Source organism: Apteryx mantelli, chromosome 2 (genome assembly GCF_036417845.1).
Source record: "Apteryx mantelli isolate bAptMan1 chromosome 2, bAptMan1.hap1, whole genome shotgun sequence".
NCBI classification, from domain to species: domain Eukaryota; kingdom Metazoa; phylum Chordata; class Aves; order Apterygiformes; family Apterygidae; genus Apteryx; species Apteryx mantelli.
In genome coordinates, this window is record NC_089979.1 from 82,582,012 (window position 1) to 82,726,190 (window position 144,179).

Sequence of the window (144,179 nt, forward strand, 5' to 3'; positions counted from 1 at the left end):
GTGAAGGTTTTATACTATTTCAGTAGCATGGGTCACATTTTAACCTAATTTGAGCTTCTGGTGCCGCCTGGTCTTCCTTTGATAATCCTCCTGATAAATCCTTGCTTATCACAATGGCAAATCATCCCTTCAGCAAACACTGCAACTTGCAAAACAGGAAGATGTTAATCATGTATTTTAATATACTTCTAGCTACTCTTTAAGGCAATCAAAGAAAAGAAGTTCTCTGAAAAGCTGCTACAGCTGCTCTCTGAGCTACAAGTGGCCAAGAAACTACTGTTTGAAAACCTTTCCTTTAAGTTTTTATTCAGAATGGGGAAAAAGCACTGTGGAAAGCAAAAAGGGGGGTAAGTTCAGAAGCGGCTAGACTGCACCATGGATAGATATATTTAGAGAAAAATGTAACAAAAAGTAAAATAAAAAAGGCTCATTCATATTGCCTGATGTCAATCTGAAAATGTTGATTCTAATAGATAAAGTCTTAGGAGTGTATTCAATGTTGTTGCACCTCCCGATGCATATATTTTAGCACTGATGAGAGGGAAAGATTTAGCACTCCTGCAAATAGTGTTGACTCTAGCTATTATTTGTTTTCAGTTTGCATTTATATTCAGCCAATTCACATTTACATGTTGGAGCAAATACACCTAACAAAGCCGTACAATATAGATCCACAAAGAATGAATTTCTCAAGTATACAAGGGTTTACTTTGTTGTTTTTTTGGTTTTTTTTCTGTCCCAAGGATGTTCAGATTTTAGTTCATAAAATTATCCCAAAAGTAAAAGTGTACATTTTGAACATTTTAAACTATTTTTAAAGAATAGTTTCACCCAGGATTTGTTTAGATACTGAAGTGCGCTGCTATCCACGGACACAGGATCACAGTAACCATTGACTACTCAAGAGATGCACCCAATAATAGCAGGTAATATATGGATGATGATTTCAAAGAAAACATACGTCTGAAATAATTTCTCAGCAATGGCAAATAAGACCAGACAGTTTTTCTATTGTTTGTGTACAGTATTTGTGTAAGTACCACACTAGGAGTAGTGTATGTTCACAGTTTGTGTTCTGAACAGGGCTAAAACAAGACTTAAGCTCTAACCAGCTCAGGCTTAAGGTTCAAGGTCTCAAGACATAATGAGGATCTCAACTTCCATTAAAGAAGAATGTCACTATTTTTGGCAGGCAGGAAATTATATAAGCTTAGTATAACTATTTAAGTGATATTTTTCTGAAAGTGCAGGCAGTTTGAAACAGAAGCCATGCCCCAAGCACATCACCAGGAACTTTACTTGGACCTACAAATGTGGTTCCAAAGAATACCAAAATCATGGCAGAAATATATATTGCAGTAACCAGACGTAAGTGTTAAAGAACGTGCCTACAGCCACAAGAAGAAGGCCTGTCATCTTGACCCAAAGAAGTAACAGCTCCCTGGAGAAAGGAGAAGGGCAGGCTTCTTTTGTCTTTCCCTCCAAAGATTTGAGAGCAGATTCATGAAGCAGAAACAAGATAAAGGTTCATGTAGTCCAGCCTAAGATTCCAGATTGCTTGATTTCAGTTCTTTTTAAATACAATACTATGGGCTGCTACCCTATAGAGGGAACAATATGAACTACTGTTGAAAGCTAGAGTTTGTCTTTATGCTCTCAGTACCAATAGCATCAGAATCATTGACTTGTTCAGTATGAAAGCTGGTATCTGAAAATACATGTTTTTAAGGAACATAAATAGGGGGACATTGCTGTAGAATGGAAAATAAATGAGTCACATTAATTTTCTGCTTCTTTCACCTCAAGTTGATTAGCGCAAATTAAATTTCATGCTAGTCAGCCTGTGAGTTTAGTAGACAATAAAGAAATCCTGAAATTTCATTGCCTGTGGTGAAAACATATATGTGTATATATACAGATATATACACATAATTACATATACATAATATACAAATATATAATACATATATACACATATATTTGTTTTTGTGCATATCATCACTGTCATGAAAGCCATGCATGTACTTGTTACATAAAATTATGGCATTATAAAGACTCCTGCGGTATATATTCTAGCCAATAACATGTAAGGTAAGATACTTAAGTTCTCTGTGCTGGGAAGAGCTCTGCAGGCCGTTTCAACAGTGCATTCTTTAACAGCAGACCCAGGCTGGTAAATAGCAAAGAGGAAATCACAGAGAACCAGCTGTTCTACTTACACCATCAATGCAGAAGGAAAAGCTTGAAAAAATAAGCAATGTCCACTTCAAGTCAGTAACTTAATACTGAAACCAGAATTCCCTGGAAGAGGTACTAATGACTAAACCACCCAGATACAATGATATGGCATGACAATGATATGACATTCAGTGAAGCATCTGTGTTTACTCTAGTACCCATACAATCTCTGCCTGTAAAGATGTGCTGCCAAAATTCCCACCTACAGAAAATTTAAGCCACTATTTCAGAATGGGATTTTCAGGCTGTCTCACTGTTTCTCACCTCAAGGGGCAGTCAGTCATTCAGGACACCTGGAATCTTGTTGCTACCACATAGTTTTCTGAATGTTCTTTCAGCCTTATTGTATAATTATCTAAGTGGTCAGCCTGGAGGTGGACAAAGCAATATATGTGCTAAATTTTATTTAAATGCCCCTCTACAGTGCAAATGCAAAGTTGACTTCTTATTCCCAATTTACTTAATTGCTCCTAAGGTTTAGCTTTATCCCACTAACTGACAGGTCAAGGGATGTGAACAAAAATTTCTGACACAGTGGACATTGCTAGGTATCTGAAGAGAAAGAGGAAGACACAGATGTAGTCTCTTATCTTTCCAGTTAGACTGCACTGGTTAATTCTGAGGCATGCTGAATGAAGTAGGAAGGATTTAGAACTGTCACACAGCATCCAATATTTCTTATCCTATTGATAAAATAGATAATTCTTGATGTTAAGCTTTAAAGAAAAAGGTCTTCATAGGATGCAACTACCACTTCCATTTACAAGCAATTGTCTTCTCAGGTGCCGGTGACACACAACAGTACATTTCCCAGTCACAAGATGAAGAACAATTAATTGTCCTGTAAATACAGTGGTGTTTATCTTTGGAGGCAACATGTTATGTTAAACTGCTGTACGTGAGAATCAATAAATCTTAATGCTTTGCTTGCCATATTCATTATTGCTAGGACTAGATGTTAAAACTTTTGGTTTATCTCACTTAGAATTTAATAAGAAGCATTTGTTAGTGTTCATTTGGTCTACTGTCTACAGCTCTTTTAAATTACATGTGAAAAATTCAAACTTAAACAATGTAAAAATATACAGAATTTAAACACAAGAACATACATATGGTTTACATGTGTACATATATGTTCATGGACATATGTAAGTGTCATTAAAAAGTTGCAGTTAACTTACTAGCAAGAGTTAAGTGCACTATAGTTTCATAGAGTGCATCAAGTAGTGGAATACCTCAAGATCCCAGTAAAATCTTAATTATAGATTAACATGATATTAAGTACAAAAGTTGTTATCTGCCAGAATGACAGCACTATCACAATATTTCCTACATTCATCTCTTCTTATACCATTTACCCCTCCCTAGGGCTGGGCCCGACTGTGTTCTGCAGGAGGTGGCCTTGCTGTAATTTGAACTGAGTTTTGTGGGTGCCATAGGGATTTGCTGATTTGAGGAGGGAAATGGATATTGGAGGGGGCAGAGGTGCCTGTATGGTGCCCCATTCTGAGAAAAGTGAGGAAAGACGAAGAGGTCTCAGCTGCTTTGGCACCTGTCACCATGAGATGATGTCTCAAAGTCCTTTTCCTTTGCTCTGGAGACCAAATTGGGTTAGCAAGCAGAGGACAACATCCTTCCCCTCATCGCAAATGTCACTGACAACTTGTTCAAAAGGATTAATATCACCATCAAGCTTGTCTTGATATTGATATTGACACAATGAGTGATTCAGAGGGTCTTAACAATCACCAGTTTCTGTACTCAGACATTAAGAGTACAGGCCAAGGACTGGGCTAAAGCCTAGGATCCAATGTAACTTGAGTTCATGCACCCACCTCACTGGGTACAAGGCGTCCATAGTTTGTCATCCATACAAGCACACCTATTAGGGCAGTCAGTGATCTGGCCACCTACAAATTACATACTCTTCTATCACATTTATGTCCACTGACAGTGATTGCATGATGGAAAATAATATTTCCACATTCCAGCAGTATGGAAAATATTACCAATTCTTTAAGTGAGAGATAATTAACTTATCATTTGTAATTAAAGATGCCAAGCCCAGTTCTTATAGAACAACACAACACTACTTAGCTCACTAGAAATACACTGGTTTAAGTAAGTGTTTTTTACCCTGTGAGTCTGCTGACCTCTAAGGAGCTTGTTTCAAAGAGTCCCATAAAAATGAACATTTTAAAAAAAAAATCTGTCTATTACTAGTATGTTTAAATTTGTCAAACAGAAATCCACTTTCCTGATGGAAAGTGTCTGTAAACCACAGTAATTAAAATGGAAACAACTTAGAACAAAATTTGCTGACTGCATTTTCAACAGACTTGAGGTTTACAAAAAAGGCATGTAGGCTAAGTAGCTTTGCTTTCATATGCTGGAAATACTGGAGGCAAACAAAAGGAGAGGTTGTGGCCCTGAGTGGAGAATTTTTTATTCAGAATAACTTTACGCTTTCATAACAGTAATAAATGTGAAGGTCATGGGGGTAGAGATGAAGGCGTAGATACAGTTATATGGTTTTAAAACTGTAAAGCATAAAGACTTCTAATTTTAGTTAATGCAATCACATATGAAGCTATTAACAAGGTAGCTTCTGTGGATGTAAATCTGTATTGCTGAAGTTCAAGTTTTGTCTGACTTCAGTTGAGATAAGATTAAACAAAGAATTTTATTATACAATTTGAAGCACTGTTAAATTGCTGGTACAACAGGAGGATATAAACAGAGACATAGCTTACTGTCCAGGAAAAAAAGACACTCTTCTAACTTGAATAAATTGAATTCTCTTTGAGTGAGAATAAAATACTGAAATTAAATCTTGAAGGAGAAATACTAGGAGTTGAGAAAATTATACAAACAATATTACTGCATTGTATGTAATGTCTTGGTAATGATACAGCTTCATCTCACTATGACTGAACTGAAAGGAGGTCAATATCGCACTAGACCAAGTAAATTGGTATTCATATGGTGTCCATCAGAAATTATCAATTACCGGTTAGTAATTACAACAAAGCCCTTCAAGGGTTCTGAGAAAGCAGTGAAGTATAAGCTCCAGGTAAACAGCAAAAATGCACATAGTCCTGGTGAAAAGCTCAACACAACCTAGATGTGGACATTCGCATGGACAGTAGTAACATTTAGGTCCAGTCTTTTTTCAGGGAGGAAACCCTATCATGTCCGTTCAATAAGGGAAGCAAATGATATGAGAGCTACAGAGAGATGCAAAGGGCAGAATTCACCTTGCAGCTGAAGACCAGCTTTTTCAAGAACACATGAAGTCCCTGAGTGATATTACATATGTGGGCTGGTCTACCCCACCTGGAAAAAGGGAGGGAATAGTCAACCGTTTTGAAATCAGGACTACTGTTAAGTGATAAGAATTTTATCCTTCCAGCCCCTTCATGACCTTCCTCTTGCATACAGGTAGGTATGTGCACAGAATCTAAGAAGTTAATGTACATAATACGTGCATATAGCTATAATGTGTATAGATTCATAATATTATATGACAAAGCCACTATACATATAATACAGGAAAAAGACTGTCTGACTTGAGTATTTTTTTAATACATTTTCTCCTGTATGTAAGTCATCAGGGTTTGACCAAGCAAAGTGGAAAACCTCCATGCTCCTTGCAAGGTGAAAGTCAAAGGAAACAATACTGCAAAATGACATCAAATACTGATTTCTGATACATCAGACAGTAAAATTAGAGGAAAAAACAGAGATGTTAAAGATGCTTCTTTATGCACAGGTTGGAAGAAAAAACAGATAAATTATGGCTTGTTCAACCTTCAAATGAGACTGAAGTATAATCTTAATATAGTTTAAAATGGGACAATTACAATTAGTTTATTAAATAAATTATATATATATATATGCACACACACCCAAAAGAACCCCAACAGACAAACGTGCAATACAGATTTTAAAAATAGTACACAGTGCTAGCAAATGTTTGGTTTAAAAAATCAAGATCACATGTATACACTAATGTTCCTGTTAGAGGAACCATTGCTTTAGAAGCCATTAAAATGTCACTTAAATAGAATTTCATTAAAAGACAGACAGATCCACTGAGTGGCTAATGCCAGACAAGATGCTGAAAAACTACAGAATACAATAAAGACCTAACTATAAGCCACTGAAGACAGCAGAATCTTTTTCCTGACTTATTAAACTTCAAAAAAGTTCTCAAATTTCCTGCAAAGACTCTAACAGCAAAAACTATGAACAGTACGAATTATTATGCACACCTAAGCAGAGCAAATACCATGCACTTAAAAAAAGGAAAAAAAACACCCCAATGATAGATTCACTGATTATTGAAAGAAAGTATAGAGGAAAAAAAAGAATGTTTAGAAATAAATAGTGCCTTATCACATTTAGGCTTTGAATGCTTTGCCAAAGTAAAGATACTACTGAAACAAACACGTCAGAAAAATCTGGAATACACTTGACTTTCAGAAAACAAAAGCAAAATTATAACAGTGAGAAATTACCAGTAACTGGGATTTTCAGCTATGAAGTAATTACATAAATTCTTATTAAGAACATTTTTTTAGTGTAGGTGCAGATACAGCCTGCCTTAAAAACAAATAGTAATTAAGAATGAATATTAATTCACTGTATAACAGAGGTCTTACATGATCAAAACAAAATGATAAACTGGAAGTATTAGAAATGTTTTTGACTAGATTAATCAAAAGCACATTAAAAATTAAAGTTATTAGAAAACAGCAGTTATTGTTCTATCAAGGAAGAAAGACTCCTATACCTTGTCCTGCTAAAGTGTCCCATAACACCTCCACCTTTTTTCCCTCCGCCCAAATAATCTAATAACTGCAACCAAATTCTAAACACCAATCACACTAAAAGATCATATTCTTCAGATGTTTTTGAAGTTACGAATCATTCAGTGAGAGAAATGACCAAAGACTCTTGGTAATGGATTGATAAAAGGAAGCCTGATAGCACAGAAAAGAACTTCCATGAACATAAATGTAAAAAGGGGAACACACTTTCAAATGCCAACAGAAAAAAACAGAAAGTAGAAATATGGCTGGAGTAAGCACTTTCATTTTTAATTACATTTAATATGTTTACATCTAAAAGAGGAAAGTTCTACCTACAGCATATTTTCCAGGCATTGCATATGCATATGCATTGCATAACTTGAACAATCACAAGCTGGTGTTAACAAGTGCATTTTCTTATTTAGCCTCCAAGACCAAAAGGGAGAGCTAAAAGGTCAGGAAATAGGTTTAACCTCGAGCTCTTCATTTTTTTCAAGATGACTTAATGGTAGCTGATAACACAATTTTTAAGTCAATGAAATTAACTTCTGTGCAAAATTACAAATTCTGATTGTAGCACAAGCATGGGTGCTGTTCAGTCTGGAAGTAAAGATAAGGTATTTCAGTTGGTATTAGATAACAAGAGCCTTCAATAATTTAAAGAATACAGTAAAATGTTTCTACTAACTATTTTATATTAACCATTAAAGTATACCATCTCACAATAGAAGTGGTAATGCAAGCTCTTTACATATTGTGAAGCAATATAGTAAAAGCTCATAAAATATTTGTACTAAAACTGAAGGTGGGAAATCTTAAAAATTTAAAATGTTTTGCTGAACACAACTATGAACAATCTTGTACTTTTTTCTCCAAGTTTTGAGTCCAAATGTAACTAATTACTGGGAGGGCGAACCACAAGGTGTTCCCACAAGGCGCACAATTGGCTGAATTGACCTCATGTGATAAAGAGTAAGCAAAAACTGTCTAAAGAATTTCAGAGGGAAGAAGAAACTGAGTATATGCTTTGTTCACCTAAACTATTTTAAGGACTAAGAGGGGAGCAAAGTGGATTGTTTACTCTGTTATGCTTTATACAGTTGACTTTGTTTTTCTCAAAAAAAATTACAGTCCTACATCTCTACTATGCACTTGAGTAACTCTTAAAATTTATCATAATCCCAATAATATAAGAGTTTTCCTAGAACTTATCTATATACTATATTTCAGTTGAAACTATAGGGTGGCTTTAGATACCACTCTGGTAAATACTGATCTTTGTTAAGGATGCTTATTCCCAGACACATGTATATTTGAAGCTCCGCAAAAAGTAGCAGATGCTCTTAAAACACAGAAAGAAATTACTAAAATTGCATATTTCTCCAGCGAGAAAAAGCTAGGAACAGAAAAGTTAAGTGGATCTCAAAATAAATGAAATGGTAGACCCAGAGTAACAAATAATGTTTTCAGAGTTGTTGAGCATTTATAAAACTAGTTTAATTCCTGGACCTGCTGATTCTCAGCAGTCCTGAAAAAATCAGATCCATGTGTCTTAAACTGAGTAACAGAAACTACAGTGATATGAAATAGGACAGATACTAAAAGGATAGCTGAACTTCATCTAAGAAACATATGCTATGAATGGGATGCTCACATTTAACTTTAAATAAATATTTCTCCAGTGAACACCACTTATCCACTTTTCCTGTAGCTTCTGATTCTCAAGTGTTTGTATCTTCTCTGTTGTCCTCTTTCCTCCCCTCCAATGTAATTTGTTTTTCCCTTTTCTTATCTACCAAACATTCATTTCACTGAAAAAAACCCTTGTGTTTTAGATGACGTACTTTATGTTGGTTATGATGTCTCATATTACTTAAGAATAAGAAAGAAAAATAACAAAAACTATTAAAAAATTATACTCCATAACAGCTGTAACAAGTATATTATAAACTTGGTGGGAGTTTCAACTACAGCATTTATATTTGGACTTGCATCTTTAGGGTTTTGACCTGACCCTGGTCTTCCCTCTTACAATATAGACCTATAATACCAACATTACCATTAAATTTCTGCCATCTGCGTTGCTACCAAGCAATGAGACATGATCATAGCCAAACCAGCAAGAGAGCTTGTTTGTAAAGGAACAGGCAAATCAAACCTATACTTCAGATCTAAAAGATTATAAAGAGATTAAACAACTTTTAGGTACAACCTATCAATATTCCTCTGTTGTCAAAAGCACCAGGAAGTCCCTCCTCGCATAAGGCTGTAGGGATGCGTGGAGTGGAGGTGAAGGGGAATTTAGGCATACTGTGTTCCTCAGAACAAAGGCTTCCTGCAACTGGGTGCCTCCTCAGTTGAGTGATGTTTTATGTTTCCACCTCACTTGCTACAGAAACAAAGAATCAAAGCTTTTTAGCAAATATTTGCCTTGAGCACTTTGAGATATATATATGTGTGTGTGTGTATGTATGTATGTATGTATGTATAAATATTTTTTCCTTTTCATAATTAGTAGAGAGAAAATGAGTATAGAGAGAATAAACCATTTGCTCAAAACTGCTAAACAAGAATCTGGTGGAACCAAGAACAAGAGAAATTACTCTGACTTGTTTTATGACAAGTTGTTTTTCTCTTGTTTAAGCATATTTGACTTTAGTACAACCATTTCACACAGCTCCATATAAGATTATTAGCAAGTGTTACCTAGTCCTGAGCTATAGCTTATGCATATAAGAACAAAAGTCTCAGTGCAAACTTCATGTTTAAGTACAATTAAGAAAAAAGAATAAAAGAATGTATGCAGTTTCACCATCTCATAAAGTTGAAAGATATAGCATAATGCTATGGCTCCCTCTTTTGGATAGCACATATCTAGTGTTTCATCGTAAGAAAACTAAGTATATCCTGAACACCAAAAAAACAACACTAGCCTCTGTTTTCCCCCCAAGATTCTGCTTAACAGTGATAAATGAAGTCAATAAAACATTTTATAAGTTTATTGCAAAATGTAATTATATTGCAGATATGGAATCTGTATATTCTACAAAAACAGACAGACATTTGCCAACTAGGGCTGTTAACTACAATATTTCTGAAGTATATTAAGCATTAGTTGACAAAGTACCTATAAAAACTGAAATGTAAAATTCTATCATGGACAGCTCCTTATTTTAGCAGTGACGTTAATACAAATGGAAGGAGCACAACGAACAGAAGACTGATGGGAAAGCACTTAAGCTAACTTATACTCTCTAGACAAGTGATGAGAAAGGAACAAATTTTGTTCCTACATTATTATTACTTCATCAGGGACCGTGAGTGAAAAATAAAATAAACTACCATTTGGTTTGTTTGGTTTTTTTAAAAGCTTCAGCATAACTGTGACCTGGTTTAAAGCTCACTGACTTATATGCACTGGCTTCAAGAAATTTTGGAACAGATCCTTGAAGAATTAAAAGGCTTGCAGCTATTAAAAGAAAAAAAAAATCTTGTAAAATAAAAGACCATTTATATGAGAGGAAAGTGAGGAAAGAGTCAAACTGTTAAGACTAGTAAACAGTGTTGACTTTAAAGGAATATATTTATATTTAGTTCTGAATTTGGATTTTGCTTTCCCAAGTACTGGAGGCATATCGCCATTCTCCATGAATATCTAGACATAATTCCACATTGTACAACAGGTTCAATTTTCTCCATGTCTCCATGTATGCTGCTGTGAGTCAACTAGAAATAGAAGTTTTGGCAAAAAAGCATTTATGAAAAATTCAGTAGCATTATTCAGTGAGCTCAACTGTGTCAGCTAGAAGACAGACTTTATTCCACTCAGCTTCCTTCCTATTTCTTTCTTATTACCCCTATAGAAAACATGGATATTTGGGGAGATGTGTATAGCTGAACTGTTCTGCAGGCTTTGTTTAGCACTTCCTGTTTCTAAAAATAGTCATTTTTCAACATTCATGAAAATGAATGCTATTGGGCTGCTGGGCTATACAGTTAAACAATTATCTGGATTTATATCAACTAATCTCAAATTGTTACATCATGATGCCCATCTTAATTACAGCATTGCAGCATCTTTTACCTTCACAGAATTCATAATTAAACAGATAAAAGACCTGTGACCAATAGGGCAATTGCATTTGACTTTACTGGACCATTGTTGTTCACTCTTTCTATTAATAACAGTTGCTATGAAATGTTTATTATAAAATCAAGACTGTAGTAACCAGATTTAGATGAAGGTACATTCATTTCCACAAAGAACTGCCTGCAGATAGTTCATACAATGCCACTTCTCTGAGTTAGGAGAAAAGGACAATTTTGCATGCTTTATTGGGAGTGGTAATGAAAATATTTCATTAACTGCTACTGTGCAGCCACAGCCATACCACTATAAAGTGACATCAAATTTTGATGCTGTAATAATGAGTTCAGAATCACAGAGGTAAAAAGAGAGAAAATGCATCTGTAGGAAGTCTACCTTTGTTTCACACAAAAATATTCATTCCTGTATAAAACAAGAGGAAGGAAAGGACTGACATACACATCGCTGAAGATCATCTATGCACTTTTTTTCCCCCCTATTCCATGTGGTTGTGTGTGTTTGTTTCCTACGAAGCCAGATATTTTATGAGTTGTCTTAGCAGTATGGGAACCAAACACAGCCAGGGTTCCTCATATACCCTCTCCCCTCATCTTTGCAGAGGATGGGGAGGGAGGGAGACACTCAGGGCATGTGTGCGCATTAAAGTGTATGTGGGAAAGAAGTCTGGGAGCTTGATCGTGCCCTGCCAGCTGGGACAAAGCATCTAGATTAGAATGGATAACACAACCCTACACTTTCCAAAGGCCTCCCATAAGATATCAACTGTTTGGGGGCATATTTCTGTTCTTTTTTTACTCCAAAACTGGAACCATATATATGGTTTCATTCAGTCATATCTTTTGCTTCTTACTGAGTTTAACTGAAAAGGGCAGTAAAATATAGAGGATAGTGGTAGAACACTATCTTAAAGACACTATGTATGTTTCAAATTAATCTGAATAAATCGCATGAAAATCTACATGCTCTGGGAATTCATACTGAGATACATACTATTTAACTCTCAACTCTGGCCCAGGTTCTGGCAAAGGAAACACATTCCTTGTCAGTTAAAAGCTAGCTGATATTTTAAGGGAAATGAACTAATCATCTCTGTCTGGTTGCTGGAAACAAAGGAAGCAAATAGTAAAACAGCTGGTATTAGCAATAACAACTGCTGTCTGATCAAAGCATGATTAAATAATTAAATATATATGCAGATGACATATTTCCCCATCTTTAGACTCAGTCCCAGATGGGTCTGAGACACTGTTTTCTATTTCAGTCTTCTGAAGTTGCCTATCACTGTAGCAACAATAAACCACATAAAAACTCTGCACTAACGGAACAAATTAAAGGAGGACAAATTCAGAAAATACTCACTACAGACAATCTTGAAATTCTGAAAAAAATATTCCATTTTAGAATGAAAGGAAGTTCTTAAGAAACTTTTCCTAAAGGGAAAATTAACAAAAATAGCAACAAACTCAACAGAAAAAAAAAGAAAAAAGAAAATTATCAATAGCTTAACTTTTAGATGATTCCTTTCCCAAAAGGGCTTTGATATTTGAACTAATCAAAATTACAATATGAAATTGAGCATGGAAGCCAAACTCTGAGCTACTGGTCAAGGTTCTTGGTGGGCTGTCAGACCACCTTCTCTGTAGCACTAAGAGTCAAGCAACATGGAGAGTTTGATTGACTACATTATTAGCTCTGGGGCAAGAGGACAAACCCTCAGGAAATAAATGGAAGAATGGAGCTCCACCAGTGTAACAGAATAGACACCCAAGCTCCACAGCCATGAATCTGTGGGATGCCCTTTCCATCATTTCATCAAAGGCTGGGAAAACATTTTGATTTTAGCAAACTGTTATAAATAAAAACTGAAAAACATGTTTTTGGGAAGTTACCTGAAAAACTTTACCATCAATGCTATATCTGTGGCTAAATATCATTCTCTGGGTCATTTTTCATGATTTGCCACTTTCAGGAGAAAACAGAAAGGGTTGTTAGCTCTTACGGCTTAAATGCCAGAATTCTCTTTCACCAGGGACTCATCAGAAGATCTAATTTCAGTATGTTAGGATTTCAAATAGTAATAAATGGCAGCAACCTGATGTATACAATCAGGAATCTTAAAGGACATCAATGATGAAACTGTTGAAATAGTAATTATTTTCTGTAACTTTTCATTTTAATTTCCTTGATATTTGAGAGTTGCAAGGTACCAAATGTAATGCCAACTTTTACAAAGAGTTTCAGTTTTACGAGGGACAAATAGTAGTGACAAAGTCTGATGCTGACACCAAGGATATTATTAGCAACTCTTATAAAGAATACAATTGGTGGGCACATGACATACTGTGAAAAAGTCAGCACAATTTTTGGAAAGAGAAGTTCTGCCTTGCAGACCTACTGGAGCCCTCTGAAAGTGTTATCGAGCATATGGACAGCTGTAACCTGTTTGATATGGTCTAGCTGTGCTTCTAGAGGGCTTTGACAAGGTTGCTCACTAAAGGCTCTTAAGCAGCCATTAGCTGGAAGGGAAGGTCCTTGCATATATCAGTACTAATTGATTAAATGCCAGAAACCAGAAGGAAGAAGTGAATAATGAGTTTTCACACTGAAATAAGGTCTGCTGTGGTGTTCCACAGGGATCTGTGCTAGGACCAGGACTGTTCAACATACTCATAAATAAACAGAAAACAGGTTTGAATATCAAGGTGAAAAAGTTTGCAAGTGTTATTCAGCATAATAAAGTCAAGGGGCCTTTGTGAAGGCTTGCAGAAGCACCTTATGGCTATGACTATACTAATATATTTCACCTGGCAAGGACATAGGCTTTTGTGATGTATTCATCCATACTGTTTTATTGTCCCTAACACCATTTTAGCCTGTACCAGCTGGCACTCTCCCAGAAAATTCCTGGAACTGTTTAAGGATGAAGCCTGGGATGACTTCTCATAGGCAGTATGGACAAAACAATCCTGCTTTGGAGGGAGGTGGGGAAGAGGAGAGAAGAAGAAAGTTTAGACAAATGGATTTGAGCCATGCCATGCCAGTCAGCCTCTACATTACAATGGTTTAACCATATGACTATAGTGGTTTATTAGTATAGGTGTATCTTATGAGATACAGTGACTGGACACCAAAATGATAGATAAAGTTATGTAAAACAATACACATGATAAAACTCAGATTTTACATTTAAAATAACAAAGTCTGACTAGTATCATCAGGCAACACCACCCTAATGTAACAATAGAAAATTCCATGAAAACATTAGCTCAGAGCCCTTCAGCAATTAAATGAGCAAACAGTGTGCTATGAATCATCACGAAACTAAATAGAGAATGTGAGTAAGCTACTGTCTATAAATTCATAAAACTCCTGTAGCTTGTGTACTGCACCAAATGCTGATCTCCCATCTCACAAGGGATACCGTAAAACTAGAAGAGATTCACAGAAGGGCTACAGGCAATACAGGTCTGTAAATCCATGAGAGGGAAAGAGAGTGAAGAGGAACTGACTATTCTCTGTGACTTCCAAAGATAGGACTAGGTGTCTAATGAAGCTGTCAGGTACAATGTTCAGAAACAAACAAAAGGAGGTGGTTCTTCTCAAAACAGGTTGCTGAGCTGTGAGTCTCCTTGCTGCAGGATGTGGTGGCTCCTAGAAGCTTATGTGGTTTCAAGACAAAAGTGGAGAAAGTCATGAGAAAGAAAATCTGTTGGGGGTGACATACATAATGTTGCTGGAGACTAGGAAAACATGCAGGGGAAAAATCATGATATGCTTCTCTATGCATATAAGCTTTCATAGGTGCCTGCTTGTGGCTGTTGTTGAAGAACAGAACCTGGGCTGAGAACTTGCTTGTTTTTCATTTCTCTTTCATTAACTAAGTCAAATAAAACATGCAAGTGATTTTTTTTATTTTTTTTTAGGATAGAAATTCAGACATAGAGAAGGAAAACGTCATCTTCATACTTTATATTTCTCAGGTCTATATTATTCCTGTAAGGCACAGAATTACCACTTGTAGGTAGGTATCACAGGGTGTTTGTTATGGAAATACAGGCTGAAAACTCAGCTGTGTCAGACTCCTTTCAGATTGATTGCAATAACAAATGGCAATAGTGAACTTCTGCACTATTTCTGCTCACCAATTCCAGCTGCTGCAAGGGGCCTGCTCAGCTCTGAGTATGAGACTCTGCTCAGTTTTGAGATCCCTTTTGAGATAGAGAAAGGGCATAAAGGGGGCTGAGCTCAGTTAAATGACAGGATTCAGCAGCTGCTTAGTTCCTTTAGGAGAAAGCAGTAACAACAGGTTGCAATTACCAGTCCTGAATCTGCTAACTACCTTTCAACAACTGAGTTTTTCCAGTTCAGGAAAGCAAATATATATTCACTTACAAGTAGTAATTATGTCAGATTTTCACTTTCCTTCTTGAAAGGAAGGGAATTTCTAATGATTCAGAAGTACCTAAGCAAAAAAAAAGGGATTGGGGAGATAAATGTTCTCAAAAAAAATTGGGAAATATTAGCTAGAAGAACTGTCCTTATTGCAAGAAATACTGACTTGCTCTTGGGCCATTATACAAGCTATAGATTCAGAAAACATAGCAAGCTATATCCTGCTATATGTTATGCTCAGGAGATGTATAGAGGTAGGAGGAATCTGACATGGAATCTCACGCTGCTTCATTAGGACCTAGCTGTGTAAATCGGAGTGGGCCACTGTGTAAAAAAGCAGCAAGAAAGAGTCATTGGACAAAAACATACAGTCCCAGTTATCAGTAGAATTGGTAAGTGCATTCAGTCATTAGCAGTGCTGCCACAGGTGCATTTCATCTGCTTCATGCGGAGAGACTGAGTAGAACTGATAGATCTGAAAAACAGCGTTCTACACCTCCAGATACTGCTTTGTTTTGTGTTTGGCAGATAGAAGGTTATGATGTTTATAAAACACAAAAATGCCTTAAATAATGCAGGGTATCAATATCAAAGTGCAGACAACCAGTTTATGAGTGACAGGACTTGTCATGTCAAATAAATGAGACAATTCTAAAGGGGAAGCCAAGAGAAGAAATCTTGCTTTGATGACAGTACTTATTTTTCCTCTTGGCTCTGAAGACTATTCTGTAAAAAACATAAATGTGTTGCATTTGTAAATAAGGTGTGGTATAAAAACATATAATGCAGCTTCATTATATGATAAGAGTGAAATGTGTTCCCTGTGGAGAAAAATCGATACTAAAGATCAAAGAAAGGTGTTCAAAAGGCCTTACATTAAGGGTGTACAAGTGCTGTGTTTCTCAGCTCCCCTCATGCTGATGAAAAGCAGATCCTGTAAAAAGGATCATTAATGGGGAAGAAGGTTTGGGTTTTTTTAATGTGAAAAAAACCAGGTGTCTCTTTTGTAATCCAGTGAGCTGCTGCCTCAAGAAGCATATTTTGAAAGTTTCTTTTTAGCCTAATTGAATGCCATTGCTCACAAGTAAGCATCCTTATACAGGATGGGTCAGAAGTGCTGCAGGTTTCATTCCCTAACTGATGGAGGGATGGGTTGGGGGAAAGAGGTCAGAAATGGTTTCATCTGCACCACAGAAGGTACTTGCTCCAGAGAAGGGCAGATGGTATTTTCACTGCTCAGGGACAGTTGCTTTAAATCACAGCTGTGTCTCCACACGAGTTTTTGCCAGTGGGGATTGTCCGGACACGAATCAACACATTTTCCTGCCAGATCCACCCACCTGTGAGACTGGTGTTACTTGCTGTGAGTGCTATAGAGAGGGTGGCTAAAGCCACAGCCGAATTTGGACCAGCATCTCCAATGTATGTGTCCAAGAGGCTGGCAGAGCTCTAAAATAAACGCTAACTCCTGCTAGTCATGACAAGATAAATAGTTCTCATAATGCACCTACAGACCATAGCTTCATTTGCCTAAGGAACTTACTTCAACAGACACTCAATATAAATTGCTATTAGTTCATGTTCCCTAAAACTTTGCTTTTATTCCGGTGACTCACTGATTCATACAGCTAAGGAAAACTGCACTGGTGTCCCAGGCACAAAGAACAGTCTTCAGCTGTTTCCTGGCAAAATTTTCAGCTGAATTTACCTCTGCTGTATATCCTGCTCAACAGATCAGCAATGGGCAAAAAGCGGTTCTGAAAATCTGTTCCCAAAGGTTTGCAATGGGAGCTGCTGAGTAGGGAACTGTTTCGCCTTTAATCTGGCCATTGCTCCTGTGTCTGAGTGGGATTTGAGAACTTCTGCAGCTTTACATCAGAGAGGGGGGTGCAAATCAGTTGCAAATCTGTTCCTTAATTATTTGTAATTTCTCATAAGCTACTTCAGCTTTCCTAGAAATAAATGAAAATGCCCTTCTTGATACTCCCTGGTTCAACACTGGATGTCATAGTTAACATCCACATTGTCTGTTTTCTGTCACCTTTTCATCTTTTCATTGTTACCTTCAACCCCATCTTTACCTGTGAAAGAGAGGGAGGGTAAAATTAGGGAGATGAAAACAAAAGGAGTTTGCTTTTTGAAAGTTAGCTATCAGTGACACATGCACAGTTTATATTCATGTTTGTAGTGTGACTGTACTCGGAGAATATCTGAGTGCTGCAGTCAGAAGCATGTATACGCATACCAGGACTATCTTTAATTAGTTAGAGGAACAATAAACACGAAGGTAGAGTGGCGCAGATCTCAGCTAAGTCTTGGTATTATTGGTGGCCTTGTGCAGTTTATAGCACAGCCTGTGTGGCTACAGCTTCACTGCACTTAATATTCAGACTAGGCAGATTGAAGCTACACTCAGGTATTTTGTTTGCAGAAGAAAACACGGCCGAAGTCGAGGAGGCCCCTCCCATGCATACAGGCTACACAGGATTTACACTTACTATGCCCTGTCTAAAGACAGATTTTAGTTTTGCAGATTGTCTGAATCATTCTGAACGTCAGCTACAGCTTTTTTATGTAAAGATTGGTGAGAGCAATATAGAGTACTGTAGCTGCGGTTAACTCTGTACTATTTTTAGACATAAATGAACACCGCAGACTCTTTCTTTTAGAACAGAATTTTACTTCACTATTAACAAATGAAACAAACTAATATGGGATACATTATCAAGTTGCCGAAGGTTAGCCTTCCTTCATGTCATGCTTGTGAGTGACTGTGCTGCACTAATTAAAAACATTGCCATGGCAATTGCTATAGAAACATTTAAAGTGGCATCATTGCTAACAAATCCCTAGTATTGATCCCAGCAGGGCTTATTTCACACTGCACCTGAAGAATCTAAATAGAATATTTTACATTCAAAAGGACTTTAAAGGATACTTTTTTTTTCAGTTGCTAATATTGCTAAGGAGAATCCTGTCTTTCATACAGAGATAATTCATTTACCTGGAGCTCTTGGAGGGTTCTGATATCAGACTCCTTACTGCGAGGAGAGGCTGTAGTGATTCTAGACTACCGCCATGGATCTCTCAAACCAGAAAAAGCAAAAATATTTATTTCCTTCACTCAGATCCTCTAATTTGCAATGTGGGGAAAGAGTACAGGTTCTCCACAACCTGGGGCATTAAAATGTTTAATATACGAATAGCCCATCTTAAAAGAAGTTTTCAGCCCAACTAGGAAGAAAACCATTTTCCACTGTTTAACAAGAACAATAAATTGATCATTGCACTGAATAAATGGTGGAAGCAGAAGAGAAGCAAGAGAGGTTGCATATGTAATTTTGATCAGTTACTATTCTTCTTCATTTAGAATGAAAATCATTAAAATTCTAGTCTCCAGTTTCAGACCTAAGATCTTTACTTCTCTTAGAAGAAATCAAATTAGATTTTTCCATAACGTTCAGCAGGTCCAGACTGACCCAGCCTAATAAATCTCTCTTCACAGACAGTACATCAAACTACTGAAAAAATCAAAAGCAGGAGAGAATGGAATATATCTGTATTTTTTTTTTCATTCTAAAAAGAGAGGCTTGTCCTTTTTTACATGAAGGATACTGCCTTTTCTTTCAGTAGTAGTTAATTCTTCTTTTAATTAGCAGTAGAGGGCAGCACCACACAGAAAACCACACACTAAACAATCCAAGATTAAGTTCTACACTGGCTGGAACAAAATATGGGAACCTAGACTCTTACCAGGGAAAAACAAACAAACAAACAAACAAAACCAAAAAACAACCCTCTATTAAAAGATTAGTGTCTGCACAGAAATAATTTCTTATAGCTGGCTAAGAGCAGCTGTGTACAGCCTTTGAAAGGCTGCTCTTATTTTTCCAGACTACACCAGAATCCTCTGGTTGAGTATTAAGATACCCCTTCTGAGTCTATCAGACTCAACTCCTGATCCACTGCTCTCTTGACCAGATGGCTACCAGACAAGATGTATTTGCCAATGACCTTTTTGAAGTATTTCCTTGAACACAAAGAGAAGAGTAGTAAAAACTGCTCATACATTTGTTTGAGTATGGCAAATAGGTTTTGGACAGAAAAGAACGAGGAGAGTTTGCTTTAATTAAAAAACCTTAATTTTGAAAAAAAGTAAAAGGACACTATTCTACTCTCCATCTGACATTATTTCAAAACTGAATATGCAACCACACATCTCCAGTTGACCAAACACAAATACATTGACATTCCCCATCTCTCCCACCCAGTACTGTCTCAAAAAAAAGGAAAAAGGAGGCCAGACTAAATTTTTTGAGTGTTAGATTTTTCTAAGTTTTTAAATAATGACAATTGGAAGATAAAATTAAAACAGACACTTTTGGATAACTTATTTTTCACAGTACTCTTTCAAGGCTTGGAGGGATTGTAAAATATATTGTAGGACTTTTAATAGTTTCATAGATTCACTGTGTATTAAAATTTGCCAAATACATGTGCCCTTTTTAGTTTTTTGTAATGCAGAAGAGCTGATACATTCCAAGAAATTAGAGAAATAAACCAGCGATGACTTTAAGTGTATAAATACATAAAAATTATCAGAATAGTTAAGTAGCAACACATCAATCATATCCAAAGCAAAAGCAATCATATCCAAATTTTGATCAATATGAAAATAACATTTTATCCTTCAGAATGTATATAAAATGAATTCTTGGACTACAGCCCAGTGAACCAGTGATGTAATGCAGCCATGAAAGAGTAAGCGCTATTTTAGGGTATATCAAGCAAGGTATCTCAAGAAAAGATAAGAAACTTCAGATCTGTTGTACAAGATATGTACATAAAGATATGTTTACTTATTATCATACCTGTTGAATAATGACAAAGTGAAATTGGGACAGATACAAGCAAAATAAGCTAAATATTAAGGAGGGAAAGGAATTATCTGAAGTCAATAACAATGTTCCTGCAACAATAAAAGAGTCGTGAACTGTCCATAAGGAAATTTTAAGCTGGAAAGCAGAAGCTTTGCAAGTTGCCTAACAACATTCCCGTAATATTTGTAGCACAGGACAAACCACTGAGCTAGTTTTAATGTCTGTGACCAAGAGTAAAGAACATATTTGCCTGCTACAGCAATGGGATGGATTTGAGGATCCAGATGATCATATTGTATAGTCTACATTGACAAATCTTTTTATTCAATAATAAAAAATATTTCAATCTCTATTTTCAATATGCAGGGCATTGGAGTCATCAAACTTTAGACGTGCATGTCACTGAGGATAAAAGAATGGCTGAGGCTTTTTTTCAATAAACCTGTCTTGATTTGAATCCAGTGAGCTTGAACCACAAGGCAATATTATCATGTATGCAATGTGTTTTCCGGTTAACAAAGTCAAAATTTACTGGCATTAAATTAGCCACAGGAGGTTTCCCCTTCGGCCCTCTGAACACAACAGGAAGATATCAAGCATTACAAGGGAAAAAAAACAAGACTTTGAGTATACCTACAGAATTCAAAGAAAACACAGCTTCTAATGTATGCCAAGAGCTTCGTACATCATGACTCTATGCAAATAGAGTTAATTTAGTTTGTGCTTTGATTCTTCAATTAAAATAAAGAAATAAAAGAAAATAAGAATTTTCCTGCATTATATCCATGATCTTTTGCATAAATTTGACACCTATTAAATTGGGTTTTTTTGGTTTTGAACATGATGTTAGAAAGTGATAAATATTCCAAACCTTCACTTCTTGCTCGGATAAAACTCTCTTTGAAGTTACTAAAACACTAAGACTTTGATCCTTCTTCAGGATTGCTAGTTTAGATCCTGAGACCATGCAGAATATCATAAATTTAAGGAGAGCTCTACACAAGGGCAAGATTCTACCTATTAAAGGCCTTCAAAGTATAATTCACTGAATGTTTTCCATTCCAGCAGTTTCGGTTCTCAAATGAAAAATAATTTTCAGAAAAAGCATCCTATTTCCAAAAATTTCCACCTTTTTATACAGAAAAAAAAAGAAAAACAAAATAAAACTAATTGCTGGTAGAGTTGGATTTGGGGAGAAAGGAGGATAGATATGGGTGGTTTCTAAAATTTCAGAATTTCAGTGTCCTGAAGTATGTGGGAGTTGTGGCTTCATGACATCATTGCTGTTTATGGACTGGGATTCCCAAGCTAAGCTATACTTTCCCTGATGCACTGTTGCCCTAGTTTTCTGTAATATGCAATGACAGCTCAGTAAATGATGCTCTGTAACAAAAGCAAGTTTGCCAGAAAGAGGTTACGAAAGAGACTGGGACATGAGGCATCTCTGTTGTACTTTTGAATCAAGAATATGGGTTTTCAAAAAAAAAAAAGTCTTTTGTTTTGATTAAACATTATTTACAAATTTTTACACAAAACATCCATCTTGGTTTCATACTACTACAAATAAAAGTCTCTGTCATGAAATTTCCCTTTCATTCAGGCAGGAAAAAAGAAAAATACATACCAATGAAGAATTTTGTCCCAAATGCAGAATTCTGTCAATCCCATGAGGACTGCTATGAATAAAAACTTATCTAGCAAGTACTTTCTGTTCTTGAACAAGGAATCTCCAGAAGTCATCAATAACATTTTAAATTTCATCTTATGTCATAAGCTCCTTTGTGCAAAAACTAAAGTGGATCCTCTGTACAGGTGGGGGCTAGTGAGGGGGAAGAGTCTTATGAATCATGAAGTAACAAAAAATTCAGCTTTACAGAAACTTCTTTACAGGTACCAAGAGGGGATGACGTCAGGCTGAGCAATGGAAGAGATTAGGTTGGAAGGTTTCCTGCTATTTGAACTATTGCATTGTCTCAAGATGCTGGTGTTAGCTGGGAACTAGCTCTGATACTCAGCAAGTCTCTGAAACTGGTACCTCAATAATTGCAGACCTCTAAAGTTTTCAGATCAAGAAATATTTTACTCAAATTATGTTTTAAATTAATGTCTATATACAATGGGAGAGAGGGAGAAATAAAAAAGGATCAAAGAGACAATAAAAGACTTGGCTTTTAGCAGTCTTTAATTGTTGCATGTAATTATTTGAGGAAAATGATCAATTAAACATGCAATTGGTCCTTTTGGTATACCTCTATCTAATTTGCATGGGTCATTGTCATGATCACTAGGCTAGTGATATACTCTGCTACAGGCTTAGGAAAGCAAGATTATGGCAATTTACTCAAATACTTTTCTCCACCCTTTAGGTCCTATTTACAAGAGGAATACAACATTTAAAAATTTTGTTCTGGTGAATTATTAGAGAATTGGAGCCTAACAGCATCTCTGTAAATGATGAGAACTTACTCCTTGACAGTTTTGCTTTGGGGCTGTATGCTTCATGCAGTTCCTATGATGCTATCCCCAAAAAGGACTAACAAGCACAGTGAAAGGATAACAGGATTGTCAGAGAATGATGGAAAAACACTGTACCGCACCAAGCGTGGCTGGATGTGGAATCAATTTTTCTTGCTGGAGGAGTACACAGGTCCAGATACTCAATACGTGGGCAAGGTAAGCCTTGTTTTTAAAGGATTCTTTAGAGGTGATGCATCTGACAACCTTGGTATTTTGCCTCCTGCTCTATAGTTGTTTTGCTTCCTATACAGCAATGGTTCCAATATCTCATTAGAAATCAAACAAAGCACATATCACGGACCACTTGAGGCTTCATGATTATTCAAAGTTGTGGGAGAAATGAAGTAGTTCAATGAATAAAATAGGGAACTGTTCAGACTAAAAATTACCAATTTCTTATTATATATGCCCATGCAAGTTTTACCACTGAATCATTTCCAGTTTTCAACTGCTAAACATAAATATTAGATAAGGTAATAGAGAAGTTATGCTTTCATTCATCTACCTTGTGGCATTTGTCACTATACTGGGATATATACCTCCTCAATTCAAATATAAAATTCTATTCATTAATAGTAAAATTCTTGTCTATACACAATGCTAAGCATGGATAAAGTATCCATGCTTTTCACGGACAAAAAGTTTTTTATCCATGTTTTCATGGACAAAGAAAACTTTTTCATCATTTCTCCCACAAACTAACTCAGACCTTTACTTAATGGCTTGAAAGATCTTCCATTCTTTGAGACCCCTCTACATCAGCTACTGCCTGCAAAAGTACCTCGAAATTCCACCTCTCTGGATTCCTACCTTTTCTGATAATGTTCACCTCAAAGATTCTCAGACTTGTAGCCCTTTGCTGTGCCACACCATCCACCTGAACTGCCTTGCATTCTGATATAACTAAGCGATCTTGCTGGCAACCTAGAACAACACCTAGAATTCCCTGAGATTCAAGAAAATATTTATCTTAAGAGACTAAGTTAATAGATGTTCATTCCTGCTTCTGTCATTCATCCATAGTGCTGTCATTAGCAAGGATCATCATGTAGCGCTTTCATTTTCTGGTGCCTAAATATCAAGTGGATTGAGGCATTTCTGAATAAAAGAGTCAAAACTGGTTTTGAACATTTATTAATACCTCTTATTATGGGAAGCATGATCATCTGGAAACGAAGCATTATTAAAGCAGAAATGCCAGTGAAGCCAACCATGGTAATTACAAACTCGATTATGACCCTCATTTGTACCAGCACTACACACATGCAATTTTGTTTCAGTGTAATTAATTCTGATTTGCAATAGCAGAAATAAGATGAGATCCAGTAATCCTACTGCTACTTTTGTTTATCAGTGTATAAAATAGGAGGTTTGTTGTAAGCAAAGGAATCTTAAATAAAAAGTGAAATAATTTAGTAGAGAGATTTCTAAACAAAATTTGATTGAAGATATCTTGGAATATTGAATAAACTTTCAAAGAAAACACATAATAAAGTGTGCAGTATTCTAGATCTCCATAGACTCAAGTTCTACCTACAGTCACAGAAATATTTAAATCTTTGTAAAAATATAAAGTTGTCACAGAGGACAAGTTAGTATGAAACATAGGAGCTGATTCCAGTTCCAGTCCCACTGCGACAGATGAATGGACTCCAGACTATTTATGCCATTGTAAATCTCAAACGAATTAAGCTTTCATTAAAACTATCATCATCATGTCTGTTTTGCATGAGGAAATTTAACCTCTGAGCATGCCTAACAGTATACTGTAGCAGCTGCAAACTTACTCCGCACTTGTTCCAAACTAACTAAAAGCCATGGGACCTTATTAACATGGAGCTGAGTCCAAGAGGGAAAACAAGTGGCCATACAACAGTTGGATCTGAGATGACTCATTTCTTCCAACTCAGAGAACAGGCTCACTTTTCTCACATTTCTCTATAAAATACTGTACAAAGGCCCCGAGGGAGGGGGCAGCATTACTGACTCTCTGAACAGATGGAAATGGACCCAAACCTTACCCTGGGTTCCAAGGAGATGGCATTGGAATGATGGGATCCCCTCCACGTGGTTGCATTGACTCTACAGCAATTCATGACATGACAAAATGATCATGGCTGTCCTCAGCTAAAGGGGTATAAAACCACAGTAATTCCATGCCAGTTAGTTCAAATTATCCTAAGTACACGACATACACGTCATCTCCAAATACTGTACAAAGAGAAGTCAACTAAGGAGTTCTCTTCTGAAAAAGAAAACAACTTTTTGACCAATATTATTTCTGAGAAAGGCTTAAATCTCAAATTTAGTATTCTCCTGCTCAGAGTGATGGTAATTAGCAAATCAGTATGTGTGAGGAGAGAACACTTTTATTCCAACCCGTGGGGACGAGCTGGTAGCTAGAATTCTTATCCAGTCCCTCTTCAATATGGATAGGTACATGTGGCTGGATTACTGGGGTAGAATAATAAATGCTGTTCTAGAAATAAAATAAAATGAATTAAGAAACTTTATCAGGACATGTACTTCTGAGGGATCATATAATCATAGTGATAATATATTTTTTTCTTCAATAAATTCATTTTTCAAACACTTTTATTCTGTTCGGTCATTGTTTGTGTTTGTGAGGACACATTGTCTGTGTCCCCCCGCCCATCTGAGGGGCTATCTTAGCTATAGCTGGATAGCTTTTGGACAAAGGCAGTGGTAATGGTGATAGGTGACACAAAATGGAAGCCAGTAAGAGCATTTAACGCGCTTAGCAGAAATAGAAAATACTGGTTGGTGAGCTAAGGAAGTAAACATTTAATTCAACAGGCTTGGTGGGTAGAACAGTTGTAGTAAAGAATAGACCTAAACCATAATGCATCCTTCGGGGTATATAGGATATATATGCAAAACAATTGCTTTGTGAATGTGATGGGAGGTAAGGTAAATCCAGAGAACCAACAATATATCCATTACACATCTGTCTTTCCTTCTCCCAGCTCAGAGGACCCAACTGTCTTATACGCTGGTACATGTTTCCATGAAAAAAAAACAAATGCTTAGGAAGCCTTGAAATTTCTTAGATCCAGTCTCTCTTTCTCTGTCTCCTGTTTCTTATGCCTGAAACAATGCAAGAACCACTTATGACTTCATTCTGTTTCTCCTTATTTTAAATTAAATTCAGGAAATGCTTAGAGAAAACTGTGGCTCCATCATGCTTGGTGTAGTATAAAAAACAGAGAGGAAGATAAACTTTGCCCCAGACAGTTCATAACTGAAATTTTCAAGCAGAAGCGAAGTAAGCAGTTTCACAGTGTCCTGATTAAATTTTGGTGATATAAATGAGAAAAAAAAAGAAAAAAAAGAGAGAGATTTATTTTTCTAAAATATTTAAATTATCATGTTACTTCAAGATACCTGTTTCTTACTATGAATGCTGAGTATGTGATCATCAACCCTTTTATACATCAGAAATTTTCACAGAATGTTGTGAGGGGAACTGCAAAACTCATTCTGCCTACTGAGAATTCACAAAAAGGAAAGAAAGTGGAATACGTTACAATACAACATTCAGACTTCGGTGTATGAGAGCAGTATCTTTTTAAAAGAAAAGGAACAGCTGACACTATTTTGTGAAGTATGAAGGGGTTAAAGAAAAGAAACATTCCTTGGTTTCTGAGATCACCTTTCTTTTTGCTAAGGAAGGGTCAAAGATCCAACTTCTCAGCTGCTACTAGCTTTAAGAAGAGAAAAGGGCTTGAGCAGAACCCTCACACAGAACCCAGGAAGTGTGATCTAAAACACTGACCTTCTGTGAGAAGAAAGGCTATGTAATTTGCTCATTTCCCATACAGAAAGGAAAAAAAAAGAAAAAAAAAAAAGGATAATCTAAAAAAGGGTCATGCAATTAAGAGAGTATTAAAGTGTTGATGGGGATCATGTTCATTAATTAAAGAAAAAGGTAATAAAAAGCAAAGGAGTCACTAACCAGACAGCCCTTTAGGGATAATTAGTTTTATTTTCCAAAGCTGTTACTTATTTTATGTGCCTTCATTTCTAAGTAACTTACCTGACACCCACTGAATAGGCATCAATTTGGGAAAATGCCAAACATGCCTCCTCTTTAACTGCAGTCCTTATGAAATATCCCTAGGTGGGAACAAATTGACCTAATCAAAACCATGAGCCATTTTGGAAAATATAGTACTTTATGGTTTGCAACAAAGTACATAAGTGATTTCAAGAGACAAGAGACTTTTCCTCCCTGTATTAACAGTCACCCAAGTACATTTCTTCACAGGACAGTCAGTCTCTCCCTATACCAGCCAAGGCACTTTGCAAATTAAAGACCCCTGATTGGCAGATAATGTGTGAAGTTCCATACAATGTATGTTAGAACAATCATAAATTATACAATATAAAACAGCTCCAACATCTGTCATATCCTGGATGTTTTAGAAATACAACAATGCACTCAGGCTTTAGGAAACATAACCTTTCTTTCCATATTAAAAGTGGAAATACAAATTGAAATGAAGTGACATTGTTCAAAACTAGCCTGCTCCATGAACAGCCTCCTGTATAATAACTTTCATAAAAATAAATGAATTGGTCTTTGCATGTCATAAGCACCATTTAAATTGGATGCAAACTGAAGAAAAATCTATTTTCTGCCTGCAGTTAACCAGTGAGTTTGATTCATGACATTTGCCCGTGTGTTTTGTTAAAAAGTAGAAAGTGAAAAGAAAAATAGGTAGAGGGCATTTTTTTCTTTTTTTGTTGTTGTTTTTTTGCAACATCTGTGCAAATGCAACCACTTATTTCTCATAGTCTACAGCAGTATTTAGATATCTACCAGCAAGGTTGCCTACTTTAGCAGTCTTCCTTACAAAAAAAGAGAGAAGACTGGAAGAACTTCATATAACAATGCGAGCAACTTCACTGGATTACTAGAATCCACATTATTGGATTACCACAAGAATTGCTGCTATTTAAGGCAGATATTCACTCAATAGCCTTTTCACATTGAATGTTTTTTCTTACTTAATGGGATTGGATAGTATTGCCTTATAATATATAGACAGAGAGGGGGGAATGGGCCCGGAGTAACGATGAGTCTCAATATGAGTATGGTCGTTCTCCCTTTTTTAGAGCTTACACAAAGTATATATATCGACAAGCAATACGCATGCGCTAGCAATAGTTACATGATTGGTTACAGTTTCTGTCCATACGCATAAAGCAGATATATGGTTGGTGCAAGGTTGCTGTCCACGCTCCGTCGACGTTTATGGAACCTAGTTCCGTCCAGACTTGTTTACCAGTTTTGTGAATACCTTCTTTTGTAGCACTCAAGGTTGCTGCAAGGCTCACTCGGCCGCTGCGAGGCTCGCTCGCCTTGGCCTACATTCCTTCCCTTACCCTGAGAACGGGATTGCTCATCCCAATCAGATCATGCCCTCTCTCGCTTAACCATTCCTCCACAGAATCCACATTATTGGATTACCCACAAGAATTGCTGCTATTTAAGGCAGATATTCACTCAATAGTCTTTTCACATTGAATGTTTTTTCTTACTTAATGGGATTGGATAGTATTGCCTTATAATATATAGACAGAAGGCGTCCTAGTATATGGAAATACTCTCACTTTGCTTTGCAAGTTGCTTTTGGCACCCCACAAAAAGCCAGCGTGGGCTCCCTTTTCTTATGTGAAGCAGCAGAGAAGTCAGAAAACAGGGTCAGTGAAGTCCTTGCCCAATATTCTCACCCTAGTTCACTCGTGTCTCAACCACACTGCTAAGGAGTTAGGGGTGCTCAGCGTCAGCCCTGAGCAGTCGGGCAGTAAGAAGCCCGCCCCGTGGTCTGAAAGGGTGCCCTACTGATCCGGGTTTTGACAACACCTGCAGTACTGAACTCTGCAGTAGCCTCCATTTCCCCGTCCTGAAGCATAATGCTTCTCTCCACCCCCATTTTTTTTCTTGATTTAATGCCTAAATATTGCTTTTTGTAAGTACTGAATTTCACTATAATTTTGCCTTAAGAGTATGACAGAGAACCTACGTTTTCACTTGAGCCTTTAATCAACTTATGCAATTAATCCAAAGGCATGCTTCACAATATTTGCTATTTTCCTTCAATAGAATCAGTTCCGTAACTCTTAGGCTGAGAGAAAATACAGGTGCACTATCCTGCCAGTGTTTCAGGTGTGCCCTCCAAGTCCAGCTATAGACGTATCCCAACTGTCTCACTTGAAAGACTGCTGCAGTCAATATAGCATCTAAGTGTATCTCTGCTAAAAACATGTTTCTTCTCCATCTTTTGACTTAGCAGTATGCCAAGTTTCCAACAAATAACAGAATCATAGTCAGCCATATCTTGCAGAAATATGATCATTTATAAATATAATTCAACTCAGGGAAGACTTCATCATGAACATTCTTAACACGCTGCATCTAGGATGTGCTATAACTGAATGCTGTCTTTTAAAACACAATGTCATGTTCAGGGCAAGAATTGGGTTCCTATTGTCATAAGGGTGATTTACATTCAACATCAGGAAAAGTTTTCTGATAGTAAATATAGCAAATACAGTGAAGTACTGGAAAAGATCACCCGAAGAGACAGGAACATCTCAGCACCGGAGGTTTCAGAACAGCCTAAACAAAGATGTGCCAGAACCACTGATCTTGCCTGGAGGCCGGAGGATGGCACAGATTATCTCTTTAGGTCACTTCCTGTTCTGTATTCAAGGATGCTGTGCATTTTCCATGTTCAATGTTAAATCAGCTAAACTGCATGTGAAAAACAAAACTAAACCAAGAAAGGAGGAAATCCCAAACTAATTCCAGCTTTTGTTCTTGCTTAGTTCCATAAACTGAGGCAGACTGGCCAGAATGCCAAGACCTTCAAGTTAAAAAAAAAAAAAAAAAAGGAGGGAGAAGAAAGCTGCCAGTTATTTGCATGTGTGCCCTATCAAACAGGCGCCTGATGGAAAACAGAGCATTTGCAAGAGAACTTTTTCTGAGAATTTTACAAGACTATTAATGCCATCTTCACCCATAGTATACACATGGGCATATGACAAACACATATAGCTGCTTTTATAGCCAATATGAAACAATAAAATAAAGGCAAAACAATAATAATTCTCCCATTTTTTTCCCCTTTCCCTTCTTCTGTGCTGCCTCTCTCAGATGTGGAATTTCTCCCTTAAAATTACACTCACCTGAGCCCAACATAGCAGCAAAGGCTAGTATATGGTGTCTCCTTTATTGTTCAACATAGGGCTTGCTCTTTGCCCAGCAGAGGTGCTGAGCCACAGGTTTTCAAATTCCATTTAAAATACCATTTTTATTTTAATAAAAACTGTCTTTTTGGAGTTTAAAAGCCTCTTGGTCTTGGCAAGCTCCCTATGCTAAAAGATCTAGGCAGGTCTACCATCAAGCTCTGGTTGGCTCAGGGCTCTGCCACAATAAGCTATTGTTATTCACAGACTAGCCATAGCTTCTTGTAAAACTTTTTAAGCTGGTATTTCTCAGCCTTGCAGCTTTAAGCCACTGGGAAGAGAAGATTAGACTACTGGCAATCTGCAGGCCTATCATTATCTGTTATCAGGCAATCATTTATTGTGCCAGAAAAAGCGGGAGGGTGAGGTGAGTATCGCAAGATACTTTCCATGATGCAGCATATTTATTGCATCGATTACATTATGGGAGTGATTCTGAAAAGGGGAAGCATTTTGACTATATTGTGGTTTACTAGTATCTGCCAGTCTGGTGATAAAAAGAGTGTAAAACCCATCAGAGCAAATCAATATGTGACTACTTAGGGCAATTTGACTGCATCAGATGGTGGTATTGTGCAACATCTTGTCTGTCAGAGAAAGGTTTATGAATAGTCACCTTGAAGAGAAAAAGAGGAGCTGTCAACAAGCAACTGTCAAGAACAGCAAGTCTTTTCTTTTCTTCCTGTATGCATCTGATACATCAAATCCTGTCCATTGCAGAAATCATCACACATTTCAGCATTTCAGAAACTGAAAAATATGTTAGTCTAGCCAACATAATCAGTCAATTTAACACTATGCTGGGTATCAATCAGAAGAGGGATCTGTGGTCCATTATAAATTGTAGAAATGCAACACTGTGATCAAATCCTTACTGCATGTATTACAAGAGCAACATAAACACACTGGGCGAACCTCTGCTCTCTCACACCAATTTACGTTCAAGTAACTCTGACGACGTCTCTTTTGTCTGTTTTCACACAGCAGAGTGTAATAAAAAGAGTCAGAAAGCATTCTGGCCTCCAAGAACATGGCAGAACTTAAAAATTCTTTCCCAACCTACGTCCAATCTTAAGGAAAATCATGCCAATTTCAGATAGGAGCTGTCATACCACTTTTGCCAAATTGAGAGTGTGAGGAAATGAATATCAGGCTGATAATATTAAATGAGTTTTAGCTTTAACTGAAGAGAAAGAGTTATTATGTATTCTCCACTTCCATGGCGTGAAGTTTAGGAGAAATGACATCACTTCCCCTCTGGTTAAGTTGTAGAACTCCTAACAAAATCACACAGAGTCCCTTTGGATGGCTTGTTCAGCCACAACAATAAAGTTTTAGCCCAATCCCTGCCATAAAACTCATCTACAATGCTGGAAAATAATTTGAAATAGAATTTGATTAAATGTTTGCCTTATCTATGCTTTGCTTTGTCTTTCTATCTGTAAAATGTAATTACCAATACTTATCCTAATGAGGCTTTTCCTCCAAACATGCCTATGTTTGAGGTATTCCCCCAAAAAATTACACAAAAGCTCTGGAATGTCATGAAAAAGGCCATGAATCAAATGTTCTTTGGATTGAGGACAGTGTTTGGATGACTTGAGTTAAATAAGATATGAAGTCATGCTACGAAAAGGAGGAGAAAAAATAAAACCAAATATTTAATAGCTACCTATCTAGGGAACAGTGCTTGAATGCTTGGCTTTGTGGTATAAATGATTGTTTTAACTTTTTCAGTGCATGAAAATGACAAGCACTTAAGTGACTGGCTACATATACAATCACAGATTTGTCACTATACGTAGCCAGTTTTGCTTCTCAAACTATATATTGCTGGTTAAGGGCAGAAACTGATTTAGTTCCATAAATATTGACAATTAATTTGGTCCTTATAAAAAAAAAGTTGTGGTTTACAACTTTTATGTAGCTTAAGGTGAATTGATATTACTCTATCAAGCTGTTAAAAATGTTACATATACTGAATCAAGCTTTAAAAATGATGCTTTTCTGATAGTTCAATCTAATAGGGATTGTGGAAGTATATATTTCTTTTTAATAAGCATTTGTGATGGATAAATACTGTCACAAACCAAGAGGAAACACAACATTAAATGTTCAAATATACATGGGTCAGGTAGCTGCCTGATAGGACTGAATTAGCAAATGAAAAAAAAAATAAAGAGAAACAAGGTAAACGAATATTTTTATCACTGCAACATTCACATGTAAAATTAGTGAGACTAAAGATCCCTTAAATCAAAGAAATATATATATGTTTTTGGAAAGAATTACGTATGTTCTGTGTAACACAAGTGATTAAAAGAAATAACTGTGTATATTTATCTTTAATTTTAGGATTTTTAATTGCTAAAAATGGACACTAATTAGATATACACAAAAGGTGTGGACAATAAACTGGATGAAAAGAGGAGTGTGGTATGCAACTAGAATTTCTGTATATATTTTTGTTGAGGAAAATGGAAGGGAGGATGTTTTAAATCAGCAAAATAAATCATTTATGGGTTTTTTTCCACTCTCACTAAGTTTTATAGAACACGAAAGTACGTTCATCTCTGTAAAGGCTAGTAACTGTGAAGTGGAAGAGGTCACAGTCTGATTCCCACCCATTTCATATGAAAGATGTAGAATCATTTACAGAAGGGCATGAAGTGAAAGGCAAAGTGTGAATCCACCCCAAAAGAATTTCTTTAGCCTTTCATTAATATTGTTAATGGAGAGAAACATGAATGATCCATTCTGTCTTCATTCCGTTAGAGATACTGCACCTAATTCTCCTTGTACTTCAGGTGGCTAAATCTGGATTAACTTCAAAGTGTGAAAAGAAAAAAAAACAGTAAAAAAATACAGTCTGAAAGAATTTTATGCTTCTTAAAGCTATGAGAATACTTTCTTTTTCTTTACATTGCGTTCTCTTCAGGGTAAAGATATTTATTTTAATCTCTTTGATGAGGATAGAAGAGGAAGGGAGAAATAAAACCTTATAATGATGAATATTAGTAATAATTTTCACTTCAGTGAGCACACTTCATCAAAATATCTCAAAATATTTTATGTTAAATCAACTCACAGTACCTATGGTGAGGTAGGCAATGACATAATATCTATTTTTCTGAAGAGCAAACTGCAGCAGAGATGCTGAAGCAGTGATTTGAGGTTACAGAGCCAGTCAATGACAACAATTGGACACAGCACTGAAACGCCCCACATGGGGAAAGATTCAGCATAATGACAGGGTTTATCTTCTTGAAGAGGAGCCCAAGTCAGGGATGACAGCAGAAATCGAAGGTGGAAACCACTTAAAAAAGGAGCACTACTGATTCCTTATCCTAAATAGTAAAATCTCAAGTTCTGTTTTAAAATCTATCTCCAAATGGTCAACAGCACTTAATTCGCAGAGCAATCAGTTGTACTTTGTCTGCTGTGTGCTTCTCCAAACTACTGAATAGCTACCAAGAGAAATATGGATTTCAAAGGATGTAGGCAGTCAGTACTGAAAAACCCAGTTTCCTAAAAAGTCGGGGGGGGGGGGGAGTTATAAGGTTAATACAGAATTAACATTGATATAGTCAGATTTTTATCTACTTTAACCAGACCCAAATACTTTGTCTATCCATGTTCTTAAACTAACATTAGTTTAACACATCCTCTATGCAGCTCCTGATGTTTTATTTTTCATTAATATTTGTTCTGAGTATCTAAAAAACCCCTTTAAATAACTCTTGCATTGTCTAATATCCGCATATTCCTCTCATTTGTTCCAGCTTGCAGATTCAGCTATTAAATTACATTTAACCTCAATTAAGCAACACTGTTGGTCTACAGGGCTTTATGCTTCTTTTGGACCTTATGCTTTGGCTTCTCTAGGCACCACCTGGCTTTCATGGAGTTTTCATCTGAAGCCTGAGGTAGCCTGAACCTAGCTATTTTGGTAACTGTTCTGGCCGCTGCCTTATCTTTGCTGTTGTTAGAGTGGTAACTTTTGATGATGGCATTTTGAAACAAGATCTTTAAAACCTGTAGAAGTGAGTGATGCAAATTTCAATAAATATAAAACCAGTGTCAAATAAAGGATAGCAAAAGACTGACCTGAAAAATATGGCTTTCCTATCATCAAATTCTGTCCCTGAAACAAGAACTTCACCTGGGAAGCTATGTTATTACCACAGAGATTCAAGGCTTGAGGCTTATTATACCCAGTCCTGACTTCAGACCTTATGCCTTGATATATCCACCTATGGAAATTTGTTCCCCTGATTTTACGAAGCGTTGAATGCATAACTGTGCCTTTCAGAGCAGGCCCAGACTCAGACTAGGAATGCAGGAGACAGATGATAACTCTCCACAGTACACCTTCAGTGGGTACGTTCATACTGATATTACAGTTCACATTTCCAGTGCAGACTGCAGAACAGAAGAACAATATAATGCCTTAAATTAATTTCCACCTCTCTTTATTGTTGTTTGGTTAACTTTGCCACAAATAAGCACTAGGAAAGGACCTTAGTGGTGTTTTGAGTCAAGCCTTGCCTACCTTCCACCACTGTACCCTTGGAAGTTTAGTTTTAGTTACATGTTTCAGGCATTAAAAGAGTCATCATTTAACAACCATATTCTAAACATGAGTATCCAGGACTGACCAGATTACTGCTTGTGAGGACTGCACAGTGTCCATAAAGTGTTTAGCTGTAAGCAGCCATCAAGAAAAGGTATAAGTCAAAATAAAACTCCAGTTTATTCCCCTTCATTTACTGTCGGTAGAAGGAGAAAGACTATCTGTTCTGCTTAGAATTGTAGACATAGATTCCATGCAAAAAACTTGCATAAGATATAGATAGATAGATAGATAGATAGATAGAGATACAGAGATATAGAGATATAGAGATATACACATATATATTCTGTGTACTGTTACTATATAAAAATGCTATCTCCTCAGGTAGCAGATCAAATACCTTTTAAAATCATTACTGCTGCTTCAGTGACAATACAGTTTTTGATACAACTTAGTCTTCTAGTCCTGAGCAGACTTTTTCTCAGACATTGTGAAAATTATTTACTAAGGTTCAGCTGGATACAGTTCTACAAAAGTCACTTTGTCCTAAAAAACCTTGCCATTATTGAAACATAGAAAGGAAAAAAAAAATCTTGATTAGGCTTGAAAAGGGAGAACTAAATAAAAAATAGTAAGACAGTTTGCTAATACTGAATAATGTAATAAATACAATACACTCTCTTGGGGGTTTTGGCTCTAAAGATCAAACTGTATTAAGCACTCATTATCAGTCTGCAGAGCAAGGAATTGGGAAAAATACATCTTTTTCGGTTGCAATTTGAAACTTTTAGATAGAGAAGTGACTGTGAATCAATAAACTTGGAACCCCAAAACATCACTCCTTAGATTGGCTTTCAAAGTTGAAACACACTTGATGTAAAAGTAAATATATTTTAAGGATTGTAAATAATTTTAAATATTTCTGGAAGGGACAAATAGTTGGACAGCTTAGCAAAAATGCACAGTTTTGTATCCACTTTCTTTGAGTCAGCAGAGCTGCAGTCTTTTTCTGTTTGCATGATGCTGCCAACCTGGATGCATGTTTACAGATTTTAAGGCCAAAAAAGGCTCTTTGATCACATTGCTTCACATCTTGACATCTTACTCTATTAATCTTGCATTATGCTGTATGACTTTATGAAAGACATTCAGTCTTGATCTGGAGACATCACCTTACAAGGGTGATTGTGTGTGTGCGTGCGTGCGTGTGTGTGTGTGTGTGTGTGCATAAATATATATGTATATGTACACACACACACACACATAAAACTGCCACAGAATCACAGAATGGTTGAGGTCAGAAGGGATCTTTATAGATCATCTAGTCCAACCCCCCTGCCCAAACAGGGTCACCTAAAGCAGGCTGCCCAGGACCCTGTCCAGACGGCTTTTGAATATCCCCAAGGATGGAGACTACACAACCTCTCTGGGCAACCTGTTCCTGTGCTCTATTAAAATCAGTGCTGTGACTAAAAGTAGGAAAAAAGTCCTGTTATTGATATGTTCTTCAGATAAGCGTGGATGATCCACAACTGGAAACAGTTTAACTTAATCATTGCAGCACTTGTCCAAAGTTAAGGCAATGGTAACTAAACAAATTCAAGGACATGAGGTTCATATAAAAAGATAACAATAAAAACAAAAAGAAGCCAGGTACCTCAAACAGCCATAATCCAACACTTGTAGATGCTAGGGCAGCAAAAGACGAATAAACTGTAAAGAATGGCCAGACTTGCATACTCTCCCGAAATAGCATCCCCTACTGTCGCTATCAAAGAAATAGTACTTGGCTAGAGGGATCATTGACTCTGACCTAGTAGGCTATTGCTTACATACTTCTTAGTGCAGAGCTGAGCCCCAATTAATTAGTTCTGTTCAGGGTAAGGGATATTCCATCTATTTGATATGCTTATGCTTGTTTCGGGGCTTTTATTCTTGCATAGCACTGTGCATTTCTCTTGGCACTACCAATCAGTTTGGGTGCCTCTAAAACAGCAAGTGACATCACACTCAGGAAAATTTCACCCAGAAATTTCTGCTCAGAGAAAATCTATGAGAAAAAATATCCTGTCTTACTATGAAGCCTTTAAAATAGTGATGGACTTAGCACCTGTTCCAGTGATTGATTAAAGTGACACTACTTGATGTTGAGTTGTGATGTGATTATTTCTGACCTGTGGACATAATTGATGACCAAAGTCATTTCTTGTAAACCTGTTATCTCATGTTCTGGAACAGCCAAATGACAGTTCACAGCACACCACGGGAAAAAAAAAAAAAAAGTTTTGCTTATCTCTTTGGGCTGAAAACCCCCAACCCCGCTGTTGATTCAGAGAACAGAGAAAGGAGAACAAACAAATTCCATGTGCTCTCAGATCCAGTTCTTTATGCAGAAGTAAGAGGTACAACCGCTTTTCCAGATTTGGCTACCATCTAGAGTATAGGAGAAGTAAAAAGCAGATAGGGTAAGGAAACACTTAAGAAAAACCCTGATTTCCAGATCTTCATCCCCAAGATATGGGGAAGAGATGTGGGCCAAGGGAATTAATGTCCCCATGTTATGTTTATTTCAGCAGGACCAAAAGGTTACTAAGGATTCTGCTCAGTCTTTCCTAAGCGAAAAGCAGATTTGCCCCACCTCTCCCTACTAAGTCGGAATCAGCACTGCAGCTGGTGTCAGCAGTATGTTTCATAATATCATTCTCTGGAGAATTTGTAACAATAGACAGCTGAACACAAGAACCAGATGCTGGAAAACAGAAGATAAGAAAAGTAAATGTCATTTGCCTTGTTTAATATACAGTCACTTAGGTTACCATCACACAAGAGTTGGGCTGTTTTAATTAAGAAGTTTGTGCTGATGTCACAAATTCAAGTCAGGTAAATACATTGCCATTTAGCACATACATAAAAAAACTTTTGATTAAACACACACGAATAGAAAATTAAGGCAAAGCAGATACTGCTACTGCAATCTACTACTGCAGTTATTAAGATGCCTTTAGACTTTTTAATTAGTTAAAATGTTAATGAAGGAGAATATTGGCTGAGCTGCTGGTGGTGCTGCCTCCTAGCTGCTGTAAATCTCGCAAGGAGATCTGAAATCATACAGTGGGAGCACTGGTTAATAACCTACCTGTCACTAGCACTCAACATATATTCTGTGAGATTTCAGGGTTGGCTGTGGTGCTACAAGCTCTTATTTCTACTGCAGTTCTTCTTGCGTTTCCTATGTCAATTAATTTCTTTTGGTTTATGTAACACTCATCCCTCCTTCTCAACTATTGTCTTCTTTCCCAGCTCTACATGCTCTTCTTGGCTTGGAGCACAGGTAGAGTGAGAATCACAGTCTAGTTTCCTGGCGTCAAAACAATTTGTGCTTTAAGACATGCTGTGTGGCTTTGGAAAACTCAAACTCTTCTGTGCCGGTGCTGCAGTGCAACCACCAAATATGAATAAAAATTGATGTAAATAAGCACATGGTTTTGTAAAAGTAGCATACACATGGGCCAGTGTTTTCCTGTGTTTTGCCTGTTTCTTCCCTCAGGCCAGGAGCTATGGCTAGACAAGTGTGATTAAAAGATGTTTGAGGAACCCTAGAAGGACAGAGACCTCCTCCCACCCCACCATTTCTGAAAGGGTCACTGTGTGACTTCTCATTTTGGACATGCCCGATTAGCTTATGTTTTTCTTCACATTATTTAATATTTATGCTCATTGCTTTCACATTTAAAAGGGAGTATGCATATTTGAAAGAATCATACCAAATCCAGCAGTTAAAGGTACTTTGCCACTTGATCATTTATGCCATATACAGACCATGGTTTCTCTATAAGTTTCCCAGAGTCATTAGGTCTGGAGACATTATAACCAAAACTCAACATTTTCTGGCAGTCAAACTATCAATATAATGTTTCATTATGTTAATTTCATGGAACAATTTTTCAGTCTGAAGTTATACATGGCATGAGTCTTTTGCCTTAAGCCATAAAAAGAACTATGTTATGAAAGGTAAACTCAAGGAAAAGAATTTGTAATAAGGCAAAATTTTGACTGGCATATAGAAAGAATCTTAACTGTACTGGAAACTAAGAGGCTGAATATACAGTTCTTTGGGGGGAAAAAAAAGATATTTTCCATCTAAGGCATAAATTGTACATGAAGTATAAAAAGAACAGAGATGTGTTCAGAGAGCTGTGTTATGGTTCAGCAAAACCTTAAGTAGAAATATATTTGGTATGAAAAGACAGTACCAATTTCACTCCTGGATTAGTTTTCAGTTTCACAAGGAAAAAAACCAACAATAACAACACAAAAAATTGTCTTTTATAGCTTCCAAGTTTCCCCTGCTGACTAACTTGTGATAGCCTCAAACCAGAATAACCAGCACCATTTATACTTTGCATTTTTATTGCTATACCTCCAGCAACTGAAAGAAAACAAAGACAGCAGGCAAACCCCAATGTTCTCCTTTACAAAAGGCCTTTGAATAACACACATTGGAACAAAACCTGATCCAGCCAAAATTAACAAAGAGCATGCAACCAACCAGTGCTCAAAACTTTTAAAATATATATCGGCACATACAAAATCTTACATTTAGCATTTTCAGCATTGTATGTAGATATAAACACAATCTAACTTTGTTGGTCAAGGTAGAAAGAAGTAACAGAGAAGACAGCAGTAGGTTCCCTAGAAGTGGCTTCACACAACTATAACATGTAACAAGGAATCAAGCCCTTTTGATTATGATAGCGCATTCGCAGAAATTATAAAAGCACCTTGACAATTCTACAGGAGAATTAAAAAAAAAAAAAAGTAAAGACAGTACCACTTTCTAATGCAATTAACAGGATTTTTGCACAGAGGAATTCTTTCTTCTACTGATACACACTGGTGAACAATAAGTAAGGACGAACACCCATAGCATTGCACAATAAACAAGGCTACATTATCAAGACCAAACACAGGAAGAAAGGTAAGACACCATGGCTATATCCAACCTGTGGGACCCAGTACTGCTTCCCCATGTCAGGAAAAGTCTCCAGTTTGCATATTCCTTCCATTCCTGCCTGTCCTGGTTTCAGGAAAGCGAATATAAACAACTGAGATGGATTGGAGCCTCAGCTCTCTCTAAGATGTTACCAGGATTTTAGAGAGTTCAGGAATTTGGGACTGGGATTTGGCATGCCCATGAATTCACTTGCTCTCCAGGCCAGCTGTCAATCACCTGCCTACCTATCTGGTCACCTGAAATAAGATTTCTAACTAAAAACTCGGTATTGTCACTGTGTGTTATTTCCACTGACATCTGCATTCTGGATGGGATGGCATTCCGGTATAAGGAAGCCTGAGACAGGTACCCTTAAAGAGGTTCGCTTGCATTCCAGTAGTAATTCAACTGCAACAATGTGCAAAATAGTGTGGCCTTCTTCTCCTATAGAAACACACAATTGTACCAGTTTAGTGAAACTAAAAAGAGTTAATTAGATCTCAGTAATCCTCCAGCATAGCCTCACTTGAAAAGTAAGGAGAGACCATTGTTCACACTTTCTAGAAGGTGTTTACAAGCAAACAGGGTCTATGAGAGAAGAGTGGGATATCAGGACTCCTCTGCTGGCGACAGCTGTGTGGGTGGAGGCAATGGAGATAGGAAATCTGCAGTAATAGTCCTTTTTCTATAGCATGATACAGAGGCAGACTGTAAGCCATCTAAGCTGTAAACATTAGTACAGCACCTGCCACCAGGTAAGTGTGGATCTACCCTTCCCTTTATGTGTCTTTGTCCTTCTTTTCGCTGCATTCATCTCCACAATGAGATCATACCTCTTTTCTGAGCTTAGGCAACTAAATACATGTTTTCACTGTATTTATTCATAACAGTCTCACGAGCTATAAGTAGCTCTTCTTGCTCTTTTCTTCCTTTTTCATCTACAACAATAGTTGTACAGAAATAAATTGCAAATAAAATGAAATCTAAATGAAGTCTGGCAATTTTGTGTTTGTAAATGGGGAAAATTCATTCATATCACTGTATAATTTGTGTTAGCTGTGTCCATTGATTCTCCCCTTTTCCATTGATTATGTCTGCCTAACTTCAAAAGAGTTATTCTCTATTACAAAGAGCTGAGAACCAGATCAACAGTACAATTAATTTTAAATGTGGTCTTTTAAGGAACTATTTTCTATGACATTTTTTCCTTTCTTCTATATATCTCCTTTTGCCTTTCCATACCAATCTGTTAACTTGGTCATTTATGAGATATCGTTTTTCCTCCAAACAATGCTCATACCTTTTCTATTCAATATCATGACAGTAGTTTGGGGAGAGGCTAGGGACAAGCCTTTGTACATACAAACAATGTCAGACAAAATACTTCCTGAAACCAGGCAGGTACATGTGGTAACTACCATTTGCTAATAAATATTAAGTGTTAGATGAGGGTCAAGTATGCACCAAAGGAGTAAGGTACTTAATTTAGAGGAAATAGATATATGCTACAGAACTATTACTCTGAGATAACCTGTTGTTTTTCTACTATTTTACTTATTGGGATTTGCACTAACACCAACCCATATAAATTTATATCAAGATTTTTTCTGATAGCATCCAGATCTTGATTACCATAACACATAAAAATTCAGCTTCACAGAACTGGATAGACAGGCTCATTTCAAATGAATGCTTTTCTATATAAATAGAGAAAAAAAAAGAAAGAAAAGATTGGGAGAGTATTTACAAATATGTCAATATTTATAAAACATACATTGTTACAAAAACAGTTAATTGTCACTCCCATTACCATTACCAATGTTTTTGTCTCTGATGATCCTCAGGAGAAATTGTGTTGAGAATGTATTTAGCCAGTCACACAGGAGACTACAGAAAAGGAAATGTGTGCAAAAGAATAAGAAACTCAGCAGTGCATTGCCTAAGCTATGTCTTCATTCCAAAATATTTCAGATGACTTGAAGCTGAATATTGAATTAATGAAGACATTTGTTGTTGAGGTGGTCACTATACACTGAGTAATCTGAGTAATCTCATATTAACTGTTGTTTTTTTTTCTTTTATTGAAGTATTTCACAGTGCTCCTCAGACCTGTTAGGTCCTCACAGAAACTGTAGATTGAACAATTTATGATATTAGAAATGAGGCAATTGACAGTTTCCTTTTCTATCCATACAGAATTTTTGCTTGCCAATCCCCCATTCCAGCTAGTGAAAAAGGATCATGTAGAGTAAAACAAAACAAAATATTGCAACAGGAGTGGTGGACCTCCTCAGACCTACTGACTCTGGAAAATTTATAGAGAAACTGCAAACTTACTTCAGATGAAAAATATGAACACTAGTTATTCCAGGTTGAACAACTGAGCCCCCTCTACATACATAGGCAGCTTACTAGAGTATAAATATATGCAAGTATTTTGTATATAAGGCTATTTACTATAACTGGCAATAGGGTTAAGAAAATTAGCCTGTTCTTGTTGCTTGGCATTAGTGAATAAAAGGCATGATATTTTGTAAACATACTATAACACAGCATATTTACATGTGATTTTCCATAGGCTTTCTGTAGAGCAATTAAAACTTGAAATATTGAAAACATATTTTATGTTATGTATTCAAAATATTTAAACCCTTTACAGAAGATTACCAGTCATAAAGAAACGCAATATAGATTGGTAAAAATTAAATTACAATGTTATGTGCAACTACTCTGACTCAGAAATTAAAAGCATATTTTGTACTTACAGAACTCTAATATCATGAAAGAATGGTGCAATCTGTTTTACACAGTTAGCATTTTATTTCTATAGACACTGGATAATGCCTTCCTTTTTTTAAAAAATGAAAATATCTCAATTTTTGGTGCAAACTATCATGTTTAAAGTTTATATCACAGACTGATGAAGACTCCTTAACTGCATAGTGAAAAACAAAGCAAAGCAAAACAAAACATTTAGAAGAAATTAGAAATCGCTACATGTAGAATGACTGATAGTTTACAACTATACTGCAAGGGACCTTGAAATCAGCAATCGGATATGGAAATTTGCCATGTTTGAAAATTCTGTTCATCATTTGGTAGAAACATGAGCTAAGCAGGAGGCTCAATATATACATCACAGTTTGAGATACCTGACCTCTTGGCAGATAGTTTTAACAGACAGATCAAAGAAATGAACCTGTTCTTCAGGGATCGATACACAGTTGACCAGCAGGATAAGGAAAAGGCTATGGACAGATATGTGTTTCCAGAGCCATTTGTTAGCACAGGAGAGATCACTGCTCCCGGTACTTGCTCATTATTGCCCCATTGCAAGGGGTTGTTGACCCAGGACTTGTTCATATGAGCACTATTTACACTAACACTATTTACGTTCATGACCTGGATCTTTGCTACCCAACTGCATCTGTCTTCTTCCATTATCTCTGATCCCTTTTCAGCAGAAGCCTCATTCTCCAAGTCAAGAAAGTATTTGTAAGAATAAAAATTTTCAAATAGCAGAATTTAAAATATAAGTAAAATGTTGGCTTTAAGCTCATTTTGTATTCCCTGAAAGATGCTTTCGTTAGCAGAGCTGGCTGGAAAAAGTACTTAACAGACATGCAAATATAAACTACATTATTATCATACTTTCAAATAAAATTATATTAAAATAATTTTTCAGATATAATTTCCAGTAAAATACATATTATTTATTTTTCTGATAAAATTCCACACATACAATATAGTCTTATTTAAATGTAGAATTTTGTTTTCCATTCCAAATCAGGAAAAACAACAGAAAAATCTCATTCTACACCCTGACCCCTTTAATTTTTCAGTTCAGAACTATGCCATATTTTGTTTCAGCAATTTTGGTTTATTTCTAAAGTGGGAAACTTTTGGTGTGTCTGGCCAGATTACATTCTTTCACTGTGCAGCATTCCTGACAGTTCAAGACTAAGGCTCCTGACAGTTAAGTCTCTTGCTCCGCAATCTGCCAGGCAGACTGCTATGGAGACAATACCTGTGGGCCAGGGGTTAGTTTAATCTGTCTAACAATAAGTAAGGTATATGAATTTCTTTCAATAACAATGTATGTTGCAGTGTACACGTGCAGGGAAAAAAAAAATACCCTGGGGAGACTGTCAGAAATTACTTTCAAAAAAACAAGGGATATAACTTTTTAAATACATGAAAACAGAATGTGCAACCACTCAGGTTTTCAGAACTTACTTGTCTGACTAATGTTAGCATTACAGAAACAATTTAGCAAATTACTGATAAGTCATTGAAGAGCATGTTTTGCGGGAATTAAGAAGTATCTCCTTATAACTGTGTGGGAATTAAGAAGTGCCTCCCATAATCAGAATGGAAGTTAGCTTCACAGAGGCCCCGACCTCGCTAATGCTTCCCCTGTCTCACCTCCGCTCCCGCCCGCCTCCTAGCCCGTCCGACTATCACATCGGATGATTTACTCTCTCGTCATTCCTGGGGTCCCTGAAGCAGCTCTCAGTCCCGCTTCTTGCCCTAGCACCTCCCTGAGAGGCTGAGGATGCTCAGGTATGTAGCATGATGGGACACCGCACTTGGTCATTTCAGCAACTCGAAGAGAAGCTGGCCTGTCCTTAGGAGAAAAGGAGGTTCAGGTGCTGGACATCAATCCAGAGATCTGATTCTCAATTTGGCGTAGTTAAAAAAAGCTTCTACCTCAAGAAGAATGGCAAAAGTGATATTTATGCCACAAGGTGAGAACATCTTAACAAGGATGAATGTGCAGTATTTCTTAGGGACAGGAAATTGTCCTGCAGGGCAAGAGACACAATCAGCTGACTGAAAGAAATACATTATATTTTGTACTTGATATGAAAATAAATCTACTCTTTTATTTTTTTCCTGAATATAAGAATATTTATCATGAATTATTTTAATAATCTTTTTGTATTGAGTACTTAATGTTCCACAATCAGTGTCTGAAGATACTCATACACTGTTTATATTTATTTTCTATATATTATCTGTAGAGTTGCCAAGTTAACAGGGACCTTTATGGAGGGCTGTATGCTCATTGCATATAATTCTTTCACCTCATTGTATGTAATTCTCAAAAATTTTTGTAGCTATTTATTACAGAGATGCTGAATACATTAAGCCCTATAACTGTCAAAAAAGACATCTCATCCTGCCTTACCTATAGAAGACCACAATAAGAATCAGCTCGGTATGGTGAATAGTGTTAGGCTGCAGTATAAAAATGGAGAAAAAAATAAAATATGTTTTCTGGCTCTAGAGTAATACCTTTACTGATACTGAAAAAAATATGGTTTTTTTAAAGGTGGATAATAGGTTATGATACTGATGCCTTTGGACAAAATAAAAAAAAGGATATGATTCTTTCTGCCCATATTTGAAAAACACTCAGGTCATCAAGCTGTGGCCATATGTGACTGTAAATATATATATGAGGAAAATATATCGAAGATGCTCATGAAAAGGAATTGTATGTCTCTTTAAATGAAATTATGAGGACAGAATTCAAGAAAAGAACATTATGGAGGAAGTTCTAGTGCCTGGGTCAGCTTTTTTGACTTGCTTTGGCTGTTGTTTTAAGGCACTTTTTCATAATGGTAACATATAGCTAACTAATCAGTGCCTGTAAGTTCACAGGGATATAGTCTGGAACTCTTGTGAAGAGAGATAGTAGGAAAAGAACTGCTATGCTCCACTCAATGCTTTGAAAATTTACCTCCTAGTGTTCTTGAAAATTATTTCTCCTGCGTGGAGAGGACTAGAAGGAAGGAAGTAATTAACTGAGGTAAGATGGTCCTTAAAAAAAAAAAAATATATATATATATATATATATATAGTTTCTCAAATCAGAACTTTTACAGATGATTTGGGGACATTCAAAAAGCTCTGATCTTTAAAATCCTTTTCTTCATTGCTCTTACAAGGCAACCAGAACACAGGAAGACAAGCTTTATTTTACAGAGAGAAATTTGAGAATTTTACACCCCTGCTATCTTCAGTAGGGAGACTTCTGTTGGTTTCTGGACAGACTACTGAAAGAAATATCTTTTTTTTATTATCAGCTGGTCATTTTAAATATTTCTCCATTATCTTCTACATCCCCTTGTGTCTCTACAAATTTGTTTAGAGATATATTTTTGTGTATGACTGAGTCTCAAATTTGTAATTTTTCCAACAGTGAAACAGAAGATAACCACTGCTGACCCCAATTACTGTCAAGATTGTACAGACTTATTCATATGTTCTGAATGATTTGGTCTGTAATAACGATACATATATTTATAGAATTCTTCTTTTCTACCTCCCTGAAGCTACACACTGACCAAGATAAAGGAGATGGAAATTTAAAATACATATTAACAGGAGATGGGGCTGGCAGTCTGTTCATTATAGATGAAAATACAGGAGATATTCATGCTGCAAAGAAATTGGACAGAGAAGAAAAGTCCCTGTATGTGCTACGTGCCAAGGCTATAGACAGAAAGACTGGAAGACAAGTGGAGCCAGAATCTGAATTTATCATTAAAATCCACGATATTAATGACAATGAACCAAAGTTCACCAAGGACATGTACACCGCCAGCATTCCGGAGATGTCTGGAGTTGGTAGGTAAAAACTTATCCTTAAGTAAAATGCAAACAGGTTTGGGTGGATTTGGAACATGTAAGTAATTTGTTATCTGAGGCATTTAAAACAAGCTTCTGTGAATATCCGTGGAACAATTTTTGTTGCCAGCAATGTATCATAAATGATTGGTTCCTGCTTTTATTTATTTGTTTCATCTTCATCCACTTTTTAATCCTTTTTCCACAGTATAAGTTACTCTTTACTATTTTAAGCCCACTGCAGTCGACACGTAAAGTAGCATATAAGGTTGTTTTATCAGTTACTACATAGTTTTGCCACAGCTGAGAATACCGCTTACATAAAATGTGTTTGTAAAGAGTCTAATTCACTGAACCTTTCTGTACCTTCATGCACAAACAACTTTAAACATGTAAGTAAATCAATTCATGTATCAAAATGATGCAAAATATGTCCCTAAACACCTACGAACTTTTTTTCTCTCTTTGATCTTAAAATCAGTGGGGGGGGGTAATATAGTCTCTCTTCTTTCTTCTTCCCTTTTTTTAAAAGATGCAAACATGTGTACCCCTCCCCTAATGAAATGACTTTTTTTTAATAATATTTTTTAATGGATAAAAAGGTTACAGCTATTCACAGCTGCTGGAGTGCAAAGTAAAAATGTGGAATTTCATTAGAAGTTGAGTAAGAAATATAGCCTCAAAAGAAAATCATTCTCTGGATTTTGTTCAAATAATGTAAAGTGGTAGAGAATGCTCACTAGCATGCATTCATCAGAAGCTATCGTGATTACCTAAGTGCTTTACTTTTTTAGAGTAGAAATAGTTTCTCTGATAAGATGAGTAAGCATAAATTACATAGGCTATGGGCAACAACTGACAGATAAAGTCAACAGTTATTTACTTATCATGAATTATTTTAATGGTTTGCAAAATCAGCTCCAGGTGATGGCATTAATGAGAGAGACAAAATACCAGTCAACATTCGTGACCAATATGTATCATTGCAAGATAATTTCCAGAAACTAATCATTGTCACTGAGAGCAGTAGTGGATAAGAGTCAGATCAGCTCTATTTTATAATCATGAAAAGGTAATTCCTACACTACTATATGTGATGTAAAGAGTACAAGACTGGTTCACCTAAAGATACATGGAAAATAGAGAAATCCCTCCCAATTCAGAGTTTACTTTGCTGATAATCTGTGAAGAAAAATGTTGGTAGTGCACCTGTTACTTAATTTGAAATACATTTGTAAGGAAGGAACTATATAGGAATAGATAAGATGAAAAAGCATGCCGTCCAACTTTGACCTTATCATTTAGTCCAACCTCATTAGAGTCAATGGAGAACCACGAATAAAAGAGAGTAGTATCAGACCCAGTGCCTTGGCACTGTCTTTGAAATTTTAAGTCTATGAAAAGTCTATATTTGATGAGGATGATGATAATATAAATACCATTATGTACACTGAATTTACTTTAAGCTGAAAAAGTGTCCATAAAAGACCCAGTAAAGGGGAACTTTCTTGTGCAGATAGCATTAAAGTATTTAAACAGTAAAAAGCCTTTAGCTTCCAGTGTAAAGGCAAAAATGGGATCTGATTACTCTTTTTTTGTCAGCATTTATATTTAGGGGTATAAACACTACACCAGAACAGCAATTTTTATCATTCAAATTTGAATGGATACAAGTAATTTTGTAATTTCTCAAGGTATCAGAGAATAAGGCCCCAAATGCAGCTCAGTGTATTCAAGGAACAGAAATTTTCTAAATTCTGAAGTCAGTCATAAGAATGCTAATTCAACAGTCAGGGCTTGGGGCATCCATTTAATCAGGCAAAATCCAAAATATCTTGACTACTTGCTTTGTAGTTAAGACACATACATAGATGAGAACTACAGTAAGATTTTCATCCTTGGAGGCTCCTTTTCCCATTCCTCCAGAAGAGAAAGCAGATGTCATGACTGGGAAAAATGACTTGGGAGTAAAAGGGTGAGATTCATCCCCTAAGTGGAATGCAACTTACAGGTGAGCATGTGGTGCGCATCCAGACCTTCTCATAAAACACACAATAGAACACACAAAACACAGCATGAAGATGATGTATGAAATATCGAGACAAAGGAAGATGGATGAACATAGGCCAAAAAATATGCACTAGGCAGTGCATACAAAAAAATGAAGGGAAAAGAAGAAAAAAGAGATTGAAAAAAACTAAACTCAAAACCAATGCAGCATGGCAATGAGCTGTGTAAATAGCTCCTGGTACACACTTTCCACGATGGCTAGGATATCCACTACAGAATCTCAAATGTATTATGGAAATGGTATTCAAGTAGTAATAATTCTTTTTCATTCAATATGTATGAGTCAATGAATAAATACATGCTTTTGTTTTGTCTGGATATGCAGCCCACGTCATTTTTTCTTGAAGTAGTAATTATTGCAGAGCGTCACAAATTTACAGTACTATCAGCCTTATGCAAGGCCGAGGCTCATTACACCTCACCCAATCTCTTCAGTGGTTTTGGCATATGTTGCTATTGGTGAATTAGACAGGTGTCAAATGGAAGTCCAAAAGCTATATTTGGATACGGAAACAAGCTTATGTTGAAGGCTATGTCTTGGAAGACATTTAAATGATCCCAAACTGTAGAACTTTCAGTGGAATTTGAGGTTGGAGGGTTATGTAAAATAAGTGATAAAGGAAGAACAAACTGTCCTGAGGACTTACTGAGTTAGAGCAGTGTCTGTTAGGGTTATTGCTTTTGTAAAGATAAGTGTATCTGAAAGAAAAAAGACAGAAAATACACTGCAAAAAACAACAGCAGCAACAACGAAAAATAGAGATCACAGAAGTGCATTGCAGAAAAGAGAAAGACTTCAGAATAAAGAATTAAGTGCCTCTTAAAAGACAAAAGGTGATCATCTTTACTAAGACTACACAGAAAGAAAAAGCCAGTGTAGTCCTGCATTACCTGCTATAAACACTTAAGATCATGAAGGTTATATGATATCATTGTGCATACATAGATTCTTTCTTGTCTAACCAAATAACATCCTGCCTGGAAAGAACTATACAAGTACACTATACATATTTTAACAAACAGGTATGCTCATGATGAGCAGGCCAAAAAGAAACAGGTTTCTTCCCATCCTTTAAGTCTTCCTGCCACTTTTGTGCCTAAAAATATAAAGATTTATTCTTATACATATATATATATATTTTTCAAATTTAACAAATATGAAAGGAGATATTTATGAAAGCTTAGGAAAATGATATTAAGATTGAGAAATTGAAGAGGAATCATCTCTAGCAATGTTTCCAGCAACTTGTGTTATCTGCTATTCAAATACCAACTCGTGCTACATATTTCTGCCTGTGTTACTGCCTGTTTCTTGGAATAACTAGATCTAAAGCACAAAGGGGAGAAAGATAAGTCAACACCTCTGACAAAATGTGTGATTTTCAATATCAATAGGCAAACCTTGCTCATGTTTAACTGTTTTGGTAGCAAGAACAGTGAAAATGTAACATGGATTTTGAGCACAATTCAAGCACAATTCAAGCATGAATGCTTATTTGTGCATTAGTTTGTACTAATCCCATGCTGTTGCGTTTATATTGCAAACACCAAGCTATGCATAAATTAGCTTGGCTATGCCTAAATGTGATCCAGTCATACCTCCAGTAGCATTATGGGTATACCTAAATTGCTGCATAGTGAAGTTAGTTCTAGAAGTAATCAAAAGCACTGAACTGAGTTGACTGCAGTATTATTTCAGATAAATTTTATGGAAATGATCATGCAAAATGCTCACAGTCATATTAACTTAAAAAACTAAACGAGAAAGTTAGTTTAAGAGATTCTAAAACTCAATAACGTGGAATTTCTCATTAAAATCAGCTACTATACTGAAGGACTGGAGGATAACTGCTGTAACTATATTTTTAAAGAGTGCTAGAGCTGACTGAAAGAATTACAGACTGCTGAGATTTATTTCAGAAATATGTAAATTGTCTCAATAAAATCTGAAGAGTTCTATAATATAGTTCCAAAAATGAGAAAAATACGCGAGACAGTCCCATAAAGGCTAATCAAAACAAAATACAGAAAGCAAAGGAGAAGGTGCTCAACATTTTTAATTTATGGAATGCCAAAACCATAAGATGAAATCTTGGCCACAATGAAGGGCAGGTAGACATCAAGCATAACATATTCTCATACGGTTATGTTTTAGAAATACTTTGGGAGGAAAGTTCAGAGATGGTAAATCAAGTTATGAATCTTGGGAATAATCTTCAATTTCTTCTTCAAGCAGAAGGTATAGGACAGCCCTAACCATGCTGAAAATAAACTCATTTCAATTTTGAGGCTTTCTTCAGGGACAGTCTATAAAGGGTCAAAGGCATGTTACACCAGAATAAGCTATGATCTCTTTATTTCTTCCCAATGAAAGATGCTTACTAAAAAAAAGAAACCCTCACTGTGAAAATGACTTTTTTCAGGATATATATTTAAAAAAAAAAAAGTTATTAAGACATTTTTAAAGAGGGAAGTTAGCAATAAGATGCCCTGTGGAGTTCAATTCCTTCTGACTCCTGGGTCAATATTATTACATCCTCTCTTACCTGTCCTGCTAATTTTAGTGGATAATGTTTATCAATGTTCTCATTAAGCACCTTTAGCTTGGAGCTGATAAGTATTTCATAACACATTTTTAATCTTTAAATTGATCCTTTTAAGAGAAAGGATAATGCTTAATTTAACTTGGCATTCATTTCTTCCTACTTAACTCCACTGAGCTGCTCTGGATTTTATAGATCTAACCAAAGGCAGCTCCTGCTGCAGAATTTCTACATGATAAGATTTGTGTAATGTATAAATATAGAGGGCCATATTTTAAATGGATAAATTTAAAATTACTAACTTTCCCATTAAGTTTTTTTCACTGCAAATGCAGCCAGCATAAAAAAATTTCCCCTCAGCAGGACAGATAGATAGAGAGGTATTATATATGAAATATAAATATGGCTGTTTTAAAGTAAACATAGAAGATTACAGCATGCCTACACGCCTTGTATTTAACAGCTACTCTAAATAATACATATTTTTATATATATATATATAAATGCACACATGCACATATGTATATACATATATATGTATATGTATAATGTATACTCAGAAAGAGAAAGAGAAAAAGAAAGATGAAATTGCAGTAAAACATACAGGAAAAGACACATTACTACTCCCATCTTTGTTACCATGCTACTGTCTGGTAATACAGTGATATATATTGCAACATCAGTTACACAAAGGCCATGATTATATTAGCAGCTACCTTATCATTGTTTACTACTCCTACAGTCTCTCTTCAGAATCATTAGAAATCACAACTACGACTGACTTTCAATAAGACTGCGTTCTGATATTTGCTTTAGCATAGTTACATCACTTTTTTCAGTGCTATATAATCATGATTATGCACCCCTCAAGAACAGTTTGTTATTTCATATGAGAAGCTCTTACAAGAACAAGTGGGCCTTACAGGGGGAAAAAAAAGAAACAACCAAATACAGTAACCATCACATTTTCTATTTCTGAATTCGCTTATGTCAGTAAGCATTAATCTACAGATGTATGTAAAAGAGTAAACGGAGGCAGCTCTGGTCTTTCATAATTCAGCAGGAAATAATTATGTTTTCTCCACTGCATATTTTCTCTGGTTTCAGACACTTATAAACAAAGGCTATGGCTGACTCGCTTAGCTTTGTCACAAGCCTGCAGAAACTTCTTTGCTGACCTGTAAAATTTTGGAATGGTAATTGTTAACACACACTCTATTCAAAAATAAATCATTGCATTAGCTTGAAGAGAAAGACGTATTTCAAATAAATATTTTTCCACATGTTGATATTTTACATTCTGCAGTTAGAATATGGCATTAGAATGCCTTTTAGATTTCAGTCAAACCAAGCACAGTAGCAGAAATGCTGTGCCTACAATACTTCCTGTATTTCTTTCGGCTTGCATTTACCACTGTAACTAAAGAATTTCAAGATCCTTATAATTGTCAAAATCTGCCAGAGCAGGGTTCTCTTCCCTATATGCATTATTTTAACCTTTTAAAATTTAGTTTCTTTATTATTTGCTAAACAAGTCTTTATAAGGAAGAAATTTCCCTTTCTTTCAACAAAATGAAAATGACAATATAAAATAAGAGTTCAATGCCTCACAAAACTTCTTTTAAAGAAACCATCAAAGTGAAAAGGATGAACAATTCTTTTTTTTTTTTAGAACACTTAACAAAATATAGATTTAGTGTTCCAAGAAACTTGGGGTTTTTTTTGTTTTTTGTTTGTTTGGGGCACGCATTTTGTTAAATATTTGCATAGATCTTTTTTACAATAGCCTTACACTACATTTTTTCTAGAAAAGTACATAGGATTCTCTATAAATATTTTATAGTTGGCATGAGGAAGAATATTTTCAGAAAAGCATGAGGGGCATGCTTCATTTTCAGACTGTGCATTTACGGTTTTAAAAAAAGAATCACTGAAACTCCAAAGGAATCTTATTTAGGTCATGATTTTTTCTTTTCCTTAAATTAATCTGTCATTTGTATAGTGTTGTATATAATATGGATAGCATTTTGCTGGCAAAAAGGAGGTCATTTCTGTAAGAAACTTACTTGCTAAAGCTCTGATATTATAAACAGATTACTTTGAATTTGTATAGCTCCATTGACTTAAAGCTGGACATGACAAAAGTGAATGGATTTATCTTAGGATTAATGTACACAAATTCTGTAGCATTTAAATATCCCTTCACAACTATTGTTTTTTTCTTCAGGTATATCTATCTATAGAGTGTAACTAGATACACAAAATTATATATAATGTAGAATTTTTGGCTCTTAAGGAACCAGAATGAAACTATCCTCAAAAGAAATCCTATGAGTTTACAACATTCCCAAATAATTATCTGATCAAAAAAAGCAACAAAAAAAACCACCTGACTCAAATGAAAAGCAACAGCTTCTGTTTCGGATCAAATCAAGAAACATACTTAATGCTTGTATATTAACAGTTTCATTTTGAGAAGATTATCATTGCACACTTCTACTCAACATCCTAACATAATATATAAAATTAAAAGTATACTTCGAACTTCTATATTATCCTTTCTCCTTCAGAGATTTATTAATTTTGTCTTTACATGAATCATTTTATTCATTAGTGATTAAAAATCATTGCTGAAGAAGAAATTGATTAAAAATATCTTAAAAAACTATTATAAGCAATCACTTCAAAACTAATATATATGAATATACATATATGAATGTAAGGATGAAACTTTAATAAAGAAATTGTGACAACAAATTTGAAAAATTTCTTGAAAAAAAATTTTTCTTGAAAAATTTTTTTGAAAAATCAGCCATCAAACTACTATACCTTTAAAGTTTACACAGTGTATTAATGTCACACTTGAAAGAACTGAGAGCCACGGCACATTCAGAAAAACAAAGGACAAAAATCAGTGCTAATAAGATTCAAATCAGTGTTTCCGAGGAATTCAGATAATTCACAGACTTAAGAGTTACAAATACTTTAACACTGCAGATAAGCAGATCCTTAATCTACGACCAAAAGGAGCAGCTGTGCTTTTATTATCTCACCGTTCCTAGCTGTGTGATCTTATGCCTTACCTGCTGCCTGTCTAATCCCACAATAAGTCAGTTTAGGGAACTAGATTAGCAGAAAAATAAGTTATTTGATTATAATATTCTTTTTCTGCCTGCTCTGTTCCTTGGATCAGATGAGAGGAGGTTAGATAAGCACTGGAGCTGGCGGTAGGAAAGCGACGGGAGCGTGCAGAACAGAGCAGGAAAGGGCAGGAGAGATTGTTTCATTCAGCGATAGTTAGACATAGCTAAAAATAGTTTGATGTATTCATTTTTTTCAGCAAGAAAATCCTTAGATCTTCTAAACAGGATTACTCAAATTTTTTCTTTTTCTTTTTCCCTCCTTTTTTGGGAGTGTGACTCTTTCTTGGCTTATAATGAAAACACAAGTCTGAGGCAGCACGACGGGGAAACCAGAATCATCTATTGACCCACGGCAAGTTATCGCTCGCTCCTGGTTCTAGAAAAAATGCAGCTTGGGCAGAACTGCAGTCAGCAAGCAAGGCTGGCTAGTGCTCACTGCAAACACAGGGAGTAAAATGTAAATATTTCTTACATTTCTGTCCTGAGGCAGCCGAGTCGCTGCCAGCGGGCTCTGTTGAAAGCTCGCTGAGCTCCCACAGACACCCACCTGCTCACCCTTCACGGCATGCGGGGCTCAGCTATTCCTTGGAGGGAGATAAGACCACAGTAGCTCAAACGCAGAGACCAGTAAGCAGGACACAGGGGTGGTAAAGCAGTACGTAGAGCATGAAGGTTTGTAAACTGGCTGGCCTAAACTTCGGAGATATCAGCTCAAGGTCACCATGAACTTGCTTAATTGCTGTGTGTCGCGATTCCCCACCTCTCAGTGGACGACTAGCACAACGCTACTCTGTGGATACGGCGAGATGCACTTAGCCCCTGCGCTCACAGATATCGTAGTGCCCTTGGTGCAATGGTGCCTTCTCGCTCAGTGGGATTTTCAAGCCTGAGCTATGTTAAATGTGGCTTCCCCTTACATCTCTCTCAAATGATTCAGTGCAATACTGTTTGCATGGCTATTTTATTGCATCCATTTGATTTCCCATTATCTGTGCACATAAAAAAGAAAGTGGGTCTGGAGCTCTCTAGATTAGAGCTTGAAATTAGTGTTAAAAGTGCCTGTATTGTACTTACACTAAAAATTGTTTGATGTATCCATTTCCCTTCCTTTTTATTTCAGCAGTTTTTCAACTATAACACTCTAATCTCTGGACAAAAACATAATGGGGTTGGATTCTTCACATCAGCACTTTTTGCTCACACTGTGGTGCAGTATAGTGGGAGACATTCTGCATTGCTAGAGATGCTGCCCTTCAGCTGGGATCTTAAACCAAGGCCCCTTCACTGTAGCTTTGATGGCTTCACATCTAGAAAGTGAAAATCTCAATGCCTTTCTAAAAACATTAAGGGACAGCTGTGTTGCTTCAGCCAATATTTCCCTCTGATATAAACCTGTTACAGTTCACAGCCATGTGCAACTTGTTTTCGGAGCAACAGTAAATACTGAGTTCCTACGCATGATAACATCTTCCAGGCATCTAATTTATTCCTTGGTGATCTGTTGCTAATACAGCCACCAAATAATTTTGCTTCTTGAAGATATGCTACAACGAAAAGGGTACAGTGAGCCCCTTCTCATACTTATGTGACCATATAGGAGCCTGCAGGAATTGAACTGCTCATGATAAGGACTGGAATACCTGGGACTAATTAACATTTATAATGTTAGGAACATATCTTTCTCTATCAGAAGAAATATGGCAAATGGAGGCATAGGTGTATTATATCCCATATTAAAACTAAAGCACCACAAAAAGATTAAACTAAGCAAGTTAATAGTAGGGAGGAGGTAATGTGTTGGCTAAGGGCAGATCTTGCTCTTAAAGCCATTACATTAATTTCTCCATTTCTACCTTGCTAGTGAACAGGGTTCTCTCCTGTTGCCTCACACCATATAATTAACTTACCTATGTGGTCTCAGGTGTCTGAAAGAAACACCTTTTCTTCATTTAAATTATTTTTGAGAATAGGATTTCTCAAATGTTGGATCTGTATTTGGCTGGGAAGACTGGATGCACAGATCTCAGTCATGAAGTGAAATTAACTAGCTCTATATTAAATCTGTTTGAGAATTAGTTAATAATGTTAAAAGAAATTTATAAATTATATTGAGAACTATTATTTCATTCTTTTATTCTGTGAAATCAAAGCACTACGGCAAACCTTTGGAATGCTTTTAGTGTAATCTCCTTCTGAAGACAGAAGCTGTTCAGTATTTTTTAAAAACAAAGGTACTTATTTGAGTGCCTGAATATACATTCCAGTTGCTAACGTTATGCAGCTGAGTGTAAAATGTCAGGCTTATTCTTTAAAATCATGCTAACATATGACAGCGTCTATTTTGTAAGTGGAACACAAGGGCAATTTTCTTCATCAGATTTCTCAACAATTACTAAGTATTTCCAAAATGTGTAAATAAGACACAATAAATTGTATTTTGGTGTAAGATAATATACAAGTTATTCTAATGCAATTAAAATTAAAGTAAATAAGTGTTGCACACAGCACAGTGTACACAAAGATGCTTTGAACATAATTTTCAGTGTTCCAAAGAGATAACGGACTTATCAAACACATTAATCTCAGGCAGGAAACAAAGGCCCAGGTTCCAACATCCTTATTAATCTTGGGTACCTCATTTAATGAGCTATCCCCCTCCACACCAGCCTTCAATTTTAGTAGAGCTACTGAGAAATGAAGACTTTATCTCATGTGAATCAGAATGATCTGGGACAGTTTTGCTGCAGTGTAACACCATCTAAAGCAGCAAGCTCAAGAAAGCAACATTATTCCCCCAGAACTCTGCTATTCTCCCTAAAAGAGGCCAGAAAATGGCTCCTTAAAGAAATGGAAGGAATTCGAGTGTCTGCCTGTAATGGATGCAATACTGTTGAATCAGTTGCTTTTTCAATTAAAATAGTGGTCATACATGCATATATACATATATATATGTGCTTATAAATATTACAGAAATCAAATATGGAATTTATTTCAATTAAATCATGAAAATAGGCATGAAAATTTATAATAAGTTTCTGGCAACATAGAAGATATACTACAGAAATGGCAGTTACTGCATAAGTGTGTTTCTTCATTCAATTAGTGATGATTCAGCTTGAATTCCATATTACATCATATTTTTTCCTCCTTGTTAATCATATAGTCACTTTGGAAATTTCCTGTGCCATACACTGCTTTCACAGAGTCAAGAAAATGAAAATAAGAAAAGGCTTATCATAGACTATCATGTCTAACCTCTGCTTATTTGAAAACAGCTCTATATTATTCCCACTGATGTTCATCATTTATTAAGTACTTGGAGCAACAGACTTATACCATTTCTCACCACAATCACCACATTTTTCTTTATATCTAGCAAAATATGTGTCTCTAAGTTTTTCACAAAGGCAGCAAGTCTGAAGCTCACATTTACTTTATTATCTGCTACCTAATAAGATGCCTCAGAAGACTTTCCAGAATGGCTTTTCCCAGAAACCTCATATATATATGTGATACTGTGAAATTAAGATCAAGCATGACTAAGCTCTCTGCAATACCACTTTTACTCCTTATAAAACAGTTGTTCATGTCTTCACATTTAATATAATATTGCTCACATCTATTTGGCAACTTTTTTAAAATACCTAACTTGCTGTCCATTGAATCATGTACAGATGTGTGTGAATAACCTGCATAAAACAGTGTTGTTGTCAATAAGCCACAAATTTTCATCAAAACTTCCTGTCAGAAAGTCAACTCAATAACAGTTACTTCACTCTGCCCCAAGGCAAATGATAAATAGACTGTGATAAATAGGACTATGTACACAGTATATAGGAGGCATAAACAAAAAATTGAAAGGTTTATTTCCTCATAAAGTCAAAATATGTGACAGTTGTGCAAACACCTAAATAATAACCACCTCTTTAGTGCACTGAGACTGGAAGAAAGAGAACAGGAAAAAGTCTTGTATTTCATGGACTGGAAGACTAGGACTTAATGAATTCATGGGTAATATTTTAAAAGATACCTTGGCTATCAGGAACCTGTGTCCACTTGAGGAAGCTGAAAAACTGTTTAGGACCATACATCCAATTAATTTTCACTGAGACCTAGACATCCCAGTATCTAAATCAATTTTGGAAATGGACTCAGGCATGTCTAAGAATATTACCTCCGTTAGTGATTTTGAATCAATAAATGTAATAATTTCCAGCTAGAAGTTTTGAAATCTATGAGATATGAGATTATCCAAATGAGACTGTCCTCATGATGGGCATCATTCACTATGACCAAAACACTATACTCCTGCAATCGATATACAGATCAATTTGCTAGCCTACTGTCAACTCAGCAATATTTAGCAGAAGACTGTGCATGTGAACTATTTGGCAGATTGTACTCGCGACATTTGAACACTTTTGAAGATGAATGAAATGTTTAGGAAAAAAAAAAAAGGAAAGTTTCTAGAGCATCCCTACTTAAAGTTCTAGGGCTTTTGTCTAAATATATGTCTATATATACACTTACATTTATACTTATATACATATGGGAATTCTATAATTGCTTTGCTGTTGTCTAAAAATAGTACTCTAAGCAGCGCAATTTCAAAAAAGCCCATGACTAAGATAATCCTGGAATTTGTTTCATTGTCTCTGCTTTAGACTCCATTTCTCTTTCAAATTACGGCTTTGTTATCGTTTCCACAGACGACATCCACAGTATCTAACCATGACAGAAGTAAGAGGCTTTCATGAATCACACATTAATGTAAATTTGAGTTTACCAATAATATTTTACTTTACTGCATTTTCATAGAAAATGACTACTTTCTGCAGTTATATTAATGTTAAAAGAGACAGACTTTATCACCACCCAAACAAGAGTTCCCACAGATGACAAAAACACCCCCAATTCAAACAAATGTGAGTCCAGTCTGCTGTCTTAATAATAATGCACTACATTCTCGTGGCCATAATATCTGATCACAACTTCATGTTTGCAGAAAAGCTAGGGACTGTTACGATTGCTGTTTACTTGTATTACAAAAGAATTTTGAAGATGCAAATGACAGTGAGGTTCCAGTCCCAGTCGCAGGTAGAAATCCATAACAAAGAGACTCTCCAAAATCTTATAAAGAGATACAAAAGCCAAGCTCAAACTAAGACAGTAAATGAAAGTTAGGCAAGGAAAGCTAAATAGTGTCATCCCCCCACAAAACATAAACCTCTTTGTGCTGTGAAACAGAGAATGCTGTCCTCTGAAGTGTACAGCCATGTACCTCAGAAACTCCAAATTTAGTCCTAAAAAACAACATTTATTGAAACCTTTTAAGCTTGGTGGGTTTTTTTTTCCTTTTATGTGAAAGCTTTAAAGACTGTCCAGAGGCCCGCAGGAAATTTTTGGGGCCAAAAAAGGGGATGGAGGAGGGACAAGCTGAGAGCTTTAAGGGTGGGGCAAAACCACCATGAAAAGATAACTAAATAAATGGCATTCTTAAAGCTGAGCTAAATGAAAAATAAGCCTTGAGAGCAGTGAAGAAATAACAAACCTGTGATTACTTCCATCTTCTATATCTTATAAATACAGCTGAAAACTCTATTGGAATTACTGGTTATGAAATAAGCTTTTTAATCAATAGATAGCCATAGTGCAGCCTTTAGAAGAACTACTGCTTAGGATCTACTTACTATTTAGCAGGATTGAGAGAGAAAAAGGTCTTCTTAAGGTTTTCATAAAAACAGCTGAAAGTTGTTTCTCTGTTTTGGAGAATTCCAGAAATTAAAATGTAGGGCAAAGTGCCAAGCTCCCCAAGACTCATCTTTAAAAAGGAACCAATCCTTCAGGGATTCCTGTGGCAGAGTTTCTGTGCTTTATGCACCACGTTTGCAGATGCTTGTTGGCAAAGCTGGCTTGTTTTCAGGTACTCTGTAAAAGGATAAATGTGGTCAGAGAAAAAATAACCGAGCTAATTATCTGCCATATTGTGGCCTTACTTGTTGCTATTTCAATATATTGGTTTCATTAGCAATTAATTCAAGCTGGAACAGCCTTACCATATGCACAGCAGCTCCAGGCCCAGAAATCTGCAGCTGGTGAGTTTTATCATTATTTTGAATAGAAATTTTAAGGATAATTTTTTGATTCTTTTTCTTATTCTTGGTTTTCATTTCTTTTTGAACATAGACTGCAAATACTTGCTTTGCCTAAAAGCAGCGTGTTTTCTAATTGCAAGCATGTACAGCATGCTGGACAATATGGAAAAGACTTCTAAGCTTCAGTTCATTTATTATGGATGACAGATCACTTAAAGATCACTGTACCTCTTTAGCCACCAGGCTAGTAATGGCTAGTCAACATTAACATTTGAAAGAGTCTGACTACTTTTTTTCTCTATCTTATCACTGCTATTTGATGGCACCAGATTTGTTGTTCCAGAAGTGACTTTCCTTATGGTGAGAGGGGGGAAAAAAGCTTTCCTAAAGAATAGACATACACAGACTTGTTCATCCACCAATATTTCAAACTACTTCTTTCTACTATTCTTTCTACTATTTTCCACTTCTTATTGTGTTCAGAAGGCTTTTCAAATTCTCATGCAAGGCATCTGATGCACCTCACAGTTAGAATTACTACCAAAGGAAGACTAAAGTTATTGTATCAAGGTATTGAACAGCAGGAGGGCAAGGGCAAGCGGCTTTAGCCATTCTTTTCCAGTTCAGTCTCAGACCTTCTTTTACAATGGTGTATGCATTGTATTCAGCGGCAAAAGCCTCTGCCACACACAGCATTTCAGGCAGATTAAAGACAGAGTAGCCTAGTCACATTGCATCTTTCTATGTGTTATCAGGGCTCATGCTAAGTAAAGTAAGTGCTAATGATTTTCTCCTCACAATCTAAAACGTGACTTCATTTTTTCATATAAAAGGCAACTTCAAACAAATAAACAAACAAACATTGAAACACAACACACACAAGAAGTGATGGGTATTATCTCTCCACTATATTTATAAAATACAGAGGAATGTTTCCAGAGTAAAGCTGGGTAAAAATAGCATCTTGTATTTGAGGAATGGGAGGATAAGTTTCATTTGTTTTTACTAGTACTGTATAGAGTGAGAGAGGAAGAGGTAGTTCTGAAAAAGGAGGTAGGATTATACTAGGCAGTACAGCTTCTTTTTTTCAGTCTCTGATTAATTATTTTTAGTCTCATTAGCAGGGATTACAGTGACCCACCTACACGGGCTAGCACATCAGCTGACACCCAATCAACCATTATGCGATACTATATGCAAAAAAAAAAAGAGACAGCATATTTTCAAGTGAAATGAAGTTTTACATCACAGCTATACAGAAGATTATTGAAAATAATTAAATGGTAAAATGAAACTTATGAAACACGGGATCTCCTGTTTTATGCAATCTTTTTACTCCTTTTTTTTTTTATATATATATTTCTACTCAATGTATATGGCTGAACTACATTTTAAGTTCCTTCTTGGTTTTCCAATGTCATGTTATTGCTCCTTTGAGTCTAGTTCCTTAGGTTCCTTATTTGTTATAACCTGATTTTATTTGGTTTTCTCAGTCATGCCCATTTATTCTTTTAGCTTGGGATCATTTATCTGTTTACCTGTTGGTGCTTGCTCCTTTTCTGCTTTTCTTCTTCCTTTGCCTTTGCTCTTACAAACCTTTTATGCTACCAACCTTTCAGCCTTTTCTATATCAAAGAAAAAGCAGTCTAGCTAAATCTCTCTTCTAAATTGGGGTCATGTACAAAAGAGCAAAGTTCACTTTGCAGTTCCCTAGTCCTCTAGCTTTTTACGTAGGGCTTGTCTTCCAGTCAAACTGAAAGGATCATAAAGGTTACATCTCAGCCTTGTTTAGTCCTGCCCTTTGGATAGAAAGTAGTCTGATGTGATGTAGTCCAACTGATGTGGTAACGAGATCCTAGTGGTGACTTTTATGTGTTACTAAACTCTTTAAGCCTGGGTAGTTGCATATGACTGCTCCTAGTTCATAGTTTCTCCAGTTCATCGTGTAGGCACAGACTATTTCTATCTAGTGAGAAAAAACTTTTTCTCAAAAAGAAAACTAGTTTAATATGCCTTAATATTTCTGCAACTCGCTTAATATTTCACTCAGGCCTTCAGCAGGGGCATCTCTATACTATGTCCATATGAAAATAATCCCTGGAGCCAGGTTAATTAAGAAAACTATCCCTCCACTTATCTTCATTAGGCTTCTAACAGAAGAAAATTCCCAATTTTGCCTCTAGAGGTTTTCCAGAGCTCTCCTGATTCTTTTCAGCTTGTAAAAGTAATACACTTCTAAAATCTTCTTGCCATGAATAAACTTGATGAACAGCAGATCGTCATTGTGCTTGAAAACAGGAAGCAAGCACAAGAGCTTGTCCTTTAGGGAGACAAAGGCCTTCCTGCCTCTCCACTTACTCCAGCTGGTCTTCTATTTCTGAAAATGAAACAGCCTTTCAGCTTTGAGTGGAGCTCTCTCTTAAAAAGAGCTGGGCAAAAAAATTATGGAAAAATCAGAACTTTTCAATAACTGTCAATTTTGACAGAAGTTGACTTGAGAAAAAAAAGAAATGAAGCTTTCTGGTAACGTCAAAAACATCCTGTTTCAACATTTTCAGAATTATTTTTTTTCTTTTAATTTCCAAGTGACTTTTAAAAAGACTTTATATTATAAGGCCAAAGTCAGAACAAAACATTTTTTTCTTGAAAATTAAATGATTGAATTGATCTGAAATCATATTTTTATTGAAAAATGTCAAAACAAATTCAAGATGGATTTTGAAGTTATAGAATTCCCTTTGGAAATAAAATTTCCATGGTTCTGAACAATATCTAAACTGTTGCCTTCACTTTTGGATCCACTGATCATGGTGGAATCTTGAAAAACGCCAAGCTAAGAACATAATGTTTTAATGAGCTACCCCCGAGACGAAGATTTCTGTTCAAAACAAAAGCTACAGAAGAAGTTTTCAGCAAAATCTATTCCTCTGACTGTCAGGAGCTCCTTTAATTTGTATCAACTGAAGGAACCAAATAGGAACAAGGGATGCATGCTGAAGAATAAGACTTTACATGAAAAGGTAGCAAAATGTGTGCCTATATCATCTGGCAGAAGACCTCTTTTGCACTAGACCAGTTTTCTATGGGCTATTTACATCAGCTTTCTAATGCAGCTTGGTAAAGCGCTCGGAGACCAGAACTGTTTCAAAGACTGAAAGGCACATGGAACCGAAGAATTTTAAAAATAATTCAGAAAAACATTCCTATCTGAAATGCTTTTTCAACTTTACGTCCCACTCCTCATGAGTTCTGCGATCCATGTTAGTGGGACTCAGTTCTGAGTTCCACGGTCCTAGGTATGGAGCGATGCTCTCTCTAATACAGAGTTCCTATTTGAACTCCACAGTCTTATACGCATACACACACATGAGCACTCACATACACCAACACTACTCATACATATTTAGTCTAGATTTTTCTTCTCTCAGATTATCTTCACAATTATCCTCCTTCTGTGTTTTTCCACCCTCATATTAGGACCCCACCTCCAACAGATGTGTTATCAGATTGCTTAATCTTCCAGACTCAAACCACCACCTAAGCAAAGATGAAAACAAAACCAGAAAATCAGTGCTGAAGCTTCAGTGCTCATGAAGCTTGGCAAATTCAACACATTCAACAAACTGCTATTCCTTGGTCATTGCAGGCAGACAAATCTTGAAAGACAAAACCCATAAAGTAACCTGGAAGATGTCTGAAAAAATACTAAGAATTCATCCAAACAAAACAAAACAAAAAGGAAATAAACTATGCCTCTTGAAAACTCTGAAAGTTAGTGCCCACGCTGAGATGGAATAGGCACGCAGGCTAGGATTGGGTTCACATTCATTTTGTTTTGGAGATAAATGATGTGTTTATTATTCCTTAGACTGCTATTGCAGTCTGTCTCACCTTTTCTCTGGCACCTGTTGCACCGGTTTCCTAGCCAACTTATTTATATGGCTATGAAGAATGACACTCCAAGAAATTTTTCTGTTTGGGAGATATAGTTATAAGGATATCTTTTCGGCCAGTTCTGACATGGAGGACACAGAGATGGTAAGACTCTCTCTACAGTGTGGCCCTCAGATGAGGACCGTATTTGTTTCATATTTCTTGGCCTTACCTACTTTCTTCTGACAAGTTACAGGACAGAAGTGACAAGGATTCTTTTTCCTATTTAACATCAAGTTAGTGACTCATAACAGTATTCCTATTCATAGGCCTTACCTTTGCAGGTGATTGCAAAACCTGGCTGGGCAAGAGAAATGGGTCATTGTTCCAGCTCACCTTTAACAGATATCTGGTTCTCTGTAAACTGTGGTGCAAAAGCAAATAGGGCTTTTAATTGGAACAGAAGTTGGACCCTAGCTCAAAGCTTGACAAACATGTTCATCAGTGTGTTAGTTTTAACACAATGTGAAAATCAAAAGGGATTTGTCACACATGCCTCTCTACCATACTTTGAAGGTTTCAGACTCAGGTGATCCTCCCCATGACTATGGTGGGAGTGGTAGAAGTATCTCAGGAGGCTTCCAGTTTCTAACCTAGCAGTCTGATTCATAATTTAAATCAACCTGGCAAATATGGGCAAAGGGTTCCTGGTGAGGTAATCTAGCCAAAAATTATACTGAAATCCACTTTCTGTGGGTATTTTTTGGGTGGGCAGGGAACAGCCCATTACTGACTTTACTTAAAAAGACCCAAGCTCTGTTTTTACCCCATTTCCAGTAACCTCATAGCTAGTTCTGCGTTGCTTCATTTCACTGCCTATACTGGTTGAATTCCTGACCTCGAATGCAGGGAAGTTTCTTTCCTCAAAAAACAAAAACAAACAAACAAAAACAAAAGCTGTACAAGCATTGCCTATTGTCCACAAGGATCCTTCTTTATGATGCAGCAGACCCTGCTAGCAGAGAAGAGAGTGAACTGCATGCTGACACTACTTTTTTCTGAGGATGTACTACTGTTATTCATTTTTCCCAATTGTACTGTTAATTTACTAGGAAGCAGCAGCTGCTACACCACCACATTTTCACTGCTCTACAGAATTGGACAAACAAAAGAAAACACCAATATTTTGCAAACTGTAATGGGATCTCATTCTATATCTGATCCACTTGAATTATCTGGTAGTGACCTCCAAAGTTTCTGTAGGGTTACAGCTTCTCTTCTGCACTCTCCACAACAACTATAATTATATGGCACTTGCGCCTCAGGAAACAAAGATATACATTCCAAAGAGACAAAGACAGAAATTGCTCAAGGATCGCTCTGAGCTCTGGAAAGCCTTTCTTAAAAAAAAAAAAATTATCCTCAAAACAGGCTTCAAGACTTTTTTTTTTTTTAGGAAAACAGCAAGCCAGGAGAAGAAAGTTAATGTGCATTCAGTTTTTATGACCCTCCTCAAAACAGTGCCAAAACTGGGCCAGAGAAGTAAGTTTTCCTGTTGAAGGTTCTTTTTTTTTTTTTTTTTTTTTTTTGATTTTTGGCTTCCTCTAATTCTTACTCATCTTTTAGATGCTACAGTAGCACACAGTATAAGAACGTGATTCTCATTCCACTGCTGATTTGCACATTTTAGACAGGATAGCCAGTGATATTGACTCCTCTTTCACTGTTGGTCCTGAGGAGGCACTGGCTTTATCCTATTTGCATTTTTCAGAGCAGATAGTACTCACAGAGTTTTACATTTCTTACAGGAGAATATTCTTCATTTTGCAGCCAGACCAATAGTTCTGCTGGACCCTGTTAGGGATAAAGTTGTCCTTAAATATTCACTTGAGGATTATTTTTACAGCTCACCTTGGTGCATAGATGACCGCTAACTGCTTAACCAGGCAAAAAGTAATCTTGAGTGCTGGTGGCAAAAATCCTCTTCAGAGTCTGATGAATTGTGATAAAGCATTTTTGTAATTTTGTTCTGCTGATTTGTTGGAGAGGGAGAGGAGTATTCCTCCTCTATTGTCACGCTAGTCAGATAAACTGAAATAGTGGGCATTGTTACTGCTATATAGGTACAAGTATTATGTGTAAGCTGGTATGATGTACTACGAAGAGAAAACACCTGCATCTAAGAGGACCTAATAAAAACACCTGCTCTCATAATTTTTTTATTTTGGTTGCTCTGGATTTCTACTTTCCCCATGCCTTCATATACATGATACATGAGGCACTGAGGTTCCGTTAGTCACAGGTGAATGAGCATATTCCAAGTTTATAGTCTAGACTGGTGCGTGGCTGCAAGTCATCTGAGTGAACTTCAGTCTGGAGAGACTGAAGGTGAAGAAAAACAGGAATAGGAAGTGATATCCCTATAAGTGGACAGTGTTCACCAGGGAAGCGAGATACACAAAGAAGAACCATCTTCAAAAACAGGGTAAAGAGTTTCTCCTCTATTCAGCCATATCCCTGTGGCAAGGAGTTAAGGACCTTTTACACTTCTAACTGCTGGACTGCCTGCATTTATCCAGACATTTGCCAGCTCTAGATTGTGTTAGAAAAATGTGTCTTGACATCTTGAAAATTGCTTAGAAATAAAATCTTGTGAGAATAGCTTTGTCCTTTTACAAATCTAATAAGAAGGGCTTTACATTTCTTGCATTTGCTTCTAATCCATAAGCTACATCCAAAGTATTGACTCCCAATGCTCTTAATCCTGCATATCCTATATTCTTCTCATTGTGATCTAGGACCTGAGTGAGCCATTTTCATGCAAAAAAAAATGTTTGCTGAAAAAATGTAGTTGTGGTTGAACTGAAATTATTTGCCAAATAGGTGGATAGTTTGATCAAGAGGAAAAAAAAAAAACCTCAATTTCTGACTGCAAAACTGAGCTAATTTTTTAAAACATCTTTAAAATTATTTAAGATGAGGCAAAATATTTTATTCAGCTTGACATTAGGTATTTGGAGGTTGTCATTCTAGCAGAAAATGAGTATGGGGAAATTTGCTTCAATTTATCAGTTAAGCCAGACTCAAAAACCTTAATAATTCTTTTTGCACAGAAGGTATCTACAACTTCAGTGAACAGTTTCAACTGAAGTCATGTTTTAACCAGGAAACAATCTTCAAATATGTTTGATCACATGGAGAGAACTAATGCTGTACTGGGTTTCAAAGACATGTGCCGATCCCTATGCATTTACTCTGGTTTAACCGAAGCGTGGAGCTTAAGTGATAATGATTTTAGCTTTAGTCATGAGGAAGATGTGAATTTATTTTACTGTTTGCTTGGGAAGGAAATATTCTGTTTCCAGAGAATAACACTTGATTCCTCCAGTGGATACTGTTCATTTTTTTACTGAAATAAAAGCCTATGTGGTTGATAAGAAGTAGCTGTCTTAAAATCCACTGATTCCTTGTCTGGTATCCATTTAGGTACATCTGTTATTCAAGTGACAGCCACAGATGCTGATGATGCCAACTATGGCAACAGTGCCAAAATTGTGTACAGCATCCTCCAAGGACAGCCATATTTCTCAGTGGATCCAGAAACAGGTTAGCAACTCACGTGGTCCTACTTTTTGCAATGACAGAGATAGGACGCAGGGATCAAGACACTTTTAACTGTATTACAATTTCGCAGCAGGTTTATGACATGAAATGACTTACACTGTTGAAGTACTTACACTCAAAAAAAAAAAAAAAGAGTTATTGTAGAAGAACTGCTGCCCTTGGTATGGATAAGACTTCCAGAAGAAGTTCACTGTAAGAGTCTACAGTTGAGCAATGGTGCAGAATATTGTAAAGGATTCAGAGAATCATGAAAGCAATTAAATGTTTATTTTACACCATTTTCTGGGAGTTTCATCTGTTCATTTTAAAATAGGGACCTGAACAAGTTCAGATCAGAAGGAGAAAAAAAATCTGCAAAGGTAACTAAATTATATATTTATAAATGTCTGAGATAGATTTTTGATCACCGGCAATTTTTAAGTCAAGGTGTTTTTCGAAACTATGCTCTGGTTCTGACACTTATTAGAATTGAAGCAAGATTTAATCAATGGAAGTACTTGAAACTGTTATACAGGAAAACAGATAAAAATCAGACAAATAAATGAAAAACTTATGTAAACTTTTGTGGTCTATATCCAAAACTGTGGTCCCAAAAAAAAAAAGTTAGCAGACACCTAATCCTAAATTCAGGTAAGATTTAGTAGGCATGACCTTGTTTTGCCTAACACTTCTCTTTCTGCACATGAACAAAATTGTTTTGGTTTAAGAATTTAAGTTCAATGGTACCCAGGATCCCTAAAGTTCCCAATCCCATGGACATGCTTGGTGATGGCTATCTTATCTAATTTCCTTTTAAAACAAATTATTTGTGAAACCCAACAAGGGGATGCCAAAGGGATAGTAAGAGTTACATGGTTACAGTATTAATAGGGAACTAGCATAGGATTAAAATGTTAGGTAGTACTTGAATCTGACAAAGCCACCACCTTTTTAAATATAAAAAAGCCCTATTCGTTTTTTTTTGTTTCTGTTTTTTAACTGTGAGCATCTACTTTCATGACAAGACTTTCTGGGATCTGGATCGCAAAAACATGGGGATCACTTCTCTGTTTAGGGTACGGGATTTTTGGCTTTCCCACCTGAGGTCTCTGTTGTTCCTGTGTGCTGTATAAATTGCCGAGACATTTAAGTTATGTTTATGGAACTCTTATTTGGAGGTGAGACATCCAAAGGTGATTTTCCAGCATTAATTTTAAAGGCTTATCCAGTTATTTTATTACCTATAGCCCTAGATGATCACCGTGCTTCCCATTTGGCATGAAAATCTATGGACCTACTAGTAGAGCCTGAAATAATGAATCCAAGACAAGACAGAGTTCAGCCTTGTGCTGTAACACCAAAATCTCACCAGGGCTGGAGGTTGTATATGTTATTAAAATAATAGCCATGAAAAGTAGCTGAAAAGTTTAATTAATTCAACAGTTATATATATATTTGTCATCAAAAGAATAATTACATTGATTTAGCACATCACAAACAGCAAATAATGTCTTTGTTATATTTCTTTCTCTTCCCTTAAAGTCAGATTAAATCAGTAATAGATTGAAAGCCTTATACCTTAAATTGTATTTGCTTGCTATGCACAGTATATCTTACATAAATCCATTTAATTAAAGTGTGCAGGTTATTTTTCTCCTTATCCTTCCCCTGTCTCTTTTTCTCTTTTTTTCTCTCCTTTCTCTGTTTTACCCCAGGCATAATCAAAACTGCTTTACCGGACATGAGCAGGGAAAACAGGGAACAGTATCAAGTGGTCATCCAAGCTAAAGACATGGGAGGCCAGATGGGAGGACTATCAGGGACCACCACCGTGAACATCACACTGACTGATGTCAACGACAATCCTCCTCGATTCCCCCAGAGTACGGAACATCTAATAGTACTATTTTTTTCAAAGAACTTCTCTAAAATCACTTGTTTCACTGTCACCACCTGAGATCTTTTTTCTTCCTTTTTTTTTTTTTGAATAGATATAAGCCCACTGCTGTGTCTGTTTATGCTGCAGCATTATTAAAGCAAATGGGAATTTCTGCCTCTTTTTTTAAAGGCAAACTATGTCTTGGAATAATAATCCTACTTCCCACCTCTGTTCACAGTAATGTTAGCAGTAACAATAACCTAGGCTTACAGGGATTTGAAAGACCTTATAGAAATTTCATAACAACATCTAAGGTTCAGCCTTTGAAGACACAGTCCCACATGTTTAGGCAAGCAAGCAAGTCGCCAAATTTTCTAGCCTACCGGCTTGCACAGTCAGAGTTGGTAGGTGGTATGCTCTGCTGAAAATCCGACCATTTGGTTTAGGTACTTGTAATTTGCATTCAAGTCTTGATGTTGAATGTCTTTGATAATCTAGACCACATTAGACATGATTAAGGTTTTTAAAAATATGTCTGTAGACTAAGAACTGGCAAACAACAGAAAGCTGCACAATAGAGAAATCTTCACAACATATTACAGGTCTTTTCATCCTCGGCCACTGGTTTAAAACCAATCCCAAGTTGTTATAATCAGTGTCTGATAACTGTTTGATAGTCTGTAGATAAAAGAAATTTACAGCTTCAGTTCAGCACCTGCTGGAAAAAGGTCCACATTATAAAATCTGAATTGCTTATTGGCACTGACTGGGGACCTGACTGGCTCTCTTAACAGATTCACCAAGGACAGAACAAATGAGGCTGATTTAGAAAACGCTCTCCTGGACTTACAGAAACTTGAAAAGCACTTCAGTACCATGGCAATAAGTACAATCAGAATAGCATAAACAAGTCAACCTAGAATAGATTTTTAAAAATGTTAGAAAACTCTGAAAGTATGGAAGAGAGGTTTCTTTAAGTTGCTTATAATGTTTTTATCTCCTTTCATGATAACAGATTGCTTTTAAAAAAAGGGGGGGGGGAGGAAGAACAGTACTGAAGGTCTTAAAAAGAAAATATCATTATCTGAATTCATACTCAGAGTTTAATTGCTGAGAGTCACCTTCGCATGGCAAACTCAAGCCACAAATTCTTAACCAACTTTCCCATTTGACTGCAGGAACCATGATATTTTTGGCAAATAGGAATCCTTGAACCCAAATTAGAATTCAGTGTATTGCATTGTAGGCTTGGCTGCTGAGTTAAAAATAAAAACAACAAAAAAGAGAGAGATAAAAAAGATAAAAGAATGAAGGATGCATAAAACTGCAAAATAACTTTGTCTTCTCAGGCTCCTTAGCCTTTGTTCCTTCTGGTGCTCTTTCAAGTTTAGCTGAAGCCTGATCTGAAAAACAGTGAAGTCTATGGAAGTTCTGAAGATTTCAGTAACCTTTGGTTTAGGTCCTTAATTGTAGAGAAGTTCACACAGTTTGATGCCTCACAAAATACTCTCTCTGTAGCTTGCTACTTTAAACTTCACTGAAACACATAGCATGGGCTATAGATGACCTGCTTTGGGACCAGTGCAGGGGTGTAATTTTCATTTTGCTGATGACCCTTCCCTCTCATTTTCTTTTTCCTCAGTAGGGTGTTTTTCAACACTTCCTGGTAAATCAAACATAAAGAAACATCTGGAGGTTTTGATTTCTTCTCAGATAGTTATGAACTGGAGCATGTCTTCAAAGGACTGAGTAGTTCTGGGAGTCTGCTCCTTCCAAAAACAATAACCTTCCCTTTCCTCTCATGTGAGGCAACAGTAAGTGAAAGTGTGGCCCAGAGCAGAAGGTGAATTGCAAGTGGGGGCAAAAGGAATTAATGCCAAAGTACTGAAGAACTAAAGATTGCTTTATGAGAGGAGACAGAAGAAAGGAAAGTAGCAGACTGCAGTGTGAAGCATCAGTTGTTCAGGCTGCAGTAAGGATGAACTAATTTTCTGCTTTATTTTGTATCCTGGAAGGCACACTGACCTTACACAATTAAAAGGCCTGAACTTTTTAATGGTTTAATGGCAGTGGGTGAAAAGCCTCTTCAGAACTGCACCATAAAGAAAATCTTACATTTTTGGAATTCAGTTGTACCCTAAACCAAACTAGCCATCTCACATGCCCAAAATGTGCAGCACTCACACAGTGTCACAAACGTAAGTAATGCTTTCAGACGCAAAAAGCATTTATAGTAGTTATTTCTTCTGGAAGAAGTCATAAGTGGCACGATTAAATCTGTTCTTACAGTATTGCTGGCTCCCCTGCCGCACCCCCAAATTTGAACAAGCCTTCAAAGTTATGTCTAGCTGCCAGGAATCCTAACTTTCATCCCATTTTCAGCTTGTTTTAAGGGAACAACATTCATTTTAGTCTGTGGAGATTGCAGCCAAACAGTCTACTACTGAGCTTTCACTTACAGCCTTGAATTTGTAACAGCAAATACAGTTTAGCATCAAGCATTAGCTTCCATTTTGTTACATATCTATATAAATATGGGGTATTTCCAGTGACACTCTTTTGTACTTAGACTTTACAATTGGGGATAGAGACTCATTCAGCACTCAAATGTCTGTTGTAGTCCTTGTACTTAAAAGGAACCTTCAGGACCATTTAAGTGCCTTAAAAGAAAGCAAAGGACATGCAAATATAGGAAATGGGCTAGCTCCAAAAAAGATACTTGACTGTATTATACTACAAGGCAATGCAATTTATACAGGTCCTTCCAGACTATTCAAATAAGGATTGTGCATCTTGTCAGGTGCCAAATTTGTCCAGTCCAGACCTCTACAGTATTTTCCAGTGCTACCACTTCACTCAGTAGGTTGATATTAATTAACATGAGTAAATAGCTGAAAATAAACATCAGATTCTGGAATGTAAGATGTTGAAAATAGCAGAAAATTCTTACATTTTCTTTCTAGTAAACAACTGAAAATACTAATTTAGAAACATACTGAGTCTTACCAGTGATGAAAGGTTTTCATTGTCTAGTTCTAACTGGTCAATAAAACCATGTGATTAATTCTTTGTCTGCAACAGCATGTCTTTATAATTACATTTTTATTGCAAATCTTGTCAGAAAATACATATAAATTCACTTTTCATACATATATTCAAGATTAAAATGTCTATGTAATCAGAATTCTTTCTAGCAAAACCTGATTATAAAAACATTAAATGAAACCAACCATTAAAAGAGCACAAAAAGTATGTGCAGAGTAAATTAAAGAAAATCTGAATGCATCTGCATTTCAATTAACTATAGCAATTAACATGAACATGTATCCAAATGCTCCTTACCATGACTCTTTAGTGTGTATTACCAATAACGGCTGGATGCATTACTTTCAGATAAAACACCTAAAACTCTTGAATACATATTTCAAAAGAGAGAAAAAAAAATCCTATTCTATTTTAGCCTCTTTCCAAAATCTACATTGGTTTCTAAAACTCCAGTGTCTTGGAAAAACAAAACAAAATCCCCCACTACTTTCATCTGGGAACTTTTCTAGACGACTGAGAAGAAAAAAAAAAAAACTACACTGTTAAATAATCAATGTTAGAATCAGTACCATATTATTGTGCTTTTGTGTTCCTTATAGCTGAAAAATAAGGGAAAAAAAGCATTAAAAGCACAGTACTAAATGACTTTGAAGAACCACCTGAAAATTTTTTGACAGTTTGTCAATCAGCTCTGAAACCTGTTTTAAAGTTTACTTTGATGACTAATAGATTTTTTCTTAAAATGTTTCAAACTCCAAGTTACTTAAAAAATCCAGGTGAAACTGAAGATGTTTATTTTTCAGAAGAACAAAGGTCCTCAAAATAATAAATGATTGATTTCAATCTTCCAGGCACCTACCAGTTCAGCTCTCCTGAATCTGCACCACCTGGGACTCCTCTTGGCAGAATTAAAGCCAATGACCCCGATGTGGGTGAAAATGCAGAGATTGAGTACAGCATCTCCAGTGAGGATGGATCAGATATGTTTGACATCATCACTGACAAGGACACACAGGAAGGGATTATAACTGTCAAAAAGGTTTATTTTTTCTCCCTCTCTTTTATATGTACTTAGCTCTCCAGGTGCTATGACTATTTTATCTTTTTCTAGGGGAAGGGAGGGTAGTTCTCACAAGAGGTCAGGTTGCCAAGTAGTTGTTGTATTAGTTTTGTTCTTCTCTTTCTTCAGCATATATCTGTTACTTTCAGGTCTTGAGGGAAATTTCCTGGCGTGTCACTTCACATAAAGCAGTATTTCAGTGGCTGCTGTCTGTTCAGTGAATATACTCTCACAAACAGCAGTTTTGAATTAGGGCTGTGAAAACCTGGAGGGGTTCAGTTCATGGAGGGGTTCAGTTCACAGTGGGGTTCATCAGTGTGGGGTTCATCAGCTGACTGCTGCAGCGAGGCTCACAAGGGTCGGAGGCTTGCCTGAAGGTTTAAGTGTGATGAACTTATAACTCCAAGGCTAACTTCTTCCTCTCTAATCTGTCTGGCAATATACAGGAGTCTCTTATCCAGAATGCTGAGCTCAAATCTTCAACACCTAAAAACTCTGTTGGTTTAACCTAACCTTGGTGAAACTTAAACTGCTGGACATCATGTTGATGGAGGCCTGAAGACCAAAGGAATAGGCAGAGATTTAATTCAAAATACCATTTCTGATTGATTTATTGATTGCTTTTTAGAGTTCAGACTATTAAACTTACAAAAAGCTGTGATGGTATTACCAAACTACTGTTACAATTATTTTACATTAGATGTTAGAATGGATCCGGTAAAGAAGGTTCATGTGATAATATCTACTATGAACACTATGCTCAGTTCTACCCTTATGGTGTCAGTTATGAAAAATGTATATTTATTACAGCATATAGATTTATATACATCTATTTTTGGAGAGGTGCATGAGTATTTGTGTGTGTGTACATGTATACCTGTGTACATATGAACATATAGGTACATATACATTTATGTATATATGGAACAAACCTGAACGGTTCAAGGATCATCCAGATCAGTTAATAAGCAGAATTGCCCCAAAACTGGAATGTTGGGTTCACATGGAATTTCTGTAATTCAGGTAAAGGTTTTGGGGAATCTACACACTTTATTTCTCATTTCTAAAAAAACTAGAAGTCTGGGTGATGTGCTAGGAAACGTTGACAGGTGTGTTACTGAAACAGAAAGAAATACACATTGGGACACAAGCTTCACAATGAAAAGAGCAATTTTTTTTAATTCATCAAGGATCACAAGCTCTGCAGTTTCTGTAGAGCTCTACCTTAAATCTGGCATTTCCCAATTTTTGAGTGTTAAATTCCCTGTAGTAATATCTTGAATTAAGCATGTGGATAAGTGCAGATGCCAAGGTTATAATGCAAATGTCACATATATTGGAAATCAGAGTTCAAAGATTTTATTCTCACTCTGGAATATAGAGGCCAGGGGTGAGTCTGGTTTGCTCCTGATACGGAACAGGCAAGAGCAGATGGTAAGGGAAAGAGGAAAGTGCACACAGGACAGAGAAGCTTTAGGAGCTGGGGATAACTGTTTGTGTTACTGACGTAGAGATAAGAAAAATAAGGCAACGAGTAACTACTACCTCTGGAAAGAGTCTTCCTACTTTTCTGTAGCTTCATCCCTCCTGTAACAGCAAATCTGGTTTTCCAGGAATCTGAACAAGTAGTAGGTGGAGGGACAATAATTGGCTTGCTGTTGTAAAACTCCCAGTTTTGCCTATGCCTAGAAAAAGCCCTATTGTACTGCATCTTTTTCAAGATGGATTAAATTTTAGAACTTTTGCCCTTAATAATGCCTAGACTTCTAATTCAGCATTATAAAACTGACTCACTTTTCTTGTAAAATGACATCATTTTCTTTTTTATTATTATTTGCTCCCCAGCAGCTGGATTTTGAGAACAAGATGTTATACACCTTAAGAGTGGAAGCAACCAACACTCACCCTGACCCCCGCTTTCTTCAGCTGGGGCCATTTAAAGACACAGCTCTGGTCAAAATTTCCGTGGAAGACATAGATGAGCCTCCAGTGTTCAGCAGATCCTCTTATTTAATAGAGGTAGATGAAGATGCCAAGGAAAGAAGTATTATTGGGCAGGTTGTAGCCCAAGATCCGGATATAACCAAGAATGCAATAAAGTAAGCCCTCACACAAAATAAAGTGATTTAGATGTAGATCGTATCTCACACACAAAATGTAATAAGTGCACAATGTAGGAGTGAGGCACTTGTGTAATTAACCCCACAGGGGTCACTGAAAAATGTGAAGCAGAGAAATACCTATACGAGCTTCTGATGACAAACACAGTTAACACAATATAGGAGATGTTTCTGAAAGAAAGCCTATAGGCATCAGGTAAAAAGAAAGGAGGGGTCAGCATTTAACATGCATCATGTTCCAGTGCCTTCACCAAACCTTTTACAGGATTATACTTTTATGCCATGCTTCCAAAGTCAAACTTATGCAAGATACCCAAATTGCATATTTCTACCTCCCTGCTGGTTGACAGCAGTCAGCCTTCTGTATCGCACCTTTTGCAGTTCCAGTGAGGGAAATAGCACCCTAGACATTACACTGCCTAACCTGTTCCATAGCTTAACTATTTAATGATCACCATTTGTACAGTATGTTAAATAAGAAATGACTGTGAGAAAGTCATAACAATTAGAGGTAAATGTTCAGTGCTGTGAAATTGCTGTAATTGTTAGCCATCTGCTATTATTATCTGCAGTGACAAATACAGCACTGAAATTTGTATATTCACCATGCAACTGATTAGGAAACATGGTTTCTACATTTCTGAACAAAATGGATATGACCTGCAGCAGTACAATTTGGAGAAGAAGCTATGAGTGGAGAAAGGAAATAAAATATTTTTAAGTAATCTATGTAAAAAACATTAGTTTAGCATGTTTATGGATGGCAATTATTAGCCTCTAGATCAGAAAACACCTATAAAAATGACTTTTTCCTTGATAGGAAAGAACTAAGCAAGAGAAAGTGTCATAAAAATAGATTTTAAGGACCTTAAACAACAACATAATCCAAAGATTTTTCCGGTGATTTTGATGGTCCCTATGACACACCAGAAGTATCTGATTTTCAAGTGATACTTAGTTATATCTGAAATGTGTGTCCTTTGATGGCTGAGCTCTCTAGAAAGCAATTAACTTGTGAAAATACTATCTATGGATGTTCACTTCTAGTTAAGCCACTGCTATTCTGGAATTTGCATTATAAGCTAAAATGAGATTTTGAATATCAACCTCTAATAAGCTGCCTACATAAATGGTTTTCCCTTCATCACCCTCACTGGTTTTAAAACCTGTTTCTCAGAATTTGCAACATGCTGTGCTCCTTAATCAACTGCAGGGAAGCTTAGGTACTTGTTAGGAAAACATCCCCTATTAACCACAGGTAAAATCAGAAATAAGCCAAAGTGTAGTAACAGTAGATATTGACACTCAGTTGTATGGTATTTTGACAGATATTCTGTGGATCGACACACTGACCTTGACAGAATATTCAACATCTATTCAGGAAATGGATCCTTATTCATCTCCAAGCCACTTGACCGGGAAGAAACTCCCTGGCACAATATCACTGTCATAGCAACTGAAATAAGTAAGTCAGAGACTATTTATCTAAGAATGTTAGAACCATGAAAAAAAAAAAAGTTAAAACTTTACAGTATTTATGATTTATCTTGTTTCATTAAGTTTGCCCTTACTCAAATATTATTAATGGACAGAGCATCTTTAAGCTCAACTTATTACTTTAGGACCATCTTTGCCTACTGCAGAAAAGATGATTTGAAATTCTTAGGCTCAACAAAACTGTGTAGAGGAGGTATTAGACAAGTTAAATTGTTCCCTGAGAATTCCCAGAAATGAATTACGTGCCGGAGAGTTATATTGGGTTTATTCTAAACTCAGTCTTTAGTCCAGGGGAAATCCTTGGCAAAAAGAGGCCATGGCTGGACAAATAAAACATTGCCAAAATGACCCTTTCAAGCCAGGTGAAAAAATTATATTTAACTTCAACCTGCTGTAACCTATCTCAGGAAAGAGCTTCAGCTGATGCCAAGACTAGAGAAAACTATTTCCCCTCCAGGCCTGAAGCAAACCCTGGCCCTGCGTCTTTCACCTGGATTCTTTACGGTTTTGTTGGATGTTTTTGTTGGAGACCTCTGGATGCCTCTCGCCTGTCCTTTCCTTTCCAGCCAATCAAAAACAGGCATCAGAGGGGGAACAGAGAGAGTCCCCTGATGGCAGGGAACAGCTTTCACAGCTTTTCTCCTTCTTATCCCTTTCTTCATGCTCCTTTATGGACTCCCCAGGCATCTATGAGCATAACAGGCAGGAAGAGGTATTTGGAGAGATATATTATATACCCATTTTCAGGAAGACTGATACCTTTTCTTCATACAATCCTCTTTCACTGTTTTGTCAAATATGGTCTCCGTTTTCAGTATTTCTGCTGCAAGATTCATCTCCAGCTATAGCTGGATCTAGGAGGTCAAGTTTGTGAATACCAACCGATGATAACAGCTATGTATACTCATTTTTTTGTTTTAACATTCAATGGGGCAACAAGGGACAACTTTTATTATTTTTTTAGTTGACTGACACAATATAACTGCTTTTCTGCTTTGAACCAGTAAATGCTACTCTTGACAGCTCTACCTCAGGAAACAGCTCTCTGAAATGATTCATTTACTGCACTGATGTGTGGAATACAAGTCAGACAACAATAATAACTCAGTGGCCTGTTTTTAATGCAAATCAATTTAAATAGACATTGCATTATTTCAAAATAAATGTACTAAAATAACTTGTTTCAAATATAAGTATGGCTCTTAAACATATCAAATGTATGCCAGTAGAAAATTAAATGTAATTGTTTTAATATGATCAAGATAAATGAGTATTTCTGATGTGTGTTGGAAAAAAACATATTCGATAATTTCAGGTCTTTTCACAAATTGTTAGTCTTTACATTGAACTATGATTTTTTTTTTTTTCAGATAATCCTAAACAAAGTAGCCAGATACCTGTCTTCATCCGGATTTTAGACATAAATGATCATGCACCAGAATTTGCTAAATACTATGAAACATTTGTTTGTGAAAATGCAAAAGCAGGACAGGTAAATATATATTTATGTCACTTCAGTGTAGACTTCAGTGAAGATTTCAGTATATCATAATTTGAATGGATGAACACCAACCCCTTCTTTTTATTTCCTGCCTTCTACTGAAATTATCAATTGATTCAAAGAAGATTTTAGGATATAAAAGGATGTAGGATTTGACACTAATATAATACAATACAAAACCTTAGTTTAAGGTGTTTTTTTCCCCACTTATATCAGAAAATATCTTTCAGAACTAGTCTGGCATAATGCCACAAAAAATTCATATCATCAGATAATCCCATTTCCTTCTGAGATTTTTTCCAAGCCTTAGTTGATGTAGTCATGTCCTCAAGTATAAAAAAACAAACAAACAAACAAAAAAACAAAAAAAAAAACCAGGAAAATACTTGCTTATGCTTAAATCAAGGAGAAACACGAAAAAAAAGTCTTTACAAAATTAAAAGAATGCAACTGTTTTGACTGTAAATTAAAATTCAGTCTGGGTTTGAGCTGAATTTAGGCAAAGCTTGTGTATATCCTTTTCTAAACTGTCTCAGCAATTCTGCACTGAAAATAGCATGGATGTCACCTGAAATCGATGGAGGACCTCAGGTCCTGTGGAACTGTAGAAAGAGGAAGTACATGTAATTTGTACCAGTACCAGATGAAATTCAAAGGACATTTTACCACTTATTTAAAAGGTACACACACACACATATATGTAAGGAAGAAGAGAGGATATGGTAAAATGTTGGAATTTACATTCAACCCTACCCATTTTTCATTCAGTGCAACTAATTTTGGAAGTTAGGCAAGTGGGTTACAAAGGCACAAGATACTTTGCGTGAAATCAGTTGGCTTTTGAAAAGGTTCCTAGCCATTTTTTTTTTATGAGTGTTATTATTTTTCATGCAAATGGCATATACAGAGAAATATGTGTATCAAAATGCAGTGATAAATTAAATTTAAACAGCAGAGAGAATTATAACATCAGAAAAATGAGCAGGGTGCTCTTTCAAAACAACTACAGTTTATGATCAGAACATACTGTTTTAACCAGTGATATAAATTATCACATAAGCATACAGTTCAAGGCTTACAGAGCGAGCAAAGCTATTCCCAAAACTTCTGTTTATTGTACCCTCATAGTTTCATTTTATGATTTATAACCTGCTTTTCTAGCTTGCGTACGTTCAGATAACTCTAACCATTTATACTGAATAACTGGCATGTGACCCAACTGCTCTCTGTGCAACAAAATCTCTTTGCATGACATGAAATTGAAAACAAATAAATCTGGAAATCTTAGTACAATGACTGACATCAGGAGTGTTATACTTTAATTTCATAATACGAAGAAAGGTTCCAAAGCTTCCAAATGAAAGTTCCAATGAAGTTAACCATGTACAATATTGTGAACCAGCAAACACAAGTCTTCTTGTATATTTGAATCAAGTTCAACCCAGGTGTATCACTTGTCAGTTTTCTTAACCTAAATTCCAGGTAGTCCAGCATACTTGATGAAATATCCAATAATATATAGCATTTCATTTACCTTTCTGGTTAACTTTATACATTTCTAAATACAGAGATGACAAAGGCCCATTAGTCAGACAGATCTAGTGTTATTCAGACCTCCCATCCATCTCGCATATCAATGTAATTCCAGGAATTATTTTACCTGGCTGAAAATAAATCTATAATAATACTGGAAAGACAGTGTGCATCAGGTGTAATTCCCCAGAGCTCTCATTCCTATTCATGCTATAGTCACACATAATCTGTGGTGCTTGTAGCTGCAGAAGAATGGGAGATCCAGATTTTCTTCTATTTTTTTTTAACAATTGGATTCTTCAAAATCTGAATTCATATTTGGACACTGGCACACAGTTGACTTAGTATTTCAGAAACAAATAACCTTCAATAAATGAGACTACTTTTAATTTGATGCCTAAATATAGCAATGAATATAGAGAGGAAAACTTGAACATTTTGGGCACAGACACTATGTTCCAGATAGCCTGTACTCTATACTGCTCCTGTTTATCAGTCCTCCTATAATAGCATAAGGATATTAAACCATGTTGTGTTCCTTTAGTACTATTCCTCCTTATTTTAGAGACCAGATAAAGCAGCTGGCTTATTAGTATCATAATTGCTTCCTGACACATCACAGTAGTGCTTCTACCTCTGGTGCCCACAGCAGGAGGGCCAGATCGAGAAGATAAATATATTCAGTTAATTTTTGAAAGATTTTTTTTTAATTGGGCCCAGCTATTAATCACACTGCTCTCTAAATCTCAGTCGCATAAGGAAGCAGTCAGAATGATCAAATATTGCTCTCCACCGCCAAGTTACATTACTCATTCTCAGTATCAGCAGATATTAGAGGCTCCAGTTGTGTTTTTTAAGATAGCCTTAGGATGGTCAGGGGAGAGAAAATCCTACAGAGTGTTTCCTCCTGCCACTCCTTCATCTCCAAACAACAGTACAATTTGGGAGAAATATTATCACTAGAGATATATAAGAAACTGCATTAGATTTGTCACCATGTGAGCCCTATTCCACTGGCTAATCCATAGGCTAAAGAAGAGTATGACCCAGCCTTCCCCTCGCACAATTTAGAAATCCCTAATCCTTTGATGGCCAGTGAGAGCCCCAGGGACTCTTAGTGGGGAAGGCACTGGTGCAAGTTCTCTCATGCCCTTGTCACGGGAATTAATCAGGACTTTTTAGAGGATCGGTCCTCTCCATGGAAACTGGGAAGACTGAGTTGAATAGGAAACTGAATCAAGTGAAAAATTTGGTGGTAACAATTCAGCTAATTTCAACATCCATCAACAACAATATTAAAAAAAAAAAAGTTTTTTTTTTTCTTTTCCCTGATGCTATATTCTTTCCTGCCATTCAGGGGCTCCCAAACATCAGAACATAGAAGGAGTTTGTTTTGTCATTCAGAAAGCTGGCAGATTTTTCTTTTCACCACTCTGCATACACTCCCATTTTAAGATGGGGCAGACAGAAATCACATTTTTCATGTGGCCATTTCCAGTTATTAGTCTCAAAATGTTTATACATTATAGCCGCCTTTGCTAGGTAGACACCTATTGGCTTGATTCAGTGAGAGACCCATGTTAATACTCTGTCTCTCTTTTAAAGTAGGAATCAGAGTTCAAGGGAGACTTTTACAGCTTCTGACAAGCATTCAGTCCTGCTTTAAAACTGCCAAAATATGTATGGAACAAAGCCAACACTTGAGAAACATATTATTTTTCATTAGCAAGCATGAAACTTCGTTAAACGGCAGGCATTTTAGAACATTTCATAAGACATAAATCATCAAGAACAGAGGTCTATTTGCACTTGCCCACATGGTGCTAGCATGATTGCTGCTGCTTTCTGTAGCTAACACCATACAGCAACACAAGCTAGAATCATGCCTGAATGTTTGATCTCTCAGCCTCCTAAATGACAAGAGAGGTATCCAGTTACATTGGCTTTGAAATGCCTCTGTAGGGGGGGGACCTTAAACCATATTATCACTTCACTCGTAGAGAAGTGTAGCCACTTCCAAATCTTCTACAAAATCTTCATCTCACAAGCTTACCACTGTGCTATGTTATTATCATATTCAAGACTACTTAATGATTGGCCCTGCCTGAGCATATAAGCAGGAAAAGGAGTGAGGGAAAGAGAGAACAAGAGAAGTAGAAAGATGCTCTCCCACCTTCCTCCCCATAGCATTCATTAACAACTATATTCTCATGATTGTTAAAAGCACAGGCTCTCCAACAATATGCTTTCCACAGTTTATGACAGATAAAGCATGTGTGGGGGTCTTCCTAGATTCACTGAAAAAATTATTTGCAGAACAAAGCAAGCTTAATAAATTGCAAGAAATGACAGACACTGCTCCACGATCCGAGACTTGTTCTGTGCCCTCCTAAACCACTTCTAAAAAAAGCAACGAACAAAACCAAACAACAAAATGCCACAAGCATTCTTTTGCAAGTGACTAGTGATATTTTTTAAGTCTTATCTCAGAAGCTGGCAAAGCTAGAGAAAATGACAGTTGAAAAATTGCCCTGTGTTATAACAGGACATAACTAAGGACATAATATAGCAAGAATCAAAGCCCAAACACTTCAAATGAATTCAAGGCCTACTCTTCTGCAGGTATATAATCCCAAACTTGAAGAAGAACAAAATTCAGCAGCTGTTACTGTTAAGCATCTCCAGCTTAATAATGTCAGTCTCCAGTGGTCTTACTTTTCTGACGCGGGAAGTACAAATTTCATCCTATATGACAACTGCATTGTTTTAAAGCTTCAGAAAGGCACTGTCTAAAACAGTGCAGAATCCTTAAAGTCCTGTGAAAGTGGCATTATTTTTCACTGTCTTATTTAAAGTGAATTATAAAAGAAGGAATATGGAAAAAAGGAGTTTTAAAAATAGATACCGATGACTAATTATGCTGGCTGATGTCTTGAAAAGAAGTAGTAGCAAACTGCACTGGGGACATTCTTATCTTCTAAAATTTTGTTTTATTGGAAGAAATTTTTAACCTGAAAACATATTGTGTCTGTCCTCCCATAGTCCTCATCTTTTCCACTCTCTTCAACAAACCCTTTAAGAATGCACCTAAAGCATGTTACTACATCGTTAAAATGTGTATCTTGGAGTCATGGTGCAGCTGTGATTTGTATACAAGACGCACCAAGCTAGTGCAGGCTGAAAAGCTCATCTAAAAAGTGGCTAGCTAATGCTGATCTCTATACTTTTAAAGATACGCAGTTAGCTTAACTTTACTTTAATGGCCCAGGATTCCTAGCTGTGCAGCTCGCCTTGCCCAGGAGCATGGTTTCAGGAAGAGCAACAACATGCTCTGAAGTGCTCAGACCCCCTTATTATTTCAAAATGCCCCCAACTACCTCTTTCCCACCTTTCCTCTTTCAAAGAAATTAAAAAAAAAAAAAAAAAAAAAACTTGAGTACAGGCTATACCTAGAGAAGTACCAGATATACATAGGGAATCTGTTATTAGGCAGTCTGCAAGGCAGCCCTGTGGACAGAAATCAGTGAACACCATACTTTTGACTGTTCCAGATTACTTTTTCAGAGCTGAATATAAATATGAATATAAATGAATAAAAGAGCCAGAGAATAACCTAAAATCATGTTTGACTGCAGTGTAAGTCATGGCCTTAAGAACACAGCAGTCTAGAGAAAAAGACAAAATAGTATCATAGCCAAAACATATGGATGCCACTGGGAAATAGGCTCAAATCCTTTAGTGGAATCCCTGGCCCTACCACAAAAGAAATCCTCCAACTTCAGGGGGAATAATTCCTCATTCACAACTCCCCTGTATTGCCAGACTATTAAACTACTTCAACCTGAGTATAAAAAAGAAAGCTTTATGTCAACACTTAAGATTGAATTTTCAGTATCCTTAAAGATAAGTGACCCCTAAGAATTTGAGTTTACCTAATAAAATCCACTAAAGAGTATGATGCTCTTTCTTCAAACACATACACAGAAGTGCATGTGTGTACATGCACACACGCACACACGCACACACAGTATTAGAAGGAATGACAGCAATGCTGCATTTTCCAAATTGAGCCCAGTCACATGGGAAGTTATGGGGGAAAAAAAAAAAAAGAGTACCTTTTTTCTCCTCTAAGTCTGATATGCTTGAATCATAGTAGAGTAAAAGTCATTTTCTTGAAATAACTCTTCCCTAATAAATCTTAGTGTCAGAGATCTTTCTCTGAAGTCTTGGTGAAGAGTGATCATAACTCAATGTCCAGAACTGCTTCAAAAGGGAAGAAGAATGCATTTCCAACATGAAATTACAAAATGTACACAAAACAACACTAGATTTACCTTTAAAAATGCTATATTCAAAAATAGCCACATCTCTTTAATTTCTGCAGTGATTATCATAAACATTGTCTCTTTTATTTACAGCTGTATAGCTGAAAAAAAAACTTAATTAGATAACATTTCTAATTTCCTTTCACCTATTCATCATTTGGAAAAAAATTCACCTGCAATCTCCCTTTCTCATTGTTCTTTTATTCTTCCATCTTTTCTGGTGGAAGAACAGGTGGTTGTCAATTTATGCAGCCAATAGCTAGAGCAGGTAATAACTTTTTTTTCCTCCTTCAGCCTTACACTCAACAATAAGTTTTCAATGTAATTAGATTCCTCTATGCCTGGCACAATTGTCTCCTCCATGTGATTTGCACATGAAGGGAATCAAATCCAGATTCTACAAACATCCCACTGATACATCTCAAAAAGCCCCACGATACTCAACTGCAATTTCTGGTAGCTATTATACCAGGATATTTTCTCCTTGAATTTTTCAGCAAGTAATTGCACAAATATTATCACACATTTTAATTTTCTCTCTTGTATCTGGTGCTTTTACTCTCTCTACCCATCTTTTCAAACTTTTAAAAATACAAGAAGAAAATTTTCTCATGTCAATTTGGTATTTTACTTCTATCATAAGGATGCTTTACTATAGTAATATTACATTTTTATATTAAACAACACAATACTAAGTTGAAGCACCATCTTGGTCTTAGTCTATACACAGCCACTATCAAAGGGATACTGTAGCAAAGAGAAGAACAATGTGACATTTGAAAAATGTTGGTATAATAGAAGCATGAGTGACATACTGAGCAGGCTGCTTTGCCAGAAACAATGATTTGGCTAACCTTGGGAACTTGCTAAATGGATTAAAAAATTTCCTCAAGTGCCCTGATCATCAAATGTTTTAAAAATGAAGAGACCTTAATAAGTAGTTATGATTCTAATCACACTTAGCAAAACAGCATAATCCTGCTTTCAGCATGGTCTCTTCCTCACGTACAAGGCTGATGTTTGCAAATTCCATTTCAAGTTCCTCACTGATGACAGGCTATCCAGGAACATATCTCATTAAAAAAAGGGCGGGGGGGGGTAGGAGGGTAGAAGAGCTCTTGCTCTTGCAGTTGTTTTAGGAGGAACTCCTAAGAAATGAATGAACCAAATGGAGACATTCTTTACTGTTGTTTTTTTTCCCCTCATCTTGCAGTACAGCACTAGCAACAGCAGGTTCCTGGCTTCTGAATGTTATAGTAATAAAAACATTTTGGTATTTTTGGCAGCCCTATAATTATGTTTGTCCAATACAGTGTTCTGTCCTGAGAGATGCTGCATACCTCCAAAAATTTAACTGTGTCCTCAAGCCCCACTCAAACTGATGTTTAGAGAAGTACATGAGAAAAAAGCCATTCCTAACCTGATTGCTGCAAAGCTTAAAAGTCATATCAACATTATTTGTCAACTGCTGTTTTTCTTGAAGAAGTCATGCTACATGTGCCCTGGAAATATCAGACAAACAAGCAGCAAAGTAAGCCTTTGATAACAAGTAGCTTTGATGTTGGTGGGATTTTAGGACACTGACATGCTGGAAGCACTTAGAAACCTCAAGGCAGGCATTGGTTCCCCCCACAGCTTCCAGGGAAGCAAGTCTGACTGCTGAGCGCTTTTCTACGATTAGGCGCTGTAGGAACTTCTCTTTTGGGCCATATTGAGTTGCAGCTTCCTAGAGGAAAGCTTACTCCCATTCTCATACCATTAAGCTTTGTCATCTTCTGATACAACTCAGACGTGCCCCCAACAAGCCAAGGTAGAGCGTGGGTTGCTCTCCAGTGTGATACCTCTTAGGGAATGCAAAGGACATAGCAGTCTGTCACACTGCACCCTGAAGTTACTACTACTCATGCAGCAGTATGTGATGTTAACTTGCAACTCATTTCATAACCTACAGCTATTCCTGGCTAGCTTTGCCTTCCTCAATTCTGCAACTTTTTTTCCTTAGCCTCTAGCAGTGGCTTAAAATAATCAGAAAAAATATGTCAAATCCTTAGTGTGCGTGTGGATTCATGCACACAGGTACGCATTTGCACACATTTTTATGTAACAGGGAAGACTGCCCAATTCAGAATTACTGCTAAAGCCTCTCTTTTTTAATCCACTCTACTCTGAAGCTAGGCTGGTGCTATTATCATTCTCTCCCAGCTGGACTTGAAAGCTCTTTTTAGGGCAGCTATAAAGCTCCAGAGCCAGAGGTTTCGCTTGAGGAGGATGTAAAGCATCTCCCTTTATTACCTCAGGACAGTCAAGCATCCTGCCAGTGCAATACTCCAATTTATTGGAAGGAGCAGATGAGGTGGATCAGGAATTACACCCACTTAACATCTGGTTTACGCCCAACTCTGTGTCTTTGCTATATAAGGCCACAGAAGGTTTATGGCTTATTCAGAAGGGCAGTTGTGCCTGCACCACTGCAAGACACTGACTACAAATCAAAGCAAATGGCTGTCTTGCAATGAGGACTGGGCCCTTTTTTGTCCTGTTATGTGTTTAAACAATAAAATAACAATATTTTTTTTACTGTAATCTCTCCTATGTTTATGGGGAGACCATTTGGCTTAGGACATCAGTTTGTGCCTTTAGATAGAACTTCACTGGATTTTTATTGTACTTGAAAAGCAGAGGGCTTATTTCAAACAAACAAGGCTTCTAAAATTCATGAAATATTGTCTTCCTTATAGTTGATACAGACTGTGAGTGCAGTTGATAAGGATGAGCCTCCTCGAGGACACAAATTTTTCTTTGAGTTGGTGCCAGAATTTGCTGTTCATCCAAACTTCTCCATTGTCGACAACAAAGGTAACAGCTGATCAATATCCTCTTCTCTGCCCCATGCCACATACAGCTTCATCCCCTAGCATTCACTTATTCTGCTTTTCCATTCCAGACAACACAGCAGGAATTATGACTAGAAGAAACAGATACAACCGCAGCAAGATGAGTACCTATCTCTTGCCAGTCATAATATTTGACAACGACTACCCGATCCAGAGCAGCACGGGCACGCTGACCATTCGCGTGTGTGCCTGCGACAGCCGGGGCAACATGCAGTCCTGCAACGCCGAGGCCCTGCTCCTCCCTGCTGGCCTCAGCACAGGGGCACTGATTGCCATTCTCCTCTGCATCGTTATCCTACTAGGTAAGCACCTTCGATGAGGCATTTAATCACCTAGGCAAACCGCTGGTTACTTCTAGACTCCTGATATTCTCCAACCCTTTATTCATGTGACACTGTGGAAAAATATTTCATAGTTAATATGGTATTTTTTTTTAACCCTGTTTTCTAAAGTGGGAGAGGAGGTGGCAGAGTGGGAAAGGAAGTTACTTATAGGCTGTTTGTCATTATTACTAATCACAAAAATGTGAAAAGTAGTGTTATTTACAGGAAATAAAATTGAAAATCTAGGACCAGTTTCAGATACCATGCTCATATGAGTAATATTGTACATTACAGACAGAGTTTCATTTAAATCTAGGGTTTTAAAATCATACTCCTGAAGCTGCATGGTACATTTATCAGTGATTAAAGATGATCAATTATACTAGCTATTTAATCAAGAATCATTTGTAATTTTTATTTTCAGGAAATATTTAGCTGAAAAGCATAGCAGAGAAACATTCAAATGCTCATGAGTGGTAGTGAGCCCAGCTGATTGCATAAAGTGTGAACACAGAAGTGAGATGGATGCTTGGGGAGCAGAAGCACTAGAAAGGTGAAGGGATAAATGAAGGACTTAGAATAACTGCTAGCAGATAACCTGGCGTTAAGGACATAAAAATTGCAACTCACATTGCTGGAAAAGCAACTCATTAAAAGGCCTGCCCTCTCTACTTTCCCATCAAATTTTGTGGTTGATCTCTTTCTCTTCCCACATGTCCTAGCAAAAAGCTCACCAAGGGAGCAGTGACAAGCATACACGTACGTGTCAGTTAATGTATTTCTAAAGAGAGCAATTTTTTTTGTTTTTTAGACTACTAGCAAGATCAACTGGACTACGTATAATAAATATTCAAAGGACTACGGAGGGAATTAGAAAAGCAGGACAATATATGGGAACTACATCTATTCTGTGGAGCACAGGGAAGGGCGGGAACTTGAGCTGGTTGTCCACACCACTGAGGTTTGCGCGCCTCCCAGGCATGCTTTTGGCCTGGGCGAACCTGGATCCCTCAGGACAATGCGTACGCACAGTCTGAGGAGCAGCGCTTGCAGGGCACCACTCCCAATGGGCATTACGGCTCACCCTGTGCCACATCTGGCTCTCTGCCTTGCACAGCTCTTAATACCATCACAGCAGGGTCTGTGACTTCAAAGCCCCCTTTCATGCCACAACACAGAGCATGAGACATGTACCATGAAACTATTACCCCTACTATCTTATTATGAAAGCATCATTCTGATGGGTTGCAATGCTCTATTAGAGGAACTTTTTAAAAAATAATAATAATTATTATTCCTTAGGACCACAGCAATACTGCATGAGACTCAGAACAAACTCAGGGACCAGCGTGCCATGCAAAACAAATGAGGCCACCTTGTGCCTCTTTGCCTCAGGGTCAGAGACCCTGACTTATTTAGTATTGTAGACATAGCCCAAGCCAGAGTGGTAGAAGGTTGAAAAGGGGCTGAACAGAATAGCTGGTGTACAGTTGATGTGGATCTCAGTGCTCTGTTTAATTACAGTCCAGAGAGATGAAGTGTGTTAGTAGGGCAGACTGGTCTCACCATGCGCAGAATAGGAGAGGCGCATTACATACCTGGCTGTGAAAGACACTTTTTCATAACAACCTTTTAGTGATCTGCCCTGACAGTTGCCCCTATTCTTTCATAGGAAGGTCTTAAATATACTTGAGTGGGTTATTACTTGTCTAGCATTAGAAAAACTTCAAAAGAATGGCTCCCATGCACATACAAAACAACAATACAGAACAGCCTTTATATTCACAGCATTGTATGCGGAAGGTCTTGGTTCATCTCTCTATCCTCAGCACACCCGTTCTTCCCTTTTATTCACCAGCATTCAAGTTATTTAGGGTAAAAAACTTAGCTCCTAAGACTGAGCACAAGTGCTCAGCACTGTTGTAATGCGTTTAAGTATGGCTTGGCATCCACAGATGATTTTGATGGCCTCCGCTATTTACTCCAGCTACTGGACTTAGGCTAAAGTTCTTAAACACATTTAAGCATTGAATTGCTACTGAAATAAATAACATGTAGGTAACAGAACGTATTTACAAATCTTAACAACGGTTTTTCATGTCCCTCTGTAGAGGCTCACTTCAGCTTCAATCTCTGCTTCTCCAAAAGGAATCACAGAATCACAGAATCGCTGAGGTTGAAAGGGACCTCTGGAGATCATCTAGTCCAACCCCCCTGCTCAAGCAGGGGCACCTAGAGCACACTGCACAGGATCACATTCAGGCGGGTTTTGAATATCTCCAGAGAAGGAGACTCCACAACCTCTCTGGGCAACCTGGTCCAGTGCTCTGTCACCCTCACAGTAAAGAAGTTTTTCCTCATATTCAGCTGGAGCTTCCTGTGTTTCAGTTTGTGCCCGTTGCCTCTTGTCCTGTTGCTGGGCACCACTGACAAGAGTCTGGTCCCATCCTCTCGACACCCTCCCTTCAGATATTTGTATACATTGATAAGATCCCCCCTCAGTCTTCTCTTCTCCAGGCTAAATAGGCCCAGCTCTCTCAGCCTTTCCTCAGAGGAAAGATGCTCCAGTCCCCTAACCATCTTCATAGACCTACGCTGGACTCCCTCCAGTAGCGCCATGTCTCCCTTGCAGTGGGAAGCCCAGAACTGGACACAGTACTCCAGATGTGGCCTCACCAGGGCTGAGTAGAGGGGGAGGATCACCTCCCTCCACCTGCTGGCAACACTCTTCCTGATGCACCCCAGGAGACCACTGGCCTTCTTGGCCACAAGGCCACATTGCTGCCTCATGGTCACCTTGGTGTCCACCAGCACTCCCAGGTCCTTCTCCGCAGAGCTGCTTTCCAGCAGGTCAACCCCCAACCTGTACTGGTGCATGGGGTTATTCCTCCCTAGGTGCAGGACCCTGCACTTGCCTTTGTTGAACTTCATGAGGTTCCTCTCCGCCCACCTCTCCAGCCTGTCCAGGTCTCTCTGAATGACAGCACAGCCCTCTGGTGTATCAGCCACTCCTCCCAGTTTGTATCATCAGCAAACTTGCTGAGGGTGCACTCTGTCCCTAAAGGGTTATTCAGCTAACATTTCTTAAACTAGGGGGATCATGTTAAAAAGAAACAGCAGTAGAGATTGGATTTCACTTCCTGCAGTCATCAAAACCAAAGAGAGTTTTGTCAATAATACTGAGAGCTGAAGGCCTTCAGGTTCTTATTTTCAGAAAGACTTGTGGATCCCATTTTCAAAAGTGAATTAGGCACTTAAGAATACCTAAAACACTAGCTTTCAAAAGCATTAATTACTTTTGCAAAGGAAATACAACTACTTTTGATAAAATTACCCTTGCAGACTGCCAGGAAGGCAGCACTGCACAAAACTAAATCAAAGTCAAGCATTAGTAGGACGATTTATTTTCTCCGCTTTTCAACTTCAGCTTAATAGTAAAATGTGTGTCTATATCAAATACATAATATTTTAATTATTAGTCGCATAGCTATAAAAGAACAGATGTTTTGACTGCTATACATACATTAATATTTTTCTCCTTTCACTTTAACTTAGAGATAGCTTTTGTCCTTAATTTCCCATCAAACATCCTATCCTAGCCTTAAAACTTTTCATGAACCACAGATAATGCAAAACATTTGGTCCTTTATTTCACTGCTAACTACCCATCTCTTTATTCCTCTTTTGTTTCATTTCAGTATTAGTTGTCTTGTTTGCAGCCCTCAAGAGACAGAGGAAGAAAGAACCCTTGATTATCTCAAAGGATGATGTTCGGGATAACATTGTGACCTACAATGATGAAGGAGGTGGGGAAGAAGATACCCAGGCTTTTGACATTGGCACACTACGAAATCCAGAAGCGAGGGAGGAAAGTAAGATGAGAAGAGATGTCATCCCAGAAACTATATTTCAGATAAGACGGACTGCACCTCTTTGGGAAAACACTGATGTCCAAGATTTTATTCATCGAAGGCTAAAGGAAAATGATTTAGACCCAAGCGCACCTCCTTATGATTCATTAGCAACATATGCCTATGAAGGAAATGATTCCATAGCAAATTCACTCAGCTCCTTGGAATCACTTACCACAGATGGCAACCAAGATTATGATTACCTCAGTGACTGGGGACCTCGGTTTAAAAAACTAGCAGATATGTATGGTGGAGAGGAAAGTGACCGAGACTGAGAAAGTAATCTGTGACCTGGTCAGTGTTAGTGGAATTAATGTCTATGTTACTAGATAAAGTGGCCTACTCTCTTATTTGGGGGGAAAAAAAAAATACAAAAAATATGTATTGTCTTAGTAAGGGTTTGCTTAATCAATAAGTCAACGTGAATGAATATGAATGATTTTGATTTTTAAAAATCTATAATTCACCCTCTCTGCCTGAAAACCTCTGAAGAAAGGTTTTCATTGACAATAACAATACAATAAAAGGCTTTTTGTGCCTTTAATAATGAGATGGAAACTTTTTTTTTTTTTTAATTACTTTGCATTACCTTTCCTACTAGCTGGGACATGGTGCACCTGCATTGTAACATAATCTCAAAAGTATACTTAAAAAAAGGTTAATATTACTGCCATATTTATTGAGTTAAAGAATGTCTGTGTGTTGATTCATCATGATATTTTTATATATGTATATTTATATTTTTGTATTTTTATTAAATAAATTAGTATTTATAAAAACACTACTTACGTACTTTGTTTATTCATAAGGAACTGTCCGATCTTTTCAAACAGGAAAATATTTGTTGTGCAATACTGCATTTTCAAATGTGTCTCCTTAGATTGGATTTGTGCTTGAAATGTATGTGCTAGAACAATATGGATAGAGTACTCTGTGATGAGAATGACGTGTAGAAAAAAAATGATTTTGAGAAAGTGATTATAAATTAATGCAGCCTGATTTGCAATGTGTATTACTATATGGCATAAGAATATAGTTTGATTATGAAGCTCCCCCATATGTACTTTCTTTTATGAGCAGTTGACCAGTGAGAGGTTTTAACAGATATATTCCTGGGGATTTAAGGAACCACAAAAGTTTATTCTGGTAGATACGACATAATTTTATAATATGTCTTTTAAAATTTTGAATAAGTAACCAAACATCACCAGTCAAAAGAATCCTGTTGTATTCTAGTTTCCTTTTTGTTTTTTGATGCAATTAGGCAAATCAGTCCTTTCTTACTAATAGCTTCTTTTTAAATTGAAGTGAGCTTAGCAACAAAAAACAAAGTCCAAGTAATATTTTATTAAAAATTTCAGTGTTCTTTTCCTCCAGAGAAAATATCCAAATGTATATGCAATACATTTGCATATATTTTAAAGTGTTAATGGCAATAATCAAGTACATATTTGTGTTTAAAATCTATTTGCTTGACTATGCAATTAGGTTTTAAGCAATGTACATTTTCCTTTATAAGAGTGATAGACCTGTGATAGAACTGAGAGTTACAAGGTTTAGCCACGTTTATCAAAAATAACAACAACCTCCCCCCCAAAAAATATATATATAAGAAAAAGAATCAAAGAAAACAACAGTACAGGACCAACAATAGCATTCATAGCATTCTTTCTTTGATACTGACTTCAGGGAAAATACATGTATATAGATATCCAAAATAATCACATTTAAAAGTTTTATCTAGATTACTTGGTTAATTTTCAGATTGTTTTAAAAAGAAACTTAAAACACACCCTCAGGTTTGGGCTACCTGACAGAATTCTTAAAAAAATATATATATATATATATATATATATATATATATATATAGTAAGCATGTAGCACTTGTTCATTATGATAATTTTCAATACTTCAAAATAGCTGCATTTTTTCATAAATATGTACCTCCTATATTTTGCATGGATCAGGTAATATTTGTCATCGTACAGATGCCTAGAGCTTTGACAGAAAAAAGAATCCCACATAAAAGAAGCTGAAGTCTGGGAGACAGGACTTCAAAACTCTTCTACTGTTTACATTCCTGCTTATTTTGCTGACTCTATATTAAGCAACCTTACCACTTCTAACTAAAAGACAATTTAATGGGGCTACAGTTGCACTCTTCTCTTGCTAAAAAGTTAATAAAGAGACCTTAATACAAGGTCACTTCCCCCACACATAGGAACGCATTCCTGCCTAATATTTTCCTCTCTACTACATTGGCTTTCAGATTTTTTTTCTCAAAGATCTCTCTTTACAATTATTTAGCTTATCTCCTCCCAGCCCCAAGGACACAACTCAGGATTTCCAATACTGAAATTTCTGGGGAGGTTTCCAAGATGATGCCTGAGTAGTTGACTGTGAGCTGCATTTCAAGTCTACAACAATATGCTGCATGCAGAAAACATCACCAACACAAACAAAGCAAAATAACAAGCATAAAAAGTGGCAGCCACGTACATGGATGTAATGTTGCAACAAGACATCGTTGCAAAGGTGTAATGTAAGTTTGATGGCACACGGATATATATTTCTTTTTTATGTCTTCTGGAGGTGAGAGTGAAAGCAGAAGCCTTATGGTATATGTGTTCTTAACAGTGCGGTTGGCAAAGTGGAAGTATGCAGGAATTCATTAGTCTTTCAATGCAATCTTCATAACTTCAAGGTACTGCCTTTAAATGGGATGGGAGAAAAGAAGCACGTGATAAAGTGACTATGTTCCTGAAAGAAATGACTCAAATGAAGAAAAATAATAATTCAGGGAAAATTTCACAGGCTTGAAAAGGTTGTACTCCCAAAATTTACCTTCAGTGACAAACAAAATAGATTGGACTAAGAGGAGAGCTCTTAGCAATTTTGTAAGCTGTCATCAGAAATCTGAATATCACACAGTGATACAGTATGGCAGGAGAGAGGAAAATGAAAATGCATCTGTCCTCAAGCAAGGCCAGAAACAAACAAGGTATACGCTGGTGGAGCTGAGTAAGGTTTTAAGATGCTACGAATTGGTGCAGGACACATCAAAGGTTATCAGTTTGATTTGAGAGAGGCTACTGGTGAATGCAGGATGAAAGAAAGTATGTGAGGCATTCTTCTTCTCTGAATACATTTGAATTTAATTTAGAAATTATATTTTCCATAAAGAAATTCACTCATTTATGTATTGTTATTTATCTTTTTCTCCAGAGAGGACTGAGGGAAGGAAAAAGAATTACTGTAAAAGTTACCAGAGAAAGCGCTCTGGTAGGGATATATCCTCAGTATCGTGTGTTACACTCTGGTGCTTCGGGAAGATCAGAAACTCCAAAAATTTTTCAAAAAAGTGCCAGCTCCTCCTTCTCTCACTCTAGATTTTCCCATCTGATGTGTCATTGCCAATAAAGCAAAGAGAGAGTTTTATCCTGTGTTTTTATCAAGGGAATAAGACTGTCCCATGCTTCCCTATTATTTCAGTGGTGAGCCCAAGAACCCTGTACCCTTTAAAACAATATGTTTAAATGCTGACCTACACAGACTTACAACCCACAGAATTTCACATTATTCAATATAATGAAACAAGTCATTTCTCAAAATTACTAAAAATTTCAAGCATTCTTAAAATGACTAAGACTGATGGCAGATTTATCACCTGGCATTCCTAACTTGTAGTTATGTGGGCATACTCATTCAAATGGGCTGCAGAAAATTTTTCCATTATTTTTGTTTTTAATATTATTTTTACATCTAAAACAACACAGCACTCCACAGAAGAGGCATTTGCATTCACAATGGAACTACTGTGGTATTTCCATTTTGCTTTGTACCATTTTTATCTCTTTATATATGCTGAGGTATTTTTTGACCTTCCTGATGACACTTCCTACAACAGATTCAATGAGTGACAGACATACGCAACAGGATGATCTTCTAAGTATCTTCATTAGCGAGATGTTTCCAGTGTCATAAACCAGACTGTAAACCAGAGTACTGCCTATGCAGGAGTCAGTTTCCACAGCAATAGCTGTATCCCTCAAGGGTATCCCGGCCATCTTTGCCCGTGATGGAGGTAAGGGCCTTCTCCGTATAGGGTAGTCAGGACAGTGGCCACACTACCTCCAAGTTTGCCTGCCTGAAATGCTAGTGGGTTATGCCTGTAAAGCTTGTGTCGTACCAGTGTCCTCATGCTGAGCATGGATATTGCAGGCAAATAAATCTCAAGTTTTCTATGACTCCGAACAGGCAAAGGGCCAGATATGGGAATGAGTGACTATTCGCATGGCATCAGCAGAAACAGAAATCTACCTTACAAAGGTGGCAGAGAAACTGCAGATCACTGTGATTAACTTCTGTTTTCCAGTAATAGGTTCAGCCTGATGTGGTTACGTGCACTGTTTCTTTGATTATTTAAACAATATTTTTGTGAAACAAACCATTAGAAAAGTTTCATTATTCCCTGAATAAACATGAATTTTGAGGGAGAAGGAAAGGAGAGTAGATAATAAGTGTGTATGTGGACAACTCGTTTTGAAATCAGTTAGTGGTAAACCATCTCCTTTTTACTGTCATTTAAGAAATGGCTATACGACTTCTTTAAGTCCTAATGTGGCATTACACCCAGATGCCTCTATCTGGATTCTTGAAGCCACAGTGAAGGAAAAGAAGGTCCTGAGAGGCCCTTCAGAGTTTGATGGCACTTGTTGGTTACACAGATCCACATCTGGAAGAGTCAGGTGAGGTCCAGGATGGATTCTACTGATCTAGCACCGTTGAAGGAGCTGAAATGGACCTGTGTGAGCACTAACACACAAATAATCCTCTGAACTCTCATATATAAGCTGGTACCAGCGAAGTTAGCTTCCTATGGCATTTCAGGGTTAGTGTTCTGGCACTGATAGGTAAAACGGACCAAAGCGCCAACAAGAAAGACTGAGCTTCAGCCAGACATGTGAATGATATTGGTCCCACCTTAGAATTGACGTAGTGGGATATGCAATATTGGTTAAGCTGCAGCAAAAAAAGAGAAGGTTGGAGGCGAGGAAGGAGAAGTAAGAAGTCCTTCCAGGGACAGTTCTTCAGAGGCTCCTCTCTCACATGATGGAAGTGAGGCAGGGAAGTGCCAGGGTACTTTATGTGTATGCACACCCTCATCCTCTGTAAAATCATCTACCCTTAGCTATGTTCCAGGTCTGTGGGATTTCCTCAAACCTCAGGCATCTTTCGCTGGGAAGTTCAAAGCCCTGAGGTCTCAGAGCAGGCTCAAGAAGGAGGAGAAAGATCATTTTTCATGGCTTTGATCTTACCAGGGATCTATTTCTGGGGAAGTTTCTTCCACTCAGATCTGTTGCGGTTCGCTCCAAAGGAGTAGAAGTAGCTGAAAACTCTTAGGAAATACAAGGCCAGTTCTGGGTCTCTTGCAGTCACACTGCTTGTGACTGCTAAAGTACAAAATAAACATACTAAATCTTCATGCAAAACAGAGGCTTAAATCAATTTTGAATGGGCTCTCTCCAGGATTGAAAGCAAACAAGCTGAGAAAAATGAGTGAAAAGAAATACAAGTGAAAAAGGAAAATTTCCAAGTGGCAGAATATTCTGAGAAGAAAAAAACAATGTACAGCAATTCCATCTTGAAAGCAGAAAACAACGACAAAAAAAAAAAAAAAAAAAAAAGGACCACATGATAAAGGTCTTGTTTTATAATGCTTACATGTTTTCTATTTCTTTGCACTTCAACTGCATTTTGTAACAGTCTCATACTGCCACATGAACTTCTCCTGATTAAATGCCTCATCAGTGAAAGACTGCTGGAGACACTCTTCCACAGAAGCTTGCACCTTTCAATGAAGTATTGAAACAGACTCCTCATTATGCCAGGTTAAGTAACCTAAGTGTAACTACCACCAGACACAAACATGCCTGAAACTTTTAGTCAGTACATGAAACGACTGTTTTCGGAGTAGACTATTCAAACAAAAAACATGTATAAAGCCTTCCCTCAGGGCTCCTCTTATGAATTGATGACAACTAGCATTAACACCTTCTGCTCTGCCTAAAGTATTTCAATAACTAATAGTCTAATTTTCACCAGAATTTATAGTTTAAAGTCATATTTGCTCTTCAATCCTCACTTGTGCTAAGCAGATAGAGTAGATGAGGGTGGTTTGAGTCATTACATATTGGAGTGTTATGTTATTATCGTATTACAAATGAATTTGTAAATGAACTAAAGCAGTTCCAGAAAAAAAAAATAATCAGGATGGGGAAATCGAACATTTTCAAATTAAAATTGGAAAAAACAGCAATAATAGTTATTTCTATATGATTGGCTACAATTTATGAGAGAGAGATAAATTCCACAAGCATTTTTTCCAGAGAACATAAGATAGATGTTACTTGTATGCATATGATTAGGTGTGTATATGTCTGCGTGGATGTGTATATATACATGTATATATATATACGTAGATAGAGATAATAAAGTTATTTTATCCATATAAGATTAAAAATAGACAATAAAGTTATTTTATATATAAAAGGTTAACAAACAAGAACAGTAAGTGCCACTTCTATTCAAACAGCGATGTTCACCTAACAGAAGAAAAAGCATGGCAGGGTACAAGAGACATTCAACTATGTGCACACTGAAGGACATAAGAGAATGTGGTCTTATCATAGGCTGCTGTTAGAAGGTATATTTTACAATTCCAGGTTTCAGTTCATGAATCATAATTCAAAGCAAGAGAAATCTGGCCTGAACTCTACTTAAAAGCCATTTCCAAATTCAGTTTTATATCTTGATTAAAATCTCACAGAAAAAAAATAGGAAAAGGAGGGTTGTGAACACCAGTGTTCCTGCACCCTAAGGAAATAAGGCCCACGTTACGTCTGTAGGGACCCAAGTGCCTCTGTGCATTCAACCCACCGGCTACCACAGGGCACCATGTAACAGAGGAGACTCAGGAACATTTACTTCACTCCCTCCACTCTCCTCCACCATGCCCACTGAAAGCAAACCACTTTGCAACACCCTTCTCCCACTCCAGCAAAATTCATTAGAATACCTTTTAGCAAATTTCAGATCACCAATAAAAGCCCAAGAAGTGAGAGTGTCTTGTCAGAACTTTGATGGGTTTTTCCTCTTGCTGGTATGCACTATTTCAGCAGGAAACACATTTTCATAGCAGCCCCATGACTTACAATATGAGCATATTCCTAATTTCGTTCATTTTACCATGGAATTTGACACAGCTCCTGTCATAACACGCATTAATATACCCTCATCAAGCTTGGAATGCACTCCATAATTTTGAAAAGCATTTGCTTTTAGAGTCAGTGTGCCAAGCATTTCTCCCATCACTTCTCACAGGGGAATGACAAGCTGTACAAAGTAAGCCTGCACAAACACAGATTTTGATTTTCTGGTGGGAGTAAAAGGATAATAACACTGTTCACTACTTATAGTTCTGTCCTTCAATTTACCTTTTGAGTTACTGGCAGACATTTAGACCACATTAGAATCAGTTTATTATCCATTAGAGTAGTGCAAGAATATCTTTGGGACAGTGTAGGATCCAAAAACCATCCTATTTCTATAATACAGTCCAGGACCCTGACAGCCCTCCCTTTCCTCCAAAAAAAATTCAGAGAACAGCAGCAGGCAAAAGGACTCCCCCCTCTCCCCCCGACACTGCATCATATAAGTGTGTAGCTGGCACTTACTACTGGAAGAAGGGGTGAAAGGAAGAGTTTCGGTAGAAAAAAAAGACGGGGAGAAGGAAATTAGGAGAAGGATTTTTGTCACTTGTGAATTGCTCTTGCTGCTGTCAGGAAGCAGGCTGCTAGTTGCTAGGAGCAACGATAATAATGCTTACTTCTTATATAATGCTTTTCATCCCTAGTTTTTAAAGCTTTTTACAAAGAAGGTCAGTATCATTATCACCATTTTACAGGTAGGAAAAGTGCCTATGCATGAACCAGTTTCCCCAGGGTGGCCCAGCAGGACAGTGCTGGGGTCGGGGGCAGAACCCAGCTCCTCTCTTCACAAGCCGCATGGCCTCAAGGAGAGCGTTAGCGCCCGGGAGGCCTTAGGATATGGACCTTCACTGCTTCAATTGACCATAACATGTTACTCTTCACTGAGCTTTAACTGCCCCCAAAACTTCAGCCATCTTAAATGAACATGCTCTCCAGGGGCACCGCATGAATCAGGCACCCTCTCCAAGCTGAAGCTGTGCTTTGGACAAATCCGTGTCTCTGAGAGAGGCCCCAGCTAGCTGCAGGACCAGACACTGGTGCACTTTCTGGAGGAAGGGGAAAGAAAGCTTTTACATCTAGGGACAAGGGAAAAGGCGAGACAATGAAACGCAAAGTAAGCTGCTCCCTAGACACTGCAGCAACATACCCAGCTTCAGCAAAGCAGCAGTTTTAACCCAAAAGCTAATCTTTCAATTTGAAAGAGATGACAATGGGACAGAAGGGGCAGATAGCGAAGAATATCAGGTTGTTGTAGCCAACACCAGCTGGTCTCCACTCCTTCAGAAATAATTTTTTTTTTTAATTACCAAGGACTCCTTCCATGTCTTTACATTTGATTTCTCGGTGAGACGTTATCTTCCGATTGCAGAAAAGAATTGCTTTTTCCCCAGCAGTGCCAGATTGGTAATTTAATGACAGATCTTTAGAAACAAGCCTGACCAGCACTCAGCATAGATGTGGGGAGAAAACAAGGCACAAAGAGGCTCTTCAGCCCTGTCCCCTGTGCAACTGAAGGGCTCTGTTTCAACTAATGCTCAAATTAGGATACAGAGCGGACACTGAGCAGCACGGCACCATCTAAGGGGATCGGGACCAGGAACCACAGGGAGTAAACAGCTTCCCCATCTGCTAACACATATGCTGCCATCTGCAGTGTGCTGACCAAGAGGGAAGTTTGATCTTTTCCAAAGGAATAGCAGTATACGTTTTCCGCCGTGCTGTGGCTGAGTGCCTTGAGCCATCTTGTCCGGCGGCGCCAGAATATTTTTTGTCACTGATGTACAGCCAACCCTGCACCATTTGACAGCCAACTTCTACTCAGCACTACCAGCGAGGGCCAGATTTCACCCACTGCATTTTTCTTCTAATGTCAGTGACTTGCTGTTGTACTTCACAACCCCAAAGTCGTTGCAAAGTATCGGGACAAGTCATACACCATAATTTGTCAGAGGAAACAAAAACCTCAGGTTAATGATTTTTTTTCCCCCTGAGTTTATGAAAAACCTTTAGAAGTGAAATAAAAATAGGTTTTGCATTGCATTGTGAATATTAACAGATGCCTGTAAAAATGATGCAGTGTGGCCTAATTCAATTTATGCATGCATTTGAGTAATTTAAAGGAAATATCTTTCAATGTTTTAAACTGGATAATTGCATATAAATTAGAAGCTGGAGCCTAACAATCCTATAAAGCAAATTTAAATAGATTTTAATAGGATTTAGAGAAGTGCAGTAGCATTGGTCATTTATATAATTTGCAGAAAGCTTATTTCTATAGATTTTAAATAACCTTACAATAACTATGATTCTATATTACATAAAATAGTAAGATTAAAAAAAGATACATTTCTACCTAGCAAATAAGAACTTCCCCGTAAAAGAAGAGGTATATATTTGTAAAAGAAAAAAAGTCTGAAGAGAGAGGTAGCATCTTTTATCCAGCTATTTTAGCTGATTTAATAAAATTGTAAAAGCTTTTGGGCTTATGGTTACCTTCATCAGGTATGACAAAGAGCAGAAAAATCCCCAATGACACTATGGAGTATAAGCTTTTAAGTCCAGCTGCCAAACTAATTTTTAAATTGTTTATTATCAGAAGTTCTCACTTCTTATAAATTGCAAATGTTTAGTATTTTTGTAAAGCAACGCTTTTCCAAGGTAGATGTGCTGACATGCCCTATATCTACATTTAGGGACATCTGCCAGTTGGTACTTTTCTCTTTTTAATTCACTTTTGTCACATGTGCATAAAGATGACGGCAAATCTGTTTGTGAGAGAACATTCTTCTAATCTCACTTTTCAGCCAGCGGGGAAACACAGTGCCTGAGTTTTGTAGGACAGGACTGTCAATATACCCAGAGATGCAGAAGAGCAGAATTCAAAAGCAGATAGTTCAAAATGAATAGATAAACCAGTCGCAACAAAGTAAAACTAGTACACTTTTCATATGTATAATACCTATTCTAAATACATTTTACTAAGTGACAATTCATCCTATGGCTCTTGTAATATATGCAGCTAAGGCACCACATATAATTCTCGTGAAGTTAATGGGTTCCAGCAGCCAAAGGAGGAAATCCTGACCTTGCAGGATGCAGCCCCAGGTGATGAATGCCAAAAGCAAGAACCTCTCTCTGTGCCTCTCTCAGCAAGAGCAAGCAAGAGGAAAAGGGGGAGGGGGAAAGAAATTCTGCCTATGGAACCAAATTTAAGATGCATCTGTCTCAGTTATAGATGTGCCTTTAACATTTGACCCTGAATCTTCATTGTTACAAAGTCAGTTATATTTCCAGTTCAATAAATGTAGGATCTAAACCCAAGCCATGCTTCCCAACAGTGCCTGGATGTAGAGTACTGTTACAGGCAAATCTCTCAAGTTGCAACATCAAGGATTTATTCCCTAACGATTTTATGGATTCTTATGATTCCATTTAGTGACAGTATTATTCTAAGATGAACCAGGATACTACTGATATGTCTGAATACACATGTGAAAATGAAAGTTCATTGATACCGCTTTATTGGGTTCCAGGTTTGAGGAGAAAGTGGTAAAGTTATCATCACATGACACTTAGCTGTTCCAGATTTAATATTGTGTTGTCTCCAGAGGAAAACTTTTGGGACTTGGACAAAGTATTTAGCTTCTGTGTTTACAACAGCACCATATATCCCTTTCTTACAGAGCACGGTGAAAATGAATGTCATCACAACGAACCTGTACAAAGTTCCTTTGATAAAGGATTTACGCTGCTTAAAAATATAAAATGGCATTATGTAATATATAAATCACTGAACCTATATAGCATATATCAACAGAGCTGAACAACTCTGTCATCTCTTGCCGAGTTCAAGAGCAAATTCCTATTTGGATGCTTTTCCTTTTCTCCACTAGCCCTTCCCCATCCTCTGTCATAAAATACAGAACTTTTTCTTGCAGTCTCTGACTACAGAGAAAATGATTTGTTGTTACATAATATTTGTGCATGCATTTACATCAATGTTGCATGGTCCCGGACTGCTGCCTTTGAATTTTGTAGTATTGATTTTCTTTTAGAGTAAACTGGAAAAGCAACCATGGATGGGGCTCTGTTCTCACAAATACTGCTGCTTCTGCCGATTTGCTACTAATACTCTTTTGTTAAAGCAACCAAACCTGCATACTGTAAATAAATAGAACAGACTGAAAAAAAAAAAAAACTAATGCTTTTTCTTTGTTCCTCCTGACACAGAAAGAGATTCCTCCAGCAGTTCAGCCCTTTCAGGTTTGTGCAGATATTAGGGCTGTATTATTTTTCATAAAGATGCTTTGTAGGACAATAATTACATTATCTTAAATGATTCCATTTCCTACATTCCTTTATGTAAGATCAATTCATTCTCATTTCAAGAACATAAAAGCCCTATTTTATGGCTGTTTTTCTTACTAAAGGGTATGAGTTCTTTCCTCTGTGTAACAGTAATACCACTAAGCTCTAACAAACCACCTCAATAAATGAAAGAAGAGCCTGATTCATTACTCATCCTACTTGGTTCTTGACCATCATTTTAATAGACACTAAATAGATCTATCCTTCATGAAACTTTTAATTTCTTTTGATTCCATTGATACTTCAAATAGCTGCCATTTAATTATGAGCTGAGCTTGCGCTTGTTTTAAGCCTGCTACCTGATTTTCCCAATGTGATCAGGTCGGACAGTTTTTAAAATTGTTTTTTCTAAATTATAGGAATATTTCTTTCACTGTATGAATAGTTTTTGAATATTTAATTTGAAAAAAATCTGGAGGTTAAATGGTGTTGGCAACTCACTGAAGTTTAGAAGGATATCATTTCATTCACAGATGATTAATGTAATGTTGTTTCAGTTTCCCGAAAAACTACATATGCTCATTAGAGGCTAGAAAGCATCCCTGTGGCAACTAATTGCTTAAGGATGAAAATATACTTTTTTGCCTAAATTTAATGCAATAACTAGACAATTGCAGGAAGAGCAGGACACAAAGAACATTTACATACTGCTTCTTTACTAATTACTATGGATCACAGATCTCAGATTGCAGTGTGGTAAACACCAAAATATATCATAAGAAGATGCACAGATATCAAAATGATAAAATAAAAAAGGATAGATGTAGAAGGGTGAAATGTAATGGAAATATGGGAGCAAATAATTGGAAGAATAAATCATTTTGATCACATTTTAAACAACATTAGGGTCACAGAATGTGGTCAGACTGATAAAAGGATGAACAGAGATCTGTCAGAGACCTGACCAGTGATCAAGAACAGAAAAGGGATATATTAAAGTCTGTGCATCTGCAGCATATTATTGGTTTTAGTTGTGATGAGAATCAGAAAACTAGAAGAGGATAAACATCTGGATCAGTTTTTGTTGATAACTGGCTTTTGTTGAAGCCTCTTTCAGCCACAAAATTCCATAAATATTTTATAGTTTCTATTCAAAGAATCATTAATCTAATTTCCAAACCTAACTTATTTTTTAAACTAGCTTGTTCATATTTTAAAAACTGTGCAGTATCTTCAAAATAATTTGAGGTATGATTCCTCCTTCTAAGATGTGAATTACACACATTCCAGTTGCTAATGAAAGATACGGTCCTATCACAGTACAAAAATGGGGGTTCCAAATTTATTAAATGTCAGCAACTTCAAGATCATATATGCTCAGGTTCCTAGCAAAAATATTGTTTTCATTCTTACCATTGCCTCAAACACAGCATGGACTCAGAAAGTCAAGCTGTGCTTCTTTTCTGCTCATGCATCACCAGCAGTTCTGCAATTAGAACTGATGGAGGAAAAAGGGAAAGAAGGAAGGAGAAGGTGTTATGGTATTTAAAAAAAAACCACTCAAAAGTTAAAGCTTCTTGTGATGTTGCATGTATTAAAAAATAATCTAGCCAACATCCTGTGCATGAACCACGGAATGTAAAAAAAATAAAAAAAACAAAAACCAAGAAATATCCTTTAAAAACAAGAAGCTTTACACAGTAGAAACACACCATAAAAATTAAAAAAGACTGATGGAACAAACTCTAAATATTTGGTATGGTCTGCAGGATATATTCCTTAAAAAGCTTAGGGTTTTCCATTTAAAGTTAGGAATAGGGAAGTACAGAGTGACTGCGAGGAAATTCAATATCCAAGTACTGGAGAATTATCTCCCCAGGACAAATGTAGAAGCTTGTTTACTTGACAATTTAAATTAACTAGGCAAAGAACAAACAATAATGTAGTAGAGAACCATTCTGCTAAGGCGTAAGGGATGGAAGGAGAATGAACTAAGACCATATTCTTCTTTTACAGCAGTAGCATCTGCAATATTAAATAATTGTATGTAGATTCCTTCTTTTTAACGACATAGTACTGAGAGGCAGAACCTGGTCCTGCAGAGCTTCTCCACTGGCAAATCTTTGCATATCTGTAAGATACCCCTATCAAATTGTCTTTATATGGCAAAGTTCTATTTTTTGGAAGAAAGCTCTCATTTGCTAACCCTACTACATAAGCATAAACCCTCTGGGGCATGGTAATGCCAAATTTACAATCCTGCTGTGCTTTTTATGCGTTTGTTTTCAAAAAGAAATGCTTATGCTAATACAGCAAAATGCTTGAATCAGCCCAGTATGTGTCATTTATATGTTCTCCTGCATCCTAAGCAACATTAAAAAAACAAAAAGTGTTTCATTGGCCTTAATTTCAGCATTATACTGAAGAAACCACAAGAAAATATTAAGTATTTTGATTATCTTTGAAAATTATTAAACACGATGTACAATGTATCAGTTAAGAGCATACATTTCTCACACTGCTTCTCAGGATGTAATCAAAGAACAAACCACCAATATGTCAGATATGGAAATTTAAATCTCTGTAGCATATACACATTCTGTATCCTACATTCATATACAAATATTAGCATTCCCGTGTGGACCTTTTCTTTATTCTTTCTCATTTTTTGTATAATGCAGTTCTGAAGTATAGTTGATGTACTGCCATTACCATACTGGGATACATACGGAATAAAAGAATATTAGGGAAAGGTTGAGAGAAAAAAAAAAAAAAAAAGGAGGGGAAGGGAGAGAAGAGAAACCCAGTACCTCGTTCTCTGTAGGAAAGTACTAGCAGGGAGTGGGATTCTCTGACCAGTTTCTACCGCTTTTGTCCCACTTCCCTTGCCACCGAGAAGGCTGTCACTTTGGCCAAAATGCCACCCCTGGACAGAACTGCTAACCCTCATGGCAAGAGGGGATGAATTACTGCACACGCAGAGGGAGAGCCGGGGCTTTCCACGTGCCCTTGTACCACTGTCTGCACCTCTGTGGGTGGGGGATAGAGCAGAACCTAAAATGCACAATCAGGAACATGGATTGGTCCTTCGCTATCATGATTCCCACACTGAAAGCTGAGGGAAGAGATGTGCAAATCATCATCTTCATTTACAGCCATAAAAAAAAAAGTCTGTGAAGCTGATCTCATCCTCAGTTCTGTTGTTGTTGTTATATATGCAGCCTGAATATTTCAGGCCAAATCCTCAAGTCTGGAGCCTATTTCATGCTTCAGACAAGAAATTTACCAGTTGAGCACACTGAATACATTAATTTTCATCAAATTTTTTTCTACCTAAAAAATAAGTTCAGTAAAACCAACAAGACAAACATAAAATTAAGTAAGATAAGTTATCAAAATGAAATGTCTGACTATTATCACAAATGCATTTTAAATTATTCCAACTTTTTTTTTTTCTTATGGAAGTTTCAAGTGTATGCTTTTTTCATTTCCATGTATAAAAAAATGCAAAATTCCTTCTGGAATACAAATTTGTGTTCGATTATGATGCCATATCTACACAGCAAGTTGGAAAACTATTGTATAGAAAAGATTACAAAAAAAATCTTTTAAAACATGTTTCCTTAAATGTTTCTTTTAATCAAGCACAGGAAAAATATGGTTATGGAAGCAATTCATTCAGTTTCTCATAACCTCTTCCTATTTTTTAAAATAAATTAAGTATAAGGAAGAAGCCAAGAAGCTTTTATTAATGTATGTTTTGTTAACTTGGCCCCACAAAAAGTTCTTCGGACAAACAATAGTAGTTCAATAGCAATACGTACTTCTAAATTTAAGCCTTAGCACTATAGCAGTTTTAATACTATATAGCTATGAAGAACACTCTAGGGCAGTTGCCTAATCATTAGATATCACTGAATTACATCATGCTTTTTGCAGACTGGTTTACTCTAAAGAGAGACAAGTGTTGAGCTATGCACCACATACTTGCAAACTTGCCTTTTGCAAATATATCAATGGAACTGCCACGCAGAAAGACACAGACAAGGTCTCATACATCAGCTGTGAACTGGATCGAATGCATTTAGTTTTTTTCAGTAAGGCACCATGTTTTAACCTACTTTCAATGTCCAGACCGCCACTTTCCCTCCCCTTCTACACTACTTGTGTGTGTAAAATGTGACACTGTACCCCCACTCCTGCTTTGCACCTGGGGGAATATTTAGATACGGAGGCAACCTCAGAAGCCCACAGCAGGCCCCGGACACTGATGAGGACAGGGCCTGCTCACCATGCCAGGAGCCTCCATGGCCTCAGCGGGCAAGGCCACAGCTGAGGCCGGCAGCACTGCCCTGTCCCCCAAAAGCGAGGGCACACTCCAAAGCAAGGGCTAGAGAGCGCTACGCAGTGCAGTCAGGCAGAACAAATTAGCAGGAGAAATCTCATGACTGAAGGTAATGGACCTTCTCCCTGCGCTAATGCAACAGATTTTCGTGGGTGCCTTTAAAAAAAATCTGTTTCAAAGCAAACATTTGACTCCAGCCATGTGCTGGCGTGGCAAATTGTCCAAAGTCTCCGGTGTCAACTTGTCCTTGCCTATTATGGACAGAATGCAAATCATCCGAGAGAAAGCGCATTGGAGCCAGTGCCGTCTCACCACTGGAAATGAGTGCAGAATCAGAGTGCTGATTCACTCCTGTTGCCTAATTCTGGGATCCTTGAGGCAGTTTAAGGCAAGATTTTTAAAGCTAAATGATTAGGGAAGGCCTGTTATGAATGGGATATGCAGAATCTCTAAATTTGCGTTCTACAAAACACCCAATTTTTTCAGTGTACAGACAGCACAGAACTTAGACTCCAAAAGATTAAAAAATTATCACAACTAAATATACACGGATCGCACAGATGCAAAGAACTGAATTTTTCACAGTACCTTACATATGAAACATTATTCTCCAGCAAATATAAGCAAAAGTAAGTTAAAGCTTATTCTACATTAGTTGGAATTGTAATTTTCAGCATCTTTCCTCAAGTGGATCACATTGGGTTTTTTGTTTGCATTGTTTGTTTGTTTAGGGGTTTTGTTAGGGGTTGTTGTCTTTAGTATATGCTGACAATAGTAATAGGGTATCCCTAGATCTTAACCTCAACAGGTACAGCCATTACTCCTAGAAGAAAACTCAAAATCAATTTACTTCTAATGACTATTCACTTCATTATTTTTCAAAAACAATAGATTTATTTGGGCATCACATTTTCCATAGTCAAGATGGTTTAATAACAATATGTCAGAAAACATTGTTTATTTCAGCACTGGAGATCTGAAATAACAAGAGTTTTTTCTCTCATTTCAAAGATTAACTATATCCACATTTCCAAAGAAAGATGATATTTTGCAATTTTCATTATCAATCAAACCTTCTGTTTCATATCTCTAAATTAAAATATGCTCAGCCTTGTCATTAGAATTTCATCTAATTAATCAGTTATGCTCACTGAATAGCTAATAATTTTAGAAACAATGTCAAAGGATATTGAAATGCAAATATATTTATGTCAAACATAGGCATGCTCTGAATCCTTACTAAACTTTAAGATTTTGTTAAAATTCAACTACAGTTAATTGTGTTGCATAACTTGTTAAACCTTATGTAAGAAAAAAATGATTTAGTATGAAGTCTTTTTTCTTTAGTAAAGCCTGATTATAGAATTCCTGATTCTTTACTTTCTCTGAATTTTTCTACACTCATATATGCAAAAGAGCAATGTCCTTCTTCACATATATCATATGGATACCCCTCCCGTCATTATTCAGTACAGGTTTAGGCTAACTTTAATATTAGAGAAAATTGAATTTTAGATTTCTCCTGTAAATGATAACATCTCCCTGTACATCAGGAAAGGCTTATATATGTTAGGACGTACCAATAATTTTGTTAGTCTTTACCGGTTCAGCAAAAATTCCTCCAGTCTCCCTCATGGTTTTGTCCCAGAGCCAAGAGTTGTTCATTCAGCTACTGAAAATACTGACTCTGTACTATCATAAATGTTACTGCCAGATACAACTTATTTTAAAGAGTATTATTAATATTTAATTATATCCTATCACAGCAAATCAATGCATCTAGGCAAAAATAGAAAGCACAGTGTTTTGGTTTAAAACCACTGGGTAAATATAGCTATGCTAAAATGGTTTTCCTTTAAAATTGTTAAAAAATTAAAAAGCCACCCTTCATGCAGATACTTTACATCATCTGCATGTTTCCAAAGACAAATTTCTTCTTGAAATCACCTCTTAACAATAATTCTAATGACAACACTTAAATTCTTAACCTGCTATTTCTCTCTTTAAAACATATAACAGAAACCATTTATAATTTACCATTACAATACAATATTGGGAACCTACTTAGTGTAGACAAGGAGTAAGAGGAAGATTGTGCAGCTGAACATAGAAAGTGGAAGATCACAAGTCTAACCTTGTTATGCTATAGACAGAAGGGTTATCAGTGCAAAGAGGCAGTCAAAATTTGACAGACACAAAAATGGGCTAGATTGTTAGGAAAGTAACTGCATGATAATTAGGATTGCTATGGAGATGGTTCAGGAAGATGGGATTATCAACAATGTCGAGTACTCAAACGAGGCTGAGGACTCTTCATTAGCAGAGAATAAGAGGACACTAACTACCTTAGGGAAAGTGGTTTCTATGGAAGCCATAGCAGAACTCAAAATGAATTGAGACAAATAAATCGCTTCAGGGTAAGAAAACACTTTTGGAGTGATATGATGAGCATCCCCTTTTTCTTTTTCACAGGGGTATGAGCTCAACAGAGATTCAGGGCACTATAACACACAAAGCTACACATCGAGAGCATCGTGATATAAAAGTGGGAAAGGTTAAGAGAGAGCTTACTTCCACAGCACTTTGTTCTTGACCTTCCTTGTCTTGTCCTGAAACAACCGTACATGCATTCAGGGAAAGGTATCAGTGGGGTGAAAAAGTGTTAAGTTTAAAAAAGGGGGGAGGGAGGGTAAGAGAGAGAAGGGGAAAAAAGTAAAAGGATGTAAGCTCTTTGTATCTGTCTGGAAGGCATAGGTATGGAGGAAAGGCAGGGAAAGAAAGCAATCACAGTAAGACAGACTATTTCATTCCTTTGTCTTTTTCAAAGACTTGTAAACTAGATTTTGTAGTCTCCAGGATATACCTGTGGGAGATTCTGCTAAAATAACCCACAGTGCTTTGTGAAGGCAGTCATTTCATGGCAGCATCAAAAACTAAAGGACACAAAAGCCAAATACATCAGTTGTATTAAATGTGTATTATCCATTTGTGAAGTACGATACATAAGGGGGGTAATTGCCACCTGAGTGCATAATTACAGTGAAGTTGCACAATCTTTATATACAGTTTAGCATTTACATTTAAAAAAAGGACTAGGAAAGCTTACAATTGATATGTCAAAAAAGAGCCTTAGGTTGCATGCTCAGGAAAGTCCTTTTGTGCACTGAACAAGGGAGTAGAACATAGGAAATGCAGGATTATTGGTAAAGCACCATGGAAATATTCTCAGACATTGTGAAAACTTAAATTACTTTTTGCACTTGAAGGACATACTCTGTGTTTACAGAGATCAGTCACGATACAAAATTTGGTTTCATTATCGTTAGTATTATTATTGGCAAGAAGAAAAGTTACAGCAAAAAAGGATGAAAGAAAATCTGCTCCACTTCTGAGACTATGGATAAAAAGACTTACTATATTATTGCTTCCTCTGTTAAGTAATGCATTAAAAAGGGCTAACACAAATATACACTGCAAAACAGTATCTATTTTCTGGGCTACTTAGTCAAGTGACAGCAATTTTACTCGTCTTTTTGATTATACTATGACCAGAATCACTGACAGCTGTATAACTAGCTAAAGACATATTCACGTTACACTTTATTTTTAGGTGTTTTAAATGAATTAAGCTGTCTTGATTTAACCAAAAGTGGAAAAAGCAATACAAATACTAGCATAGTTTTAATGCTATTTTCATACTTATGTTAAGATACATTCTACTGTTATAGAGAACAGAGTCAGTGGGTGCAGATTTCACACAATTTTAAATCTGAAGTTTTTTAGAAACCTGTCAAAGCTTGGGAAAAAATCTGTCATAATCAAAAAGCAGTTTTGATTGTCTCTGTGACTATTAAGTCCTCTCAGTGTTTAAATTCATTAATTTTGCAGAAGTTTATTGCTGACATTTAACCAAATTAATCATTTTACTAAACAAGTAGTCATCGATAATATGTTTCTGAGAAAGCAGTGCTTTTTGCATTGCGTACACACCTTAAAACTAGCAAATGCAGAGATTTCTCTTGCTTTTAACAAAAGACATTCTAAGGTGATTCTGAAGTGATTCCAAAACAAGATGGATATGAAAGTATTTGTACTTGTCTTATACACTGCATACTAAAAATGAAAATATTTTAGAAGAACTGTTTTCATTTTAGTAGCAGCAGCTGTCCCTACAAAGACAGAGATTACTATTGTTTAATTGGAAATATTTTATTCTACCATTACCTTCCTTAATCCAACAAAGATAAATCTACTGATGTGAAAAATAAAGCAATTACAGATTGCTCTAAAATATAAATGATATTCTGTACCCATACAGTGACAGACAGTTCTGTAAACCAATAAATACTGTATAGGCAGTAATATCTGAAATCTCATTTCATAAATAACAGTATATAGGCAATAATCTATATGTGGATTTTGCTTTTGGTATCAGCACCTACAGCCTATTCATTCTATGAGCAATATGTATCTCGGAGGGAAGCTGGGGGGGGGTTAAGAAATCAATTTCTACATTATTTGATTACCTCTGACTCTTTAGGTACGAAACAAAAACATTTTTCCTATTTTCCAGATGGTAAACTGCAGAATAGAGAAAGTAAACAGGTACCTAAATCATTTGTTGTAGTGCTGGAGAGATCTGAAGTCAAGTGTCATCAGCTTCTAAACTCTAGGTTATTCTTCCAGACTGACTTCTAACACAGTTTCAGCATTCTGTTCTCTTAAGCTTGACCAAGTATCAGTTATACTGAAGCTTCAACATTCTACTCCCATTAATTAATAAATACAAAAGTGAGATTGAAAAGCTGCTCACCTCTCCTTATACAATCACATAGCTAGCCAAATGCTTTGCAACATTGGATTCTAATGAACGCTCTTCAATGAATCCTGATGTCTGCAAATATTTATATTATCTGTAAGCATTTATGAAGGATGACATTTATCATTTTGCAGCACGAGGTCTCTGATTAATAGTAAATCTCACAGCTAGCAGCTTAGATAAACACTTTTCTGCAGACAGGTTGTCATTATCCATTTGCTTTGTTTTTTTTCACCAGTTATATCATGTGCTTTGTTTCCAAATATACATTTCATTTTCTTCCATTGGTAAACAAGAGTCAGAACAGAGCACGGAAGGGAGCACGGGAGGCTTGAACATTGTACAGTCACAGCCCACGCACGTCTGACTCGAAGGACCCACAGAACACTTCCCCCACATGCTACTCCACACTATGAGTCACAAGGTGGTTTCCAGGTCCTTATGCCAAATCTGAGAAGTCAGGACACTGAACAGCACTTTTACCTTTTTTGTCATAAGAACAGAAAAGATGTTGAGGGCCCAGTCAAAGTCTTACGTTCATACAATAGTAATGAAATTAAATGATCTAATCTGGTCTTTGCCTACAGTTTTCCAAAACAGAAATAATAAACACACAGTAGCAAATGACATTTTATGCTCAGATGGACATTCTGAATAAATTTTCAACTAAAATTCCGCTTGTGCAAATAAAAATGGGAGGAAAGATTCATGACTGTGACTAAACTGGGAGCCACTCAAAATTCAAGTGTCAGGCACAATTTTTGCCATGTTTGATTACCTCTAATGGGCAGGTTATAATGATATTATAGAATATGTATAACACATATATTTCATGTTTAAAAGTGAAATATTAACAGAATTATGCATACGATCACTTTCTTTGCACCCATGGTATGTAACTAAAATATAAATCACACTGGAAAAATCAGCAGATTACAGAAATTGCTAATTAGTGTGGAAAGAAAATCAAGCTCATGGGGAGTTAGGAAATGCCACAAATAAATATGCCTGCAGAACATACATTTTATCCCCTAGTGTATATGTATTACAATACAGTCTTTAATTGCTGTTTACCTACATTCTTCCCAGAGGTGCCTCCCCTCACCCTCCTATTCTATGCACAGCATGGATGATTTCACACAGGGAAACTTACTTTGCATTTTACTATACCGTCATTACTTAATGTTTGACGGATAAATTATTTACTGCACACTCTTTGGATAAAGCTCTGAAAAGACAGTTGTCAATTTTCTCCCTATAGCTCACTTTACCGTATGTGATAGGTTTGGCATACACATCAGATACCTTTATTCAAAAATCCTTCCAGAGTAGTAACCAATCCTTTAGGGTACATCAGACAAATGATATACTGTACATATTTCACACATTTCTATCTATAGCATACTAATTGTATTCTACATGGTGTATAGAAATGATCTTGCCAGGAGGCTTTGCATAAGCACTAGAAAATACAGGAACAAAGACAAATCATTGCAGGACACTGCTGTGAATGTGTGCACTGTGTCAGGTAGTTACTAAATATTTTTTTTTAGTCATTTTGGGGTACAAATCTTGAGCCTTGGAAAGAAAAAAAAAAGAGGAACTTCAGCAGATATTAGGTGTTGTGGTCCAATTTGTGGGTCACCCAAATTAGAAAGGAGTTAAAGCCTATGATGACAAAGTTCATTCCCTAATCTAAGGATTGTTTTGTGAATTACCTGAAAAACAGAGTTTGAATAAAATAAAGTGGTCTAAGAGCACAGACAAGAATCCAAGCTTGTCTTGCTTCAAACAAGTGCTCTAACAACCAGGTTACAGAACTATATTCATTTGGGAGCTCTCTATCTCAGCAAACTTAGTTTTGTTTTGTATTTTTGACCTGTAGTGATACAGTTTCAAAGAGATGAATGAAGCATTCCTGTTCTACCCGCTGTCTCCATCTCCTCACATCTCCCCTTCCCACTCCTGCAATAGTTTTGTGGTTAGAGCAGGGAGTAAGACATGCAGGCTTGGTTCACCACAGGCATGCAATGAACTGACACTGCAGCTTGGGAAGATTCCCTATTAAGTTATTGTATAGAAAAGCATCAGGGCTGTGTTTCAAGAGACGTGGGATCTCTGTTCAGACCTTTAAAACAGGAGTTTAAAAGGTGCTTATCTTCCCAGCTGAGTTAAGGAAGGCGAGATTTCCCGAGTGTGTATTTCCTAGAACTGGGCACTTCTGCACTGCGGATTGCACGCACACTGCATTCGTTATGTTCATCATGAGTCAAAACCTCTATATACGCATGGAATGGTTAAGTGATGCAAGTATGCTGAGTCCAACACACCCATTGCACACCAGCTCTGAGCACACACACACAGATCATAGGCACACAGCTAATAAGCAATGTGGGAGTTAAAAGTTGATTGCCAGAACACTTGAAATGGGTGCTCTAATGAAATATCCTTTTACCAAGAATCACTCATTTTTCTTCTGCCTCTAGAGAAAAGTTCTGAGCAAAAAAAAGGACATATCCAAAATAAAATAAAGTTCACAACGTCTCAGTCAAGCCCAGATTCCGGTCCAAATGTCAGACTCCTAAAAGTTGCAGCATTTAATGGAAAGGTGCCCAAGTCTTTTACCAGACTTAGTCCCACAATACTTAAACTCTAATAGAAAGGTTTCAAACACCTGAGAAGCAGACAACTCGCCCAGCTATTAAAAAGCTCCTTGCCCTTCATAAGGGCTATTAACTAAAGACTATTATTCAAAACACACTTGACGGGCAAGTGAAGAGTTAACAGGACTGAAGTTTGTCAGTTGATATGCAGAAGAACTGATAGCACAAGAGCTGACGTGCACAAAGCTGTTGAACAGAGGACTTAACAGGAAGGACTAAAGTCATCTACCAACCGATATGCGCAAGGACTGATATGCGCAAGGCTGCGGAATGATTAACAAGACTGGAGAAGTGAAGTCTGCCACCTGGAATCTGCACGGACCCCCGGGGAGGGAAGACACAATGCGGAGGTGCTGTGGTCTTGCCTCGCTAGCAGGGTCCTCCCAAGCAGACAAACAGACAGTCCTGTGATTGCGAAACTTGCTAAAAGTCAGCAAAAGCAGTGTTTGCCCAGAGCCCCAGCCATATAAAAAGAGACTTGGGAGCTAGGAGAGTTTGAGCAGGGACGGGAACGTGACCTGACCATCCTCTCCGGCTGGACCGTGAGTATCCCCCCCCTCCCCTTTTCCTGGGACGCTGGGTGAAGGTAACTCCTCGAGGTTGAGAGCCCTCTCACTAGGAGAGTGAACAAGAAAGCTTTCAAGTAGGGATAAGCAGTGCTTCCAATTAATAACGCAGTAATCGATGGTTTGGGGTTATCCTTTCTAAATTAGCAACTGATGGTTTTGTGTTATCCTTTCTAAATTAGTAATCACATTATTTTAATGGATGTTACTAATCCAAGAACTTGTGTGAGGAAATAAGCATCTTTTTTATTATTATTATATTAGTCTCAGTTGTTGCTATCGAACCTTCATAGCATGAGTGTGACAACACTATAATGATTTTCATATTTTTATATGAGAACATACTAATGATACAGTTATCACTACTGACTATTTTCTTCTAGGTATGAAAAAACAAACCAAAACTGAAAATCTGAATGATGGTTTCAGACAAGGCAAAAAACCCTCACTTTTCAGCAAATAAAAAGAAAAATCAGTCAGTTGATACCTCTTGTGCTCTGATCAGTGGATATAAAGTCAAAAGGACAGAAGAGTGTCCAACACACCAGTGTGCAAACAGTAGCAGAGACTAACAAACTAACCAAAATGAGATGTTCATCTAAAATGACTGAAATCGTAATCACAAGCTCCTCTCCCTACAGCCACGGGGGGTGGTTCTTGCATTTGTATAACATAACATTACATCAGAGAAGTGTTTGAGATTTCTTAGCATCCTTACTTAACAGAAAAAGTTAGAAAATGTTTAGCACACAGTGGAAAAGCTGATATGAACAGAAGTGATGGATTTGCCCATATTTCCTACCTTGGTTAGTAGGATTGCCAAGCTATATGTTCCGTTATATTTTAGTGTATTTTTCAACATTACCCAATGCATTTAACATATTGAACATTTAGGCTTTTGTTATTTTTTCTTTAAAAAACAAAGAGAAAGTATGTGCTAACAAAATACTCCCTTGTAAGTTTTCTAAGTTTGCTTTTGTTTTGTTTTTTAAATTGATTAGCATCAACCAGTGTCAGCACTGGCTAGCACTCTATAACTCTTCAAAATATCATGCAATTTATTGTGCTAATAGAGTTCAGGCATTCTCCATTATCTTTCACTCTCCATATGCAGTTAAAGGATATTACTTACAGGAATTTGGCTTGATAAAGCATTTCATGAGTGGAAGCCAAGGTCTCCTTACCCTTCCTAACCATTAGGCTACCTTTCACGGAACTGCAGTTTGCTATTCTGACTCTTACTGGTGGGAAGGCTGCTAATCTGCTGTCCCTCCAGAGTGAGCTGGGAGAGGAAAAAGCCATTCAGATTGCCTTCTTGCTGCAACAAAGTCATGAGCCTTTCATTTTGCCATATGCCAAGCTGAAAAGCTTTGGGCAGCTATTTAGTACTTAGCTAAAAATGGTTATAATAATGTTTAATTCCCCCTTGCATGATTGTGTTACTACGGCAACTGACCATTCTGATCTGGTGAAGCCAAAATTGCTTTCAGATTTCAAAATATCTCAATGTTTTTTGTTTCACTCTTGCTCTTTGCTTTTGCAAGGTGAGCAAATTGATTGAATATTTTGGCTAGAATACTATGTGGAAAGGGCATGCATCTTCCAAAAAACACAGAAAAACTATCTTTGGGACAGAAAGATCTCAGTAGAAGAGCTTGACAGGAGTCTTTTTTGGTAAAGTAGTTAGGATATTCAGTAGGGAAGAGCACTTGCCTAAGTCCAATAAAAGTGAGCACATCTCATCTATCAACTTCAAAAGTAAGGGGGTCAAGCTAGAGGTGCTGAAGCCACCCCTCCACAAAATTAGTATACTGTTTTTCTTTGTTCTGCTTGTTTGTTTAAAGAAACCACATCCTTTTTGTGCCAGTAATCAGCCATCCCATGGTTTGTTTTTGAGGAAATTGATAGAAGTGAATGGGCTTGCTTAGACAGAGGAGGAGGAGTATTTTATTGTTCATTGCACACCCTTACTCTCCTACTGCAATACCATTGTTTAGAAACTCCAGACTTTACAGTAACTTTTAAAGGTAGCACCAAGTATTCCTTCAGCATCCCCTGGTTTGGTCCATAGCAAAAAATATTCACTTTGAGTAGGAGCCTGCCTTCCTTGTGAAAGTAACATGCTTGATGGCTTCAGTGGGAGTCTTAGGTGTAGCAAGAATTCAAGATACAACTTTAACATTAAAGAAAAGAGGAACTACACTTATAAATGGTCCAGCATTGTACAGCATTGCACAGCTCTTGGGAGAGCTCTTTAGATCATGGGCAATACAGGATGTAGCAGTCAAATATATAAGGTGACTGAACATCTTTAGGAAGCATAGTTACCCTGCACACTCTGGTAATGTTAAAACTCAAAGTATTGTTCTTAAAGACAAAATAATTTTAATATACAGCAATTTCAAACTGAGACAGTGGGAATGACTGACTCCTGTGCATTTTGTGTTTACACACAATTTCGTATTAATAAAAAACTGGCCAAGCCATCATTTAGCTCAGACAATTATTGTCTGCAAAAATACAAAAAGCTTTTTAGGCTGTTCCTGGCTACTCATTCCAGGTCAGAGAAGCCTGACTCAAAAGCAGGCACCACAGCCAAGCTAGAAGATCCACCACCATCATACTGCAGCACATTGTAATAGCTGCTATGCAACTCCATGTGCAGAAGGCAGCAGAAGAGGCGGTGCATCCTCAGGAGCCCCTGTATGTTTTGCAGGAAGACTCCAGACCTGAAGGGGACATGAAACAGTATGCAGGTACAGGAGCGTCTAAGAAGACAACATGGAAAACACCAAAAAGCAGGAATGATAAAGGTTTCTGAGGCAACAATGATTTTTGCAGAATAGAGAGTAGCAAATGGCACCAATTGCAAGTATTGGAAAGAGAATGGATTTTGTTGGGTCAGAATTGAATTTGTCTCTGGAGAGGAAAATATTCTGAGGGATAAATCACTTCAACTTATCTGAGCATGAACCATAAGCAGTTATGGAAAATTCAAGGAGAGCAGCAAAATGAAAGTGAAGCAGAAGGAAGTACCAGTGAGAAACTGACTGTGATTTTTAGGGATTCATTCTCCTCAGACAATGAAGAAAAAAAATTAACTATTGTCAGTTTTCAGTTTTTCAGGCACTAAACCAGCAGCACAGTATTTCAGTTGCAAAAACACAAGAACTTCCTTCGAGGTTATTGTTTTGTATTGATGGTACATTTCTATCTGTCTTTTTTAATGTTTTGTTAGCTTAAAATATTCAGTCTGACATCACCTCTTAAAACCTTAACAAAAAAACACACACACACCCCACACACAACCCCCCCCCAAAAACAAAAAAAAAACAAAACCAAAACCCCCCACCCCCCAAAAAACCCACAAAAACAAAAAAAAAACCCAAAACCCAATCCCCCCAAAAACAAAACCAACCCCCCGAAAAAAAATACCACAAAACGACAAACCCCCCCCCAAACAACAAAAAAGCCAGAAAGCAAGAGAAAGATGTAACCTTAATGAACAGCTCCCTGAATATGCTGAAAGGTGTTTTAATTGCTCAGAAGCAACACTTTGAACTGTCAAGTGCCACTGTGTAAGCCTTTTGCAACATTTATAAACGGACTTTAGAAGAGGCCTGAATTTCCGGTACCATTTTAGCCTAAAGGCAAAGGGTGTTCTGTTGTTGCTTTTAATGTCTCACTATATCATGTGCAAGTTATAGGTACATATCAACATCTTGCATTGTATAATCCCACCATACTTCACTGAAATGTTAAGCTTTCAGCACTCTCGCCCACAATATGATAATTAGAGCCATTCAAGCACTAAAACTGGCACATTTCTTTTCCGCAGAATATCATGGGTTATTCAGACATTTCACACCCCACCTCCTTCTACCATTTTCTAAGTAGCACTAAGATAGATATAAAAGTGAAGACAGCAAATAGCATGTACCAGATAAGACTGAAAAGCAGACCTTTATCCCCATTGCTGCTCTTTACCTGTAACACCAAACTCCAGCACTTGTTTTCTCCTTCCTCCCTTCTCTTTTCCCCCCACATATGATAATGTAATATATTCTTCTTTGATCTTTCCAAACATATTTCAAGCCCTTTTGAAAACTCTGTATATAGTTTTTATAAACCCTTTTAAATTTTTTATAGTTTTAAAGGCTTCCTAAAGTATAAAAAAAGGCTTTTAAAATTTAATATTCACAGGGCCCATCCTCTCATGTCTGTCTTCAAAAACACTGTGAAAACCATGCCGAGTGCCCTTGTTCTTTGTGTTACTCGCCTGGAATTTAATGGCTCCCCGCACAAGCGGTCATACAAATTTAGTTAGTAAGGAACACCTTGAGTTTTTTCCTGCTAGAAACTATGCCTCTATCAACCATCACTCTGATTTTAGGGAGCATCAATAACTGGGTGTGTTGTTTCTATTTTTATGTAATTACAAGGTTTCACAGGATTTTTTTTCCCCTTTTTAAAAAAAAAATATATAGCTTCTACAAAGGTGTTAATGGATGGGTGTAATTGAGAAAATTCCAGGAAGTACTAAAAACTCGGAGAATATTTTACATAGAATAATTGCAATAGACCTGCTCTCTTAGTTAAGCTACCTATTTGAGTTTGAGTTATATGTTTAAGTGCCTTTTATTACACAAACCGATATATTCAGACTCACATCCCACTGAAAATGGCGGTCTTTACATGTAGAGTACCTGTGGTAGCTTTTTGGTGTAGTATGCAAAACAAACTGGGATTGGAGAACTAGTGAATTAAAAATTATATGTATATATGTAATTTTTCAAACCTCATGCACATTAACCAATTAAAAACTTGTCATAATGTTTCATATATATATATATAAATAATAACACACAGCTGATAAGAGTAATATATTGCAGCCTGGAATTCAGAACAGCACAGTGATGTTATTCCTCTGCTTCACCGCTAGTGGACAGACATAAATGAAAACTGCAACATGCACGTTACAGGTGAATTTCTTTGCAGCAGTGTCGTCTTCTGAAACATGCTTCCGGTATATTGAATTAGATGCAGTGCATCACATTCAACAGAATGTAATTCAAAGAGTTATATAGTTATATATGAGATGAACTGAACCAGTAGAGACTTTCATGAATATCTGCTATATCTTTATATTTCACTATTCAGTAAGGAGGAGATATTATGATAATTAACCAAAAAGTTAAAAAACAAACAAAAAAACTTCCTAACAGAAATTAAAAGCCATAAACCATTACAACAGTATGGAGGGTTGATTCCTTATTTCACTCAAGGATATCCTATTAGAAACATTTAGTTACTTACCAGAAGCACACAGAAAGTCTACAGAGACTCAACGTGAAAGCAATGTGTTTCCGAATAGCATCTCATCTGTGCAATAGCTAAAGTGTCAGAGAATTAGAGTGACTTGAGCAGAGACTCTTAAGTACTTACACACAAGGACAAAGTTGTCATGCCTTTTAAACAAATAAAAAGTTCGACTGATACATAAATTTAATTTAATATCCAGAATCAGCACAGGATGAAGTGCTTGGAAATTCCTTTCTAGCTGCAAAGGGAACATAATCTTTCAACAATGAACATAAATGGTAAAGCAAGTGACCAGGGGTGGTACAGTGTTCCACCTTTCAAAACTATTATTGTCAGTGAACAATTCTTCCTCCGATTGCACTTTAAGTCATCTACAGAGTCAATAACAGCCCATTAAATATTGTTAACACCACCTGATTAACCATATTTCCATTATGCAACACTTGACACTAAATCTTCAGCTCATTTTAGCTATTAAAAAAGTAGTTCCCCCTCCCACCCCCAAACAAAACCTGTGAATGGTTTTCAAGACTAGTATTGATTTTACAAACTCATCATTTTTGTTATCAAGCACAGAGGTCCCCCTTTGTTTTCTAAGACGGGATGGGACCACCTGGTTTGCAACTGTTTATGACTTTACTCCATTTTCCCCTCCCTGCTCAGCAGGAGGTACCCACTGGCCTTTACCAGCACCTTCTTCCTACCTTGATCCTCACAGCAACTTTGAGAGGCTGCACATGAGCAGGTTTCCAGCCCTGATAGTCAGCAGCCAGAGAAGACAAGTTTGCTTCGTCCTGCCCATGCTCTTGATAGTAGACTGCCCAGGCCAATTTAACATGCAATAAACCAAGTAAATCATCACTTTGCCTCAATCCAGCAATTTCTATGATACTTGTTTCACTTTCTACTACTTAAAAAGGAAAGCGCAAAGCAATTCCCATATTCCACATTTCTGTGAGAAACTCCTCCATACTAAAATAGCAAATTTATAGAGGCTTGATGCTGAAACCATATGGGAACACTAGGTAGCAGTCATTTCTTATTTCCATAGGATTTGTCTGAAATGTTTTATACCATAATGATTGCTTTCACTTTGCTCTTCTGAATTGCTGTCTTTCTTTGTAATCTGAGCCCTGAACTCTTTCACCTTTGTACACCAAGACTCACAACATATCCGTTGCTTCATTATCTACAAGCCATATTGACACCAGCAATAAGGAAAGTGGAGGTGGTGGGATTTTGCTTGTCAAACCTGGCAGCATCAGAATCTCAAGTATGAGCTCCATCTAAGAAAAGAGCTCTTTTCTTTTGTGCTGCAAAGCCAACAGCATTTGTCACTAGAGTAACACAGAGATAGAAGCTGCTGCTTTGTTGCTGAACATTCAAAGATATCTATTTTCCTCTCAAGAGCTGTAGGGACTCCCACTAAAAATCAATAAGACTTAAGCAGAGCATAAGGATTCCATTCCAAGACCTGTCCCATTTCTTAGCTGGCCCACCGAAGAGGTGGTTTCCTTTGTGCAAGAAACCAACATTTCTTACAACAATGCTTAATAAAGCACTCGAGTCAACCTTGATCAAATGCTGAAATTACAGATAAGAGTGCGTGCACGCATGTAAAAATAATATGCTGCTAACACAAGCTTTTTTTTTTTTTTTTACTTTAAATATAGGAGGCAGTTACAGCAGTCGTTATTGCTTTTTACTGAAATGTCTGTTAAACAGGATTAAGATGATCAAAATGTATAGCAAATACTGAAAAAAAGTATTCTTTGATTAAAAATATATATATGGAGCAAAAGCAAGTTTGTTTGAACCTTTGAAGAATTTTCTTGCCTTATTTAGATTAGGAACATTCTCCAGCAAGGAATTCTCTTGCAGAAAGTTACTTAAACTAGACTGGACAATATAGCACAAGGACCTATTTAGCACTGAAAATGAACAGTAATTAGTGACATAACAGGCATTCCCCTTCCTTGATATTAGAATTCCATATTTTACTTATTTCCCTTATTATTAAGCTACCCTTTATAGGTCTAATGATCTAAATCAGTGATGACAAATTTAAGTTATTTTTATTAATTTAGAAAGTTTTCTTAATGCTGGTTTAATTCTGTTTACTATATCTATAGCCAAATTCCTGCACTGATTTATATTTTCTCATGGCCATTTGCCATGAGAATTGAATATATTTCAAACTGTTTCCATCTTCTGTCTACCTGAGCAGAGGCGGAATATAATGAAGGAGCAGAGAATAGTTTTATATGGAGAGGTGGAAGTGAAGAGACAGAAGAGTGCAGAAGGATAAAGAGGAACAAATGAAAATGAATTCTGAAGCTACAGTGGAAGAAAATAAAAAGAATACCAGTCAATGATTTGTAGAAAAGAGCGAAACACAAGAAATACTTATGGCAAGCATATGATTTTCTTCACGCATATATTCTTTAAAGGCAATATTTGCATATTTTGAGAATCACGCAGAATACTCTTCTGATATATTTTCCAAGTCCATGCAAATACTGTGCAAGTCTGGCAGAAATTGTTAGCAAGGCTTCAGCTGACTCCATTGTTGGTTTAAAAAATTTAAGGCTTGTTCAAGACTTCTTTAGTTTAAGATTTCTAGTGAAAAAAATTCAGTAAAGCCTGTATGTTATCAAGTTATTTTTCCCTAAAAAGGCAAGCTAAATTATGTTTCAGGAGTAATTAGGGACCTGGTCAGTTCACACAATCCCCAGTCTGTTGATCAGACTGTATGATCAATACAATTTTGTTTCATTTTGCACAAATAACAGAAGAATTACTGAATACTAGATGGAAGTGAAGTAGTAGAAATTAATGTCTTTTTCAAAGATTGAAGGGAGGCTTTTGGAAATATTATAAAAAAAATAAATACCTCAAGGAAGGAAAGAATCCAGGCAAAAGGAGGACTGGATTTTAGGGGCAAAGAGAGAGATGTAAAGAGTGCAAGAAGCACAGAGGCAGGGCACTATCACGACATGCAATGAACCAGCCGTTCAACTGATGCTCACTTGCAGACAGGCATCTTCTTCCTAGTTCTTCCTTTCCCCTGCTATAGCCTTAATTCTTCATCTCCAGAGACAAGGAAGGATGTTGCCATGCCAGAGAGGCTTGCCATGGCTTGCGCAAGCATGCAATGATCCAGTGAGCATTTGCCAATATGCACAGGCCAATTGTTTGGCAATATCTAATTGCCAAAAGTAATATCTACTTTCTACCTCTAATTGCCTTTTTCCTCCCAAGCAGAGCTAATGGGGGATGCAGGGAGAGCACAGAGCTTGGTCTTCTAAGCAGATCCAAATGTTGTTACAATTAGACAAGAGTTCAAAACTGACACATGAACCATGAGCAAATAACCTTATTGATTTAGGAAGCCAGGCTTAAAACCCCTCGGAAAAGAAAATGTGAAAACAGTTATTGCACACAAAGACCTTAATTTGTATACTGCAGTTGAAGTGATCTTTATCTAAACTGGTAAGTACATAATCAACATCATTTATATCAAGCAGGCATATGCAAATTATAAACAAGTGAAATGTTAGAGTTTAAGTATCAGTGTCATGTACATCTCTGAGAAATCTATACACAGCTTCTTTAAGGTACCTGAAGCAGGAAGGCGGGAAAAAAAAAAGAACAAAAGAACAAAACCCATGAATATAAGCCAAGTTACTTTGGGGGAGGCAAGACATGTTTAAGGTTGTATGGCAGTTATCTTTACAAATCTCTTTCTCTACCTTACTCAAGGCTTCTATCACACTTGCAAAGTTGGATGCTCTTCAAAGAGTATCATTATAAGGATTATATGGTACTGCTCACCAGCACATCTCAGTGTCATTTGACAGACAAGGAAACTGAGGCTGCAAGATGTGAATCTACATGAGGCTGTTCAGCAAAGCAGAAAGAGATCCAAGATTCTCTAAGCCCGGTTCTGAGCTATGCTATGTTACAGGCTACTTTGACCAAAAGACCTGGCTCAGGATTTTATTTTTTAATTCATTTGAAGCGTAACAAAACATTTTACATCAAGACAAAATTTAAAAGTGCAAGGGGGAAGGGATCAACACAACATTAGACACCTAAGCTTTTCCAGGCTAGGAACAGCTGGCTTCTTTCCACATGTTATTATTCCCTTTAGAGGGAGCTGTTTTATCTCCAGCTCTGTCTCCTCAGCTGGTTCTCTAGTAATAATTGGGGCAATTGGCCTCTCTCTCCACAGCAAAGCAAAAACCACTTGAAGCTTCCTGTCCCCCTCCCTCCCCACCCAGAAAGGCTACAGTCCCAAACAGGCAAAATCAGAAGGAAAAAATAATATAAAAATAGCTTGCATGTTCCAGTCCTATCATGCTTCCTTCCTTGTACCACTATTGCATTTCCTTCTGCAGGCAGTAGACCATCTGTTACATATTTACCATCCCATACTATCTACAAAGCCAATTTTGCAGAGGGAAGCCTTGAACCTTTAGCTCCTTTGATGTCCTTTTAGGTACAGATGTCCAAGTGGACCTTGCACTGGCACAAGAAGGGGAGACAACACTCTGTATCAGTTGCCTTAATGAAACAGAAAATTTGTCTTATTGAGGCAAAACACAATGGGAGAACTGAGAAAGCAAATTTCCTCATGAAAAGAGAACACTAACAAAATTCAGCAAGCAAATGCACAAACTTTCCTCAAAATCCTTTTTTAAAGTAGAAAACCACACTGCCCCTCAAATGTATCTGTGGCATAAACTGAAGTAATGCCACTGCTTATTAAAGCTGCTCTGAAAAATGAATCTCCAGGAAAGGCTAGAATTAAAGGGTTTGTGTTTTGTCTTCATTTTTCTTGAATTATTGCTAAACATTGCTGCTTAAAAATTTCTCATAGAATAGAAATTCCAAAGCACTTAATTCAGAGCTATCAAAATATATTGATTCAGCAGTGCCTGAACGTGATCATAACAGAACATAAACAGAATTAAAATAAAGCATTACTTTTTCCTGCAGTGATGGAAGCACTAACAGAAAAGCCAGCACATGTGCAACTGATAGGTTTTGATCACCTCAAAAAGCTGAGTTACAGCCTGTTAACTGAATCTGCACTGCATGAATGACCAAGGTCAAAATTTATGTCAAGTCCCATGCTATTTACCCTCAGAAACACAAGAAAGGTAAGGCTCCACGTGAATCAGTTTGTATGCACAAAAGGAAAACCCTCAGTATGCCCTGCGTTTTAGCATGCATTCAGTTACCTGCCATCTAGGGAGGCTTCCAGGACGCATTGTCACATACTCCTATCCATCTTTCATGACACCTTCACGCGATTGATATCAAGCAAGCAAAACAGGGAGCAGTCCTTCTTGAAAAGGCCCCCCAGTTTCATTTGCTTCAAGAGCAGGTGGGATTTCAGTTTTCTTGCAGGAGCAACCAGTAGTTGGAGTGGATCTTGGGAGCACAGTGGGACTGGCCAGCCCCAAGACAGTATAGGTATAGCCATTGTATAAGCATATACTTGCTTATGTACAATAACAGTATGGTTTTTAAACATCTACCCACCAAGATATACTTAATCATGCTTGCTGGGATAGTGCTGCATTACTTGAAATAGATCATACAAGGGCAGAGCATATCAAGGAGAAATGTATGCTACATTATGATCACTTTTCCAAGCAATGTTACACAGTGTAAACAGAGCTCACAGCATAACTCACCTACAGTTAATGACTTCACTGCAAAAATAATGCTACATTTAATCACATTTTATAGGTTTGGTATTCTCCTGAGGTACATTCATATCTACGCATACATACACACAGTGCAGGAATTATACAGCATTTCTGAAGGGAAGGGAGAAATGATGCCATGATTCTGCACAGCTGACAGATGCAAGTTTTCATAGAGAATTTTAAGAAAGAAGTAAACCTTTCACCCCTAGCCTATGGACAACCACAATTGTTGCCACTGACACTGGGAATGATATTCAGCTTTCATTTTAGTTTTAGAAGTGAATCTTCAAGCACATTATTACACTTCAAATCAATACTGCTCTGCTAGTAATCCTTCACATGACATAGCTTGAACTGGAGTAAAATAGGAGAGCAGCTTTAACAAGACCTAGAAGAAATTCCAGTTGTGTTTTACAGTACCCTTTGAACTGAATACTTTTGTGGTTGCTCACCAATGATGAACTGTGCAGTCCTTCAGATCATTATGCAAGGTGTGAAGATGAACTGCTGCAGAGAGAGGAGCAACTGATGCTCACAAGCTGGCCCTCACTCTCCACCAAGAGCCACGGACTGCCCAACCCCAGGAGCCAGTCCATAGGAGAGACCAGAGTGCAGTAGAGAACCAGCAAGCGCTACCACAAATTATATAAGTCGGTGGCCACAAACTCAGAGCAAGTGTCAGTAGTGCATAAACTGTGATTTCAGTTACAGAATGGCTGCATACATATCTGAATGAAAAGGTGGAGTGGGACAAAACCCAAAAAGTCTATGTTAAATGAAAACATCTTGCTAGAACTATTTATTCCTATAAGTTACATGGATGATGAAGGAATAGGACTGTCTGGAAAACAAATTTAATTGTGAAAGAAAAGTCTTTTTTGTTTTTCTCCTTCCTGCAAAACAGAAAGGAAAAACAAAACACTGAGTTCTTTGTTTTTTTGGTGGGGGAGGAAGTCGTAAATGAGAGGAGGTAGAGAAGGAAAGGAAAAAGAGGAAGATAAATCAAACCATTTGATTTCCATCCCAGAAAACATGAAATTCATTAGGGAAGCAGCAAACTGATTAAAACCCTGAATCTGGCAGAATTGGTTTCCTCCGTCCCAGCGCATGCCTTATCCCCCATACTACAAGATTACAACAAGGGAATGAGAGAATTTATCACCAACCTTTCTGACAATATCTTCATCAAAACTGACATTGCCACAGATGGTGATATTTCTGTTTATGATCATACTTAACTAGAAAGCTGATAATGTTAGACTTAAAAGGCAAATGTTTGGCATAGAGTCAAAAAGTTAACTTCAACAAAAGTTTTGGGGCATTTGAAATGTGCTAAAGTTAATTAAAAAAGAGGAGGAAAATGGTGCCTTATATTACCATAAGACAAGGAATTTGGTTATCACAACACCATTTCTTATTCTACCTTTTGCTGTGTCTCACATCATTACTTTTGCTAAATTCTTGTATTACCTTTTAAAGTGTGACAACCTCGGAGGGAAAGCATATTCATTAAGAAGGATACACACACACACACACACACACACTGCTTTAAATCCATCACAAGTCTCAAGCAGGGAGAGTGGAGGAGGAGGAAACTATGTGGCCACAAGTAGCTCTTGAAATGTTATTTTCATTTATAGAAAACACCTCTTTGACATGGTAGTGCATTGTAAAATTTTTACTGATTTTGTGTATATTGCATATTTGCTGCATATTTGACAGCAGCTGAGGGCTACATTTCGACCTCACTACCATATCACCAATTCTCATACTGCAAATCTCAAAATATTTGGTGTTTCTCCTAAAAAACTCAGCTCATGGAAACAAAGTACTTACATGAAAATCTCATTTAAAACAAAAATAAGTTTCTAGTCCTCATGATTGCAGAGAAAAGCTTCAAAACTTGGGTAGAATCTATTAGAAAGCTTCCAAGAAGGAAGTAGAAAAAGCTAATATTCACTCAAAAGCAAACATTAAAAACTTTTGTTTTAATATCTACCTTGTGACTTTCATTATGCCCTAGTCACCTGAAAGTAAGCAGAGGTGTAGACTACTCTTAAATTTAGTGGAACAGAAGCAGTCATTAAAAAGATTAATTTTGATATTTTGACTTGCAAGCTTTTATTTACTAGATTTTATTTTTATAGAGAATTTTCCATTTGGCAGAATTGTTTCCTCCCAAGGATGCAGAAGTAATACCAAAAATGTCTGGGGTGTTCTCACTGAAGAAACCAGGGGCCAAGAGAAGGAAAGAGCCTGAAAAATATCAGATATAGCCATTCAGACATTTAAATAACTTTCCACCTAAATTTGAAGATATAGGCATTGTTACTATTCTACAGATTCACATCATGTTTATGACAGGGAAAGCACCAATACTGTGGCCACCCTCTGGTTACAGAAATCTGCCATTGCAAGAGATGGAGCAAAAGCTGCCATATACATCAGTCAGGAAATTGGCACTGATTTCTAGCAGAATGCAAAATGCATCCTGTGGAACAGGGGACACAGCAAGCAGTATAGCCACTACAATCCACTACCTTTTTACAGAGAACCCTGTAGAAATCAAGGGGAATTAAGATATTTAACATCTTGCAGAATCAGAGTTATGTTACAATGGCTTTTACAGAGGGACTTAATCAGTCAAGAACTGCCAGGACCTCTAAACAGAGGTTTGCAGAGTTTCATTGCTGGGTCAGCTTTCTTGACTCCTCATCTTAATCAAGACAAAATGCCCGATGCCATTTTGAATGACAAGTCCCTTGGCAACATCTCTGCTAATGGGGACTTATTGTGAAAGCAGCATAATGAATTGGACAATTCTGAAGTCAGTTGCAAGCACAAAGGCCAATAATTACTGTTTCCAACTTCTGACTCTAGAAAATTTACATAGTCATTGAGCTGACATTCAAGCTTTCATGACTGAATTAAACATTTACAATGAGGTTGTTTTGCATATAAGGCAAAAGATCTAGTTTCTTGTAAAATCTATTTACTTGTAATATGAAGACCAAAAAACAATTTGTTATACACTACATTAGATTTTTCATCACTGATTTAAATTCCACTCTTCCTCCCAGGAAGTCTTCTACAGCAACAAGCTGCCAGAAAGTATAGTAACAGCTTAAGAAGCCTAGTAAAAACAATGTGTAATTGGTAAAAGAAAAAAGTGCTAATGTCCTAGTTTCTTGAACAAATAAGCTGCTTGTCAAGATTATGTAAATGTTTTTGCCATTATTACATCATCTATTTAGGATTTTCATAAGAAACAGGATCATTAACACATATCTTTACAATATCTCTATGCCAGCACAACTTTAGACCAAAACTTATCATGAATGTTATTTTCTTATGAAAAATCACTAGGTCACAAGCTAAGTTCAACTGGTGATGTATATTAATGCATCCAAAATTTTAGATTCAGGTTAATCATTATAATCATAAGTCTTATTTGTAAGTGAGAAGTGTTGGTTAAGATCTGGTATCAAAAAGAACAAACCTGGCCTTGAAACAAAGTTGCTGAAATAATAGTACTTAAATAGTCTTTACAAAAGACAGAATCATAGGAGCAGTATCAACCTCCTTGGAGTAACCAAAGAGGATAACAGATTTGTCTCCATTTTTCAGTGCAGTTGTCAGACAGAACGACCCAAGCATTACAGCTCTTGATAGGAGCAAGGGAGGAGGCAACGGCCATCCCAGAGACAGACATCAAAACAAGAGGAGATGAACTAAACATTTCCATGACTGACATGCTCTCCTCTGCTTTCTCACTGCCTTTCTGCTATGTCAAAGCTATAAACAAAGAGTTTCTTCAAAGGAATTTCATAAAGCTTTTGCAGGTATGGAAGGTGGCAAGACGACAGTGGTTTTCACCCACCTCAGAGCAACAAACTGCTTATGAAAACTCCCCAGAAAGCTGCTGTTAACACACAACTTCTCTGTGCACCCCAATGCTCAGCTATCTTAGAGTTACAACCTAGAAGTATTTGTCTCACTAGATAAAGTTGACGGGCGAGTGAAGAGTTAACAGGACTGAAGTTTGTCAATTGATATGCAGAAGAACTGATAGCACAAGAGCTGACGTGCATAAAGCTGCTGAACAGAGGACTTAACAGGACTAAAGAAGTCTGCCAACCGATATGCGCAAGGACTGATATGCGCAAGGCTGCGGAATGATTAACAAGACTGGAGAAGTGAAGTCTGCCACCTGGAATCTGCACGGACCCCCGGGGAGGGAAGACACAATGCGGAGGTGCTGTGGTCTTGCCTCGCTAGCAGGGTCCCCCCAAGCAGACAGACAGACAGTCCTGTGATTGCGAAACTCGCTAAAAGTCAGCAAAAGCAGTGTTTGCCCAGAGCCCCAGCCGTATAAAAAGAGACTTGGCAGCTAGGAGAGTTTGAGCAGGGACGGGAACGTGACCTGATCATCCTCTCCGGCTGGACCGTGAGTATCCCGCCCCCTCCCCTTTTCCTGGGACGCTGGGTGAAGGTAACTCCTCGAGGTTGAGAATCCTCTCACTAGAGAGTGAACAAGAAAGCTTTCAAGTAGGGATAAGCAGTGCTTCCAATTAATAACGCAGTAATCGATGGTTTGGGGTTATCCTTTCTAAATTAGTAACTGATGGTTTTGTGTTATCCTTTCTAAATTAGTAATCGCATTATTTTAATGGATGTTACTAATCCAAGAACTTGTGTGAAGAAATAAAGATCTTTTTTATTATTATTATATTACTGTCTCAGTCGTTGCTATCGAACCTTCATAGCATGACAGTGTGACAAAAGTTTATCACATTGAAGCTACTCAGTAAGATGTAGTACTTAGTTCTCCTATTTCTAGAGCCATTATTATTCTCATAGGATCTAGTTCGGAACACTTCAATGCAAAGATATCAAGATCCACTGAAGAAAGAAACTTCACATGGGAATGCATGGAATCCGATTTCAGTAACTTTTCTGGATTTTCTTAGTGAAGCAGACTTTGTTTCATCTTGACACAAACCATTTTTGAAACTCAAAAGTTTTGTAGCATGTTAAAGCAGTTTCCCATGTAAAGCAGTTTCCCACTTAATTTTAGATGTACACTAAAGCCAGATAAGCATCTCTAACCACATTTATGAAATTTAGAAGACTCCCTTAGAAAATAAACGAACAAATCCAAGAGTCACAGATGAGTAGCCAGTAAGTTATGCGGCAGAAAATCTAGAAGACCTTTTACGAAGAAGCCTGAAGAAATAAATTTTAAGTAAAACAGGCAAGCTAGCGATTCAATTTTCAAAGTGATAGCCTGTAACACAGTCAAATTACCCCTTCCACAAATTAATTTGACATTTTGAAATATAGCTTACCAGTTTCTGCTGACTATTGGTGTCTTGATAAAGACAGAAGGATGAAATATTTTCTCATGTAATGGGATCCTGAACTCAGTTCTGCTATATAGATAATATGCATCACTTCAGTTTGCTAACATCTCAGAGGAAAAGAGACATTCTGTATTAATTTACATAAGTTGTATTATTGAGAATACGCAGTGGGTTATACTGTGTACTATAAATCTGATGACCTGTCTACTTTAATATATGTATTTCTATATTGTCCAAAATACTATTTTGCTTAAAATAATTCTGTATACCAAAATGTTGATGAATAGATTTATGTGACAGTAGCATATACAAGAATCAAAAAACAACACACAAATGCAGAGCACTATGCTGCTGCAGAGCAAATAGTTCTGGAATCAGATGCAAGTACAAAATGAGTGTTCCCATGATCTGACCTTAAGAAATTTTTACTTTTTTAAGATTCAAATTTGCACTGCCTCCCACTCCAGCATTCAAACTTCATGAGTGTATAAAGAAAGTGAGGTACATTAACTCAGTGTGAGCAGAGGAAGGTAAGCACAGGGCAGATGAAACCAAGTGAGCTGGCAGTGGAGTCAGGGTGCCCTTTTCAGGAACCAGGGGCTTGCTCTGTCTCAACACTCCAGTCTATTCACAAAGAATATAATCTGAGGGAAAAATTGCTAATGAAAAACTGTTAAAAATTATTTTGCTCCATTCTAAGGCAATTTCTTATGCACACTGGGAAAGTCCAAATTGTCCCTGAAACCTCTAATAATGGCAACAAATAGAAAACATACATTGAAAAAAAGTTTCATCTCCACTGTTTGATATATACAACTGTTATAGGTAAACGTGACAAATCGTAACGACCACTCTAACTGGGTTGCATTAATTCCAATTTAATAAAATAATTGAGCAAGTCACAAGTAAGCAAAACAGCGCTGGGCAGCTGGGGAGTCTCCTGCTCCACAAACAGCGCGCAAAATTCCCCCGCTCACAGTCTCCTTATATGCGGCTCTAGTTCCGGGTATACGTGGCACTTCCTGTAACTTCTGCGGTTGCGCCGACTGTTGTTAGGGGGTCTTCTTCAGCCCTGTGGTGGTCGTGGGGATGAAGGCTGGAATCTTCCTCGGCGTTGTGAGTGATGACCTTCAGGTCGTGTGCACACATTTCACAATACAGTTGTGCAATACCGCCATGTTAGGTAATCTAAACTAACATTGCAGTTTCGCTAGCTCAGTGGAATCACCTCGGGTGGGGGACATGTTCTCGTTACAGGATGTTGTAGTTTAGCCCGTACTTAGCACCTAGTTTCATCGTACAATCACTTCCCGAGTTGATGTAACAAATTAGCACATATCACACAACCTTAATGATAAAGTATAAAAACATTAGTTTCAACTGTAACTGTGAATTTCTGTCATTCTGGAAAGGCAGTCTTCCTAAAGATGTTGCAGTGCATAATTCTATTCAAAGTCTTCAGCAACTTCACCACCATGGTATAAGGCATGAACTATACCTGTTTAAGTTACGTATGTCAATCCATGATAAACATGATTCATTTAGACTCAGGTCACCTAAATGGGTACAAGAAAACCTGCATGCCAATCTCAGCACAGCCAGAATAAAACATTTTTTTTAAACCAGTCTTCTAGACACCCAATACCTCAGTTATCAGCAGCATCTTTCTTCCCCGACCACATAATAAAATAACTTTCCTTGAACAACTATCCATATGTGATCACCTGCATTCTTCGTTAAAGAGACAGAACAGACTGTGGGGTCTGGCCTGGACCACACTTCCCCCCACCCCTTCCAAGGGGTTCACCACACTGGTGACACAATACCTATGAAGTCAGGCAAGATTCATGTCTTGTTTTATCTGCCCATTCTTTATATAATTAACTTCTGTATTTATGTCAAACAGAATAGCTCTTAGTGCCAAACTTTCCCCAAATAATTTCACTCTGCTCAAGAGACACCTTTTCAGTCTCATTGTATTGCTTGGTTCATTAAAGATAAACAGCAAAGGTAAGTTCATACTTGTCAGTCCTCTTCCTTCAGCTACCATCCTTTCCTGCATCCATCTCCTTGAACTCCTTTACATTTCTTTTCCTTCATTCTTTCAAATTTAGGGCAATATCTTTTATTTTTTATTTAATGGGCCTCAAAGCGTAATTTCCTGCAGCTGCATCACAATGTATGAACATATACTTTGTCCAAGGCAAAGCAGTTATATCATTAATACTTTACCATGTAAAACACACGATTAAGACAGACTAGGCACCTTCTCAACAAGGATCCCTTGTAAAGCAAGTTTGTCTTGCTGTATTAGGAGGGCATTAACCATAGTATGTTAGATATCTTTGCAACCAAGAATACTTCTGATGTAAAACAAACTAGGCTGATAAGACCAACTCTAATGAAATGAGTTAGGACTGTAATTTGTATAGCCAGTTCCTTCAGGAATCACTCAGAGTTTAAAATTGCTTCTTCTAATATAAAAGGACTTGTAGTAGTGTCATGGGGTTAATGGCTTTACTGGCAAACAGCTTCATGTTATTAAAATATCTCTGTACGAGTCCCACAGGTCATATGGTACTGCTTTATTTTAGGTTCATATAGCCTGGGGTTAATCTTTGATGATCTTCCATTTTTTTCTGCTTATTCAAACACCTATCTGTGAATATAGCTAACTTTTCCATACACAGAGAATAACCATGTGCTTTCAACTCAAAGAGTTATTTTCAAAAAAAAAAAGAAAAAGAAAAAAGAAAAGTAGAAATCTCCTGTCTTAGTTTTCCATACACTCCTGAATCTTCATTATCATAGTATCTCAGTACTTCACAGATTTGTCTTCACAACACCACTCTGAAGTAAAACAGTGATATTATTCCCGTTTTGCAGCTGGGGAACTAGGACACTGAAAAACTCTACATGACTTTGCCATATAACTAGGGCAGAATAGGAAAGAATTCAGGTGTTTATAGCCACTAGGAAGCACCCTGCTGGACCTCTAGCAAGTTAGTTATCTGCCTTAATAACAAGAGAAGCAACAAGTAGGTTGAAGTTTAAAGTGAACACCATGCCAAATCATAAGTGAAACTTCACTACACTCATTAGCTTTGCATACACTCATTAGCTTTAAAACAAAAACTTGATAAGGAGATGTTTCATCTACACTTTTACGAAGGAGCCTGTGAACATATTACACAAGCCAAAGAACAAACTTCTACTTTACTGTGCATCCAATCTCTCTCATATACCCACTTTCCTTTCTTCAATACAAAAGTCTAGGAAGTCTGCATTTTCTTAAAAACATCAAGAGTAGACCAAAGGCAGCCATTGTTGTAGCTGAATACCAGTTACCAGCATCCACAAATGCCACAGGAACTGCTCCATATACACAAGGCCTTAAAGCCCTGCTGAATGACACTGAAGAAAAATGGCAAAGTCTTCTTCCTGGTTGCATGAGGAACTTAAAAATACATTTTATATATATTAAAGAATATTTTTATAATTGGGCTCAAACCATATCAGTTAAAGGAGGTTGTCTTTTGCTCAGAGTTCATGATCTTAGGTAATAATTTTTATTTTATTTTTATTATTATTATTATTTAGATTTTTACACTGTAACACTGCCTACAATCAGCAACAGATCTTCCCACCTACATGTGGTCAGGCAACAGCCTTTCTCCCTGGTAAACGATTACGTGGCTGCCATTTGCAAAGCACAGGCATGGCTGCTGCAGCACTTGGTTTTCAAGAATGAGAACAGCACTGAAAGACTGCAAGTGGTTCAAAACATAGCACCTCACTTTTCTTGCTGTGCAATCCAGGATGATTTTAGCATGCCATCTGTGACACTCCAAATGATAATCTGTCTTTCACTGACTGCCAAATAAAATCTAGATTTTTACAACTAATTTGAAGATAGACTTGTAACTATTGAATCTTGCACAAACAATCCCTCTATTCTAAGACACAGATGCAGAGAAAATACATTCCTCAGCTTAGCTCTTCAGTAAGTCAATGGACCTAATTCCTGTGAAGTCAGCGAGACAGCAAATGAATACACCTGAGAAGTAAAAACAAACAAAAACCCCTCTTCCTCAGTTCACGAATGTTTTTCCAAAATGTCTAAAGCTTTCCAATGAAACAAACACTTTCACCAAATATAATTCTATAATTTAGTTAAAAATAAAAGACAAGTTTCTTACAAGAGAACAGCTTTGAATAGAAATTTCATTTTTTAATCAAAATTTAATTTTTCCATCCTATCCTACATATAGGAGAGAACCTGATATATCTTTCTGTCTGGCATAACTGATTCATTCAGCAACAAAACAGATAACATTCAGCAAAAAGCCTGAGAGACAGCAACAAGGCATGTAAGGACATCTCCATTCTGATTTTAGTCTATTATGTTCTAGAAAGGCACAATCCGAACTAGAGAGTCAAGCAAAGAAGTTTGAAAGAGAGCTCAAAAGAATTTAAAAAAAGGGGGAGGGCATTTTAGGAAGGCGCTGTCCTACCTCCTGAGCTCCTGGAGAAGGGCAACTTTTGCACAGCTCGCTATCCCGCCCAACTTGGCCTGAGCACAGCAGCAAAGGTCACAGCTTCTGCCCCCTCTCAGGTAACACTCACCCTAAAAGGAGCTTGGAAGAACAATACCTGAAAAAGGTAAGTACACGAGGTTAGCCCTTACGCACAACATCAGAAACCAAGGCAAATTTCTTGCACTTTCTTTCTCCCACACTACAAACCAACACAGGGCAGAGTCAAAACTTGCTTTTCTTCTAGGAGGACATTTAAAAGACTTCTTCAAACTGCAACAAGTGTGCTGCACACAACACCTGCTGTGTGTTTGCACTAAAATACTTATCACATGAAACCCGTTCCAGTTGATTGAGGTTTAAAGTGTAAGCACACCAAGTGGAAACAGCTTGCTCATAGCTATGATGATTTATATTTAAACTTCCTTTGATTACTTTTGCTTAATACAAAGTTAGCGAGTGCATTGCTCTTTGTGGCAGCACCCTGAGGATCTGCTCTTTTATTCTTACTGTATCAGTCCAATTTGTTATTTGAACCAACTAACAGCCTAACCTTTCCATTTGTGCCAAATTAGCAGCAAGATATGTCTTCTTCTACCCATCACTGAGAAACATTTTCTTTGCCCCTGAATCTAAAAAAATCCCAAACCCCAAAACAGATGCTTCATTATATGACACCTGTATAATTGTTCCCTTGTTGCCATGGGAATCTCAGCTTCTTATACCTTTGAAATAATTAGGACTCAAGCAACGAATGTTGCTTATCATAAAACCTGGCTTAATAATGTTTGTCAAACAATTTGATGAATTACATCATAATAATCATTTGCATGGGCTTGGGGTTGCCAGATTTTTTATTATTTGTTGAAGTGTAACAACCTATTCAGTATCATACAACAGACAATTATGACAGTTTTTGCTGCAAAAGTTTAGAATAGGGAGATCAAAAAGAGGGAATGACAAAACAGTGCTTACGAAGGGTGTGACAGACAGTTGGCTCACTTCACGACACAGAAAAACTCATGGTAGGTTTTATTTGTATTATATATTTATCATTTTTAAGATTACACAATCAGAATAAGAGATCACTATAACAGGACAGATTCAAAAGTATGATTCTAAAAAATAAAGTCAGTGGCTATTTCTCTTCAAAGGGCCTACAAGATGTAGATACGCCATTCTGATATCAGGTAGGGGGAATATGTGCCAGCTTCTTTAGTTCTTTAAAAACACTACTTTTATCTTAACCATAAAATCAATAGCTTCTTTGCCATAGAGACAGGGATCAGATCAGCGTACACTGTTGTGATTTGTCCCTTACCTCCTAGGAGCTCTGAATGTTCTCCTATAAAATTATAAAGTCCTGACTACACGATCTTTGGACTTTTTAATTGGTGAACACATTTTTCAGCAATCTTTAATGGTGTTTGATCAACAACCATGATTATTTGTTACCCCTGAGTCTATGAAGATGATTCTTTACCTTTGGATTATAGGAACAGCACCTCGCATCAATACAGCAAGCTAGCTCTACACAAGCTAACCTGGCACTGGCAGTGCGGGCACAATGTGGACTCAGCTGCCTAAATAATTCCTCGGGATCTCAGGAAGATTTTGTAGCCTGTATCAATCCCCGTTGCACTGGAAGTCAAGATACAGGTTCATTCCCCGGTTCTTCCACAGATTTCTTTTGCGAAACCATGGAAGCAGCTTCATGCTGACTGTTCAACTATGCTTCATCTGCAAGTAGAAGAGAAAACATCCCCCTCTCACCAGCTGACTGATTTTTATTAAAGTTATACTACACCTACAGCAACTGGACACTTAAACTGGCTGATACACAACTAAGCTTACAGTAGTATTAATGCCATTATTACCATTATTAGGGCAACTGCACTGGAGGACTTCAGTCTATGGAACTGTGAAGTAGGAACTGTGAAGTAAGAACTTTTCTCCAACATTAAATTCATGTGGGAAAAAAAAAATCTAAATATAGCAAGAATGCTCACTTTGTTCCTGAAGGGAACATGAATCTAGGCTATTTTCTTTCAGTAGGACTTCTGAAAGTATCACAGACACTTATCATCAGCTCTGACATCATCTCAGAAGAAATCTTTGGAGTTCAAATATGTCTGTAGTCTTGTTTCTGAACATCTGAGACTGCCTTTTATAAAAAAGCAAAGGTGGACATGCTTGAAATCTTAAGTATTTCCAAAGATGACAACAACAATTTATTTACTGCTCAACTAATTATTTTTACCTAGTTTGCTGTAACAGTTCTAAGTGGACTTAAAACATACAAAATATAATGTTATAGTACAATACAGGTAAGGAACTTCAGTGGAAGAAAAAGAGGTCGACTAAAGCCTGAAAAATCTATGGAGGAATCTATGGAAGTTCAGGAAGACTTATGCAAACAAAATCTTAGATGACAAGACCCCCAACATTAAAAAAAAAAACAGCCAAGGGACCTTTCTGAGAGAAAATTTTATAGTCAGATGTGTGGGTCAACAACTGTATGAAAGGAATATTGAAAACCTAATTTTCAATATTTGAATGAAGCAGCAATAAAAGAAAATAATACTATGGGACCAGAATGTAGTCCAGTAGTTCACCTTTCTCCTTCCTCTTGATCATCAGAGAAAAAAAACAGTCTTCCTCATTTTGACTTAAGCAGCTGGGTAGGCTGTACAAATTGTTAGCCATCACATACCAGGCTGCATCAAAAGAAAAAAGGATGTTCAAAGTCACTTTTTTGCTCTAGATATAGCTGACCCTTAATCCTGAATGATACACTGCTTGGTTCTGCAGTTAAAGAATTTTTCATTGGCATTTACTGATATGAGGTACAAGGAGAAAAATTACTCAGGCTTTGCAGTTCTACCTAAGTTTTTACATTTAATATTCATTTTCATTTAAATGATTGTTATTTTATCAATTACCGAGAGTTAAAAAATCTTAAAAGCTTCCTTAGACAAAAAAAAAAATAAAAGCTAACTAAAAAAGGCTGACTTAAGCCTGAAAATAAAGACTGAGCTGAAAACTGAGCATCAAGACAAGTTAGAGAACTAAAAGAATAAAAGTGCTTTCAATCTCAATTTAATGGGTATATGTTTACAGTGAATCATTCAGGATATAGACATTAAGAATTGTGGAATAACTTCTCAGTTGAATCTTGAGTTTATTTTATATTTTTATTAATTATTATTGTTAGATGTGAGTTGTGGGTTTTACATTTCAATGGGAATTTAGTGTTTGTTTTTTAACTTTACTCAATGAGTACTAAATGCAGTAATGCTTCTTGGGTAAATGAATATATACTCTAAGGAGTATAAATAACAGACAAAACTCTGGACCAAAAGATTATTTATTTTTGCTTCTTTATTTACATATGGCTCACATGTACCTAATTAGAACATTTCAACTTGTGTCAGGTTTTTTCTTAAAGGGTATAAATAGAACAACATCACTCATTTAAAAAGAAGCAGAATATTGGAAAGAAAATACAGACTAATGAGAAAGAAAGTTAATCAACCTGAAAATGGCTTATGCTAAAAATAATAGTGAAAATAAGAAGCACTGTACTAGTTATCTCATTAGAAGAGATCCAGTTTGAATGGAAAAAATTAAAAAAAAAATACGTCTTCTAGTCAAAGTCGATGTCAATAATATTTAAAAGCATTTCCCTGGGTTTGATCTGCCTTTTTTTTTCCTGTTTTGATTTCAAGATTTTTCTTATAAACATATCTTTGGTTAATGAGGCTGGGTAATTTTTTTGCATTAAAGCATCTTCCTGCTTTCTGAAATATAACTCTTCAGGTTATTGGTTCATAATTGCATTTTTTTTCCATTTATGATTTTGCTTTCATTCATGGTTGGAATGTATTTTTCTAGCATGCCTAATGTCTGTTTATCTGTTGCTCATATACTGGCTCCTTATTTGTCGATGAAATTTTCTTCATTTCTTGTGGCCTTCTTTCAGTGCAGAGTTCTCTCTTTTCTTTGTTTCTTAATATATTTAGTATTTCTTATATTGAATAAATATTTATGGATCTAATCCTCAAGAATGCTGTGGGCTTACTAAAGGAACTCCTGAAGCAGAGGTTTTTGCCAGGATTCTCAAAGTTCAGGGCAATTAATGCAAAGAAAGTGAGGAAACTGTGGAGGCTCTTCAGGCATTTCATTGCCTGGAACTATGGAGTCTCAAAACCCTGATTTAGGTAAACCTTTGCTAGACCTGATTGGAAAATGTATTCTTTCCTTTTTAGGATTTGCTGTGATTTCCTTCTTGAAAATTCTTACTTTTCTGTGAAAAAAGCAAAGGTGTCATGAAATAATGACATTTGGAAATACTAATTGGATGTACCCTGTAGCCCCTTGCAGAAAATGAAACTAGGCTTTCTCCTCTCTTCATATGTTGCAAAACTCTATTCTTAACCACGCTAAGTTTCCCATAATGTATATTGATCTTGTCTCAGAACAGACGAAAGAGCAGATATGGTTCACAAAGTTTTTGCTTGAATATGAAAAAAAAAAAAAAAAGCTCAGCCAGAGTTTTTAGATTTCTTTAAAAACTCATGCAAAGGCATATTTCTAAAGTGTCAGTAAGCTCACATATTGCCCTGCAGTTCTAGCCTTCAGAAGACTGCACCCCAAAGTGGCGACTGTTTCAGAACTGGTCAGACCTAGGGATTAGAGTGTAGGAGAGAGCAATCCAAATTGTTTTGGGGAAAAAAAACTACTAGCCAAAATATACAGTTGTGAATATCATGCAACTAAGTATGATTTGGTGTTAAACTTTGCTGAATAAGTGACAACAGTAGCAGAAGATTAGGTTCATGAGAAGGACATAAACAACAAACAGTCCAGTATTTTAAGCACTGACCTAGTCAGGGATGACTTACATTCAATTATTGCAGCTGTCTGAGATCTGAATCCAAATCACCCCTTTCCAAATTAATGCCTCAAATCTAAATAGCAGCTTGGTGTATGGGACAGTACTATTTGTTTTTCTTGGATGCAGTTTTATTTTTTGTGGAATACATAAATATTTTTTTTTAGTGATCTAGCTTTATAATGTAATGAATAAGCCATTTACCTAACTAGACATCTTAGCTGCATGTCCTGCTTTAGAAAGATATTTAAGTATTCTGCACAAATGAACAATTTCAACAAAATAAATGGAGAGTCTCTTAATTCCAAAATATCCCAAAGTGTTCTAATTTAAGTGTCTTCTGTGGGATTCAGATGGAGAATGGATTTGAAAGATGTCTTCTACAACCTGAGTGGGTATCCAAACTGCTAGACTAATGGATAAAACCCAGAAAACTGCTCTAATGCGAAGAAGGTCTAGATGCTTCATTTCCATTACTTTTCCTTTCACTGAAAGTGACTGAAATAAAATGCACAAGCCTTGTTTCATGTTGAAAAAAAACTATTTTCAGTATAAAGCTAATTTATTTATTTTTCCATTTTAGTAGGACTACTCCCTTCCTGCCCAGAATTCTTCACTTCAGTTTGCAAACTCATAGAAAACTGACATCCCTCCCATAGCCCTGTGTAGGGGTTCCAGGACTGGGAGTGGTTTTGAAGCAGTTTGGAATTGTCAATGTGCAACAGCTTTACAGCTGCTGCTGCTCTTTGCCTCCTAGGTGGCTTGGTTTTGCTCTTTGCTAGCTTATAACATGCCAAGCAACATGGCTCACTGTATTACACTCAGTATTCTGTCTTTGCTTCTTTTGTTAATTTTCACTCCCTTATTTCCTTCTCATGGTGCAGTGTCATGTTGCTCATATCGCTCAATGTACATAACTGTGGACACAATACATTTTAATGTGCAGTAGTATATGTCAGCATGGGGTCAGCTCTTACCTCACACAATTGAGTGTTAGAATATTATTTTATCTACACGTTTCCGACCATTATTTTGCAATAAGAACAGCAACAAAATAGGATAATCAGCTGAGCAGGGATTCTAAGCAAACTCGATTTGCAGTAGTCTACGCACACACACACACAAAAAAAGAGTACTGAGTTGAGACAGAGTATCAATTACCTTTTCATTTTGGAAGAAAAGGATGGGTTGAGAACGCAATCTTCATTCCATCTATATTACTCTTTTTCCTTCTAGAAAGGAGTTGAACACCCCAGGACTATCAGACGTTCCCAGGTCTCAGATCTATGTTTTTCCTTCTTCTTCAGTGCCTCCTATCTGTTGTCATTTTAGATGTTAATTCTCTAAAACTTTTTAATAAAAACTTGTATGTTGCCTAGCAAACATAGCCATTCAATACTGACTGTGCAAATTCAAATAAATGAGTTAAATACCTTCCCTTTTCTTCCTCCCTCCAAAAGAGATGCCTGCTACACTGGCAGTAATAGAAGGATGGCACATCACACAGATGCATTTATTCAGTGAAAAGATCTGGCGTAGCATTTGGTGAGAAAGTAATTACAATCTATGTTAACACAATATGCATGGTGTACCACTGATTGAACATTGAGTTATGTTTGATGTCAGTCATTTCTGGATTTTTTCCCCTTTACTGACTGCATATATTACCAAAGTGCTGGGGGATAAAAAAAGAAAATGAAAAAGAAAATGGTGGGGATGTTATTGTTGCTGTTGTTCAGAATGAAGCAGTTTTGTGGGTCTTCTCTTCAGGTTACCTATTTAAGGGCAGGAAGTCAAAATATTGCTAGCAGTGTCAAAAAGTTAAGCAGTACTTATGATTTTTCCTGGCGGATTTAGGCAACATATTAAATCCCAAGACATTATCCCAATGGAGAAGGTCTCTCCCACTGTGAGGCACTCTATTACCTTTTATTTCCTAACAGCCACATGTGGCAAGGACGTGTAGCTAGGACACATTGCAGTGATTCTCTGCATCCTAGGACCAAGGCTAGAGAAATATTATTTACAGCACCCAGAATGTAGTACGAGATTTTCTCAGAATCAATAACAATACTTACTCCTTGATAACTTCCATTATAAGCAAATTTCAAAGTATACATGTTTACTAATATCTGATCTTCAAGTTTACAGATCACAGACTTAACAGTGCCTATTTATTATATCAAGATTATTTTATCTGATTGTTCCATGAAGAGAAAAATATCATGCACACCAACTACTTTTACACTGAGTAAGTTTTTAAAATGCCAATTTTTTTCAAATGACAAAAGAAATCTCAAAAAAACAAAGCATCTGTCAGTTTATGTCAACTGACACCTGGTTCATACTTATTCATAACAGATGGGAAGGTTTAATACTATGTACCTTTTCAAGTTTCATGTTGTTTAGAACAGCCAAATCTCTTCAGAGATTTCAAGGTTATTGTTGCTTTCTTAACTATCACCCATACCTTTCTGGCCAGCTGATTCTCTGAGGATATGTGATGAGCCAAGAGTGGATGTATTGGAAGTT

General features: G+C 36.9%; 1 protein-coding gene across 1 annotated transcript; it reads left to right on the plus strand.

The window, feature by feature from the left end:
• Nucleotides 1–22,883: 22,883 nt before the first annotated feature.
• LOC106492595 (cadherin-9) lies at nt 22,884–92,116 on the plus strand. Its single transcript, XM_013952456.2, has 11 exons — nt 22,884–23,105; nt 46,132–46,426; nt 67,637–67,756; nt 69,469–69,636; nt 73,529–73,716; nt 75,583–75,836; nt 77,186–77,322; nt 78,725–78,846; nt 87,452–87,569; nt 87,658–87,909; nt 91,629–92,116. Exons 1-11 carry the CDS (start codon nt 22,884–22,886, stop codon nt 92,114–92,116), a joined length of 2,364 nt encoding a protein of 787 aa, XP_013807910.2.
• The last annotated feature ends 52,063 nt before the right edge of the window (nt 92,117–144,179 follow it).

Bases quoted from the DNA above. Each gene is read 5' to 3' on its own strand.
- LOC106492595 (XM_013952456.2), top strand. From the start codon at position 22,884: ATGATGAGAACTTACTCCTTGACAGTTTTGCTTTGGGGCTGTATGCTT. The intron at 23,106-46,131 runs GTAAGCCTTGTT...ACCTCCCTGAAG, and splicing joins ATACTCAATACGTGGGCAAG to CTACACACTGACCAAGATAA. The intron at 46,427-67,636 runs GTAGGTAAAAAC...GTATCCATTTAG, and splicing joins TCCGGAGATGTCTGGAGTTG to GTACATCTGTTATTCAAGTG.